We start from the raw sequence: 128476 nt of genomic DNA on the forward strand, positions 1-128476 counted from the left end.
GGTCCTTGTTGTTAAAATGAAGTGGCGTTCCAGAAATAGTTGATTGTAGATTTGTTGCACGTAAAACAGAGAAATCCAGCATTTATAGGTAACACCACAGTTAAGAGGAAAGAAAACTAAGAAAATTGCAGTAGAATACTTTTGTGAGGAAAAAATGAAATGTCAAAGATAAAATTTTTATGGTTCTTTAATCACAATCATCAAATTGTAACAAATGGAACTTTAAAATTGAATTTGTCTCTTGTCTGAATTACACCTGAGATTATACCTGCACACCAAGTGAAGAATCATATTTCAAAATGCATTTCATTTGGCTTTTAACACAGTTATTCTGTTGAAGACATTTCTGTAAAGCTTGCCAGATACAGGAAAAGCAATTTAATAAACACTGTGATCAAATAACTACTCAATTGTTCTTCATCTTTTTTAACATTTAACACCTTGCAGATCATTGCTACAATAAAGTGTGTTATCCCCTTTTCACAATGATTCATTAACCTGTATTAATTGTTCTTTACAAAGTTGTTTTTATACATCTTACTAACTACCAATGTGAGGAAAAGGTCTATGTTGCTTTCATTCAGTAGAAAACACATGCACTTTAATAATATTGTTTCTTAAAAAACACCTATTGGTTTGTTTTCTTTCAGTTTCTCATTTATCATCATTTGTTCATCTTCACTGAAAGCTGAACATATGCAGCCTAACAACAACTTGAATTAATTGAATGTTTCGTATCTATTCTCCAAATTAAATTTTCAGTTTTGCTCACCTTTTCATGATTATATTAAGAAAATGTAGCCATAATTGCTTGTATGGGAAAAATTACTGAGAAAGACATTCAGATTAAATGTAGGAAATGCTCTAAGGATCTTTGAAAGGAAAGAAATGTCAGGTTCTATATTGTATTCAAGGAAGATAGGAGATGAAAGTGTCAGATATGCAAGGCAGATAAGAAAATAGTTTTTAAAAATAAGTCATAGACATTCTTTTTCTGATAGTTATTGAAAAATCCTGTTCATCAAAAGATATCTTAAATCAATAAAGATTTCCTCAACAACCAGACAAAATCGTTCTGTGTGTGTGTATGTCTTATTGGAACTGTAATTATATTTACAATACTATAATTAGTCGTGTTATTAACTCTTGTTACTCACTAGAACATTATTGGTAATAAGCAGTGACATATCTTAAAGATTTTTCTTGTGTCCCAGCGTCTGCCCAGTGATTAATATGTTAAGCTCCATAAATGTTTATTCAACGAGTAAATTAGTGACTAGGTACTAAGTTCTTATTCTTGTGTACAGTCACCTATCAAATCTTTCCACTCTTCTCTGGGCAATTGGGGAAGCTATGTATAGAAAATGGAAGAGTCTCTGTCAGCCTGGGTTACTAAGGGTGAACCTGAACTTTCTCTGAGTGAAAAAAAAATCTATTTTACTGAGCCACAGAGATTTGGATATTCATATTTTATAGCAGTATTAACTAATACAAGGTATTTTTAACCTTTAAAAGAAAAGAAGAAAAAGTAGAAGTGATACTAATTTCCCAGATGCCATCCAACTCCTCTTTCACCAATAGATAGCATTGAAAGGCGGGAATCAGTGCCTCCTCCTAGTGATAGTGCCTCAGTTGAGCAGGGCTTATTCCGAACTCAGTATGCAACATCCCGACAGGGCAAATCTAGGGATTGCTCTCAAGTCACTATCCAACATCCCGATGGGTTGAATGGCATGCCAAACACAGCAATAAGCACTATAAAAAAGCCAGGCCGCCCCGGGGTGGGGCCACGTGGCTTCAGACCAGAGAGCGGAGCTACCTTGGCCCAAGCGCTGCAGCTGCCTGAACCCCAGGGCTTCGCAGCCTTGCTTGTTTTCTCTGAACCGCAATAGGACGGTGTTCACAGCGATTCAAAGGGTGGCATTGGGTTGGACGTTTTGGTTACGAGCCAGCCTATTCCCACATTGTACGTGAATGTTTAATGTGCTCTCAAAACATGGAAAATAAGTTTAGTGCACATAGCTAAATCACAAAACATCCGATTTCTGTTTCCTCAGGAAGTCATTACTGCGCCACCACATCACGTGACCTTAACATGATCAATGTATTTCTCTGCCTTGACATTTAAATAAACTATATAAATTAAGATAAGTAGATTAGAAAATCATTCAAATTATACCATAATCTGTACAAATATTGTGTCCCCTGCCAGGCAAGGGACAGGGTGCGGGCGACGGCCGCGTGGCCAAGGCCCCGCAGGAAAGCGCCCAGGTCTCCCTCACTCTCCAGGTGCCCTTTGCACCCAACAGTGCGTGTGAGGAACGAACTGCTGTTTGAGCGTCCCCTGAGATTGTGCGTAGCCCCGTGTAAATGTAATAGCCTCCATGGCTTAATTGGCTAGCAAGCGAATTTTCCCAGATGAAAGCAATGTTGGGTTAGGGGACGACGGTGCAGCCACCCAGCCTTTACCAGCAGCGTGCTGCAGACGAAGGCAGTCAAGGTGTGGAGGTGATCACGCAGGTACATGTTTTTGACTGTTTAATTTGAAAGTTCACATTTTTTATGCTTTGTGTTGATGTGTAATTTTTGTACTCTTGGTGACTAGTTTTTGTCAAATCTTTTTTGGAATATTGCTTAAATGTTTTGATTTTATGATAGTGAAGCTTGTATTCGGTGTTTTGCCAATTAATATTTTATGCTAGTAAAAAAAGCAAAAGAGAAAAAAAAAGATCTTAGTCTGTTTCTAAGGCCCAGACCACACAAAGTATCCATTTTCCTCTCTTGTCTATAAAACAAAACTCACCTTATCAACAGTTTCTGTTCTACCCAAAGATGTTAAATAAAGTCCAAGGTAGTGGGATGGGGGAAGTGATGTTTTATTGTCTATGGCACGTGTGTTCCTAGGACCTATAAAAAGGAAAGCAGGTAAATGACTTTGATCTGTTTGATAAATGATTTTTATCTTGAGTAGTGTAGTCACTTAAATATGTTGATCCTCCTTCTGGGTGGAAATTATTTCAATACCATGTTGTTTTTGTTATTATTAACTATATATATTATTATGTATATAATAATACATAAAAGTTATAGGAATGAAATAAAAAATTATTGAAATCCTAACACACAGTTGTAGCTATTTTTCATTCATGTATTTATTAAATATTATTAAATTATTCACCACATAATAAATAGTAAAGCATTTTCCACATAATCATATCTACCGTTTTATTCATGGAAATCATTTTATTTGATTATTTAATATTTATTTTAGATTAAGCATGCATGTGTACATTTGTTACATGAATATATTGCATGATGCTGAGGTTTGGGCTTCTATTGAACATATTATCTGAATAGTAAACATAGTATCCAATAAGTAGCTTTTCAAACCTTGCCTTCCTTCCTTCCCCTGTTTTGGAGTCCCCAGTGTCTGTTATTTCCATCCTTTTGCTCCTGTGTACCCAAAGTTTAGCTCTCACCTATAAGTGAGGACATGCGGTATTTGGTTTTCTGTTTACATCTTAATTCATTTAGGATGATGGCATCCAGGCACATCTATGTTACTGCAAAGGAAAGGATTTCATTCTTTCTTCTGGCTACATAGTATTCCATGGTGTATATGCATCATAGTTTCTTTATCCAATCCACCATTGTTGGAAACCAATGTTGATTCCATGTCTTTGCTATTTCATATTTGCAATATAACATGCAAGTGTGCAGAAGCTCTTTAGTTTAATTTGGTCTCACTTGTCAACTTTTGTTTTTGTTGCTTTTGTGTTTTAGTACTTAGTCATAAATTCTTTGCATAGGCCAATATCCAAAAGAGCTTCTTAGGTCTAATTCTAGGCTTCTTATAGTCTAAAGTTTTACATTTAAGTCTTTAATCAATCTTGAGTTAATTTTTTTATATGGTGAGAGACAGGAGTCTAATTTCATTCTTCTGAATATGGTTAGCCAGTTTTCCCAGCACCATTAATTGAATAGGGTATACTTGCCCCATTGTATTTTTATCAATTTTGTTAAAGATCAGTTGGTTGTAGGTATGGGACTTCATTTCTGGATTCTCTATTTTGTTCCATTGGTCTATGTGTCTGTTTTTGTACCCAAACCATGCTATTTTGGTTATTGTAGCCTTGTAGTATAGTTTGAAGTCAGGTAATGTGTTGCCCCTGCCTTTGTTCTTTTAGCTTAAGATTGCTTTGGCTATTCAGGCTCTTTTTTAGTTAAATACAAATTTTAGAATTGATTTTCTAATTCTGTGTAAAAATAACTTTGGCAGTTTGATAGGAACTGCATTGAATTTGTAGATTGCTTTGGGCAGTAAAGACATTTTAATGATGTTGATTCTTCCAATCCATAAGCATGTAATATTTTTCCATTTGTTTGTGTCATCTATGATTTCATTCAGCAGTGTTTTGTAGTTCTACTTAAAGAGATCTTTTACCTCCTTGGATAGAGGTATTCCTAAGTATTTCTTTTTTTTTTTTTCTGTGGCTCTTGTAAATGGGATTGTGTTCTTGACTTGGTTCTCAGTTTGAATATTGCATTGTATAGAAATACTACTGCTGTTTGTATATTGATTTCTTATCTTAAAACTTTACTGAAATTTTTAATCAACTCTAGGAGTCTTTGGTCAGAATCATTAGGGTTTTCTAGGTATAGAATCCTATCATCAGTGAAGAAATAAAATTTAATTTCCTCTTTTCCTATTTGGATGCCTTTTGTTTCTTGCTTTTGTCTGATCATTCTGGCTAGGGCTTCCAGTATTAAGTTGAATAAGAGTGGTGAAAGTGGATATTCTTGTCTTGTTCTTGTTCTTATGAGAATTCTTTCAACTTTTGCCTGTTTAGTATAATGTAGACTAGGTTTGTCAATAGATGGTTCTTATTATTTTAGGTATGTTCTTTGAATGCCTAGTCTATTGAGGGTTTTAATTATGAAGGCATGTTGGATTTTATCAAATGTTTTACCTGCATCTGTTGAGATAATCTTATGTTTTTTTTTCATTTTAAATTCTGTTTATGTGGTGAATCACATTAACTGATTTGCATATATTTGAACAACCCTTACATCCCAGGAATAAAGTTCACTTGATATTGTATTATCTTTTTGATGTGCTGCTGAATGTGGTTTGCAAGTACTTTGTTGAGGATTTTTTCATTTATGTTCATCAGATATATTGGCCTAGGGTTTTGTTTTTTGTGTGAGTATTTGCCATATTTTGGTATCAGGATGATATAGGTTTTGTAGAGTAAGTTAGAGGAGAATCTCTCATCCTCGATTTTTTGGAATAGTTTCAGTAGGATTGGCATGAGCTCCCCTTTGTATGTCTGGTAGAATTCAGCTATGAATTCATCTAGTCCCAGGCTTCTATTACTTATTCAATTCATTCTGTAATTCATTGTTGGTCTGTTCAGTGTTTCAGGTTCTTCCTGGTTCAATCTTGGGAAGTTGTGTGTTTCCAGGAACGTATTCATTTCTTCTAGGTTATCTAGTTGTGCACATAGAAATGTTCATAGTAGTCTCTGAGAATCTTTTGAATCTCCGTGGGACTCGATTGAATGTCGCCTTTGTTATTGCTGATTGTGCTTATTTGGATCTTTTCTTTTTTGTTAATCTTGCTCGCAGTCTATCAATTTTGGTTACACTTTCAAAGAACCAACTTTTCATTTTGTTGATCCTTTGTGTGGATTTTTGAGTCTCGATTTTATTCAGTCCTGTTCTTATTTTTGTTATTTCTTTTCTTATGCTATATTTGGATGTAGTTTTTTTTCTTGTTTTACTACTTGCTCTGGGTGCAATGTTAGATTGTTAATTTGAGATATTTCTATCTTTTTGATGTAGGTATTTAGCACTATAATCTTTCCTTTTTAAACTGCTATTATTGCATCCCAGAGGTTTTTGTTCATTGTGTCTCTATTTTCATTTGTTTAAAAAATTCTTTGATTTCTGCTTTAATTTTATTGTTTACCCAAACAAAAGTCATTCAAGAGTAATTTCTTTAGTTTCCGTGTGTGTTTGTGTGTGAGTGTCTGTGTTTTAGAGTTCCTCTTGCTATTGATTTTTATTTTTATTCTACTGCGGTCCAAGAAGATGCTTGATATTATTTGATTGTTTTTATTTCTTGACACTTGCTTTATAACTGCATATGTGATCACTCTTAGAGTATGTTCCATGTGAAGATGAGAAAAAAAATATATATTGTGGTTGTTGGGTAGAGTATTCTGTAGATGTCTATTAGGTTCAATTGGTCAAGTGGCAAATTTAAGTCCAGAATTTATTTGTTTAGATTTCTGCCTCAATAATCTATCTACCACTGTCAGTGGAGTGTTGAAGTTCCCAGTTATTACTGAGGGGCTGTCTACCTCTTAGGTCTAGTAGTGATTTCTTTATGTATCGTGATGCTCCAATTAGTGTTGGGTGCATATTTATTTAAGATAGTTAATTATTCTTATTGAATTGAGCCCTTTGTCATTAAGCAATAACATTTTTTTGTCCTTGTTTCTGTTTTTGGCTGAAGATCTGTTTTCTCTGATATGAGAATAGAAACTCCTGCTCTTTTTTGTTTTCCATTTGCATGATTAATCTTTCTCTATCCCTTTACTTTGAACCCATGAGTGTCATTACTTGTGAGATGGGTCTCTTGAAGACAGCAGATGGGTGATTCTGATTTTTTTATTCCAATTCGCCACTGTATGTCTTTTAAGTGGAGGATTTAGGCCATTTATGTTCAAGGTTAACATTGATATGTGAGATTGTGTTCCTGTCATAGTTTTGTTAGCTAGTTTCTTTGCAGTCTCAATTGTGTAGTTGCTTTATAGAGTCTGTGGACTATGTACTTAACTGTGCTTTTTCTGTGTATTGTTCTTTTATGTCCACATTTAGAACTCCCTTAAGCATTTCTGCAGGGCTAGTCTGGTGGTGATAAATTCCCTTACCGATTGCTTGACTCAGAAAGACTCAATTTCTCCTTCGTTTATGAAGCTTAGTTTTGAAGAATATGAATGTTTATGCTGGAATGTCATTCCTTTTAGAGTACTAAACATAGACCTCTAATCTCTGCTGGATTGTAAGGTCTCTTCTGAGAAGTCCACTGTTAGTCTGATGGGTTCCCTTTGTAGGTAGTGTTGCTCTTTTCTCTAGCTGTGTCTGAGATTTGTTTTTTCTTTTGTGTTAACCTTGGATAGTCTAACGACTATGTGTCTTGGGGATGGCTGTCTTTATAGTATATAACAGGGGTTCTCTGGATTTCTGGTGTATGCATGTCAACATCTCTAGCAAAATTGAGAATATTTTCTTGAATTTTTTCCTCAGATATGTTTTCCAAGTTGGTTACTCTTTCTTTTCTCTCAGGAATACCAATAAGTTGTAGAAGTGGTTTCTTTACATAATCCCATATTTCTTGAAGGCTTTGTCTTTTTAAAAAATATTTTTTCTTTATTTTTGCATGACTGGGTTAATTTGAAGAATCAGTCTTCAAGCTTTGAAATGTTTCCTTCTGCTTGGCCTAGTCTGTTTTTAAGTCTCCCAACTATATTTTGAAATTTATTTAGTGAATTTTTCAGTTCCAGAAGTTCAGTTTGGCTCTTTCTTAATATAACTATGTTGTCTTTCAAATCTTGGACTGTTTTTCTGGTTTCTTTGCATTGGATTTCTATTTTGTCTTATGTCTCATTGACTTTCCTTGACATCCATCTTCTGAGTTCTATGTGTCTCATTTCAGACATTTACATCTGGTCAGGATCCTTTCCTAGGGAGCTAGTGAGAGGCTTTGGAGATCACAAAACACTCTGGCTTTGTGTATTGCCAGACTTCTTGTGCTTATTCCTTTCCATCTGCGGGAGTTGACACTTCTTTTTTGAATTTGCTTCATTTAGATGGGGTTTGTATTAGTCAGAGTTCTCTATAGGTACCGAAGTAATAGGATAGATGTACATTTGAAGGGGAGTTTATTAAGGATCATTGAATCACACGATCACAAGGTAAAGTCCCACAATAAGCCATCTGCAAGCTGAGGAGCAGGGAAGCCAGTCCGAGTCCCAAAACCTCAAAAGCAGGGAAGCTGACAGTGCAGCCTTCAGTCTGTGGCTGAAGGCCTGAGAGCCCCTGGCAAACCACTGGTGTAAGTCCAAGAGTCCAAAAGCTGAAGAACTGGAAGCATCCAGCACAGGATAAAGATGAAAGCCAGGAGACTCAGCAAGTCTGCTCTTCTGCCTTCTCCTGCCTGCTTTGTCCTAGCCGTGCTGGCAGCTGATTAGATGGTGCCCACCCAGATTGAGGGTGGTTCTGCCTCTCCTAGTCCAGACTCAAATGTTAATCTCCTTTGGCAACACCCTCCAAACACACCCGGGAACAATATTTTGCACCCTTTAATACAATCAAGTTGACACTCAGTATTAACCATCACAGGGCTTTTATATTTTTTATTCTCTTTGAAAGTATGACAGTGGTGTATGTGATTGATTGGCTTCATTTCTCGGTAGTTGCAGAGGGTGAAGTTTCCATATATGTTCCTTGGTTACAGATAGGTTGCTGCAGTGGCTTTCACAGATGTTGCTTGTTTTAGCAATATATTTTTATATGATGGTATAACTTCAGTCTGGTAGATGGACTTAAGAGTAAGAGCTGGCAGGTGGGGTCTTGGTGCATGTTTGTCCTCACTGGAGAATCATGAGAAACAACTTCTTTCAGTGCACGCTTTCTGGGCCCCTATGGGAAGAGCTATTGTTGCATCTGCAACAGTGTACTGGGGAAGGGAGATGGAGGCGAGACATAATTCCTTCTCCAAGTCTGGTTCTGGGCCTTGGTGGTGCTCCTTTCAGTGGCTTATGCCATGGCCGCATTTTCTTTGTCTCATGTTGTGCTTTGCAGGCTGCACTCCCCCTTCCCTTAGGGATGGTCCACACTGAGGATTACATCTCTAGGGACACACAACTCTCCAGAGACCCACCAGTCCACTGTGCTTACCAAAGTCAGAGCAGGTTTTAGGGTATGTCTGCAGTTGCTCTGATGATGCAGTATTTCAAGGGTAGAGGATCTCCAGGCAGGGCAGTGGCACAATGGGTGCAACACCAGTATGGAGTCTGCAGCCCATGATTTTCAGCCCAGCAGGCAACCATGGAGTCTGCCTAGCTTACACTCCCCTGACCCAGCAGATCTCCCACAGACACTCGCCCTGGCGGCAAGCCCAACCAACTAGGCTTTCCCCAAGCCATCTGCTCCCACATTGTTGAGCTGCTCCAGGCATTCTGTGCCAGGACACTCCCTGGGAAAGAAGCTACCACCATCAGGCCATACCCTTCATGGTCTGGTCTTGCAAAGGGAGGGGCGTCCAGCTCCCATGCCCCCATGAGAACCCATACCACACCCTTCTCTGCATTCTGACTATGGAGGATCCTCCTTCACTTGAGATTAGGTTACAAATCTCAGCTCAGTGTCCCTGGGTGGTATACTTGAGTCTTGGGGAGTTGGGACTGGGCTCACGGATTTGTCCTCTGGCCTCTAAGCTTCAAGCACTGGCTGTGACTTGGGGACAGGGTGGTGAGCTTTTCCCAGGCTGTCAACAAAACACTCAAGCTATGCAGTGGATGCTGTGCTGTGGACACCCTCTTGCAGGCATGACCAGGCATGAGCTCTGGGAAGGGGTTGACAGGCAAGGGGGCATGTGGACCAGATGCAACTTAATCACACAGCACTGGTGATGGGGCCTATCTTGGGCATGTGAGCAGGCCAGGCGCGGTTCACTCCCAGCCTGGCGGACAGCAGGAACTTAGCCACTCAGTATGAAATGGAGGCTTGTGGGATGGGCACCTAGGGTTGCATTTTGCTGCAGCTGCACAGCACAACAAAGCCTTCTGGGCTCTGTGTGGGCTCAAACTGTGCCTCTGCATGTGCTCGAGGCAGCTCTCCTACCAGTCCAAAGATCTATGAGGGTCGTAGAAACTCCTGTAACTAGGATCTCAGAGGTACATTATGGGTATGTAGTGTCCCAGGGTTCCTTCACTCACCCCTTCCTTGGGTTTGTTCAGGGTATATGGGCCAGTCCTGATGTCTAGTGACTCTGAGCAGACTGTCCCATTTCTTCCCTCTTCAACCATGGTGTCTGTGTCACCTCTGTGTCAACTTTCAGTGTTTTCTCTCAAAAGATCTGTTTAAAATGTGAAGGTTTACTAGATATTTGGGTTCCTCTCCATGGAAGAGGCACTTCCCAACTGCATCTCCTTGGCCATCTGCCATTCTCCAAATCTTTTTTGGTGCCTATTTTTCCTTTTTACTTTCTGTGCTTCCTCCTTATTCTCTTCCTCCAACACTGATATGTACTCTGACATTCAATTCTAAATATATATATTATAAAAAATAGATATAATGTGCATATATGTGTTCATTAAGGATAGAATACTTGGCTGGGCACGGTAGCTTATGCCTGTAATCCCAGCACTTTGGGAGGCCGAGGTGGGCGGATCATGAGGTCAGGAGATCGAGATCATCCTGGCTAACACAGTGAAACCCCGTCTCTACTAAACAAAATACAAAAAATTAGCCGGGCATGGTGGCGGGTGCCTGTAGTCCCAGCTACTTGGGAGGCTGAGGCAGGAGAATGTCGTGAACCCGGGAGGTGGAGCTTGCAGTGAGCTGAGATCATGCCACTGCACTCCAGCCTGGGCGACAGAGCAAGACTCCATCTCAAAAAAAAAAAAAAAAAAAAAAAAAAATTCAGAAAGAAGGTTACTACATCTGAATTTCTGAAGATGGTTTTAGTAGGGATGAATTCAATGTAATCCATGGATTATTCATGACTTTGTAGAAAGGTTAATGAATGTTTCTTTTAGCCACTCGGGTTGGGACCTCTGAATCAATAGGAAGCATAAATGAGAGATGTCAGGGGAGGATTGAAGGATGCTGATGGAGTTGGGAAGGCCTGAAGTGACCCGCCTGTGCTAGACTGAAAGTGATTCAGGCCCCACCCAAATGCATGAGCAGTGGAGCCTAAATCCTTCACAACTGCACATTAGAGGAGAGAGGATTTGACCATCATCCTGGAATTAGAGTTACTGTTAATCAAGGTAGGAGGACAAGATGCGTTCCCACTTCTGACTCTGATTGCCCTAAATAGAGGCCCTGAGTGGTAATAATTTGTTTTGAAACTAGGAGACAGTTCAGTCAGTGTTTCATCAGATTCATGTTTTGCTGAAAATACTGGCACATTCCTCCATTTAATGAGGAGTCACCACAGGTAACTCAAGGGCCTTAGTCCTGCTGCCCACATAAGGGAGTTCTGGTCCTGAGGAAATGGGGCCGTATTTGAAGGTAACGAAAGGGATAAGATGAGACATGATGGTGTGATGAGTATTCCAGTGACTGCTTTTGGTAAATTTGGGCTGGCATGTGGGTTTCAGTTCCTCTGTCAAGAAAGGAAATGCTCCTCATGACTGACAAAAGCAGGAACAGGTTTTATCATCAGCTCTACACCAAGGCTCTCCAGTTACTAGAGTGGTCTCTAGAAGATAGCATTATCAGCAAATTCCATTAGCAACTAACTTGCTTCTGTGGTGCTGTGTTGTTGTTAATAGTTTTAATTATAGCAGCTGCAAAGCAGGGAACCTGATCCAAAAAAGGCACAAACCAAAACCTGTGCTCCTAAGGAGATTATGAGAAATGAAATCACCAACACTGGCCTCTCTTTGGGAGGAAACTGGAAATGGCAAGAGGGACCACTCATGGGCTAAAGCCCAGCACTTGGGTCACAACTCACCCTGGAGAGGCCAAGTATGGGCCCCATCGCTTCAGGCCTTGGCTGTGGATCACACCCTGGATTCTTCTCTTCCAGGCGCAGGTCAGTTGCCGTGATGCTCCTTGAGTCAATGAGCTCTTTGGTCTGCTCTTCTGCTCAAGCAGAAAATGATCTGCGCTTCACCCTTGAGAAGCTGACAAGAACCACAGGCTTCTTCAGGCAGGTGGTGGAACATGGGTGTATCCTTCAGGTGCTTACAGTATCTCCCTTTGCTCAGGTGACGGAGGCTTGGGGTTTTCCAGCTCTTGACCTAAAATTCCTGAATGATTGTTTTCAAATTTCTTAACGAATAATAGGATGAACTTGCCACCCCTGTCATGGGGGAATGGGGTTCCTGAGAGCTGAGAGGCCAGGATCCAGATCCTGAGCCTCTTCACCAAGCAGATGCTGTAGAGCAAAGGCAGCAACTATCTATCTATCTATCTATCTATCTATCTATCTATCTATCTATCTATCTATCTATCTTTCCCCTTCCCTTTAAGGAAATCCTCAGGACTAGGTGAGATCTTAGATCTAATGGAGAATCTGAGCTGCTCCAAGCAAAACCTCAGGATCCTGCAATCTGAAAAGGTAGAACCAAGGCAAATGTGGGCAGCAATACCCAGAAGTTGGGTACTGAGCCTGTTAGGGAGCATTTTTTTCAGGGGAGTGAAGTAAACAATGAGGTGTAGAGAGCAGCGAGAATGAGAAGCCAAATCACAGACTGCAAAATCACACAGCATCTGTCCTTTCTCCCTGGGCAGAGAGAGTATGATGGGTAGTCTCCAATATAGAAAGCCCATTGTGTCCTTCAGTTCCCCAAACAGTCGCAGAACAAGCCTGATTCTGAAATTTCTGTTCTCTTTAGGCTCTAGCCTGATTTTCTGGCTCATAAGGCCAAAGGGAGCTGGAAAGGTCCCCACGGCAGGACTCATGGTGGAGAGAGAATGATCTAGAGGATTCAGGCCTCTGCACACTGTGTCTGGGTCCCTCCTTAAAGAATGATAAAGACAAGTAAAGAGCTTGAAGCAGCCTGGAGTCCAGCCAGAAACCTTTAACTGAGCTTTAAAGGAGATGGTCACAACACTTTTCAGAATACTGGCAAAGGCCTCCTGTGGCCAAGTTTGTCCTGGGATGAGCAAAATTTAATGTTAACCTGCTGTATCTTTGCTTTTAATATATCTGCTTGCCCATCACAATGATATTATGGTTAATTTCACCAATTTGGTAACCTGCCTCTTGGGAAGTACGAAAGTAAGCAAGGGCCAGGTATGGTGACTCACGCCTGTAATCCCAGTACTTTGGGTGGCTGAGGTGGGTGGATTGCTTGAGCCCAGGAGTTCAAGACCAACCTGGGCACCATGACAAAACCCCGTCTCTACAAAATATACAAAAATTAACCAGGAGTGGCAGTGCATGGCTGTAATCCCAGCTACTCGGAGGCTGAGGTGGGAGAATCTCTTGAGCCTGGGAGGCAGAGGTTGCAGTGAGCTGAGATCACACCACTGCATTCCAGCCTGGGCAATGAAGTGAGACCCTGTCTCAAAAAAAAAAAAAAAAAAAAAAAAAGAGAAAGACAGTGAGGGTGTCCTGTGAATCAAATCTTTGAATGGATGTTTTCTTAACTAACCAAGACCTCTGTAAGAATTCTGTCTTTGATTCCACAATAAAGTGGTGTGAAATTACTATAAGCAAATGTTTACATGTCTCATTTAATCTTCACAGCAATCCTATGAGGCAAGTAGAATTGTTATCCTCATTTTCTGAGCGATGAAACTGAGGCTCAGGGGAGGGTGTGACCTTGCCAAGTCCCCACAACTGGAAACCACGGAACAAAATGACCTGAGTCACACATGCTAGAAAAAACTCATTGTGCCTCCCCATGGAGATTCACAATGGCTATTTCTGTTGCAATAGAGGATGAAGCAGGTGGTCTTTCCAATCAAGAGCTGTTAAGAAAGGCTCCAGTTCTCCCCGGGGAATCTCAGAATCAGACTGAAGATTCGGAAGAGCCTTTGCTGACCACTGAGTCAAACTCCCCAGAATCCTTTTGTAGTACCGCTGACCAGTGAGTGATCATCAAACCTCCAAAGACTTCGGTAATTTGCAGATTCTAGGGAAAATTCCATGAGTTAACAGAGGTGAAATTTGAAAGTTCCATAGAGAAATTCTGGAACTTGAAATTATCATAGGAAGATTATTATGCAATTTCGTTCCTGTTAGTAGTCTTTAATAAAGAGACTTCAGGTGAACACTGGGTTGAACCAAGATTACTTTCTCCCATTGTCACCATTCTGATTTCAGATTGTTCCTTGCTGGTTTATATCCTCTTCAATTCCATTTTGTACCAGATAGAGGCAGAGTAGAAGGAAAAACTGAACAACAAACCGCATTTGTGCCAGCTCGAGGGATAAACACCCTCTAAGGAGCATCTCAAGCTTTCCACAAGATTTCAACAGGGTCAACCCAGTTCACAGGCAGGTAGTGTGTCTTCAATGTGTGGCCAATCGCTGTTGGACAAACAGGAGGTGTTTTCCCCAGGATACCCTGCACTAGACTCGGCATCTTTTCAGTCTTCTTCCTATTCTGTCTCCTTCCCAGCACACTGACACTGGAAGCACACTAAGTCATCACATGAGCAATTCACAGGTGCCATGAAATACCTCACAAATGTACAGCACTTTAACTGTTGACCCCATGTATTAGGTAAGAAAGATATTATTATTTACATTTATCTATTGGAACTTGGGGGCACAGAGTGTTTAAATTACCTGCCCAAGGGCACACAAGTCACTCGCCTCTTGTGTTTCAATTATACAATGGCTTAGTGATTCTTTCTTTCAGACGATTGTTGTGAGGAGTGAATGGAATTAAATCAAGTCTATGTGGAAAGGGCCTGGAGCATGAGTTCTCAATGCAGGGTGACTACTGTCAGCACCAACTAGTTATGATAATGACCATGATGATGATGGGGAAATAATAACACCTTGAAGTAATAATAATGAAGTTAGAACGATACTCCCAAATGTATGAAAATTACATCTATAAAATGAGTTAGTTTATAAATCGTGAGAAAATGGGCATCCTCAGGTATTGCAGGTAGAAACACACAATGGAATAACTCTTGTCAGCAAGCTAATCCATTTCCAGGAATTTTTATTTTTTTTTTTTTGAGACAGAGTCTTCCTCTGTCACCCAGGTTGGAGTGCAATGGCATGATCTTGGTTCACTGCAACCTCTGCCTCCCAGGTTCAAGTGATTCCCCTGCCTCAGCCCCCCATTAGCTGGGACTACAGGCACACACCACCGTGCCCAGCTAATTTTTGTATTTTTAGTAGAGACGGGATTTCACCATGTTGACCAGGATGGTCTTGATCTCTTGACCTCGTGTTCTGCCAGCCTCGGCCTCCCAAAGTGCTGGAATTACAGGCATGATCAACCACCCCAAGTCCAGAATTTCCTAACAAGGTCCCAAGAGATGAAGGTGCTACTGTTCAGTGACCCCCTGCTCAAAAACACTGCCCTAGGAGATGGGGGCTCTTCTATGCCCCATTTTTACAGGTAAGGCTAGTCATGGAAGTGGGAGATAGAAAATAAAGGGTGGGGTCAGTTTCCTTTCTAAAAACCTAAATGCATGTCAGGCAAGTAGGGCTTAGAAAAGAATTTACCCTCCTTCACCTCTGTCACCTCATCCCTCCTTCCAACCTCCATCACTTGTGTGGCAAACTGGACTCGGAGCCAGAAGGCACCAGAAAAAGTGGAATGTGAGCCTGTAGGCCATCAAGGTGAAGCCCTGAGGATCCCCCGGGGCCAGTCCCTCCACTTTGATGCGGATAAGCCTCAGCTAGTGTCAAGTTGAAAGGAGAAAAAGACAGGTGAGTCACTGTTAAAGAAACAGGTTCACATATGTAGGTCTAGGAGCACTGCAAGTAGTTCTTACAGTGAGAGAGAGCAATTGTGCTCAACTCTGAATCCAGCACAAGGAAGTGGTAATTACACTCAAGGAGGAGGATGGGGGTTAGCAGATAGGAAATGACTATGAGGGAACATGAAGGGTAAGGGAGGATTCTGGCTAAACTGACCTAACGAGATTCTCGCTGAGCACAGGCCAAGGTTATCTGACATCAGCTGCGGGATGGTGGGGGATGAGGACCCTGATCAGTATATGGCGGACGGGGATTCCTGCCAGCTAAACTGACTTAGCAGGGTAATTTCCTAAAACTGAATTTTACAAAAAGTGCACAGATGGGTTTAGCAGAAGGTTCAGAAGCCTGACCAATGTACGGTCAAGCAAACAATTTCTGTCACCACACAGAATGCATGCTCCAGGGACCATACTGGGCCTCAGCATCTTCCTACCCCACCAGCTTCCAGGAGGGCATTTTGCCCTGGGCCTCCTGGGTGTTTCCTTGCCTGATCATTTCTAGGAGACAAGAGACTTGCACTTTATCATCTAGGATAAATTCAGTGTCAGATTTTTAAGCCTAAATCGGATGACAGTGCTTCAGTGACAATCTCAGTTATTTAAAAAGGGAGGTTCATTCATTCACCAGTTCTAAAGGTGCACATAAGACATTCTTTTTTTTTTTTTTACAAAAAAATTGAGACCAAGTTAAAAGAAAAAGAATGAAAAAAATCAAGCAACCCGAATCCCTTATATAATCTCTTCAAAACCCCAAACCAGGGAAATCTTCTCAATATAAACTTGGGAATTTTGTTGATCACTGACTGCAGTCTGGTGGTTTATACTTATTTTCTTGTGTCCTGTGTCCTCCCTTCTCCCACCCCCAGCCCCTCAGCAGGTGCTGCCTTCCTGTCTTGGTCTCATTGTCCTCAAATCAGACCTGCAGGTATGGTCCCAAGTGCTTCTAACCTTCATCCTCATATCCACGGGATCCCCTGAGAACCCAGCTTCTGTTATTGAGAACTGTCCCACCTGCCGACTAAGGAGTCTGATCTTTATTCAGAATCATTGCTAAGATACCAGAAGAAATAACATGTAAGAGTCTAGTATAGAACTCACAGTTCTGATCTGAGGAACTAACAATTGCTTATTTGAATCACTGTATTTCCTATTTATATTCTTTTTTTTTTTTTTTTTGAGATGGAGTCTCGCTATGTCTCTCAGGCTGGAGTGCAGTGGTGCAATCTCGGTTCACTGCAACCTCTGCCTCCCAGGTTTGAGCCGTTGTCCCTGCCTCAGGCTCCTGAGTAGCTGGGATTACAGGCGCCCACCACCATGCCTGGCTAATTTTTGTAATTTATTTTTTTTTTTTTTTTGAGACAGAGTCTCACTCTGTTGCCCAGGCTGGAGTGCAGTGGTGCCATCTCACTCACTGCAACTTCTGCCTCCCTGGGTTCAAGCAATTCTCCTACCTCAGCCTCCTGAGTAGCTAGCATTACAGGTGCCTGCCACCATGCGTGGCTAATTTTTGTATTTTTAGTAGAGACGGGGTTTCGCCATGTTGGCCAGGCTGGTCTCAAACTCCTGACCTCAGGTGATCCACCCGCCTTGGCCTCCCAAAGTGCTGGGATTACAGGTGTGAGCCACCACTCCCGGCCTATATTCATATTTCTATTCACAATATCTCCTACACAGTGTTTTCCTGTTCTATGGGGAGAAATCAGGCAGATAGCAGAAGACACAGGTCAGATCTCAGGAAGAGTTTCTATGGCCTCCAAACAAGCATTTATTGATTATAGATGTAGGGGTGAATATTACGAATATGGGGAGATGTCCCACAAGGTTAGCTCCTATGCTACCTAATGCACCAGGCAGCTTGTCCATAACTTAGTTTAAATATATCTGTCAGGCTCCATGCCCATTTGCTGTAAAAGCAAGATTACTGAGGTAATCTTAGATTTTAAAATGGAAAACTGGGCCTCACAAAAGCAGTTGGGAAAATTACCTGGAGATTGTTTCTAAGGCAGTGCCCAACTGTACCAAGCAAAGGACAACAAGTACAAAGTCAGAGCTTCATTAACTTGATGATTGATTCATTCACTTACTTAATGCAAGACTTCAGGGGAAGAAGAGTCGCTGAGTGGAGGAGATGGGAAACAATGCATTATGAAACGCCCATGGTCTCTGGATACCCACCCAGCCAGTCCCCACCCTCCTAGGGTCTGGTCTCGACCATCTCATCATGTGTTTTGAGGGTGCGTTTTCCTACCAGTTGTTTTTTTGTCTTTGAGACAGGGTCTCCTTTCGCCCAGGCTGGAGTGCAGTGGTGCGATCTCGGCTCACTATAGCCTCAACCTTCCGGGCTGGGCGATGCTGGTGCCTCAGCCTCCCGACTAGCTGGGACCACAGGCGCGGGCCACCACACTCGGCTAATTTTTGTATTTTTAGTAGAGAAGGGGTTTCGCCAGGGTGCCCACGCTGTTCTCGAACTACTGGGCTCAAGGGATCTGCCTGCCTCAGCCTCCCAAAGTGCTGGGATTACAGGCATGAGCCACCAGCAACACGCCCAGATTCTTCTACACCCTTAATTGGGAGGTAAGGCTTCTGCTTGCAGGCTGTGCGTTCTTCCAGCCAGCCGCACCTTTGCTGTGGACTAAACAGGAACCACTGGATTAGAGTCCTCTGGCTCTCTGCCCTGCAGGAGATTTTAATCAAAAATTCTAGGCCTAAGGGAAAAGCAGGGTTAAACTGAAAATGCACACAGGGCTCCTGTAAATTTCTTTTCATAAACCACCCGCCCAGGGCATTAAATAGGGTACTTAGTTGATCCGAACCCTCCAGGGAGACCTCCGACCCTTCTCTTCGTAGCCCCCAGCTCCCCTCCCCCGGTTCCACTGAGGCAAGGGGACTGAGCTGCTCCACATGCCAGGAGTCAGCACGCCGGAAGGCCCCGCCCAGCGGCTGGCGCAGCCAATCGCAGAGCGGGCAAGTGGTGGGGGCGGGCCTGCCTGGGCGGCAAGGGGGCAGGGGGGTCTAGGGGCTTTAGAGGTCAATTAGCTGCTTTCGGGCGGCCTTAGGCGACAGGAGACTCCTGGACCCAGCACCTGCCCACTGTGCCTGTCCACCTGTGGCTACAGCAGCTGAGACCCCAGTGGGCTAAGATTGGACAGGGGCCACCAGGGACCCAGCAAGTCCTTCAGCTCTGTGAGTGAGGGATTTTCCGGAGTGCCAGGCCGCAGTATTCCCAGGGCCGGTGGGGGTGGGACAGGGAGGCTCGACCCCGGCAAATCAGGCAGAGGCGCCCCTTGCTCCCTGCAACATCGCCCACGTCCTGGGGCCACAGTGAGCATGAGCGGAGGGCGGGAGCAAGAGCCAGGGGACCTGGCCTGGGTCCCCAGCCCAAAGCCTGGGAAGCTGCCTACCCACCCCTGTGTGGGCGCGGACACTGGGGACTCTGGCTTCCGGTGGTTCGGCCACCTGATTCAGTTTATGCTCTGTGAGGGGAGCTGGAGTGTTGGCAGGACTGGCCCACCTGCAGGACTGCAGGACTGCGGGAACGGCGGTAGATGGGTGCTCTCCTTCCCAGTTTGTCCTGGGAAGACATTCAATAACTGTTTCATTACAAGGGGCATTTGGAAAACATACTTCACCTTCTGTTGTGTATTAGCCAAGAACAAGGTGTGATGTGACTTCCCAATTATTGGGGATCCCTTTGTCCCTTCTTGAAATTAGATGTCTTCATTCTTGAGGTTTTGCCTGGATGACCTCAGCACAATTGGTACAAAACCTGGGCCAATGGTTTCCTAGTTTCCCGGTTGTTGCCTTAAGCTTCTCGCCCATCAGGTACCTTCCTGTCCTTTTCATAGCCTGTCATCATCATTCCAGAAAACTGTTTCAACTCCTACAGCTCTGGACAGGCTGCTTTTCATTTTGGTGGGTCCCTCCAATACCTCCACTTGCCCTGTTTTTCTCCAGCCACATCCTTGGCCTCTTCCACAGTCCTTAGGTAAATGCTTGGAAGAATAATTTAAATATTTTTATTCTACCATGGTGGCCCTAGTTTCTCAGGGGGTAGTAAAATGGCTTTTTAGGATCGGTCTAATCAGATCCTCATTTCTTTTCCCTTCCTAGATTTTTGAAACATGAATCCTTCACTCCTCCTGGCTGCCTTTTTCCTGGGAATTGCCTCAGCTGCTCTAACACGTGACCACAGTTTAGACGCACAATGGACCAAGTGGAAGGCAAAGCACAAGAGATTATATGGCATGGTTGGTGGCATCTGAAACTGTCCAGGGGAATCCCAGAGAGATGGGCATTGCTATTGGGATCATATGGCCAGAGAGTGGCTTCTAGAGGCTGGCTCCTACCAATAACCTAACGCAATAACTTAATAGCACTGATTATGAGCACGATATGGGCATACACCCTTGTTGTGTCTCAGCTTGGAAAACATCTCCTAGAAGTGTCAAGCCTTCCCTGGCCATGGTTACTCTTACATCTCTGTCTGAAGATTCACTTGGTTAGCATATGTTGGGTTTTAATTAGAAATAAATAGCATTGGCAGGGCACGGTGGCTCACGCCTGTAATACCAGCACTTTGGGAGGCCAAGGCAGGCGGATCACAAAGTCAGGAGATTGAGACCATCCTGGCTAACACGGTGAAACCCCGTCTCTACTGAAAAAAAATACAAAAAGTTAGCATGGTGGCAGGCGCCTGTAGTTCCAGCTACTCGGGAGACTGGGGCAGGAGAATGGCATGAACCCAGGAGGCAGAGCTTGCAGTGAGCTGAGATCGTGCCACTGCACTCCAGCCTGGGCGACAGAGCGAGACTCCGTCTCAAAAAAAAAAAAAGAAATGAAGAGCATCAGTTACATGTTTGCCTTTAGAATGAAGAAGGATGGAGGAGAGCAGTGTGAGAGAACATGAAGATGACTGAGCAGCACAATCAGGAATACAGCCAAGGGAAACACAGCTTCACAATGGCCATGAACGCCTTTGGAGACATGGTAAGTATGCTGTGGGCTGCCCAGCTCTGTGCTTCCCCTCCTCAGTTCTTTACCAAATTAATCTCTTGCTTCTTAACATTTTATTTACTTTTCTTTGAAGACCACTGAAGAATTCAGGCAGGTGATGAATGGTTTTCAATACCAGAAGCACAGGAAGGGGAAACAGTTCCAGGAACGCCTGCTTCTTGAGATCCCCACATCTGTGGACTGGAGAGAGAAAGGCTACGTGACTCCTGTGAAGGATCAGGTGAGACTGTGTTAGGTTCAGACCTCCCATCACCCCAGGAAAGCCAAGAAGCAATTGACATTTGTGCTATGGTAGACTGTGCAGCAACATGCAGTTCACTTTTTTTTTTGTATAATTTTTTTGTTTGTTTGTTTTGAGACAGAGCCTCACTCTGTTGCTCAAGGTTGAGTGCAGCGGCGTGATCTCTCCTCACTGAAACCTCTGTCTCCCAGATTCAAGAGATTATCCTGGCTCAGCCTCCCAAGTAGCTGGGGTTACAGGTGCCTGCCTCCCCTTCCAGCTAATTTTTTGTATTTTTAGTAGAGATGGGGTTTTGCCATGTTGGTCAGGCTGGTCTTGAGCTCCTGACCACAGGTCATCCACCTGCGTCGGCCTCCTAAAATGCTGGGATTACAGGCATGAGCCACCAAGCCTGGCCTGTTTTTTTTTGTTTGTTTTGTTTTTGTTTTTTTTTTTTGTTTTGTTTTTTGAGACAGGTCCTGCTCTGTCCTGCAGGCTGGAGTGTAGTGGTATGATCTCGGGTCACTGCAGCCTCTGCCTCCCAAGCTGAAGCCATCCTCCTGCCTCAGCCTCCTGAATAGCTGGGGCTGCAGGTATTCACCACCACTACACCCAGCTAATTTTAAAATTTTTTTTTCGTAGAGACAGGGTTTTACCATGTTGCCCAGCCTGGTCTTGAACTTCTGGGGTCAAGTGATCCGCCTGTCTCAGCCTCACTAAGTGCTGGGATTACAGCTGTGAGCCACCACATGTGGCCCTTCGTATAATTTTGACCTTTTAAAATGTATTGAGAATTGTTTTGTGACCTAACATATGATTTATCATGGGGAATGTTCCATATGCACTTGAGAGGAATATATATTCTGCACTTGTTAGATGGAGAGCTTTCTATATGTCTGTTAGGTCTAGTTGGTTTAGTATGTTGTTCAATTCCTCTAGTTCCTTATTGATTTTGTCTAGATGTTCTATTTACTGTTGAAGGTGGGGTGTTGACTGGGCGCAGTAGGTCAGGCCTGTAATCCCAGCACTTTGGGAGGCTGAGGTGGGTGAATTGCTTGAGCTTGGGCATTTGAGACCAGCCTGGGCAACATGGTGAGACCCCGTCTCCACAAAAAAATACACAAATTGGCTGGGTGTGGTGCTGTGTGCCTATAGTTCCAGCTACTGGGGAGGCTGAGGCTGGAGAATTGCTTGAGTCTGGGAGGCAGAGATTGCGGTGAGCTGTGATAGAGCCACTGCATTGAGGTCTCCATTATTGTAAAATTGTTTCTTCCTTCAATTTTATTAGTTTGCTTTGTGCATTTTGGAGCCCTTTTTTTTTTTGGTTCATATGTGTTTATAATTGTTACATCTTCTTGTGATTTGACTCTCTTACGAACATAAAATGTTTTTCTGTAACAGTTTTTGGCTTAAAATCTATTTTGTGTGGTATTATTAGTATAGCCACCCTGGCTCTCTTTTGGTTACTATTTGCATGGATTATCTCTTTCCATCTTTTCAGTTTCAACAAATTTGTGTCTTTGGGTCTACAGTGAGTATTTTGTGAGTTGCATATTTGGATTATGTATTACATTATTAAAAAAATTGATTCTGCCGATCTTTCCATTGATGAGATTATTTACATTGAAAGTGATTACTGAAACAGAAAAGTTACTTGACCGGGCACGGTGGCTCCCGCCTGGAGGTGAGGCTGCAGTGAGCCATGATCGCACCACTGCTCTTCAGCCTGGGGGACAGAGTGAGATTGACTCAAAAACAAAAAACAGAAACTTACTTATGGTTGGACTCACGCCTGTAATCCTATCACTTTGGGATGCTGAGGTGGGCAGATTGCTTGAGCCCAGGAGTTTGAGACCAGGCTGGGCGACATAGCAAGACTCCTGTCTCTACAAAAAATAGAAAAATAAGCTGGGCATGGTGGTGCACACCTGTAGTTCCAGCTACTCAGGAGGCTGAGGTGGGAGGATCAGCTGAGCCTGCAGAGGTCAAGGTTGTAGTGAGCCGTGATTGTGCCACTGCACTCCAGCCTGGGCAACAGAGCCAGACCCTGTCTCAAAAAAAAACCAAAAACAGGCTGGATGCAGTGGCTCATGGCTGTACCCAGCACTTTGGGAGGCCGAGGCGGGTGGATCACTAGAGGCCAGGAGCTCGAGACTAGCCTGGCCAATGTAGTGAAACCTCATCTCTACTAAAAATACAAAAAATTAGCTGGGTCTGGTGGTGGGCGCCTGCAATCCCAGCTACTCAGGAGGCTGAGAATCACTTGAACCTGGGAGGCAAAGGCTGCAGTGAGCTGAGAATGAAACACTGCACTCCAGCCTGAGTTACAGAGCAAGACTCTGTCTCAAAGAAACCCCAAAAAACAAAAACAGAAAAACCCACACACCAAAGAACTTACTTATGTCATCCTGCTGTTTAGTTTCTACATAAAGTGTTTTGCTCCTCAGTACCTTCTTTTGTGTTTGGTTAATGATTTATCCTGTAATATTTTGATCCTTTCTTAGTTCCTTTTCTGTATATTTTTAAAGTTTTGTTTTTAGTGGATACTATGAAGATTTCAGTTAACATGCTGAGTTCTAAGTCTAGTTCAGACTGATACCAACTCAGCTTCAATAGCATACATTAACTCTGCTCCTTTCTCTGTCCCCTAGCTATATTGTTACAAATTATGTCTTTAAACAATTAGTTCCTATTAACATAGATGCATATTATTTCATGCATGTTTTTAAATCATAAAGGAGAAAGAGGAATAACATACCCAAAATACAATAATACTAGCTTTTATATTTAGCTATATAGTTGCCTTTACCAGTGATTTTTATTTTTTCATATAGCTCTGAGTTATTATCTTGTATCTTTTCATTTTAGCCTGAAGGACTCACTTCAGCTTTTTTTTTTAGCCCGAGTCTTGCTCTGTTGCCCAGGCTGCAGTGCAGTGGCGCAATCTCTGCTCACTGCAACCTCTGCCTTCTGGGTTCAAGTGATTCTCCTGCCTGAGCCTCCCAAGTAGCTGGGATTACAGGCACGTGCCATCACACACAGCTAATTTTTGTATTTTTAGTAGAGATGGGGTTTCACCATATTGGCCAGGCTGGTCTCGAACTCCTGACCTCAGGTGATCCGCCTGCCTCGGCCTCCCAAAGTGCAGGGATTACAGGCATGAGCCACTGTGCCCAGCCAAGCATTCTTTTTTTTTTTTTTTTTTTTTTTTGAGGTGGAGTTTCCCTCTTTTTGCCCAGGCTGGAGTGCAATCGGGTGTGACCTCGGCTTACTGCAACCTCTGCCTCCCAGGTTCAAGCAATTCTCCTGCCTCAGCCTCCCGAGTAGCTGGGATTACAGGCATGTGCCACCATGCCTGGCTAATTTTGTATTTTTTTAGTAGAGACAGGGTTTCTCCATGTTGGCCAGGCTGGTCTCAAACTCCCGACCTCAGGTGATCCACCCGCCTCGGCCTCCCAAAGTGCTGGGATTACAGGCGTGAGCCACCACGCCCAGACCAGGCCAAGCATTCTTATATTTTTATTCATTTATTATTTTTTTAGTGACAGGTTCTTGCTCTGTCAACCAGGTTGGAGTGCAGTGGTATGATCATACCTCACTGTAACCTCCAACTTCTGGTCTCAAACGATCCTCCTGTCTCAGCCTCATGAGTAGTTGGAACTACAGATGCACACCACCATGCCCAGCTAATTTTTTTAATTTATATTTTGTAGAGACGGGGTCTCACTATGTTGTCCAGGCTAGTCTTAAACTGCTGGCTGCAAGCAATCCTCCTGTCTCAGCCTCCTGAGTAGCTAGGACCACAGGCCTGAGCCACCTTGTCTGGCTAATTATTTTTATTTTGTAGAGATGGGGTCTCCTTATGTCGCCCAGGCTGGTTGTGGACTCCTGGCCTCAGGTGATCCCACTTCAGTCTCCAAAAGTGCTGAAGTTACAGGCATGAGCCACCATGCTGAGCTTCCCCAACCCTGTTTTTTTTTTTTTTTTTTTTTTTGAGATGGAGTCTTGCTCTGTTGCCCAGGCTGGAGTGCAATGGCGCCATCTCGGCTCACTGCAACTTCCACCTCCCAGGCTCAAGCAATTCTCCTGTCTCAGCCTCAGTCAGCTGGGACTACAGGTACATGCCACCATGCCCAGCACACCACCACTGCCTTCTATACTCCGTGATTTCTGATAAGCAACTGTTAGTCTTACTGAAGATCCCTTGTACAGGATGAATCACTTATCTCTTGCTGCTTTTCTGTCTTTAGCTTTCTACAATTTGATTATAATGTGTGTCAGTGTGGATCTCTTTGAGTTTATCCTGCTTTGAATTTGTTGAGCATCTTCAATGTGTAGATTCACAATTCCCATCAAATGTGGGATATTTTTGGTCACTATTTCTTAAAAAAATCTCTCTAGGCCAGGCACAGTGGCTCACACCTGTAATCCTGCACTTTGGGAGGCCGAGGTGGGAGGATTGTTTGAGCCTGGGAGTTCAAGACTGGCCTGGGCAACATGGTGAGACCGTGTCTCTCCAAAAAATACAGAAATTAGCTGTGCTTAGTGGTGGTATGTGCTATAGTCCTGGTGCCATATTCTCAGCTACCTGGGAGGCTGACTATAGCTGGTGCTATAGTCCCAGCTACTTGGGAAGCTGAAGGGGGAGGATTGCTTGAGCCTAGGAGGTAGAGGCTGCAGTTATCAATGAGCCATGAGATCACACCACTGCACTCCAATCTGGACGACAGAGCGAGACCATCTCAAAAAAAAAAAAAAAAAAAGATAGGGATGTATCTGCATGACTATGGATTAGGCAATGGTTTCTTACATACAACCTAAAGCACACCAACCAGAGGAAAAATAAATTATGCTTTCTCAAGATTAAAAAGGAGACTATCAAGAAAGTGCAATGACAACTAATAGATTGAGAGGAAATATTTACAAATTATATACATGATAAAGGTCAATTACCTAGAATATATATACTTCAAAGACTCATTTAGAGACAGGGTCATGCTATGTTGCCTAGACTAGTGTTGACCTTCTGGGCTCAAGTTATCCTCCTGCCTCAGCCTTCTGAGTAGCTGGGACCATAGGCCTATACTACCACAACTGGCTGTGGAGTATATAAAGAACTCTTACCACTCAATAATGTGGACAAAACCCAATTTAAAAATGAGCAAAGGCTTTAAATAGAATAAAAATGAAACATTTAAGATTGTTGAAAGTGGTTGCCTCTGGGGAGTGGAATATGGTGAGGCAGATGTCTGGATTGGAGGGGACGAGCTATTGTGAACAATAAACCTTGTATCACTATTTGGCTCTCTGGATCACAGTTCACAACAAGGGATGAATTTGCTCCACAGGGGACATTTGGCAATCTGAATATATTTGTCATTGTTATAACTGAGGGGTCTTCCTGACATCTAATATGTAGAGGCCAGGGATATTACTAAACATCCTACAAGGCAGAGAGAGCCCCCATAACAAAGAATTACATAGCCTAAAATGTCAATAGTGCTGAGGTGAAAAATTGTCTAAAGTATGTTTGAGGCTGGGTGCGGTGGCTCATGCCTATAATACTAACACTTTGGGAGGCTGAGGCAGGTGGACCACCTGAGGTCAGGAGTTTGAGACCAGCCTGGCCAACATGGTGAAACTCCATCTCTACTAATAATAAAAAAATTAGTTGGGCATGGTAGCTCATGCCTGTAATCCCAGTTACGTGGGAGGCTGAGGCAGGAGAATTGCTTGAACCTGGAAGGCGGGGGTTGCAGTGAGCCAAGATCCCACCACTGCACTCCAGCCTGGGTGACAGAGTGAGATTTCATCTCAAAGTAAATAAATAAACAAATGAAGTATGTTTGATAAAAATACAAATACAAGTCAATAAAAGTTATGTTAAAAAAATTAAAAAATCATAAAACAATCTTTTGTACAATATCCACAGATTTACTTTTCTTTCTTTCTCTCTCTTTCTTTCCTTCCTTCCTTCTTTCTTTCTTTCTTGCTTGCTTTCTTTCTTTTTTTTTTTTTTTTTTTTGAGTTTCACTCTTGTTGCCCAGGCTGGAGTGCAATGGCACAATCTCAGCTCAATGCAACCTCTGCCTCTCAGGTTCAAGTGATTCTCCTGCCTCAGCCTCCTGAGTAGCTGGGATTACAGGCATGTGCCTGCTTAGTGGGGGTATAAGCCCTCCTTACCAAGTAGAGAAAAAGGGGAGAAAATCACATTGCTAAAGCAATTGTGTTAAGCCCCATATTATCTTTACTTGTGGAAGAATGCAGCTTTGACCTATTATTCGACACTTAGCACATATAAAATTTTAGGCCTTAGCTTTCAGTTCCTCAGATCATAGCAAATTGAAGTGTTAGGCTAACAAATTAGCTTACAGGCAATAACAGAAATCACTGACTGCACTACTACTGACGGCTACAGTAAGATCTCTGATAAAAACATGTTAAGTGATGCTCACTCAAATCCGTAAAGGTGCAGAAATACTCCTCTCAAACATAGTAAAAATAAAAACAATCTAATTATCTTGTATGTCAATTAAATGAACTATGGTATACCTATGCAAAGTACTAAACAGCCATTAAAAAGGATAACATATGCATGTAAATTACTTGGAATTATCACAAACATACATATGGAAAAAGGCAGGTTTCATACAACATGTATAACATGTTCCCACTTACAATTTTCTTTCTCTTCCCCATTCTTTCTCCCCACCATATATATATTGTTTATAACTTTCTATATTATTTCAACTGTATAATAGAAACTCATCTTTACAAAAAGAAAAACACAACTTTAAAAATGGTTAAACTATTAGGCTGGATGCTGTGGCTCACACCTGTAATCCCAGCACTTTAGGAGGCTGAGAGTGGATCACAAGGTCAGGAGTTCGAGACCAGCCTGACCAAATGGTGAAACCCCGTCTCTACTAAAAATACAAAAATTAACCAGGCGTGATAGCAAGTGCCTGTAATCCCAGCTACTCGGGAGGCTGAGGCAGGAGAATCACTTGAACCCTGGAGGCGGAGGTTGCAGTGAGCCGAGATTGTGCCAGTGCACTCCAGTCTGGGCGACAAAGCGAGACTCTGTCTCTCAAAAAAAAAAAAAAAAAAAAAAAAGAGGTTAAACTATTAAACCATTATGTCCCCCCATAAAATAATTAAAGTTCTTTCTAAGGACTGTACTCAATTCTTCCTATAAATTTTACTTTTTAGTCGACGGAATCAGTATACTGTAATGTTTTTCTTTAACTCAGGGGCCCAAGGCCTAGATAATCAACTTCTTTGAACAAGATGTGATATATTGGATACAGGGCTGGTACAAGACAACTTTGAAATGTTCAAAGACTGCTTTTTATACCCCAACCCTCTCCACCTCCCACCTAATCTGTAACTCTATGTCTTAGCACCCTTCCCTTAGTCACCTTAAAAATCTCATGAAGTCAACAAGGACAACAAAAAACTTAAAAACAGAAAAAATCTCATGAAGTCTAACCTACCCAAACCTATCCTTCATGAGAAGTCTAACCCCACACAGCACTTGGAAGGATTAATGCCATATTCTAGCCTCATCCACTGACAAAAGGGCTCTCTGGTGCTCTCCAGCTCCTGTTTGCTCACTTTCCATTCCTTTAGTGACATACCTCTGCTGGAGGTCAGTAAAACTTTGTTTAACCACTCCTTTTCTCCCAATGTACAAATGACAAATTGGTCCCGAATCTTTCTAGAGGCATCTACGAAAGTATTATGCTTGCTTTAGGATTAAGTAAGCTTGTTACCTCAAACAACAATTCCAACTAGGCTGGGGCAGTGGCTTACACCTGTAATCCCAGCACTTTGGGAGGCTGAGGCAGGAGGATGGCTCGAGCCCAGGAATTTGATACAAGCCTGGGCAATATAGTGAGATCCCATCTTGATTAAACAATATATTTTAAAAACAAAAAAGCTGGCTGTGCACGGTGGCTCACGCCTGTAATCTCAGCACTTTGGGAGGCCAAGGTGGGTGGATAACGAGGTCAAGAGATCGAGACCATCCTGGCCAACGTGGTGAAACCCCGTTGTAGACTAAAAATACAAAAATTAGCTGGGCGTGATGGCACGCGCCTGTAGTGCCAGCTATTCGGGAGGCTGAGGCAGGAGAATTGCTTGAACCTCAGAGGCAGATGTTGCAGTGAGCCGAGATCACGCCACGGTGCACCAGCCTGGCGACAGAGTGAGACTGTCTCAAAAACAAAAAACAATTCCAATTGGAGAAGGGCTCTGGCAAGTGGCAAGTCTGAAGCACACAGTTTGTAAATCACAAACATATAATGATAAAATCCTTCTCAAAAACAGTCTATACATGTTAAACATGCAACAGCTTCACCCACCCAAAACAAAATCACAAGGTATCAATTATTAGGCTTACTAGTTTTCTGCTCCATACAAACTAATGTATTGGGATGCACAGATTACAAGTAGCTCCTGAATAACAGATACGTTCTTCTTTTTTTTTTAATTTTTATTTTTTTGAGACGGAGTTTCACTCTTGTTGCCCAGGCTGGAGTACAACGGCATGACGTCAGCTCACTGCAACCTCTGCCTTCCAGGTTCAAGCAATTCTCCTCCCTTAGCCTCCTGAGTAGCTGGGATTACAGGTGCCCGCCACCACGCCTGGCTACTTTTTTCTATTTTTCGTGGAGACGGGGTTTCACCATGTTGGCCAGGCTGGTCTCGAACTCCTGACTTTAGGTGATTTGCCTGCCTCGGCCTCCCAAAGTGCTAGGATTATAGGCATGAGCTACCGCGACTGGCCTAACAGGTAAATTCTTATATAGAGAGCACGGTCTGAGGCAGAAGTTCATCTTTTTTAAAAAAGCAACTTTTCTAACAGCATGTGACTATAGAGTAGGAGATGAAAGGGTAATTTTGGTGCACAGAGATATAAGGGGATGAGAAGGGTGGAGACATCAGGGTCCTGCAGAACTTTACATAGGTGATATTTACACTCACACAAGGGAATGAACACTGACCTTTCAAAAGCTTTTCCAAAAACAGAAGAGGAAGGAACACTCCTCAACTCATTCCATGAGGCTAGAATTGTCTGGATACAAAGACTAGACAAAGACATCATAAGAAAACGATAGATCAGTGTCACTTAGAATAGCATTAAAAGGAATACAATACTTAGTTGTAAGACTTCTACAATGAGAACTACAAAACATCATTGAAAGAAATCAGAGACCTAAATAAATGGAAAGACATCTCATATTCAGCATTGGAAGGCTTAATATGGTTGAGATGGCAATACTGGTCAGGTGCAGTGGCTCATGCCCATAATCCCAGAATTTTGGGAAGCTGAGGTGGGAAGATTGCTTGATTCCAGGAGTTTGAGACCAGTCTGGGATACGTGATGAGACCATGTCTCTACAAAAAATTAAAAAGTTAGCCAGGTGCAGTTGCGCACGCCTATGGTTCTAGCTACTTGGGAGGGTGAGGTGAGAGGATTGCTTGAGCCCAGGAGGTCAAGGTTGCAGTGACTGCTGCCTGGTACTCCAGCCTGGGTGAAAGGGCAAAACCCTTTTGGGGAGGGTGGGGAAGATGGCAATACTCCACAAATTGGTGTGCAGATTCAATGCAATTCCTATCAAAATCCCAGCCTCTTTTTTTTTGTTTTGTTTTGTTTTGCAGAAATTTACAAGCTGATGCTAAACACACATGTGATAGGATCAGGGCTCAGGCTCAGGTCTGAGCCTCAATCTGACACTCTCTGTGGAGTGTCAGGAAATAACAGATAAATAACATCGAATTTGAAGGTTTGCCGAGAAGTGAGAGAAAAAACTCCCTTTGCCTGCCTCCTAGGCTTCAAAGCTGTCTGGGCCAAGACGTCAATTTAGCTGCATCATGGGTCAATGAGGCCTTTGCGAATTAGGCAAATAAATCAAGTTACTAGAGTTTAAGCTGTGTTTTCTTTCAGTATTCCAATGAATCACTTTTTGACCTTTGGAATTATTAGGTACTTGTCAAGACTGATAAAATTTAGCTGGAGATATTGCAGATATGGGCGATAAATATGACTGAATAAAGTCTGAAACCATTCAAGACTATAAAATGTGTTTGAGATTTAGGCGAGGAGGAAAGACCTTTTGAAAATTATGAAGGCTATTAACAGGCTGAACATGACTTCAATTCACCATATCTCAGAATCGGTAGGTACTCCTATAAAAGTGTGAGTGAGATAGTTAACTCATGTTAACAGGCTCCGTGTAATGATGCACAAATTCACAGTAGTGCTGGGTATGCGGCACGTCAAAGGCCCAAATGCCTTTTATTATGAAAGACAGGCCAAATCTAGTCAAGTTTTAGAGTTACCTATACTTACTGTATTTCTATATTAGGTTATTTCATGACATTTATTTCATGACTTTTTTCCTAAAAATGAATCTGAATAGCTTTATTTCTTTTCTCTTTCTTCTTGAGATGTGGTCTTGTTTTGTCACTTAGGCCAGAGTGCAGTGGCACGATCACAGCTCATGGTAGCCTCAACCTCCCAGGCTTAAGGGATCCTCCCATCTTAGTAGTTGGGACCACAGCCATGCACCATCACGCTTGGATAACATTTTCATTTTTTGTAGAGACGGGGTCTCGCTATATTGCCTAGGGTGGTCTTGAACTTCCAGGCTCAAGTGATCCTCCCACCTCAGCCTCCAAAACCTCCAAAAATGCTGGGATTACAAGCACCAGCCACCATGCCCAGACTTTATAGTTTAATTTCATAGGCATTTGTCCATGGTGGGGGAAATGCTGAGAAAGAAAGTAGAGAAAAATACACTTTATTTCCTATTTAAGTAGACCTTATTTTGTTTAACTATACTGATACTGATAGGGCAAGTATTATATTATTAAGTAACTATTAACATTCTATTAACTATACTGATAGGCCAAGCATTTTATTAAATAATTATGTATATTCTATTCAAACAAATTAGAAGCCTTCTAGATTAAAAATATATGTATAGAAAGGTTTAAACTGCCTGAAAATTAGAAGGTAAATGACAAATATTTACATATCATAGGAAAGAATGTTCAGATCACACACAAAGAACATATAAACACAGATAATAGTAAGATACGAAGACATCAAGCAAACGAAGATTAGTGTCTTCAAAAATGTTGTATGTTTGGCAAAAGCTCCTATCACAAATAGTAGGAGGCCGGGCATAGTGGTTCATGCCTGTAATCCCAGCTCTTTGGGAGTCTGAGATGGGTGGATCACCCGAGGTCAGGAGTTCAAGACCAGCCTGACCAACATGGCGAAACCCCATCTCTACTAAAAATACGAAAATTAGCTGGGTGTGGTGGCACATGCCTGTAGTCTCAGCTACTTGGGAGGCTGAGACAAGAGAATTGCTTGAACCCGGGAGGTGGAGGAGATTGCACCACTGCACTCCAGTCTGGGAGACAGAGTAAGACTCTGTCTCAAAAAAAAAAAAAAAAAAAAAAAAAAAAAAGATTTTTTTAGATGTTCCCACTTTATGCCAAAATCTATGTGGCTACACATACCAATAAAGCCCTTCTTTGCTAGCTCCATGGTGAACCTCCTTGTGATCTTTTCCAGTTTGTTATCCTGTAAAATAAGAAAACAATAAAAATAAAAAAAGATACAAAAATCGCTTGAGATTATAGCTAGCATCTTATTTTCTATTTATAGTACATTTTCATGTCTTCTCATCCTTAGAACAACTCATAAGGTAGGCAATGCCATTTTAAAGGTGAGAAAATAAGGGATCAAAAAAGTAGGTTATAAAAACAAGATAGTAGAACCAGGACTCAAATTCCCATTCTATTAATTCCCCACTGAAAAATATACCAAATCTTAATTAAGATTAATTGTAATATAATTATATTCCATCTAAATGGTGAATTTTAAAGAGAATAAAAATCATATCTGTTTATGTTTGTATATAGATAATTTAGTATTATGTAAAGCATTGTGACAACCAGTTTGAATTTACTTGGAACTGACAGGATAAAAAGTAAGGTTTTTATTGGCTTAGTTAAGATATTTGTCACTAGCATGAGATCCTGACCTAAAAACTTCAGATCACAGTACTACTTTTCTTCTTTCTTTTTGAGACAGAGTCTTGCTCTGTTGCCCAGGCTGGAATACAGTGGTGAAATCTCGTCTCACTGCAACCTCTGCCTCCTGGGTTCAAGCAGTTCTCATGCCTGAGCCTCCCGAGTAGCTGGGATTACAGGTGTGCGTCACTATGCCTGGCTAATTAGATCACAGTGATTCTTTTTTTTTTTTTTTTGAGACAAAGTCTCGCTCTGTCACCCAGGCTGGAGTGCAGTGGCATGATCTCGGCTCACTGCAAACTCCACCTCCCGGGTTTACTCCATTCTCCTGCCTCAGTCTCCTGAGTAGCTGGGACTACAGGCACCCACCAACACGCCGGACTAATTTTTCGTATTTTTAGTAGAGACGGGGTTTCACTGTGTTAACCAGGATGGTCTCGATCTCCTGACCTCGTGATCCGCCTGCCTTGGCCTCCCAAAGTGCTGGGATTACAGGCGTGAGCCACCGCACCCAGCCAGATCACAGTACTTCTTAAATATGGGTATAGGTGTCTAATAATATGAAGATATTAATTACCTTTTAAATAAGAAAATAATAATACAAAAAGCAAAAAAAAAAAAAAACAAGACTCATAAAAACAAAACCAAACAAAACAGAAAATGATAAAGGATATAGATATTAAGTAGGTGACCTTTATATGGCAAAACACTCAATGAGTTAATTCTTTACTTTTTTCATTCCATTTGAAAAGCAATGGGGACTATTGATTTCACTGATATGGGGGATACAGAGAAGCCCAGTAATTTCAAGTCCTTCATAAATGCACTGTGTGCACAAATATCACTTTGAGGCCGGGTGCGGTGGCTCATGCCTGTAATCCCAGCACTCTGGGAGGCCAAGGTGGGCAGATCACCTGCGGTCAGTAGTTCAAGACCAGCCTGGCCAACATGGTGAAACCCCCTCTCTACTAAAAATACAAAAATTAGTCAGGCATGGTGGCATGCACCTGTAATCCCAGTTACTGGATCAAGGAGAATCGCCTGAACCCAGGAGGCGGAGGTTGCAGTGAGCCGAGATCGCACCGTTGCACTCCAGCCTGGGCGACAGAGCAAGACTCTGTGTCAAAAAAGCAAAAACAAAAACAAAAACAAAAACAAAAACTTTCATACTTACGGTATAGTTCTTGGGATAGATCTTAACACCAGCTTTAGCACCCCCAAACGGCACATCTGAAAGAGAAGGTTGATGGTTGCTATTCCATATAAAGGTTAAAAAAGTAAAATGACAGAAAGCGCCACATGATATTAGAAAAACGTGTGATGCTTTAAGCTTGAATTTCTGAAAGTTCAAGAAATAAACCTACCATCGTTTTCTCAACTGTACTTTAAACAACATTTATTGAACAGGAATTGTTCAATAAAATTGGCTAGCCAAGTTCTAATATATATATATAAAACATAATAATAATTAACCAATAATAATAAATACTTAAACCTCTAATCCATAGATTGCAAATGCAACAATGATAGCTTATTTTCTTGGGGAACAGGAGTGGGTGGGGACAGAGGGAACGGGAACAGGACTTTTGCTGAAAGGAGGGATGACAGGAACACAAGGCTGTGGGTGAAAAGAAGAACAAATAGAAGAAACAGCAGAGAAGGCGGCTGGCTGGGGTGGGGCGGGCGCCTCCCTGGCCCTGCTCCAGGACTCAGGACTGGGTCCCGCCTGGGCCGCCCCTCCTGCCAAGCCCCTGGCCTCTTCCCAGGGTGACTGGCCCACTCCTAGACCCTAGGACATCTGAAGGGCAGGAGTCCCAACGGCCTGAGAGGGTATGGGCCAGGAGCAGCAGGCTGACCCATCTGGGCCCAAAAGCCACCTGTGTTTGGGGGCTGGAATGCTGTCTAGAAAGAGGGCGCCCTGGGAAAGGGGCGCACGAGAGTTTCTCTCCTGAGAGGCCCCCATGCAGGTCGGGTCAACAAGGGGGCTTTATCTGCCTTGAGGCAGCGCTCCCTAAGTGAAGCAGGCCTACCCCAGAAGCACAGGGGCTTGGCTGGCGCCTGAACTCCCTGTGCGAGGCAGCACCTGCTCATGGAGCCCCTCAGCCTGCAGGTGCACACCTGGTTTCCAAGTCCTGCCTGGGGCCTTGCTAGGTGGGGGACGGACCTGGAACAGGACCCTAAGCCCACCCCCTCCTCATACCTGGCGGTCCAGGGCTCCCCGCCCAGTGGAGCCAGCACAGGCTAGCCAGGCCCCCCTCCTGCCTGACCCCCGGAGGCCAAGCTCCTCTCCTGCAGTAGTGCCGCCCTGCCAGTCAGGTAGCTCTGGGGGCAGGGGCAAAGGAGAAGGGAGGGCCGCAGCCCTCTGGGAATGGCCTTTCTGAGGCACTCAGTGGCTGGACTGGGGCTCTGGCAGGAGTTGGGGCATTAATAACACCCCCATCCTCCCCTGGGCTCTGCCTCATCTGACCCTCCAGAACCCCCTGCCCCAAGCCCCTACACACACTGTTCTATTCCTCAGCCCCTCTCAACGCCCTGGCACCATGGGGCCCAATGCATGTCCTCCCCTGAGAGGGAACAGCTCTGGGGCAACGGGCAGCGGGGTGCCCTCCCTGCCACCAAGATTTGGTGCCTAGAGCTGGTGGAGGGCTGGCCGCACCTCTCTGGGGCACACCAGGTCCTGCTCCCCCAGCCTATGGCTTTGGGGCGGAGCCCGAAGGGAGAGAGCAGGGGCGGTGGGTGGGGGAAGAAGGGTGTTTCTGCGGCTCGGTTTGTGGCAAGAAAGTTTTTTTTTTTTTCAACTTTCTCTTGTGTAAAAAGTTCACGAAAGCTCGGCAGCCTCTGCAAATGTCAGCAGTGTTTCCTGGGGCGGGGGAACAGGGAGGGGCCCCAGGCCTGGCCTGCAACTTGCGACTGAAGGTGGCCTCTTATTGCTTAGAAACGCGTGTTTCGGTTTAAATACCAGACAGTAAAAATAGAGCTCGAGGACCGCCCGCACTGTTGCCAAATCAGTGCCAGAATGAACAGCTTAAATAAATAAAAAATCGAAATATTTACTTCTGGATAAAAATCGCAGTAAAACCATTTGCCTTTCTTTGCATTATATATAATATATATTTATAACTGCCCAGCTGCGGGCGGCGGAGCCGAGGGCAGCGGAGGGGTCAGGACATCTCGATGACCTCCACGCTGCCCGAGAAGCTCCCCTGCTTGCCCAGGGCGGCCAGCTCCTCGCTGCGCGCGCGCCCCTCCACCATGCCCTCCTCGAACTCCATCTGGCAGCTGCAGCACTTGAAGTGCGAATCCGGGGCCAGCTCGTCTGACCAGCTGGTCCGCGCGTCCCGGGCTCAGCCGTTGCTGCCTCCCGCCGTGGCAGGTCGCTGCAGCCGTTGGGTTCCGGGGCGCCCGCCCGGCCGAAGGGCGCAAACAGCACCCTGCCCGGCCCTTGCACGCCCTCGGGGCTGAAGCACCGAGGACGCTCCAGGGAGTCGAGCGGTGGCGTCCAGGCTCCGGGGCTGGCCGGCTGGCCAGGGCCCGGCAGCCGCGTAGCCGAAGTTCAGGCCGCGCGCGGGATAGCGCGCCGGGCCGTGGGTGTGCCTGGGCGCGGCGTCCGGGCAGGGCGAGGGCAGGCCCAGCATGGCCCCGACTGGCTGTCCAGCTTTCAGAGAGCTTCGGGGCCTCGCCGGGGTCGCTGGGCCCGGGCCGCCGGGCCGCCTGCTGGGGGCGTAGGCCGACTTGATGTCCAGAGAGAAGGAGGGCTTGAGGCGGCTGGTGTCCTGCAGGTGGTCCGAGGAGAGGCGCAGGCTGCGCAGGCCCTGCTGCAGCGTGCTGGTGGCCGTGGGGGGCGCCGGGGGCTTCCTGCCCGCGCTCGGGCCGCCCTCCCTGGCAGCCGCACTCCTGGTGGCAGCGGTCTCTGAGGTAGGTGGTGGCAGCCATGGCAGTGGGGCCCCGGCCGCAGGGCTGGGGGGAGGCTCCTGCATTCCTGAGGGGGTGCCCGCGTCGCCCTGCACGGCGGCCAGCAGCTTCGGGCTGCTCTGGTACTCCAGCAGCTGGCCCAGGAAGTTGAAGTTGGGCGAGATGGACGGGCGCTGGTCCTTCACAAACCTGTAGGCGTCTTCGGAGGACATGCCCATGGTCTTCATGATGTAGGCGATGGCGATAGTGGCACAGCAGGAGATGCCGGCCAGATGGTGGACGATGACTTGGCAGCTGGACAGCTTGGCTTTATCGATGAACTCGATGGACTTGTCCAGCCAGGGCAGCAGCTTTTCACAGTAGTTGTCGTTGATGGGGACCTGCAAGAAGTGGCTCTGGTAGATGAAGTCAGGCTTGGGGCAGGAGTTGCTGGCATAGAGGACGTAGCTTATTCCATTCTGCGTCATCAGATCCTTGTTCAGGACGTCTTCCTGCGAGCCCAGGTAGAGGTGAGGCAGGATGAGGGTCAGGCCCACGCTGGGCACGAGCAGGCAGGACTGGGAGAGGCTCATGGGTAGCAGGGCAGCAGGCTCGCCCTCGCAGAGGTCGGGGAAGCAGGAGGAGAAGGTGGCGAAGCCCCCCGTGATGATGGCCATGCTGTGGAAGCAGCCGGCCACGCTGTGGAAGCAGCCATCCAGCTTGCTCAGCAGGATGGAGAGGAAGCTGTCTGCGGCCGCGTGCTCTGGTCATAGACCACCACGTCCTGTGGCTCAGTGGCCTCCACCTGGCTGCGTGCAGCCGGCTGGATGAACTCCACAATGGTCACCTTGCCCTTCTGCAACCGCCACTTCACCAGCTTGGAGCAGCAGATGTTGACGGAGCTGAGCACATGCCAGCTGTTGTACTCCAGGAAGGAGTGACTGTCGATGACCAGGCCCCCCCAGGCCCGCCCCGCAGCAGGCTGGCCAGCTTCTTGGCGTCCATCACCTTCCTGGGGAGCCGGTCCCCGGCCATGATGGGGCAATGGGTCTTGGGGAGGGTGACCCCTGAAGTGAGGAGGGGCTGCTCCGACGGCCCAAGTGTGGCCTCGCACTGGGAATAACCTAGCACATGATGCCGGACCTTGCTTGCGCTCACCTCGGGGGTGCTCCGAGGACCCGCACCGCGCTCAAGGCGCCCGCTCGGCTGTGCAGTCCATGGGCCAGGCGGGGGCCCGCGCAGCTGGGGCGGGGGCTGGGGCTCTAATATATATTTAATCAGTGCTCTTCACCACTTTAAAAAGATAATAGCTTATTTACTCTCCTTCTACTATAATTTGGTCTTATTTATAGAATATGTTGAGGAATTGAAAACAAAGATCTAGACTTAAAATCCAATTAGCTCCCTCCCGTAAAAAAAATCCCTCCCGTAAAAAAAGGCTATATCTTAATTTAGAGTAATTGAAAAATGATGCAGGTCTTAAAGAGTACAACTTAAAAAAAAATCAGTTCTGATAAGGTATATTTCTATAGCATCTTAACAGTAACATGTGTGTAAACATATTTCCCCAGAGTTCTCATTAGGTAGCAAGAAAAGCGATCACCTACCAACCACTGCACACTTGTATGTCATCAGAGAAGCCAAAGCTTTTACTTCATCTACACTCACATCAGTGCTATAACGGATACCTGGTGGTGTTTTTTAAAAAATGTGTTGGGGTGGGTGAGAAAGAAGGAGATATATTTAGAACAAATTTCAGTAAGTTTCAAAAAAGAAAGCTACAAATTGAAAATATCCACTTTTTACATTTTATACCCAAGCTATGTCCAAAAACACTTGAAGCAGCTCATACATCAGAACACCATAAAAAATGAATATAAAACATTTAAAAAAGCTGCTAATAACAGTAACTATGATTTCACAAGACAAAAATCACCCTGCAATGAATTTCTGTACACTTTCCAGAAGGCTTTTTTATGTTCCTTTTACCTTTGGTTTGCGTGACCTGGTTGCAGGGAGTTCAAGAATTCAGCTTGCTTTTTTAGGGGGTGGGTAGGGGTGGGAAACAGGGTCTTGCTCTGTTGCTCAGGCTGAGCGTAGTGGCACAGACACTGCTTACTGTAGCTTCAACCTCCTGGGCTCAGGTAATCCTCCCACCTCAGCCTCCTGAGTAGCTGGGACCACAAGTGCATGCCACCATGCCCAGCTAATGTTTGAATTTTTTGTAGAGTCAAGATCTCACCATGTTGCCCAGGCTGGTCTCAAACTCCTGGGCTCAAGTGATCCTCCCACCTTGGCTTCCCAAAGTGCTGGGATTACAGGGATGAGCCGCTATGCCTGGCAAGAATTCTGCTTTCTGATAATTCACAAACATGGGCAATGAATAGTCACCAGGTTCAAAATACCGTATGTCTAAACAGAGGTTTTGGCTTCAAATGGGTATATTGAAAGAGATCCTTACTTGTTATTCTCCTCACCCACTGCCAACCTCTTTCAATTTGAAGATGAGAAAGCCATTTTCCCTTCCTGAGGTTGAGTGATTCCCTTCACCACTTCTGCAAGAAGGGGAGGTAGCCAAGCAGACAGGTACTAGTGCCCCTGTATCTAGTAGCCATTACGTGTTGGTATAGGGTATACAGAAAGTGGGGATGCCCACTGCTTTGGCTTTGGGGGGTCTTGGTCAATTACCCTTCCAAGTTTTGGAGTGCTAAGCCACCTTTCTTTCTCTATAATCCATTGCTTCTCAATCCCAAGGAGGAAAGTCTGAGCAGGGTTGATGTTTGACTGCACAGTGCTTGGGGCACTGGGTGTTTGTGTGTGAAGTTTACCCACAAGAAGCTGCAGCATTTTTTCTACCCTCCCACTCTCAACAGATTCAGCCCCTCTCGAGGGGCTGGGTACGATTTCCACTGGGAGTCACAGGTAAGTAATGGGAGCCTCAGGGACAGCTCTTTTAAAGAATTCTGAGAATAAAAGTTTTTCAGATAGAAAATATACAATATCTCAGGGACTGGCAGTTTGAGAGAACTTCCCTAGTCAATTTTAAAAGCTAGCTTTTTTATATGTTTCTGAAAACATCAACCTTAATATTAATAATATTTTAAGAGAATGTATTTATTATACAGATCATAAAGAGCATATTCTAAGCTGAACATACTTATTTGGTCTACTGTAAAAACAAATTATATTTAGGGGAGTATGTGCTTACAACTATATCTTGTATATAATTGATTCTCAAATTGTGAAATAAATGTACTCATTAAACTTTTAGAATGCAAAATTACAGGTAATTTTTCTAGCACACAGCAGATATCTGTATAGCTGACTCCCCCATCTCATTCAGGTCTCTGTTAAAAACTTCATTCTGAGAGGCTCTCCCTGACCACTGTATTTAAAAGAGCACCTCTTTCTCACTCCCACTTTCCTGCCTCTCCTACCTTACTTGTTTCTTCATATCGTTTATTATTACTGACTTTGCATTATACATGTGTTTAGTATCTGGCTTCCCTACCTGGCAAGTTAGCACCACGAGGGCAGACTTTGTTATGTTCACTGCTTTAATTCCTGGTTCCTAACATAGAAAATGGCATACATTAGGCACTCAAATACATGCTGAATTAATATACGAATATTCTGACTCTTAAAATTTTAAAAAGAAAGAAAAGCTATGGCCACAAAAAATTTTGACATACATGTACTTTTAAATAACTTACCATAAGCCTCCATACATATCATGAAAGGACTCAGTATACAACATTGGGGATGGGGGTGACGGGGAGATGATGGTCAAAGGGCACAAAGCCTCAATTAGACAGGAGGAATACATTTCTTGGAGATAAATTGCACAGCATGGTGAATACAGTAAATAATAATAGATTACACATTTGGCCCAACATGGTAGTTCACGCTTGTAATCCCAACACTGGAAGGCTGAGGTGGGAGGATCACTTGAGCTCAGGAGTTTGAAACCAGCCTGGCCAACATAGTGAGACCTCATTTCTACAACAACAACAAAAAGTACTGCACATTTCAAAATCACTGAGTAAATTTCAGATGTTCTCACCAGAAAAAATGATAATTATTTGCAATTGTTTCCAGTGGTGAACAGGTTAATCAGCTTGACTTAATTATGTAATGTTGTATTCATAAATCATAAAATTACTTTGTACCTCATAAATATACATCTACAATTTGTCAATTTACAATTTAAAAAATAAAAAAATTGAAAGGCTTTCCAGTCAGATGAGGCCCACAGAAAAGGAAAAAAAAATTGTAAATAATATTAAGATGAATCCTTTGTATCTTAAAAAAAATTGAGTTGGGTGTGGGGGCATGTGCCCGTAGTCCCAGATGCTCAGGAGGCTGGGGCAGGAGAATCGCTTGAGCCCAGGAGTTGCAGGCTGCAGTGAGCTACGCTCAGGTCACTGCACTCCACCCCAGCAACAGAGCCAGACCTTTTCTCAAAAAAAAATTGTTTCAACACTAAAATGTGCTTTTCAAATTATTCAAAATGCTTCTAAGTAATACCACATATTTAATGATAACTACACTAAGCCAGGAAAATAGTCAGGCGCTGTGCCCAGGCGACCCAGCCTGCACCATCCGCTTGCATGGAGGGGTGCTAACGCCGCCCTCCTACGATGGGCGTCACAACTGCGAGGAACATTGCACATGGGGAATCTGGCACGGTGCCCTGCAAGTGGTCAAACAGGCAAATCTCAACTGTTACCACTGCTATAACAAGTATTACAAAGCAATGGCATGTAACAAAGCAATTAAAAAGTCTAAACTGACAGGAGTTTGAACAAATGACTTAAACCTTGGTTTCATTACTTCTACATAAATTCACGGGAAGTGGTAAAACAATGTATTAATTAAGAACTAGTATTTCTTCTCCCACACATAAATCACTTTTTTCATTGCTCTTTTAGAGCCTGTGGAAGTCATCACTACATTATTTTTAATTTTCCTTGCTTTCTTAAGTGGAGGAAAAGTTACTTTCTTTTAACTTAGAAACTTAAAAATTTTAACTTGCATTTAGCAGGGAGCTAAAAACTGCTGGAACCAATGATATTCATAAATCAAACAGAAGCATTCAAATGGCAAGCCTAATATTCTAGAAATAGATGTTACTAAAAATTAGGAACCAGACCCCTGCTTCCACACAACAGTGTAAACAGAATGTCCATTTTATCATAAGTCATGGAATGATATGAGTCAGAAACTGTGTGTGTATAACAAAAGACATGTTCCGCTGGATGGAACCCAGGAATTCTTGTTTGTAAAGTTAAATTTTCTTTCCCAGCTACACCCATTTAGAGAGCTCAACCTGCTAAACAGTGAAGAGAAGCAGTTTCACAAATTACCTCTCACACCACAGGCATTTTCTGTAGGCTATGAACCAATAAAGGTTCAGTGAATGGAAGTACAGGAGGTATAAAGAAAGTACCAGCTTAGTGGAAGAAGCCCTGGAGCCAACAGAGTAGGGACAAGGAGGGGATAGAAGTGAATGCAAGTGATATTGCCTGGGCTAAAGAAGAAACATTTTCATTTTAAATTTCTAGTTAACCAGTGATACACACATGTTTTTAATTCTAGAAATTGGCAAATACCGAGTACTGGGATACCTAAACCGTTAATCTGAAAAAAAAAAAAATTTTAAAGTTGCACCCATTAATAAAATAGTCTGCAGCGATACTTGAGACAAAACAATCTCCAATAAGACACAATGTACCCACACAGAGAAAAAGCCAGTTACTCTTCCTTCTCTGGGTTTGGAAACCAAAGATAACTATCAAAAATATACTGTCACCTGAAAATTCTTAACTACATTCTAAGGCACATTAAGATATTTAAGTAAGGAGGCCGGATGTGGTGGCTCACGCCTATAATCCCAGCACTTTGGGAGGCCGAGCTGGGCAGATCACTTGAGGTCAGGAGTTCGAGACCAGCTTGGCCAACATGGTGAAACCCCCATCTTTACTAAGAATACAAAAATTAGCTGGGTGTGGTGGCATGCTCCTGTATTTCCTAGCTACTCACGAGGCTAAGGCGGAGGTTACAGTGAGCTGAGATTGCACTACTGCATTCCAGCCTGGGCGACGGTTTGAGACTCTGCCTCAAAAAAAAAAAAAAAAAAGTAAGACTCCAAAAAGGAAGGTACTCTACTTAATGGATTGGGAAAAATTAGCACAACTGGAGAATGTGAAGGACAAAATGATGTGACATATACATACAAAGTTCTGAAAGGCAGGGAAAGCTTAGCACTTTTTAATGCCCATTCCCATTCAAATATACTCAATTTGAAGTTATTCAATAAAGTCAAATAATAGGTAAATACATATGCATACAAGAAAATCAGAAAATCTTAAAATATTTAATCCAAAATGAAGCAAGAAGGATCTTATGTGGTCTGAATATTGTCACTTTTTATAAAACCAAGCCTTTCCTCCTTCAGCAGAGAAGGCTGAAGGTGAACAGGACCAACAGAGATCAAACAGGGGCACAGAACAGAAAGTAGGGGGAGGAAGAAGAGATGTTTTATTCCAGAAATGAAGGAAAGTAAATTATGTTTTTGTATCCCAAAGTCTTAGAGGGTTAGGCATGGTGGCTCATGCCTGTAGTCCTAGCACATTGGGAGGCTGAGGCAGGAGAACTTGAGCTCAGGTGTGCAAGACCAGCCTGGACAACAATAGTGAGATCCCATCTCTACACCCCCCACCCCCAAACACACACACACATCTTAAAACTCTGTTAGACTCCATTGATGCATTACTAGTGTTTGGGATCAACTGGGTCTTTGGTCAACTGTGCTAGTAGGAATGAAGGTAAATACTTTTAACAAAGAGCAGGAGTCCACGGCTGGCTAAGCTAGATAGTGAATGGGCTTGGTACACAGGTGTCGGCCACAGAGCTGATGCCATTAGACACATGGCCTAAAAATCAAGACCACCCTGCTGACAAAGTAATCTGTGCATCCAGCTCACCAGAGGAAACTAAAGACACACCACCCATGATGTTTATTATTTATCAATCTCAGTAAAGCTGGAGGAAGGGCTAGGGATAGAATGACGTATGTACTACAATGGGAACTTTTAAGTCATTCCTTCTATTCTGAACAGAAACCAACTAAACAGTTATTTTATGTTAACTGGTATCCAGATGTTTCCAAAGAATATTAGTGAAATGCAGACATCTGCAACTATACACAGCACAAAGCACTGATCTGATTTTTAACTTAATTACCACAGATATTCCTTAGTATGCTCAAGTCTAATGAGCAGTGCATGCTAAGTTTCTCTAGGAGAAATAAAAATCAAAAGCAAAAACTAGCTTAAGTTGCTATAGTGATGAAGAAAACAAACCAGCTCATTACTTTAAAAAAGATTCAGTGAAAACCACAATTGACTAAGCTTGAATTTTTCTTCCTTTTCCTAGCTGACTCAAAAGCAAACACACAAAAGCCTCCAGCTAGAGTCACTGTTTTTTTTTATAATTAATCATTAACAAAACATTTATGAAAATTCAAATGGTTTTAAAATTACTTGAACCTGTTTCTCTTAATAGGGTTTGATTTATTCATCAGAAATCTGATTTCCAGCTGTACTCTCTCACTTTTCAGGAACTATTTATAAAATAACCAAGAGTTCTACCACAAGCACAGAACCCCCAGAAAAGCAAAAAGGCCTCAGAACAACTCTTAATATTCATACGTTAACACTCTTGCCACTTACTCATCAGATCATATTTTTTCACTTAATATTAATGTACTTTCTAATCCACAATAATGTAGCGTAACTTAATTTAAAATGAGGAGAGGAAGGTTAGAAGCAGGGAGGAACTATTAATGACCACCCGTAAGTAATGACCATCTGAAATACTATGTCTCAGATAAAAATTCAGACATTCAGTATGGGGAAGGAGCACTGCATATAGGAGCTAAGAAAAAGTACACACTTTAGGCTGGGTGTGGTGGCTCATGCCTGTAATCCCAGCACTTTGGGAGGCTGAGGCGGGCAGATCATTTGAGGTCAGGAGTTCGAGACCAGCCTGGCCAACATGGTGAAACCCTGTCTCTACTAAACATACAAAAAAATTAGCTGGGCGTGGTGGTGCACGCCTGTAATCCCAGCTACTGGGGAGGCTGAGGCAGGAGAATTGCTTGAACCCAGGAGACAGAGGTTGCAATGAGCTGAGATTGCACCACTGCACTTCAGCCTGGGTGACAGAGTGAGACTCCATCTCAAAAAAAAAAAAAAAAAAAAAAAGAAAAATTATACTTTAATTGCTTTAGCAGCATCAATGTACTGTTCTGTATAAAGTAGGCAAATACCATCTTAGATTTTTAATTCATTGTCTAAATCTTTTATTTTAACCTGAATAAATTTTGAAAAGACAACTAAGCTTTCTGGGAAGCAAATGTTTAGCTGATATTGGAAAAATATAATGTAGTGACAGATCAAGAAAAAAAAGGAAAAATACTTTTTTTCATTAAAAATTTAAAATTATAATACATATGTATGTATTTCTGTCAAAATTGAAATACAAAAAGAAATCTGAAGACTCCCTTGACTACCACTTGTGACTCCAGTCTTCTCTAAGTGTACATCCTTCCAAATCATATTCCCTGCAGTTATATATGTACATATCCATAAAACATACAGCTTTCTTTTATGTTAGGTATTTAACTTACAGCCTGATGGATGAAAGATTATGCATTAAAAGGGGGATCTTGTTAATTTTTTTGGTAGATTCTTTTATTCTGATCTTGATTAACAGTAAACTTAGTTGCACTTTCACACCAAATACCTCTTGGAAACAGAAATGATGCTAGTTAAAATGGCGAATATAAAGTTGGACTTAGTAAAAGATAACAGTAACTTGTTATTAAAAACTTTCAAAGGGATACCTCAGGTATCCAGTTTCATGTAAATTACTTACAAGTCTAGGTGATATTTGAGATGGGTCTTAAGAGAGGAAGAGGAATCCTAGGGAGGGGGAGGCGAGGCATGGACAGGCAGAAGGACTGCACTGTGCAAGGGCATGATGGAGAGAAGTACATGCCTAGTTTTCCAGTTTTCCTGAGGATAATTTTACACCAGATCTTCTTTATTTTAAAAATCCAATCCTTTTTCTTAATAACCCCTGTCTGTTCCTGATACCACCATTTTTTTCTACCAGTCTCTCAGGCTAGAAATTTTGTAGTTATCTTTGCCTCTTCTCTCCATCCTGTAAATCCTACCTGTTGGGAATACATTACTGTCCTTTCTTCAAAATGTTTTATCTGTCTTTTCTTTTTCATTCTCTGCTATTAACTATAACTTCATTCTCAGTTCCACTGCTGCCTAGCTTTCTGTGTCCTGCTAGGTTCATCATTATCCATCCAACAAACATAAAAGGAAAACTGTTTCTACTCACACACTTCTGAAACAAAATGTGTGGGTTTTCCACACTAAGCAGTTCTCCAGTTCTCTCTGCAGATACAAACCGGGTGTCCTGCAATTCACTTCTGAATTGCCATCAACTAAGATCATAAGACTGCTGAGCAGTTGGTTTGAGAGGGAAGATTCTGAGTTCTGTAGGGCATATCACTTTGGAAATGTCCATTAAACATCCAAATGGATATCTCATGGAGGCAGCTGGAGTTCAGGTTAGAGGTCTGAGTCACTGATAAAACTTTGGGAGTTGTTGGCAAATGATAGCGTATTGGTCAGAGTCCGATTAGGAAAGAGAAGCCACACAGTCATTTGAACAGGAAAAGTGTACATAGGGAATTGTTAATTGCAACAGGGAAGTGGAGTAACCAGGCACAGACTAGTAGGAAGTATAGGAGGAGCAGCTACTAGTCTAGGGCTCAGGTAGAGAACTCAGGAGAGTCCTCCCCTCTTAGTGCCCTGCCCCTGCACCTCATCAGAGGAACCCAGCCATGGCCCTCTGCTTGTCAGGAGAGTCACCGATGCTATACCACTGGAACTTACTAGAAATACTTCCTTAGGTGCTGGGGAAAGGAGCAGTGTCTCAGAAGAGTTACTCTACAATAAAACTGCCTGGAGCTGGTGAGAGGAGTGGGACCTGCTGGGCACTGGCCACTGTGTCCCTGGTGAAGTCAACCGCCTGCAGGAGCCAGGCGAGGGAGCATAGGAGAACCAGTAGCAAAGACAGCTTTCACCTACAAAGTCTCTCCATTGCTCTAGATAGGAGGTGGTGGTCAGAGTGGGATACTGTGAGGGTTGCAGTCCTTGGACCTGACAAGGTCTAAGGTCTGATCATGGAGGGAGGGGGAAGCTGAGGTAGGGCAGAGGACAAGAATGGGCTTCATGAGACCAAAAGGATGTTAGAAGGATTATTTACCCAGATACTGACATCTCCAAGAAGTAAGAGGCCTAGTGTGAAGAAGTTACAACATCCTAAGCTCTTCAGGGATAAGGGAAGCATGCGCCACGTAGGTAGCCTCCCTAGTGCAGCACCCAGTATATAGCCTACGCAGAGTGAATACCTGGGGGCTGCTGGGGGTGATAACAAGGTCACTGTGACAGGACCTGAAGCCTGGGGGTCTCGGCGACAGGAGTGGGCCTAGTTTTTTGATGTAGAATTGAGCCTTGCATGCACCGGTGGGATCATATTGAAAAGAAACCCTCCAAGACTAGAGGAAGATGCATCCTCTGACAATGTAGTCTCTGTAGGCGTCCCAAGTAGCTGGGCTGGGGATTAGATGGGCTCCAAGGCATTTCCTCAGGTGGCAATGGGTGGATCCCTGGGAAGGCAAAGCTGTGCAGGAAGAAAATGGCAAGATGCTACCTTCCCTCAGGGAAAACCCCTTTCCCGGGAGCAGGGAAGGCGAGGCAGTTTAGGCTGGGTCAGTTTGTCCCTGCCCTCAGAGTCTGTTGGTCCCGGAAAAAGAGGGCCTTATTTTATTTATTTATTTTTCTTTGAGACAGTGTCTTGCTCTGTCGCCCAGGCTGGAGTGCAGTGGCTCGATCTCAGCTCACTACAACTTCTGCCTCCCAGGCTCAAGCGATCGTCCCGCCTCAGCCTCCAGAGTAGCTGGGACCACAGGGACCACAGGCGCCCCGCCACGACGCTGGCTTTATTTTTATTTATTTATGTATTTATTTATTTTTTGAGAGACGTAGCCTCCCTATGTTGCCCAGATTGGTCTTGAACTCCTGGGCTCAAGCAATCCTCCTGCCTCGGCCTCCCAAAGGGCTGGGATTACAGGCGTGATCCACCGCTTCTGGCCAAAAGAGGGCTATAGGGCACCCCCAGAACGTGAGATCTCCCTCGTCTGTCATCTTTACAGAGGAGGAAGTGGACTCCCAATCCAGCCATAGTCCATTCGCCCCGGGCACGGTGACTCCGGGGCGGCCAGAACCAAATGTGTCTCCTGGCTTTTGCACGGCATCAAGTAACCCGCGCCAGGCCGCACAGCTGCCCTGGCCTTCAGCAAGGACTCCGCGAGCGAGGTGCAAGCTGCTGGGGAGTGCCACAGCAGGAGCTGAGGCAGCGGATTCCGAGGGCGGGGTGGGGCTGAATCGGGAGGGACGCGGACCCGGTGGAACGCACTGCGCAGACGGCGCCGGCGCCAGCACTCGGCCGTTGACGAGTCTTTCTTCCAGCTGTCCCCTGCAAGTCGTCCAGGCGGCGGTCCCTTTTTTTCTGCCTTTTTGTTTACCTCCGGCGAGTCGGCGCGAGGGTGAATTTCCGTTTCCGGCGGTGTCCAAGCGGACCTAAGGAGTCGCAGTTGTGAACAGGTTAGGTGCCGCGGGCTGGGGTAGGCTGGGAAGATCGCGAGTCGTGCGCGTGGGAAGGTACTCCCCCGGTCCTCCGGGTCATCTTTGCTCCCCAGGAGCGGCATATTTCGCATCTGCCTGAGGTGTGCCCGAGGGTCGTTGGGAGAGTGACGGGATGAATCCCTGCAGAGAGCCCGGACTGGGAGGGAAGGTGTCGGGGAGACGTCGTTTCCTGGCGACGTGGTCCCGGCAGGCGACTTAGACCTGAGCCGAATCTGTTGACCCCAAATTGTGCTTTTCCCACCAAGAAGAAAAGGGAGAGAAACAGTACAAGTTCGGCAGTAAAATATAGTAGACAAGCAATATAACCTCTGAAATCACACAGCTATTCAGTTTCAAAGCGTTCCTAGTGCCCAGCTCTCCTAACTCCCGGCCAGTGTTCCTTGACATATGGTGATATATAAAGACTTTGTTTCCGCTCGTGTGTGTGTCTGTGGGAAGCCTTTGACTCACTTCTGTGCTCCAGTAGCACCCTCTGCAGCCTTGCAATGTAGCTCTTATTGCATGGCACGGAAGATACTAGTTTGGATTTCCTCTGTCAATCAGACCATAGCTATATCCATTTTCTGGCACAGTGGCTAGCACATCATAGACAGACACAAACGTTTATTAAACGGAATGAATACAGGACCTTAACTGAATGAAATGGCACCCTGCCCCGCTTTTTCTCAATCAAGCTGTCAGATTTTATGCAGCCCGATATTCCAAAAAAACTCACAGATTCAGTGACTACCAATTTATTGGCCACAGATTCCCAGGTACCTCAGAAATCACTGGAAGGGTCTCTGTAAGTCCATGGGGCCTCCAGGCATCATCTAGAACCAGTCATATCTCACACATACAGATATTGCTATTTTTCAATTGTATGTAGATGAGCTGTAATTTAGAAGTTTTAGAGTCAACAGGTACTAAAAGTAATACTGCGATCCTATTGGAAGTTCATAAAAACGTTTTAAATTTTTTATTGAAATTTAAGTTCTGGTTTAAGTTAGGAAACCACTTCGTTAGTCCAGTCGATGTCTAGGTCTGAGCTGTCCAGTATGGTAGCCACATGTGACTATTTACAGTTAGAATGAAATTAATTAAGAATTCATTTTTTCAGTTTCTCTGAAGTACATTTTAAGTAACCACATGTGGCTAATGGCTAAATGGCTGAAAAGTACAGATATAGAATATTTCCATCCTTGCAGAAATAGGTACTGGTGATGTTGACACTTGAGACGAGTAAAAAGTAACTTAACCATAGAATGTAACCTTAGCAGAGGTAACTCATCTAATTTATAGCATAACAGAGAGAAATGAAATTGGGGATGGTTAAGCAGTTTCTACCCTTGTTCAGTGAACAAATACATCATGTCTTCATAAAGAAATAAATGAAATTTAATGTTTTTCCCTGGGTATTGCCTGGATTGTAAAATGCTTCTCCCACCTCCTTACCCCAACCTTCTTCCTTGTAGGTTAGAGTTACTTGTTATTGGTAAATAGCCACTATGGAGACTAAGGACCAGAAGAAACACAGAAAGAAAAACAGTGGACCCAAAGCTGCAAAGAAAAAGAAGTGGCATCTGCAGGATCTCCAGCTAGGAGACGAAGAAAATGCCCAGAAGAGAAATGCCAATGCTTTTGCAGTTCAGTCTGCTGTGTGGATGTCTCGATCCTTTCACAGGTGTGTTTAGCTACAGTCTGATGGTTCTTCCATTGAATCTTTTTAAATAGTTAGGAGCCTCTCACAGGTGACATTTGGATTCACAAGTCTAGTCCAGCTCCAAAGGACATGGAGATGCATGCTGTGTGGCTTTTACTAAAACGTGAGAGGACTTGCCATAGAAGCTGCCTTGCCTCCAGCATCTGCACACTGGTTGGTGTTTCTTGCCCAAGATACAAGAATTTATAGAATTTGATTCTTCCTAAACTTTAAACTGTTTCTATGGTGATAAGTGTGCTTTTTCCCTCTGGATATGTTTTACAAAGTTGTAATATAAAATACAAAAATTACAATATGTAATACTAACATAGTTTTATTTAGTGAGTCCTTATGATATTCTTAGCAGTGTACTTTAAACGTTATTCAACTAAATCCTTCCAGCAGCCTTACCAGAGTAGGAATCATTCTTGCCCTCATTTTATGGACAAGAAAACTGAGGTCAAGAAAACAAGTTACCTCCCATCATACAACCAGTAAGTCGGAGAGCCAAATTTAACTCCAGAACCTCTGCTCTTATCTGTTATGATGCACTGCCTCAGTATTTACCTTTTGGTTTTTAAAAAACTATAAAAATCACTCATAAAACAGTCAGATTTAAGGAGTGTTTAATTTTCAACTCTATACTATTGAAGTCATCTTGTTACATCTTTACTGAACAGCAATTGATTTGGATAGGGGTCAGAAGTTAATAATTGACAAGTTACTTATATTTTTATATTGTCTGTTGTACTCTCTATAAAATATACTAAAGTACTCATATCTGTAATTATACTAAAAAAAAGTCTACTTATAAGGTTGATACCTTTTACTCTATTTTAAAAGTGAGTTTACTTTTTTTTTCTTTTTTAAATAAATAGGACTCTGGATTTGAAGACACAAAAGCATCATATTCCAGTGGTTGATGGAACTCCACTAGAGCCGCCACCAATAGCGGTAGTGGTGACGGGGCCTCCAAAGTTGGAAAGAGCACTTTGATATAATGCCTCATTCGGAACTTCACCTGGCAGAAGTTCACCGAGATCAGAGGCCCTGTGACGATCGTGTCAGGTAGGAGATGCCGCCACAGACACAGACTTGGTGTGGCTGTTGTCATCTGAGGGACATGCGTGTGTTTGTTGTTTTCTTGAGTGGAACATGTTAAATATTGTCATATCATGTTACCTCTCTCTTACTTTTACTAAGTTAGCTATAACTTCATAAAAGGATAAGTTCCCAGAGATAAGGATGTGATACATACCTTATCCTGACTGCTTTATGGCTTTGCCAAGCATGTTCCTTGGAAGGGCCTGACAGGCCTGGTCACTGCGAACACACCATTTAACAGACAGCACGTACCTCCTATGTGCCAGGTGCACATGCTTGCCCTTATGAAGCCACATGCTGGTGGAAGTGCGCGTTTTCTCTTTTTCCTATGAGAATTTGTCTGCTTTGGGAGATGGTGACCTTTCCAAGTTTGAGGGAAGATGAAACAAACATCCAGTGGTAGAATGGCAATGTACACTCTGAAATCTCTTATTATTGCAGTAATATAGTTGGATTGAGGCTTTTCTTTATCTTTGGCGCATCCATATTTTATTTTCCTTTTTTTGAGACAGAGTCTTGCTCTGTGGCACAGGCTGGAATGCAGTGGTGTGATTACAGCTCACTGCAGCCTTAACCTCCCAGGCTCAAGCAATCCTTCTACCTTAGCCTCCTGTGAGTAGTGTATGCCACCATGCCTGGCTAATTTTTCTTTTTTTTCCTTTTTTTAAATTTTTATGTTTTTGTAGAGATGGGATTTCCCCATGTGGCCCAGGCTAGTCTCAAAACTCCTGGGCTCAAGGGATCCACCTGCCCTGGTCTCCCAAGGTGCCAGGACTACAGGCATGAGCCACTGTGCCCAGCCAATATTTTCTTGATCATTTTCTTATTACCTTAATTTAGAAATAATTATCATTGTAAATATTCTGTTGCATTATGTTTGAGGATGTTTTTAGCGATAGTGGGAATACAGGAAATTTTGATAGAGGTGAAGACATTGGCCTGCAGCTGAACAGCAAGATCATGGTTATCGTGGAGCCTGTCTAGTCAGAATTTTCCCTGTTTTGAGCACTTTTATTCATCTGGGTAGGCTTTTGATATTATCTAAATTTAGAACACAGGAAGAAAAACAGGATGGAATTTATTTTACCAGTTTTTGCCTATAAAAATGAACTTCTGGTACACTCCTGTAAACGTATGTGGTGTTTTACTGGATGCAGTTAAAAAATGAAAATTAAGAGTTGATGGTTAGAGTTTTTTCAGGGTCTTTTTAAAGTAAAATTTTCATCTTTTCACTTATAGGTAAAAAGCGCAGACTCACCATTATTGAATGTGGGTGTGACATTAACATGATGATTGATCTGGCTAAAGTAGCAGATCTGGTAAGTGAGCAGGGGCAGCCTGGGGTGCTGATGGAGACTTACAGCATTGTGATAGGTTATTTACCCCGTGATGAAGGGAAGAGAGTTTTGTGATTATTAAAAGGATCATGGTCATTATCAGGGATATAGTAGATGTGATTGAATTGATGATGATAATAATAATAGTAATAAATGTTGTCATATTAATAATACAAATGGAATGTGCACAATGAAATGTGTTCCAAAATCTAAAAGCAGATCACAGGATGGAGAAAACCTTTAATGAACACAGCTAATAAGAGCTCATTTACATGCATACATATATATGTACAAATATATCATAGTAAGTACCATTTCTTCTTGGACCCTTCCTGGCACTGTGCTAACTGCTTTCTACAAATTTAGCTTACATACACCCTTGAGGTGAGTAGGTATTATCTATAGTTTACATAAGATGAAATAGAGCCTCCCAGCAGTTAAGTAACTTGTGTGAAGATGGGACCCTTGTTCCTGATGGTTCTAGAACCTTCATCCTTAATGATAATGCTAAAGTAAGTACATGAATTGCCTGAAGAAGTGGTCAGAGTTTATCAATAGAAAATTCAGGCAGTACTCAGCGTGTGGAAAATGTACATGCTCTTGCATTTATGGAAATGATAATGTTCACTATTTCTGATATTCTATGAACTATCTTTTACATTGGCAAAAAAAAAAAAAAAAAAAAAAAAGGCCAGGCACAGTGGCTCATGCCTGTAATCCCAGCACTTTGGGAGACCGAAGTGGGCGAATCACCTGAGGTCGGGAGTTTGAGACCAGCCTGACCAACATGCAGAAACCCCGTCTCTACTAAAAATACAAAATTAGCCGGGTGAGGTGGTGCATGCCTGTAATCCCAGTTACTTAGGAGGCTGAGGCAGGAGAATCGCTTCAACCCAGGAGATGGAGGTTGCGGTGAGGCGAGATCACGCCATTGCACTCTAGCCTGGGCAACAAGAGTGAAATTCTGTCTCAAAAAAAAAAAAAATTAGCAAAAAAATAAGCCATATTGATTAGGAAGTGTGGGGTGACAGATACCTTGTTTTTTTCATTTTTATTTAGTTTTTTCTAGAGCTACAGATTTTATACTTTGGCCTAGGAAGACTCCTAAAATATAAAGGAAAAAGTAATACAGATTTTAAAGTTGTGCCATTGTAATGTCAGAAAACTAAATAACATTCAAATTTTGAACATGTAATGCTACTATTAGTAAAAATAAGTGTAATTAATGTAAAGTTGTGTAACGATTACTAAACTTGTATACTTGAAATGATTGAATAGTTCCTAGAAGTCATTTGTTTCTCTTTTATTTAAAATGTAGCAAGTTTCTAATTTTAAATACATACATATTAAGAGATGCATTTACATTTTTTTATTTTTAGTTATTATGGATACATAATAGTTGTACATATTTATGGGGTACATGTAGTATTTTGATAGAAGCATACAATGTGTGATGATCAAATCAGGGTAATTCAGAGATCCGTCACTTCAAACATTTATCATTTATTTGTGTTAGGAACATTTTAATTTCATTCTTTTAGTTATTCTGAATTATATAATAAATTATAGTCACCCTATTGTGCTGTTGGACACTAGAATTTATTCTATCTAACTGTGTTTTTGTACCTGTTAACCTTTCCCTCTTTGTCCCTCCCTCCCTGCTCCCCTTCCCAGCCTCTTAACCATCATTGAGAGAGATGCCTATGTAAATCTTAAGATTTTCAAAAGGAGCACACACATTTGGTAAAGCACTCTAACTGTAATGCACGGTACACACAATGCGCATTTTCTCTTTCCTTGCTGTAACCTCTGGTCTCTCAGGTCCCTGCAGACCTTTATATATATGTATATGTATATGTATATCCTTCCAGATACATATAAACACACATGCCACCCTTTAAAAACACAAACGGTAGCTTATTTTATACACTGTTCTATGCTTTGCTCTTTTCATGTAATATACTTGAAGGTATATAATCAGTAAGTACTGTAGCTCTGCCTCCTTCTTTTTAATATAACATTCCATTCTGTGGATGCACCATAATTTATTTAGTCTAGCTTATGTTGATTGCTCTGCTCTGGGTTGTCAAAGCCTCCTGAGTACAGCAGAGGCACACACAATACGTGGATTTGGGTGTGTACGTGCGTGTGTGGATTAGGGGAGTGACACTGGCTTAGATGGCAAAGATTGGCAGCTGAGGGACTGTTTGCTCCCTTTTATTCCTGACCCTACAACCAGCTGCTTGTCCCTTGGCACTCTGGCATCAGATGTGGTGTGAGGATATTCCACCTGTTCTTTGAGCTGGTCCAGTGTTGCTGGAGAGCTCTGCTTGCTGCCTTGGTCTGCAGTGGCAGCTGTGCTTTCCTACAAGCCCAACTTCATATATTCTGTGGTTTTGGGTTTTGATGTTTCCTAGTTTAATCAAGGATGGGCATTTCTGTTTCCATTTTGTGTTATTTTTAGTTATCCATGGAAAGATACAAACAGAACTATCTTTAATATTAAAATTACAAGTTTCCAGGAATCAGTTCTGAAATTATTTTGCATCTTTGAAGTGTCTTAAATTTTAAAAATTGGTCTTGGCCAGGTGCGGTGGCTCACGCCTGTAATCCCAGCACTTCGGAGGCCAAGGCAGGCAGATCACGGGGTCAGGAGATCGAGACCATCCTGGTGAACACTGTGAAACCCCGTCTCTACTAAAAAAATACAAAAAAACTAGCCGGGTGTGGTGGTGGGTGCCTGTAGTCCCAGCTACTCAGGAGGCTGAGGCAGAAGAATGGCATGAATCCGGGGGGCGGAGCTTGCGCTGAGCCGAGATCAAGCCACTGCACTCCAGCCTGGGCAACAGAGCGAGACTCTGTCTCAAAAAAAAAAAAAAAAAAAAAATTGGTCTTATCTGCTTATATTTTCTTATAGACTACCATTCATCATAATCTTTCTGTTTTTTTACTTAATTCTAAACTGGTAGCTATTTCAAATATTTCTGAGCAATTGAGTTATACAAATTAACATACAAGTTAGAGGTTTCCATTGTATACTTCCCAGCAAAAAAACAGATTTTTTTTTTTTTTTTCTGTGAGGAGATTGAAAGAAGGGGTTGGTTTTCTGTACGTATTTAATATATTTCATTGATTATCACTTTCTTCCCATTCTTTGGATGTCAGAGACCTGTTATTTGGCTTAAAAATACATTACAGAAAACTTCATTTCTTTAAATTAGGATTTCTTAGGTAAGGGCCAGGTTAGACCCAGCCTTTTCTGAGTTACTTCTCATGCATTAGAATTCTTAAAATGGATGTTTATATCCTAGTGGCCTTGTCTTATGGTTGCCTTTTAGAGCAAGTCAGAGGGTGGTGGTTTCTCTGTCTGGGTGATGCCTGTGTAGTCATTTGATTTAGTCTGGAGTGGGACTTTTCTGTCGAGGGCCAGATAGTGAATATTTTCAGCTTTGTGGATCATATCTTCTGCAGCTACTTAGCTCTGCAGTTGTAGTGCACAGGCGGCCATAGACAATATGTAAATGAATTAATGTGGCTATGTTCCAATAAAACTTTAGTTACAAACACAGGTGATGGGCTGGATTTGGCCCGTGGGCCAGTTGCCAACCCCTAGTGTAGGTGGTCTGTTTTGGTAGTTTCTTCGAGAAATAATGTGTTGTGCTTGTAGGTACTGATGCTTATAGATGCCAGCTTTGGGTTTGAAATGGAAATGTTTGAGTTTCTAAACATCTGTCAAGCACATGGCTTTCCTAAAATTCTGGGAGTTCTCACCCACCTCGACTCCTTCAAGCATAACAAGCAACTGAAGAAGACAAAGAAGTGATTAAAACACAGGTTCTGGACAGAAGTTTACCAGGTAGGAAGAGAAATAATTGTTAGAAACTAACAGTATAATCTTTTAAAAACAGACTAAAGAGGCCAGGCACAGTGGCTCACGCCTGTAATCCCAGCACTTTGGGAGGCAGAGTCAGGTGGATCACTTGAGGCCAGGAGTTTTGAGCTCAGGGCAATATGGCCAAACCCTGTCTCTACTCAAAAGGCAAAAATTAGTCGGGTGTGGTGGCATGCATCTGTAATCCCAGCTATTAGGGAGGCTGAGACGTGAGAATTGCTCAAAGCTGGGAGGCAGAGGGTGGAGTGAGCTGAGAGTGCACCACTGCACTCCAGCCTGGGTGACAGAGTGAGACTCCATCTCAAACAAACAAACAAACAAAAAGACTGAAGAGACATTACTAAACGTCTCTCTAGGAATTGCCTCCTGAATTCCCTTTGTGTATGTGTTCCCAGTCTCTGGAAGGTTTCCCTCAAGAGAGTGGTTATTCTGGGCCTCTTGGTGTATCTCATTTGTCTCCGTACCTGCTGCACCAGGCAATGTCTGGGTGTTTTGGAGTCGGGACTTAATAGAGTACATCAGAAGTTTCTCCCAGTTACAGGACCAGGCACTGCCCCTTCCTTTCCATACTGCTGTGGTCCATCGGCCACAGAACCGTTTCTGTGCTCAGAGGCCTCACCTCCCTCTCCTCACCATACTTAGATGGATGCCCCGGCTTGGTTGCAGAGCAGTCTGCCTCTGTGTGGTTCTAATAAGTCCTGAAAGAATCCAGCAAGGCTCTGGAAGCCTCAGGACAGTGGCTTTGCTGGAAGTCTCCCTTCTTAGGATTGCTTCTTGTTTAGAGCTTTTATTTTGTTGCAGTATTGACGAGAATTTAATTGAAATTTAATTTTTAATTTTCCTTTAATGTTTAGGTTGCCAAACTGTTCTACCTTTCTGGAATGGTGCATGGAGAATATCAAAACCAAGAAATCCACAATCTGGGCCATTTTATTACAGTTATGAAGTTTAGGCCTCTCATGGCAAACTTTTCACCCTTATATCCTGGCAGACAGTTAAAAGGTGATTGTAAACTTTTTCTTCCTGGGCCATATATTTCAAAGCTAAAAAGGCTAGAAAAAGAACAGTGATAGGATTTATTTTGTGCCTATTTGAATAGTGGGGGTAGAAGTGTAGTTGATGGAAAATGTCTACTTATATCATTGCTCAAAGATGCTGTGCCTTTGGGAGTAAATTAATTATGAGATGTTTAGGAAAATGGGAGGACTTGGAAGCATTTAAGACTACAGGATGTGGCCCCATCCTACGTTCAGCCTCAGTTTTCAGTGATGCTGCCTTCATGCCCGGGTGCTGGAGTCCTTCGTGCATGCCTTCAGTTTCCTTCCTTTGTGCTCTTCTTTGTGCTGTGATTTTCTCAGCCTGGAATACCCTTTTTCCACCTGCCAGAATCCAAGCCACAGTACAAATCCCAGAGCACAGGCTCACCCTCTTCGAGAAATGGATTTTCTGAATGTGTTCTTCACTCTTCCCTGACCCCAGGTGGACGCCATCTCCCATCTGGTGTCTTATGGAATGAATGTCACTTTCAGCCTAGAGACACAGTTGTGTGCCTGCCCCTTTTCCTCTTCTGGATGGTGAACGGTGCTTCCTTATTTCTGCATTTTCTAGTTCCTAAGTGATGTGCTTAATGGACAAGAGTGTGATGAGTCATTGACACATGAAAGGAGGTATAGGAACTTTGGCATTCATTTCTGCTGTATGATTGAGTTTATTTTTCTAGGATGGAAGATTTGACAAACCCGGAGGATATCCAAACAAACATCAAATGTGACCTGCAGGTGTCACTTTATGGTTATTTAAGAGGAGCACACTTGAAAAATAAAAGCCAAATTCACATGCCAGGTATTCTCTTGCTGTAGAACATACGAGAATTGCACATAGGATTCTTGGGATGGCTTCATTTCTCAGGAAAAGTGAAAAATGACCAAACAAGGGAAGATGGCCTTGCTGGAGGTTTTAAAAGTAAGCCAGCTATGTGTAGGCCTGCAAAGGTGTTACCGAATCCCTCTTCTCTGACCTCTTGTAGCTAGAGGGCCACTGTTCCAGTGTGGCACAATGCCCTTCTTTAGGGTCATGGGTTAAGCCCTTGGACTGTGGATCGTTTTTAACCCCCCAGTCAACAGTAGATACTTACTGACTTCTTGTCAGTTGAAGCTGGCTTTTTGGGTCCTGTCTTCCAGGGGTAGAACATTTTGCCATGAGTGACATCAGTTTCCTCCCAGACCCTTGTGTTCTTCCTGAATAACAAAAGAAGTGCTGTTTAAATAAGAAGGAGCAGCTGGTTTATGCGCCTGTTTCTGGAGTTGAGGGTGTGCTGTATGACAAAGACGCTGTCTGTGTTGACCTTGGTGGCAGCCACGGTTTTCAGGCATCAGTGAGGCAGGAGTCTTTGCTCTGAACTCTCATTATTCTTTCCTAATCTATTTCTTAATCAAAAAAAGTAATGTACTCAGCTTTTATTTATTGAAGATTTTTCTCTTGTACTTATAATAAAGGCCCAAATGCATATTGTCAATATGTAGAATAAAAAGAATACCATTTTTTCATTGTACCAAGCAGAAGAGTCCTGTCCTCCATGCCTCCTTGATCCGTGGCCCCAGCGCGGGCACTGCTGCCAGTGTGGCACCTGCACGGCTTATTTCCGTTTCTACAAAATCAGTGTGCTTTCCAGCTCTCGTTTGTCTTTTTCTTTTTCTCAATCACAGTGGTCTCCTCATTATTTTAAAGTGGATTTCCAATATTTATTTCTTAGTTCTGTAGTTGAATTTTATTGGGTTAAAAGCAGGGTTACTTAAAAATGTTAGAAAAGCTAGCACTGTTGTAGCACTGGAACTGAGGTTTTTCTAGCTAGGTGTTTAGGTTATCAGGTTATATACTCACTGAGCTTTGGACAAGTTTAATGGAGATGGGGATCCATTTCAAGCTTTGTTATAAGGATTTTCTTCTCTGGTGTTTGTGGCATTAAGAAAGGTTCTCAGGAAATGTGTCTAAGATAATTTTGAGAAACTGAGTGAAACCAGTGTCTCTCCAGGATCTTTGTGCTTTCCTCACGTGCCCTTTCTTGGTGGCCTTGATAGGACAAGGTGGGGCTCACCCATGAGCTGGTCCAGAGTCTCATCTCCACCTACTCCACCATTGATGCCAAGATGGCTTCAAGTCGAGTGATGCTGCTTTCCAATTCCAAACCACTTGGGTCAGAGGCTATAGATAATCAAGGGTAAGTCTGCTTTTTTTCTATTTTTAATAAAAAGATATATTACAGAAGATCGTATCACCCATAATTCTGCCATCATAACACATTTTGGTGGGATTCATTCTATGTCGTTTTGTTTTTCTTTGTGTGTGCATGTGTCTCTGAGGGCTCTTCACTTACCTGACATTACAAGGGAGTCTTATCTTGAAAAAAATACAGGATGCATTTTTCAACAGACTTCAAATATTCCTCAAATACCACGCCATCTTCCATAGGTTGCTTTTTTGGTTTTTCAGAGACCTGAGGCCACTTGGCTTTCTTTTGATGGCCGAAACACTAGAGCAGAGTCAGGGAGTTTGTGGCTGTCCAGAAGCCACATGCCTTGTCTCTGAAAGTTTTATTTAGATTATGTTGTATTATCTCCCATGGGTAGGTTTCCACTAATGTGTGGCTTATGTGAATTATTTTTCAGTCTGGGTTGGGAATTTGTATACCTTTATGCTTAGTGGATGTTTGCAAAACACTGATTTTGTTGTATTGATTTATGACTTCCAGTAAAATTTATCTGAAAATTTTGAGATAGTGTAGTATATAATTTGTTACAATGTGCATAAACTACCTACCACAGTGCCTGACATAATGAGTGTTATTAGCTGTTTTCATTTTTGCGTATCCTTCTAGACATCCTTGTCTACAAGAATACTCTCTTCTAATATAGCTACAGGTAAAATACGTAATTTTATTTCTATATTCTGAGGATTTTTTTTCTATACAGTCTTTATGTAATCATGATTTTATTGTTACCAGTGTTTTTTTGTTATTGTGGTTTCTTTGTTTTTGTTTTTGTTTTTGTTTTGAGATAAGGTCTCACTTTGTCTCCCAGGCTGGAGTGCAGTGGCGTGATCTTGGCTCACTGCAGCCTTGAACTCCCAGGCTCAAGTGATCCTCCTGCTTCAGCCCCGCAAGTAGCTAGGACTACAGGAGTGCACCGCCACTCCCGGCTAATTTTTTTTGTTCTGTTCTAGGGACGAGTTCTCACTATGTTGCCTAGGCTGGTCTCGAACTCCTGGGCTCAAGCAATCCTCCCGACTTGGCCTCCCAAAATCCTGGGATTACATATGTGAGCCACTATGCCTGGCCTGTTATTCCTGTATTCTAACTTATCCATCCCTTATGGTATGATTTTTAGTTTTTTCTAATTTATGTTTTCATACTTTTATCTATTGTGCTACGTTAAAAAGCTTCATATAGTTTTTTTAGCTTAGAAATTAATCAGCTTTCCAGAAGATCTATAAAACCCTAACTTCCCTTTTGAGCAATTTTTTTCTAAAATTAGATTTTTTTTTTTAAGGGTTATTCCTTTATTCTCTCTATAAGTTCTTTTGAAGTGTGGTGTTAGGGAACCATGCCTCAGTTTCCTTATTAACTCTTCCGGTGTTTATCAGATCATTTTTTCCCTACGCTATGTCATCTTAAACATCTTAAGCAATTCATTGACATTTTCTGTTTCTTTGTATTTTCATTGACTATATTTCCAGTTCTAGATTAGCTGATTAATGTACAAATTGAATTATTTTGCATATCCTTGGTGATATAGGCTGTTGATGCCAAAGGAGGAAAAACAAATAGACTTGAAAACTGGTCGAATGCGTCAGAAAGCCATTTTTGGAGATGATTCTGTGCGAACGTCTTCTCTCCTTTCTTGATCTCTTAATTTTTTTTTCTTATCCAAATATATACCAGCTGATTTTGTTTCTAGAAGATCCAAGATCTTTGGTTTAGAGATATATTCTCTTAATGTTAACTGGTATTAGAATACTGTATTTTCTGTATTTTATTTCAATGCATTTTAAAATAGAAATGATTGTATTTTCTTTTAACTTGTGAAGTAGAGCATGGCATACAAATTTTGGAATCTCATTATTTCAACAAATTTCCTTCTTAGTGTGCAAGTTGTATTCAGCACATAAAGTCCATCCAGCTTTGTTGTAGATGCAGTGTGATTATTACATGTTGATAAGGTGTGAATTGGAGATGGGATCCAAAAGTACTGTACTTATTGTAATTTTTAAGCTAATTGTAGATTTGGTGGTGAATATTTTACTACTGCAAAATGAAAACAGCATTTCATCAGAAGTTGTTTTATGGTCTTTCAGGCATTTTATTTTATATCTTTGGTGCTTTTTGCCCATGAAGTATCTCTTTTGTGTGTTTGTGTGTATGTGTACTGATTTGCTGTAAATTTCACAGTGCTCATTGTCAGGGATCATCAGAATCAGGCCTAGGCAGAGAGCTGAGCAGTACTCTCAGTATGTCTCTGTGTCCTGGTTGCCACATATCTCTGTTGTTTATTTATAAATTGGAGAACTCTCTGATGTGTAACAAAGGTTGGATAGATCAGAGACAATTGGAAGACGAATCCTCTACTCTATTGTCACCTCTTCTTTTTCTATTCACACATGTCAGATAGAGACATGCGTGTTGTAAATTATTTTGTCAGAATGAAAGCCTGGCAGATTAAGTGATTTCTTCTCTTTTTGCTGTACTTGATATCGATCTCTTGTTCATTTCTTGATAATATGTTTGGTTATTTTTGTTTTCATTGCTTTTGGTGTCAGAGATGGCTTTGGATTCCCTGTTCTGTGTGCTCCTGTCTGGCTCCTGAACCCAGCTGGAGAGGTGTGTCAATCCCAACTGGTGAAGTACTGAGAGGAAGCTACACAAAAGGCAGCAAGGTGTTAATAAGTGTACCTCTGACATTTTAACCACCTCTGACTTTTCCATGGAATGGACAAGTAGTAGTCTCTGTCAGAGCAATGTTTTAAAGGAAAAAAAGAAACTTGAGGTCGTAAACTGTTCATTAATTTATGCTGTTATTTTGTGTTTACTCAACTCATTTATATTGACTTGTAAATTAGTAATTTATGAACTACTATTCATCAATTCATTGCCTACATGTCAGCAAACAAGTTTTCTTCTTAATAAAGAATCCGGTGGCTGGGCACAATGGTTCACACCTGTAATCTCAGCATGTTGGGAGGGCAAGGCAGGAGGATTCCTTGAGGCCAAGAGTTCAAGACCCACCTGGGGAACATAGCAAGATTTCATCTCTACAATAAAATGAAAACATTGGCTGGGCATGGTGGCTCATTCCTATAGTTCAGGCTACTCAGGAGCCTGAGGTAGGAGGATCACTTGAACCCAGGAGTTTGAGGCTGCAGTGAGCTATGATCCTAACACTCCTCTCCAGCCTGGGTGACACACCAAGAGACCATCTCTTCAAAAAAGGAATCTAGGGGCATCAGTGTGTGCACACAGCATGGCTTGTGAATGCGGAAGTGCCTGTGTGCATAGTTGTGCTCAAGAATGTGTTGATGATTATATCTTCTCAGCATGAAAAAAAGTTGTTTTTTTTTTTTGAGATGGAGTCTTGCTCTGTCACCAGACTGGAGTGCAGTAGCGCTATCTCGGCTCACTGCAACCTCTGCCTCCTGGGTTCAAGCGATTCTCCTGCCTCAGCCTCCTGAGTAGCTGGGACTACAGGCACACGTCACCACTCCTGGCTGATTTTTTGTATTTTAGTAGATACGGGGTTTCACCATGTGGGCCAGGATGGTCTTGATCCCCTGACCTCGTGATCGGCCCACCTAGGCCTCCCAAAATGCTGGGATTACAGGTATGAGCCACCGTGCCTGGCCTGAAGTTCACGTTTATAAAGATCTCTCTACATCTTAGATTTGATTCTTCCTTTAAATATTTTTCTCATTGACATTTGAAAGCACCTGACCTTATATAAAATGAAGAACTTTCATAACTCCATAAAAGGAGAATTATGACATCATCTACTATTTCTTTCTCTTGTCTCATAAATCTAAACCATCAACCTGCTTATTTTTGTATACTGTCACACTGTGTATTCCCTGCATTGAATGCATTTCTATTGACATTGTCTGTAAAAATTGTGGGAAGTTGTCTGCACCCTAAATTTTCTGTTATGGGGATTAAATATCCAGTATCCATGTTTTTCCAAGTCTTACATCAGAAAGGGTAAATACAGCCCTCACAGCAGCCTGTTGTTTGTCCTGCAATTGTGTTTCCATCACATTACACAAAGCCTCTTTGTCTTCGTGGTTGTACCCTGCTAATAAGTTTTTTTTTAAATTATGTAATGTGTGTATATACAAATACCTATATGTATGTGTGTACACATACAGCTGATATCTACTGAGATTATGTATGCATGAACTATAGAATTAACTTGCAATTTTAAGAAAATAAATTATTTTGTAAAGATAAATCTCATGTTTAAGAAGGGGAATTACAATTGAATCATTTAGGGATGCCTCAGCCTAAACATAATATGGAAAAAGCCATAACCAAAAGTCATTTTAGAGTACTGCTAGGTTGCTCAACCTATCATCACATTTAATTAAAATGTCAGTTTGAACCATGGCCAGTCGATTTTCGTTAATATGTTATTTAAATCAACTTGTGAAGTCTTCATTTTAGATATAGAATTTGTGTTAATGAACTGGAAAATAACATTCTATTGCTTGGAAGATGTGTTAAAGCCTAAATATTTATGACTTTGTAAAAGAAGAAAACCAGCTGGTGATCAGTTGGCATTAGTATATAAGGATGTACTCATATTTGATAATAGCCATTTTTTTCTAACAAGAGTAAGGGAGTTGGGAATGGGAGGCAGAGACAGGGACACAGATATATAAAAAATTGTAGACAAAACTGTATTGCGTTCTGAGTATGGTTCTGTGATCCATGGTTCAGTTTGAGAGGTTCCTGTGTCCCTTATGAGAAGGGACAGGAAAGCCAGGAGGACAGGAGTATGTTTGGGCCTGTGTCTGTGCTTCCACCACAGAAGTCAGCAGCTCTACCTTTCTCTTTTCTCCTCTTTATCTAATAATTGTTTCCTCTTCAAATTTGGGAAATGAGCTTAATCAAAGATTTGTTGTGTTTTTTGTTTGTTTGTTTTTGAAATGTGGCCTCAGTGTGTTTGCCCAGGCTGATCTTAAACTCCTGGGCTAAAGTGATCCTTCCTCTCAGCGTCCTGTGTAGCTGGGACTACAGGCATGTGCCACCACACCCAGCTAAGTTAATGCTAATGTGTAGTTTATCTGATTCAGTTTTGAAGGGCAGGATATATATAGATAGTTATGTTGTGTGTGGTGGGGGGGTAGTGTTTGTGTGTGTGTGTGTGTGTGTGTGTGTGTATATATATATATATTTATATATTACTAGTCCATTGCTGCTACAACAAACTACCAGTATGTCAGGGCATAAAACAAATTTATTACACTCCTGTATGTCAGAGTGTGATGTGGATCTCACTGGGCTAAAATCTAGGTGGTGGAAAGGCTACCTTCATCTCTAGAGGCTCTAGGGGATCTTTTTTCTCGCCTTTTCCACATTCTGGAGTCTGCCTGCATTTTTTGGCATTGGGCTCTTCTCCACTCTCACCATTAGCAACCTTGCATCCCATGGGCCCTTCTTCTATGGCCACATGTCTCTGTGGCTCTTTCCTTCCCCCTTCTCTTCCACTGTTAAGGACTCATGTGCTTACTTAGTCCTGAATGGAGACACCGTCATCATCCACATGAGCCCACTGTCCGAATCCGTACAGGCTGCTACAAGGAAATGCATTAGACCAGGTAGCTTATAAATAACAGAACTTTGTTTCTCACAGTCCTGGAGGCTGAGAAGTGCAAGATCAAGGTGCTGGCAGTCTTGGTGTCTGGTGAAGGCCTGCTTTCTCATAGAGGCTTCCTCCTTGCTGTGTCTTCGCATGGTGAGAGGAAAAAACAAGCTCCCTTGTGCCTTTAATAAGGTACTAATCCCAGTCATGAGGGCAGAGTCTCCCGTAAGGCTTAACCTCCTAATACCATCACCTTGAGGGTTAGGATTTTAACACATGAACATTGACGGAACACAACATTCATTCCATAGCACCAGGGTAGTCTCCTCATGTCAAGGTCTTTACCTGAATCACATGCATGATGTACCGTTTTCATGTAAGGTTCTAGGAATCTGTGGACATCTTTGGGGGGCCATTATTTTGCTGATCACATATTACATATATTTTAATATTCTAGACTAGTATGAAAACAATGCTACTTCCATTGCTTTATATACGTATATATATACACATTGTCTAATGCTATAATTAAAAAAAAGTTGTAGACACAAATATACCCATTTAAAAAAAAAATTTTTTTGCTATTTTACTTCATACTGCCAACTCCTTTTTCCTGAAACTGCTTCAACTCTGGAATTCTTTTTTGCTATTAGTTTTATTTTATTGAAATATTCATGAATGAGCATACACTTGTATATGGATGTAAAATTCACAGTAATGTTCTCATGAATTCATCTGTGAATAACATTTTATAGACAAAATGTCTGCACTAGGACAAGAGAAAGATCTATAATTCCTTTGTTCTAAGGTAGCGCCATTCATTGTTATTATTTTAAAATACGAGTGTCGACTGATGTTAAAACACAAAATGGGGCCGGGAGTGGTGGCTCCCGCCTGTAATCCCAACACTTTGGGAGACCGAGGTGGGCGGATCACCTGAGGTCAGGAGTTTGAGAACAGCCTGGCCAACATGGTGAAACCCTGTCTCTACTAAAAATACAAAAATTAGCTGGGCATGTGTTGCGTGCCCATGATCTTAGCTACCCGGGAGACTGAGTCCGGAGAATCGCTGGAACCTGGGAGGCGGAGGCTGCAGTGAGCCGAGATCATACCAGTGCACTCCAGCCTAGGTGACAGAGTGAGTCTCTGTTCTTCCCCCAACCCCCCAAAAAAACACTAAAAGGGATAATTGGCCAGGCACAGTGGCTCACGCCTGTAATCCCAGCACTTTGGGAGGCCGAGGTGGATGGATCACCTGAGACCGGGAGTTTGAGACCAGCCTGACCAACATGGAAAAAACCCATCTCTACTAAAAATACAAAAATTAGCCGGGCATGGTGGCACATGCCTGTAATCCCAGCTACTCAGGAGGCTGAGGCAGGAGAATTGCCTGACTCTGGGAGGTGGAGGTTGCTGTGAGCCAAGATCGCACCATTGCACTCTAGCCTGGGCAATAACAGCAAAACTCCGTCTCAAAAAAAAAAAAAAAAAAAATTATAACTGGGCAGTGGAATTGAAAATCATTTTAAAAAATATCCAAAATACCTAAGGAACTTGTATAAATAAATAGGAAAAAAAAAGAGAAAAAAAGAAGCCCACAAAAAAGCAGATTTGTAAATGGGCAATGGATTTGAATAGACATTTAGCCATAGAAGGCATCCAGTTGGTGAAAAGGCATATGGAAAGGTGCTCAGCATCACTGATTATCAGGAAAATGAAAATGAAAACCGCCACGAGTGGTTTAGACCATAGCGGCATGCATGAAAGTTTTCAGACCTCCAGTTGTTGGGAGTGGCTGAGGAGATTGGGGAGCTTCTGTCTGAGTTGGAAGAGTGGAGTCTCAACAAGAACCAGTGTATTCTGGACATGTGTGCGCCCTGTAGTGTTCATGGCTGGATGCCTTGTCTACCTGTGCCTTACAGAGTGACACCATTGTGGTGTGGTCGATCAGAGGGGCAGGAGGCTTTCAGAGGGAGTGGGAAGTGGTGGGGCTTGGTTTGTTTGCCCATGGATGACAGCAAAAGTGAGTTGGCTTCCCAAGAACTTTTACCAGTAGCCTGTTTTGCTACAATTCTAGACCCAGACTGGGGTCCCAAGGCATCATAGCCCACAGCTTCTTAGCAAGTGCATGTTCAGTTGGATCCCCCAGCTCAGCCTGGGTCATCCCCACATTCTGCCTCTTGGGCCATACATAGCTCAGCTCTGTACTGAGCCATCATCCCATGGTGAGCAAGACCCCATTCTTGGTCTTCAGTCTCTTTCCCTGCAGCATGCAATCAAGGTGGTGGCTGGAAGGGGCCAAGGAGCCACATGTCACAGTGCCCTGCTGCCTGAACAAGGACCAGAGGCCTGTGGAACACATGGCTCTCAGATTTCTCCCATTTGATGACTCATCAGCTGCCCCCACATGGCTTTCTAGCTCACAGCAGATCTAGCCTTCTCTGAGCAGTGAAGATGGGATGTTTTATGGTCATTTTCCCTGGTGTGCAGAGCTCAAGTGGAGTTCTTCAGCACACCCTACACCATCCCCTCACTAACACCCCCACCTGTCCAGTCTTACCTGCCTTCATATCAAAAGCACTCAGTTAACCCAGAGGGCTTCAGCCCTGCCCTGCCTGACTTTCTAGGAAGCCCCTCTCTCCACCCACCCTAATCAGACACTGTCTGAAAGTTCCCCCTCATCATTTTAAAAGGAAGAGAAATTTTTCTGACACAGAGGTTCTGGTGAAGTGGCCAGCTCCCACATCACAGGGTGATGGCGGTTTGGACTGGACCAGGATCAGACAGTGCTGTCCTGGGGCTGGCCATCTGATAAGGGGCTCCAGAAAGGGCAGTGATGGACCCCTGGGAGGCTTTCTGCTCTCCTGATCACAGGTTTTTGGTGAGAGGACCTATTGGCCACTAGGGTGTCTGCGGGTGTGTGTATGTGTGTGTGTGTGTGTGTGTGTGTGTGTGTGTGTGATGTGTGTTTACTTGGAGTGACTTCTTTCAGCATGAAGCCCACTGTTTTGCTGAATGTATCTCACTGTTTCCTGAAACTCAGTACATTCAGCTGGCTTAAGGGTCCTGGGGCCTCGCTGTGTCATATTTGCACAAGCCTAGTGTCTGTGCAGACTGTACACTGGAGTTCAGTTGTAAGACCCTTTTGAACCCTTATTCTGTTCCTGTAATAGAAAAGCCATTTCACTCAATGGAATAGAAACCCAGATCTAATGGAGAGATGTTCTAATCTGCCATACACTGGGGCAGTGGCTAGTGATTTGGACTTTGTGGCACAGATGGAAATTTCCAGGTTCTCTAGGTGGTAGGCAGAGGCCTCCCTTTTTAAGAAACTCCCCACTCCACCCCTGCCAATGAGGACGTTGCTTAGAGGTATTTCTATCAGTGTTGAGTAGAAGAGATCATTTCTTGGTGTTGAATTTCAGGTAAGGATGCCAGCTTCTGCATATCAGGGTGATGATGTTTGGGCTGCGACAGGTCTAGACAGCAGTCTGAAAGGGGGCTCAAGGAAGTAGCTGTGAAAGGCCCCTGGGATGTTTTCTGCTCCCCTTTCTGCAAATCCCCTGGAGGGAGATCCTGTTAGTCACTACAGGATGTGTGTGTGTGTGTGTGTGTGTGTGTGTGTTCATCACTTGTTGCTTGGGGGTGGGAAGAGACAACAACAACCTACAGAATCCAGAGTTCTCAGTTCATCTCCCATCCTAGTCCAATCATGGCCTAACATCCTTAGCTACCGATCGCAGAGGAGACTGCGCATTTGTGTTCATGTGGCCTTGGATGTTGGCAGATTCAGATTGGTGCCCCAGGCATCTGTGCCTGTAACTGCAGTTTCAGCGGGCTCAGGACCAGGCTAAAGGGCCTCCAAGCTTCCTCCAGTTTCCTGGTGCATGCATGTGCAATATGCTCCCCTGGCCTGGGTCTTTCCTGCTGCTTCTTGCCAGTTGGGTCAGAACTAGCTTATTAACCAGTTTTTCTTCTGAGCTTTAATCGAACTGGCTCCAACCAGTTGGAGGCTTGAAAAGGGCTACGTGCTAGTTATAGATTTTTAAAGATATATTATTATTTTAGAGTAGTTTTGAGTGTACAGCAAAATGGAGTACAGAGTCCAGAGATCTCATATGCCCTCAATTCCTGTATACTCTCGGGTCACTCCACCAACAACCTCCTACACCAGAGCCACTTTGAAACATTAGAAAATATATTTGAGCATTCAGAAATGTATAAACTAGGCAGCCCCAGACTGCAAGCAGCTCAGAGGTCCCACAGAGAGGCTTAGGGAGGGTGGGGGAAGAATTTTATATGGTGAATGTGGAAGAAAAAGAAAATACTTGATTGGGTAAAGTGGAGCAGTGGCCTCATTTGGAACATTACAGTGGAAGGTCTCTAGTTAGATGTTAGTTGGTGGTTTCTGATTGGTTAAGCTTAAGTTTCCTTTTATTATTTACACTGAGTCAAGTTTTGGTTTATTTAAGGAGGAATTGAGTGCACGGCAGCCACCTCAGCCTCATGGCCACCTGTTTATTGGATTATTTTAACAGAGAAGATCCTTTAAAAAATATCTGTTACCCTGGCTGGAGTGCAGTGACGTGATCACGGCTCACTGCAGCCACAACCTTCCAGCTCAGGTGATCCTCCCACCTCAGTGCTCCCCACCCTGAGTAGCTGGGACTACAGGCATGTGCCACCACACCACCATGCTAGGCTAATGGTTTGTATTTGTTTAAGAGATGCAGTTTCCCTAAGTTGCTTAGGCTTCTTTTGAACTCTTAGACTCAAATAATCTGCCTGCATTGGTCTCCCCAAGTGCTGGAATTACAGGCCATCTAAATCTTTTATCTCAGATTTGCCTTGTGGCAAAAGGTGGGGTACTTTTTCTGACATGATGAGGCAGAGAAAGATGAGGTGGGTGCATCCTGTGCATATGATTTTCTCAGGTGATGGGAATATGGTGGGCTCTTGCCTAATGGGATATATTTTCTCTTTGAATGATTTGGCAAGATATCAGATGAGAGAAGTTGAATAAATGTTAGAAGAACATAGAAAAAATAGGTTATACACGTTGGGTTTCTGAAGAAATGATGTCATTGGAGAAACAAAACTTTTATTGATTTCTGGAAACATTTAGGGCCAATTTTTTTGTGTAAGTAATTTGAATTTATGATGATATCTCTGACCACTTTTTGATATTTTTTCTGGTTCAGGTGAGTGGTGTCATTGAGCAAACACAAAGTCGGGCTCATCCAAGGATGAGATTTTGCCAGAGAAAGGACGAGCAGCAAGTCAGGGAGCTTAAGGTAATTATGAGAAAGTGACTATCTAAAATTGCTTAGGTAGAAGGAGACAGATTGGATTTTTGTGTGTTTGGTATTTGGGATAAGAGGGATGTGGGTGTGTACTTGACATGGGTTGTTTATTCTCGCTCTCTCTCTTTTTTTTTTTTTTGAGAGGGAGTCTCACTCTGTCACCCAGGCTGGAGTGCTGTGGCACAGTCTTGGCTCACTGCAACCTCTGCCTCCCGAGTTCAAGGGATTCTCCTGCCTCAGCCTCCCGAGTAGCTGGGATTACAGGTGCCTGCCACCATGCCCGGCTAATTTTTGTGATTATTTTTTTTAGTGGAGACGAGGTTTCACTATGTAAGTGAAGCTGGTCTCGAACTCCTGACCTCAGATGATCCACCCGCCTCAGCCTCCCAAAGTGCTGGGATTACAGGTGTGAGCCACCGCGCCTGGCCTGTTTATTCTCTTAAGAGAGAAAATGAGGGGATTAATGGACTGTAGTTCTGGACAAGGTGGAAAACTCTTAAAGTGGAAGTATTGGGGCGAATGCTCTGACAGGCTAGGATGGTGCAGTCAGTCCCTTCACCCAGAAATCAGTAGAATGTTAGCAGTTCAGACTCAAACCTTGTGAAAAACAGGTGGTGGAAAGGAAATCCCTCACAGCAACTGGCACCATAATCAAGACAATGTTTGCAGAATAAATGGAGTTACCTGCTTTCAGCCCCAGGTCATAGCTATTGTCTGCCCTGCTGATATGTGATAATAATTTGTGATCATGTTGTCTTAAAATGGGGTCACTCATCTCCAGTAGAATTAAGTCCACAGTGAAGTTGTCCCCCCATCCCCAAAGAGATAAACATATATGAATGAACTCACGTGATAACAACTACTGCTGCCTGGGATCATGAGAGACCTGAACTGAACTGATAGGAAGTGAAAGGTGGCTGAGATAATGAGAATAGACCCATCTGCAGAGGATCATAAAACCAGCAAAGACAATATCTTGTCTAAGATGCCTTCACAAACTTTGTCCATGAGAACTCTTAAGGATTTCACCAGACCTGTTGGCTGCTGCTGTGATCTCTGCCCAAGAGGAGCCTCTGACCAACATCCAAAGGGCTTCTGGACCCACTGGACTCCTCTGGAGGTACCTTAGTCTCCCGATCCATGGCTGTGTTTTTTTACTCCCTTTATCGCTGCCTGTGTGTAGAATGATAATTGCACAATTGATAGTGTGAAGACCTCTTGATAAATGGTAAATCTGAGCATATGTATTTGGCTGACATGTCATTGTGAAACCTCACAGCTTCAGTCAGTGTCAACGCAGCTAGGGAGCATGTACCTAATGCACATATCACTGGGCATAGTCTACAGGCACCTAATAACTCAGGTACCTTAACAGTCACTAATGAGTGTCTCTCCAAGGACTAAACAATGGAAGACTGTAGAAGATGCTATTCATTAAGATATCTCAAGAATATGGAAGACTATTATTCACTTCTCATGGGACAGGACTTTATAGGGCACCTGAAAAAACTCCCATGAAAAATCACTTTTACAAAATGTCAAGTTATGATATCCAAGATGAAACCAATGAGTCACAACATTCACATAATACACTGTACAACCCTGATCTCTTGACTGTCATCAAATGTTTCTTACCTCTAAACCAAAGTTTCATTTTATAATTTAATTTTTCTCATTTTTTCCATTCTCTTAGCTTAAGAAAAGATCATTACAAACTTTTTGTAAGTTTTTCATATATGCTTGCAAAGGGTTGTAAAACTTTATTGTGATTATTCTTGCTTTAAGCTGAAACTTCCCTAATCTTTCTTTAGAGATTGTGGCATAGCATGTTAGTTTCTTTTCCATATCCAATTGTTTTCTGTTATGAATACAGAAATACAGGCACTGTCTTGTAACTTTAAATAGACATCATCTCAAGTCTACAAGAATTATCCAAAATGGTATTTAATGACATTTCTAGGTCTTCAGACACTATTAATGCAGATTGTAGCCTCTAGGTCCTGAAGATTTTACTAGATACTGGTTACTGAAACTGAGCTTTCTTGAATTCTTTTTCCTTCCACTGTGGTTTCCCGCATTTCAACATATCACCTATTTTTGTCCTCAAAGGTTACTTAAATGTTTTCCACAGAATTAAATTAAATATGAATCATCCCTCCTCTGATTTTTGAAATGACCCTTTGCTTCCTATGATAATGATTCTTCTGGTCCGTTTTGTAGTTATATGTTAGAGTTTGTAAATAGTCACACATTTTGCAACTGCATATAATTTTCTTATTATTTTTTCCTCTTCCTCTAAAACTGCTGTTATTTCTTTTAACTTTTTGTGGGAAAAATTAAACCCATCTTTCACTTTGTTGATATACTTATTTATAATTGAACTCCTTGATTTTTGCTCGAATTGCTTTTCAAGTTACCCACTTTTAGGGAAGACATTATTTGGGTTTTGTTTAGTGTATCAGGCTTTTTTTAGTTAGTTGTATCAAGAAGTGTAGACTTTTCTATACATAATATCCTTTTTCCCACAGTATTTTTTTTTTTTTTTAAAGTCTAGCCAGGTGCAGTGGCTCACGCCTGTAATCCCAGACTTTGGGAGGCCGAGGCCGGCGGATCACGAAGTCAAGAGATGGAGACCATCCTGGCTAACACGTTGAAACCCCGTCTTTACTAATAATACAAAAAATTAGCTGGACATGGTAACGGGTGCCTGTAGTCCCAGCTAATCAGGAGGCTGAGGCAGGAGAATGGCATGAACCCAGGAGGCAGAGGTTGCAGTGAGCCGAGATCGTGCCACTGCACTCCAGCCTGGGTGACAGAGCAAGACTCCATCTCAAAAAAAAAAAAAAAAAAAATTATGTTAAAATAAAGGTCATCAAAAGATATTTTCCTAAACCTTTCCTTTACCAGAAATATCTCTAGTGTCACATGGTCCTTTCTCCCTTCTTGCTTTTGTAGGAATCCAAAGCTAATCTGTCCCTGATCCGGATTGCACGCACCTGTGCCTTTTGGGGCCCTTCTGCATTAGTTCTTCCTTCTCTTCTAACCTCAAAAATGTGTTTTCTCTATTGGCTCTTTCCCTTTAACATAGAAGTATACTCACGCTTTTGTTGAATCTTGAAATAAAAGGCTTCCTTTACCACATATCTCCCTTTAATACTACATCTCTCTTCTCAGCCAAATACTTGGGAAGAGAAGCCCTGAGTTTGTGTCATTGTTTTCTCACCTCCAGTTCACTACTTTGCCCACTGCCTGACATCCAGCTCGCTCACACACACACCCAAGCCCAATCACTAAGTTGCCATAGCTAATTTGTAGCTTTCCTGCCTTCCTGGCAAAATTTGACTCTGCATTGGGATAATACATGTCGAGTACCTATTGAACAGGCACTGTGCTAGGTGCTACTGTTATAGATATGAAAAGAAGGCATCATCTCCTTTCTAACAACTCACAGGAGCAGCCATTTCTGATTCATACATGTCTCTTGACTCCCAGTGCTCACTTTTGCAAGCTTCACTTAATGCCGTGCAAATCACCCTATTCTCCAGGTCTTCTTTCTTCCCAGTTCTCCTTACTATACACAACTTCTCAAGGCAGTCACCTCCACACCCATGGCTTCAATTGCTTTCTCCATTCTCTGAGAACAATAGAATTTTAAATGGTTTTATTTCATGTATTAGCTTTATTTTATACAAGGTGCCTCACCTGCTGTAACCATAGATTCAAAGTTGCTCCATGAAAGTAATAAATGAAAAATGGTGATTTTTTAGCATGTAAATTTTAGGAAATTTCCCCAGTTACGCTTAATGGCTTGATTTAGTGTGTATGTTATTTTTGAAAACATATGTTGGGATGTCACAAATGGACTTAGCCTACAGAGATTTATATTCAACTTTTGACCAGAGAGTTCCATTTTAATGTGACACTGAGAGTAAAAAACTATCTTTTCCTCCTTACCTATTTCTCTTCCTACATTCTCGGCCAGGAGGAAGGCACTGCTACACACCCAGTCTTCCCCAGCAGAGCCTGAGCAGCTCTGTTTTCCTTCTACTTCCCCTCTTCTTTCACATCTCATGACCAAGCACTTCCTATTCTGTCTCCCAAATGATCACAGACTTTTTCCTCCACTTTTGTCACTGCCACTGCCCTTAGCATTACTCTGCCTTTAGAGAAAGTCTCTTAATTGGTTGGGTTGCTTCCTTCAGTCTTTATTATACAGACCACTACACGCACATCTGACAGAGACTTTTCACCTTTTTATGGTTGAATGACTGAAATTCCCAGAATAAAATTAAAACCACCCCAGCATCAAATTTGAGGTCAAATAGAGGTGGGTTTGTATCCCAGGTTCATATACTGTCCAGCAGTATGGTCTCAGAAAACTGACCTCCTTAAGCCTTTGTTTGTGTATCTGCCTACACTCATTGAGAGTTGGGACTATTTCACACATACAGTGCCTGGCATGTAGAAGGGACTTAATCAATGTTGAAAGAAGGGGAGGCATTTTAAAATCCACATCAAAAAAATGTTGTTCTGTTCGGGAGTGGTGGCTCACGCCTGCAATCCCAGCACTTTGGGAGGCCAAGGCAGGTGGATCACCTGAGGTCAGGAGTTCGAGATCAACCTGAGCAACATGGTGAAACCCCATCTCTACTAAAAATACAAACATTAGCTGAGCATGGGGGCGGGATCCTGTAATCCCAGCTACTTGGGAGGCTTAGGCACTTGAATGAGAATCACTTGGACCCAGGAGGTGGAGGTTGCAGTGAGCAATGATTGTGCCACTGCCTGGGCCACAGAGTGAGACTCTGTCTTAAAAAAAAAATAAAAAGTAAAAAAAATTCTTTTAAAAATATACGAATCTGGCTGGGCACGATGGCTCATGCCTGTAGTCCTAGCACTTTGGGAGGCTGAGGTGGGCCTGACCAACATGGAGAAACCCCGTCTCTACTAAAAATACAAAATTAGCCGGGCATGGTGACGCATGCCTGCAATCCCAGCTACTTGGGAGGCTGAGGCAGGAGAACCGCTTGAGCCCGGGAGGCGGAGGTTGCAGTGAGCCAAGATCACGCCATTGCACTCCAGCCTGGGCAACAAGAACGAAACTCCGTCTCAAAAAAAAAAAAAAAAAAAAAAAAAAATAGTGTTCAGCAAGGTTGAAGCATAAAAGGTTAATAGCCAGAATCATTTATCAATTGTATTTCTATACATCTACAAGACACAATCTGAAAATGAAATTAGAGAAACAATTTCACTGGGCAACAAGAGCAAAACTTCGTCTCAAAATAATAATAATAATAATAATAATAATAATCTACAATGTCATTTCCCATCCAAGCTTGACTTCTACCTTTACTTTCTGATATGGTTTTGCCATGTCCCCACCCAAATCTCATCATGAATTATAATCCCCATAATCCTGATGTGTCGAGGGAGGGGCCTAGGGGGAGGTGATTGGATCATGGGGGCAGTTATCCTCATGCTGTTCTTGTGATATTCAGTAAGTCCTCATGAGATCTTATAGGGTTTTGTTTTGTTTTTTGGGATGGAGTCTTGCTCTGTTGTCCAGGCAGGAGTGCCATGGCATGATCTTGGCTCACTGCAGTCTCTGCCTCTTGAGTTCCATTGATTCTCCTGCCTCAGCCTCCTGAGTAGCTGGGATTACAGGCATGCACCACCACACCCAGCTAATTTTTGTATTTTTAGTAGAGACAGGATTTCACTACATTAGCTAGGCTGGTCTCAAACTCCTGACCTCAGTTGATCCACCTGCCTTGGCCTCCCAAAGTACTAGGGTTACAAGTGTGAGCCACCGTGCCCAGCTGAGATCTGATGGTTTTATACATGTTTGACAGTTGCTCCTTCACATGTTCCCACTCTCTGTGCGGCCACCATGTAAGTCGGACCTGCCCTTCTGCCATGATTGTAAGTTTCCTGAAGGACTTCCCCCTCTGCCATGATTGTTAAGTTTCCTGAGGCCTCCCCAGCCATGTGAAACTGAGTCAATTAAACCTCTTTCCTTTAAAAATTACCCAACCTCAGGTGTTTCTTTATATCAGTGTGAAAACAGACTGCTATACTTTCTGATACTCATGCTTAAGCAATTGGGGAATTCAGACTACCTGGGATCAAACTATGGCCCCACCCTTAGCAGTCATGTGACCTTGGGGAGGTTACTTACCTTCTCCATCTCAACAACTTCTGTAAAATCTGTAACATGAGATTGTTTCTGAGGGTTAAATGAGCATAGCACAGTGGGGACACTGTCAGGCACACACTACTTGCCAGATGTCGAGTATTCATCTTTATTGAAATAGGACTGTGGTAAGCCACTTTATGGCTCTCGATTTTGTATGAGAAAATCATGCTTAGTGCCTTGTTAGTAAAAGAAAGAAAACCTGAAAGTCCCTGCCATGGAAGGAAGAAATAGCGGGGAGAAAAGGGAGTTGGTAAGTTTCAGCATTTCAGAGCTTGGAGGTGCCAGTTAGGTTTCTATTTTATGGAGAAGGAGGTGGAGGCAGGATGGGTCCTAAGGTGTCATTCAAAACACACAGCCATAACTCTTTATTGAGAGTAGAGCTAGGGCCCCAGGGATTGCTGTGGTCAAGTTGCGGACAAAAATGACCACTCGTTGGAAGACAGGAGAGGAGTGTTTAGTTACAAAAGCAGTCAACAATTCAGGTGTATCTATATTCAGACAGCAAATAAAAGTTGTTCAACTTGGTTGCTAATGGGACCCACTCTACTGAGGCTTTGTATAGAACTCATAGAGGAAGCTGGCTTCAAGGAATGAACTACCCTGTGCTTTTCTTAGGACTAAAATCTCAGGAAGCTGGTGATGAATGAAAACCTTAGTCCCACTGGCACTGCACGAGGGGCCAGGAGAGCAGCAGCATCATAAGCCACAGGGTGGGGCAGCCAAGGCAGGGGCATTCTGAGCTGTTGGGGAGGGGTGGCAGGCAGGGTGGGGCACTGTGAGGTGTCGGGGAGGGCATTGTGAAGTGGGGGGTGGGGCATTGTGTGCCACATGCCTGGGCTCCCACCTGGGGCCAGTGGGCTTCAGTCTGTAGGTGACTACAGAAGGAGAAGGAGCTCCGTCTGTTCTCTCTTCAGGCAGTTGTTGTGTCTCTCAGCGCTTGTTGGGTTCACAACCTATTAAATAAGCCGGCTGGTCTTCACCCTCCCAGACAAGTCAACTCAGGGGAGGCAGCAGGGTGCGGGCCTTGGCCCGCAACCCTAGCCGGGGCCGGGGCCGGGGCCGGGGCCAGGGCTGGTGCCCGGGGCCGCGCTGTGAGGTGGGCAGGCGAGGAGCGGGAAGACCATCTCTGCAAGTGCAGCATAGCCTCGGCCTAGGACAGCGGGAGTGCGTGGCCAAAGCTGTGAGCAGAGGCACAGGTGGTGGCAGACAGTAGAGGCGCCCCATGGGGAACATACTGACCTGTCGTGTGCACCCTAGCGTCAGCCTCGAGTTTGACCAGCAGCAGGGGTCGGTGTGTCCCTCTGAATCTGAGATCTATGAGGCAGGAGCTGAGGACAGGATGGCAGGAGCGCCCATGGCTGCTGCTGTACAGCCTGCTGAGGTGACTGTTGAAGTTGGTGAGGACCTCCACATGCACCAGGTTCGTGACCGGGAGATGCCTGAAGGTGAGGAGGTGATAGGTGCCATCTACCCTCGGTTTGCCTTTGGCTGCTGCTGTCCCCAAGGTTCCCTTTGAGGCATCCCCCACTTCGAGCTCCTTTCTGCTTGTAGCCAGCTTTCCCGGGGGCTGGCCAGGAACAAAACTGGCTCTGCCTTGAATTCCCACCCCTTAGTCTTTCCCCACCGAGTCCAGTCAGTTTCTTTTCGCCTCCCCTCCCAATCGCCCAGTTCTTGCTCTCTCATCTCATTCTCCCAGGCTGGCATGGGGCCATTTATTTATGGCTCTTGTCGAATAAGCAGCAGTTGAATAAATGAGTTGATACATTTTTATAAATGATTACATCTTTTTTCTTTTCTCCCTCTATACATATAGCTTTGGAGTTTAACCTTTCTGCCAATCCAGAGGCAAGCACAATATTCCAGAGGAACTCTCAAACAGATGGTGAGACAACAGTGTCTGTAGCTCTGTTTATTATCCTGTGGGACTTTGTTTAGGCTTCTTTGAGCTATTCTCTTCCTTTTCTCAATAAAAACTCAAATATCCCAACTTTTCAGTACCCATCTTATTTTTTCTTTGTACCTATCCAGATGGTACCTAAGTGAAGGAACCAGGTAAGTGCCTAATTGTTTCCTTTGTTAAAGTAGCCAAATCTCAGGACAGTTCCTATTCAAATATTTGGGGATTTCTTATTTAAAATCAGAATGGAGGTTGCCACGGGAGAGGCTATATGGTATTCTTAATGGGCTGCTTTAAGTCACCTTGATAGAAGCTGCTTAGTTTCTTCTAACTGTAATTTGAACACAGAAGGAAAAAGAAAAAAGGAGAATGCTTAAAATAATTGTGAAAGGTGTGAAATGTCACAGCCGGGGCTGCAGAAAAATGGTTGTGTGTGTGTGTTTGGGGTTTCTCAAAGGAGTTTACCTATGAGGCTCTGATTACTTTAAAATTCTTACTTTAACAGAAAATGTGTCTCCAGATTTATTCTGGTGACTTAACAGACTTTATTTACCTCCTTGTTCTAAAAGAGAGGTGGGGATTGGTTCATGGTCAAAACTTTCAAAAGACATGAAACGTCAACGTAGACTTTTAATGTGTAATATAAAGATTGCAGGTTAAAATGTCAGACCTTCCCTGTTAGAGTGTTTGTTGCCATGGCTCCCCCTTTGTCCCTTCCCCTCCTGACAATAGCATCTTGTTCAAAGATAAGAAAGTTACAGTTTTGGCTGGGCTTGGTGGCTCACGCCTGTAATCCCAGCACTTTGGGAGGCCGTGGCAGGCGGATCACCTGAGGTCAGGAGTTCGAGACCAGCCTGGCCAACATAGTGAAACACTGTCTCTACTAAAAAAGAAAATACAAAAATTAGCTGGGCGTAGTGGCGCATGACTGTAGTTCCAGCTACTCACAAGGCCGAGGCAGGAGAATTGCTTGGACCTAGGAGGTGGAGGTTGCAGTGAGCAGAGATCACGCCAATGCACTCCAGCCTGGGTGACAGAGCGAGACTCCGTCTCACAAAAAAAAAAAGGAAAGAAAGTTGGAGTTTTTTAGTCTCTACACTGCTGGCAGAGGCAGGGGATGGGAGCCGGTAGAAAAGAGAAAACAATTAGTTGGTTTGCCTCTAAAATTTTGCAAAGAGATGAATCTAAGTAAAAGTAATTCTGGGTAATAATATGGTTCTTGAATAAAAACTGAAATTTTCAAAATAGAAAACATTGCATCATAAACATATTAAATCCAGTTGGCTTATTGGTTTCATTTAAATGCCAGAGATTTCATCACTGTAGAGGAAATGTCTTATAGCTCTTCTATTTAAACTTTGGTCGGGCTCTTAATTTTTAAAGAGGTAGGATAATTAAGACTCATTATGAGTGTGACTTTGTAACTTGGAAGTACTATCTTCACATTTCAAGATATTTAAGGATTGCTTTAGAATAAACAAATGCATTATGTGAATTAATTGATTGTACCTTTATACACAAAGCATGTAAGTACTTGTGTAAACTTATACTCTGCTTGGTGATGTTCGGAAAGCCTGATGGATGTTACACACCAGTTAGTAGATGGGTAGTGTTGGATGAGAGCCCAAAAATGGCTCTTTATTGTCATTCTTTAGGATTACAACACAGTTTATGTATGTCTCACTTGGCCCTTTCCAATACAAATAAGGCCTGTGTATGTTCTCCCTATGTATTGCTAATGAAGAAATGAAAACTTAGAGATATCACATGACTATGGAAGACAGCTACTCAAGAGAACTAAGGTTCTGTGTCCTCAGAATGAAATGGAAGTGACAGATATGATGAATTTACTTTTTAAAAATTTTAAAAACTCTAGAATACATCTTATATTTTGCCTATAAAATAGACTGTCTTTTAAAACTTACTGCTATCTTGATTTATTTTATGCAAAGTTGATTTTACACAACTCAAAGCCAAAATTTACCTCTTTTTTTTTTTTTTTTTTTAAATAAAGGAGGGTGTCATTGTGTTACTCATGCTGGCCTCAACTTCCTGACCTGGGTTCAAGTGATTTTCCCATCTCAGCCTCCTGAGTAGCTGGGACTACAAGCATGTGCCATCTTGCCTGGCTCTATCTTATGTCTATACATTCATTTCAATGGATAAGAATCAAAGTAGAGATAGTGAAATAGCCTAAATGCAGCAGTCGAATAAATGAGTTGATAAATTTTTATCAATGATTACATCTTTTTTTCTTTTCTTCCTCTATGCATATAGCTTTGGAGTTTAACCCTTCTGCCAATCCAGAGGCAAGCACAATATTCCAGAGGAACTCTCAAACAGATGGTGAGACGACATTGTTTTTTCCGCCAAGAGAAAGAATAAAATCTCTTGTTTGATCAGGTTATAGAAAGTATTTAGAAAAACTCATATTGGTTTAAATTTTTCACCTTTTCACATGTTCACTTGTCTCATTTGAATATGTGATATACTTTCCTTTAGTTGTTATGATGTTAGTGAAAATGTGTAACCTTTTTGTTTATACATTTTGCCATCTTTTTATCAACACAATTAATTTGTGATGTGATGGAGGAGTCATGGATTTCTCTTTATAATTCTTGGATTTATCTTTATTTATAATTAATGGATTTATCTTTATTTATAATCCCTTTTCCCTTGCTCCAAAAAGTACACTTTAAAGATGAATGATAGAACTTAGGCTTCAGCTTGGTTTTCATTTAAACAACTTAAAAAACATAGTTGTTTATCATCAGGGATTGAATCTGTGATTTGGGCCTCCTCTTACACAGTCCTCTGACCACATTCATTTACCACATCCAAGTTCATGCTACTCAAAAGTTTTAGGTTATTAACTTTTTCATTCGATGTAATGTAAATTTAAACGTGCCCTACTCCTGCTTATTTCCCTTAATGTTATGTTAAATCCTTATTTATTTGCCAACAAGCCATACACAGCCAAGTTTTCCAGTTGACTTAAACAGCAAGAATACAAGTGAGGGTTCTATAATAGTGTGCGAAGTAATGCAGCACAGTAAAACACGGGAGTTTGTAACCTTTGTTTTTATAGTTTGAGTAGACTTTGCCCATCTTGAGTCAGTTATTTCTGGTTAGAATTTGTCTTCATTTTTTACATTACTATAAAGAGATACCTAAGGCTGGGTGATTTATAACAAAAAGAGGTTTAATTGGCTCAAAGATTTTCAGGCTGTACCAACATGGCTTTAACATCTGCTTCTGGTGAGGGCCTCAGCAAACTTACAATCATGATAAAAGGCAAAGGGGAAGCAGGTGGTTCCACACGGTGAAAGAGAGAGGGGAAGGGGGAAGGTACCACACTCTTTTTTTTTTTTTTTTTGAAATGGAGTCTCACTCTGTTGCCCAGGCTGGAGTGCAATGGCACGATCTTGGCTCACTACAACCTCCATCTCCCAGGTTCAAGCAATTCTCCTGCCTCAGCCTCCCGAGTAGTTGGGACTATAGGTGGGCACCATAACACCTGGCTAATTTCTGTATTTTTGGCAGAGACAGGGTTTCACCATGTTGGCCAGGCTGGTCTGAAACTCCTGACCTCAAGTGATCTACCCGCTTCAGCCTCCCAAAGTGCTGGGATTACAGGCTTCAGCCACCGCACCTGGCCAGTACCACAGTCTTTTAAATTACCGTAATGAGAATGTGCTTATTACCATGGGGATGGGACCAAGCCATTCATAAGGAATCACTGCCATTACCCAAACGCCTCCCACTAGGCCCTATCTCCAACATTAAGGGTCACATGTTAACATGAGACTTGGAGGGGCAACATATCCAAAACATATCAGAATTGTATTTCCCAGTTCCTTCCAGAGCCATGGGCTTCTCACACCTAGAGAGCATGGAAGCAGTAAAAGAAAAGCTATTCCATGTCCCTCACTCTTCAGTGGTAGTAACTTTTGCCTACAAGGCCCTCCCAGCATCAAAGGCAGAGGCAGTGTAGGAAACAAAGCATGGCCCAAGTCCCTCTTGGGGCTTTTATTATTCTGGCCTCTTTTTAGGGAAAAAAAAATGATTTTTTTGTGCTGCAGACACCATGTCCAATTAGGTTTGTATACTTATTTTAACATCAAAATTTAGGCCAGGCTCTGTGGCTTACACCTGTAATCCCAACTCTTTGGGAGGTTGAGGTGGGTGGATCACGAGGTTAGGAGATCAAGACCATCCTGGCTAACACAGTGTAACTCTGTCTCTACTAAAAATACAAAAAACAATTAGCTAGGCATGGTGGCACGTGCCTGTGGTCCCAGCTAGTCCAGAGGCTAAGGCTGAAGAATTTCTTGAACCTGGGAGGCAGAGGTTGCAGTGCGCTGAGATCCCGCCACTGCACTCGAGCCTAGGTGACAGAGTGAGACTCCATCTCAAAAAAGAAAACAAATTTAAGATAGGTTACTTTCCAGTTGTGTAAAGACCATTTTTTAATTTTGTTTTGTTTTTAGTGACATATTAGTAGATAACCACTAAGTGTGGTTCAAGATGCTTACAGGGATTCTGTTGCATCTAGAGATAGGTGTCTGGTCAGGAAGTAGTTTTTAGAACTGTTAGCTCTTAGAGTCTGATAATTAAAGTAAGCTATGTGTAAATGCAGAATGAGAGAATACTAATGGATCATGGCTCATATATGCAACAGTTAAACTTTTTATTAGCTAAATTTTTCATCTGGCCTAATTTTTTTGCCCTTTTCTTTTGTACATGAGGATTCTTTCATTTGTATGTAATAGAAACAAAAAGTAAACTAAATGAAAATCTAAGTTTTTAGATTTGACTTATGAAATTAATCATGCCAGATAATTTAAATTATATGTTATTGAAAATTTTTTTTTAATGGAATTTTGTCTCATTTTTCATAGGAGTAATCAGTAAGATGTTAACAACTACTTTTATTTTATGGTATTTGTATCAGAAGTGACCAGTTTTTTTTTTTTTTTATTCTTAGTTGTAGAAATAAGAAGAAGCAACTGTACAAACCATGTAAGTAAACACTCAAATAGTTAAGAAATTGATAGTTTGACATAAAAGGATGTCTCTCTTGATTTCTTTAAATTACAATGTGGACCTGGTGGTGGTAGCATGGACCTCTTTTTGTGGATTTTCTAAATCTCTTCTATTTTCCTGAGTATTAAATTTATCCAGAAAAGTGCTTAGTTTAGCGTGTCCACCTTTTAAAGATTTCTGACATTTAAGTTAAATTTCAATAGTCCGGTTCAAAAGACCTGCCTTAAGGCTGGGCATGGTGGTTAACGTCTGTAATCACAACACTTTAGGAGGCCGAGGCAGGCTGATCATCTGAGGTCAGGAGTTTGAGACAACCCTGACCAACATGGTGAAATTCTGTATCTACTAAAAATACAAAAGTAGCTGGGCGTGGTGGTGCATGCCTGTAATCTCAGCTACTCAGGAGGCTGAGGCAGGAGAATCACTTGAACCCAGGAGGCGGAGGTTGCAGTGAGCCAAGATCGCACCATTGCACTCCAGCCTGGGCGACAGAGCGAAACTCTGTCTCAAAAAAAAAAAAAAAAAAAATTGCCTTAAATATTTAATCTTATTTTTAATGAAAGAACAAAAATAGAATAGCTAAGTTAATTGCCAGCACTGTCTATTGACTTTCTGTCACAGCAGGTAAAAGCATACCTTCCCCGCTACACCATGATCTTATGTTTCTCCCTGTGTTTCTTCCAATTGTAGCACACTTTTTAATTAAATCAGTAATATTTACATGATTATGACTCTGCAAATATTATTCACTGCTAAGTCATATGGTGTTTTCACTGTGCCTCTGCATTCCATGTCCTTCATCCTGTCTCTGAAACAGTTCTGAAATCTGAGCACTTCTGCAATTCTCCTGGATCTTCTTTTTTCCTAGCCTACATTAGTTTATCTATCCAAATATCGTTAAGTAGCCTCTGGGTGCTCTGTTTGCTTTCACATCCATTATTTTTTAGCATGAAGCTAATTTTCTGACTATATTCATTTGCCTGTTTTCTAACAGCTGTTTTCCCCCAAGTATTGTAGCATTTATCACATGCCTTTCAAAGATATTTTCCATCTGCGAAAACACATCTGTTCCTTTTTATGTTTGTGTGGGGGGCAACTTTCTTTGGCCTTTTGTCATCCTAGTTCAATATAGCGTGGGTTTCCCTAGATATGCTCAATGTCTGCTTTTCTGGGCTAACTCTTTAAAGTCTTTTGGTATCTCACGTAACTGCTGTCTTGTGTGGGATCACCTGAGTCCTAGATTCTGTGTTTCCTTCTGTCCTGTTATCGTCTCTAGTTGTACTTGAACACATTTTCCTGTGTGGAGATGTTAAAATCCCTCCTCTTTGATAGAGAGTACACCTCTAGGTTGAATCTAAATGTTGTGGTTCTGAAGACATTTTGCAGTTGTGCTCTTATTACAGTGTTGTTCTTGAATCTATTGCCAGTGTGTGATACGTTATTTACAACCAGGTTTTAGTTATCTGTGGAAGCTTTTTAGAATCTCTCTCTCTAAGGTTCTGAAATTTTATAACAGCTTGTTGGGGATCTTTTCATTTTATTGAGGCTACTAAACCTGCAGACTATCTCTTCTTGAGAATTTTTTTTTATTTTCTCTGTTACTTTTTTACTGATAGTCTTGTTATTCAGATGCTAGGCTGCTTAGACCAATATGCCTGCATTGATTTTTAATTTTTCCCCTTGTATTTTTTTCAGTTTGTCTTTTTATTCTAGTTCTGGGATATTCTGTGACTTTATCCTCTACTATTTCTATTGAATTTTATATTTTTTGAGAGTGTTTTAAGATTTTTTTTTAAAGTTTTGCTCCTGATTTTGACTGGTCCTATCAATTCCTTTTTTCTATTGTTTTGATCTCTTTTCTTGGAGGCTTCCCTCCAATGTGTGGTGGTCCCTGGCCTGCTTTATTTGGAAGCAGGATTTCTGTTAACTGATAGCACTCAGTGTGAGGCCTTAGAAGCCTGACTAGCTTTTCATTTGGGAGACCTCAGTGTATTATCTGGGGATCTTTATTGAAGACATTTCAGTTTCTTCTGAGAAGGATCTCCCAATTTTCTGCCTGGAAAGTAAAAGCAGGCCTGGAAAGGAAAAACAGAGTTAGTGAAGAAAGTTGGAGTTCCATTTTTGGTGTACAGTTTTCTTTATATCTCAGGTTTAAGCCATGGTATCTCTGAGCCAGAAATTCTCAGGTTTGATATATCCAGAGAACACACATCTAAGTTTCTTGTCAGATGGAAGGACAGGTGGACTTGGGGCTCTAGTTAGAGATTTGCAACTGACCTTGCTGGCTTTTTTTTTTTTTTCACATTTTACCCTACTTTCCAAAGTTCCATTTGCCTGTAAGTTCACAACCTGCCTTTAGTTCTGCAAGACAAACTGGCTCGCTTCTGTTCCAGTCACTTTCTGTAGGCACCAAAGTTGTGTTTCTGTGTTATTTACCACTCCTTTATCTACTTTTTATGTCTCAGCATTTATTAAAAATTATCTCTGTCAACCTTCTGTGCTGGTCATGGGTGTAACCTTTATTTTATGACTGATGAGGCTTCCGGAGGGAGACGAAATAAATTTGTGGTCAATCTATTATATTTAATCCAAATTTAGGACCTGTGTTTAAATCAAAATCTAATTTGAGTATAATTAATTATATTAAGCCAGAGAATTTTTTAAATTAATGTATCTATAATAAGCATATTACACTTTTCTCCTAAGGCCTTGTTTAATATTTTCATTCAAAGTTTATCCACTGCCATATACTTCCCATTACTTCACAACATAAATGGAGCTGTTTTCCTGAATGCCCAAAGTGTTAGAAATATTTAAGTTAATTAAGATTTGTTCATTTTTAGCCTGGTCAACATAGCAAGACCTCATGTCTACAAAAAGGTTAAATAAAAAATTAGCCAGGCCTGGTGGCATGCGCCTTTCGTATTACCTACTCAGGAGGCTGAGGCAGAGGATCGCTTGAGCTCAGGAGTTTGAGGCTGCAGTTAACTATAATTGCACCACTGCACTCCAGCCTGGGCAACAAAGGGAGACCCTGTCTCGGAAAAAGGAAAAAAGTTACTAATTCTTTAAAAACCTATCTAAAATTTGTCCTGCCCAAAAGGAGAGTGAAAAATATGAACTTTAGTCTTTGTTTTATTTTATGTTTGCTGAGAAAAATGCTGTACTTTATTTATTTATTTATTATTTCCTTAGGTTTCTGGGGGAACAGGTGGCATTTGGTGACATGACTAAGTTCTTTAGTGATGATTTGTGAGATTTAGGTGCACCCATCACCTGAGCAGTATCCGCTGAACCCAATTTGTAGTCTTTTATCCCTCACCCTCCTCCCAGCCTTTCCCCCAAGTCCCCAAAGTCCATTGTATCATTCTTATGGCTTTGCATCCTCATAGCTCAGCTCCCACGTATGAAAGAGAACATGATATTTGGTTTTCCATGCTGAGTTATTTCACTTAGAATAATAGTCTTACTTCCATCCAGGTTGCTGGGAATGCCATGAATTTATTCCTTATTATGGCTGAGGTGGTATTCCTCATATATATATATATGTATGTATATCACGGTTTCTTTATCCACTCATTGATTGATGGGCATTTGGGCTGGTTCCATATTTTTGTAATTGTAATTTGTTTGAGTTCCTCATAGATTCTGGATAATAGCCCTTTGTCAGATGTATAGACTGTGAAGATTTCCTCCCACTCTGTGGTTGTCTGTATACTCTGCTGATTGTTCCTTTTCCTGTGCAGAAGCTCTTTAGTTAAGTCTCACCTATTTGTTTCTGTTGCATTTGCTTTTGTGTTCTTGGTCATGAAGTCTTTGCCTAAGCCAGTGTCTAGATGGGTTTTTCCAATGTTATCTTCTAGAACTTTTATGATTTCAGGTCATAGATTTATGTCCTTGATCCATCTTGAGTTGATTTTTGTGTAAGCTGAGAGTTGAGGATCCAGTTTCATTCTCCCGCATGTGGCTTGCCAATTATCCCAGCACCATTTGTTGAATAGGGTTTACTTTCTTCACTTTATGTTTTAGGTGGCTTTGTTGAAAATCAGTTGGCTATAGGTATTTGAGTTTATTTCTGGGTTCTCTATTCTGTTCCATTGGTGTATGTGCCTATTTTTATATCAGTACCATGCTATTTTGGCGACTATGGCCTTATAGTATAGTTTGAAATCAGGTAATGTCATGCCTCCAGATTTGTTGTTTTTGCTTAGTTTTGTTTTGGCTATACCGGTTCTTGTTTGGTCCATATAAATTTCAGGATTGTTTTTTCTAGTTCTGTGAAGAAGGATGGTGGTATTTTGATGGGAGTTGCATTGAATTTGTAGATTGCTTTTGGCAGTATGGTCATTTTCACAATATTCATTCTACCCATTCATGAGCATGGGGTGTCTTTCCATTTGTTTGTGTCCATGACTTCATTCAGCAACGTTTTGTAGTTCCCAACGGCATATCAAAAAATAATCCGGCCAGGCACGGTGGCTCACACCTGTAATCCCAGCACTTTGGGAGGCTGAGGCGGACAGATCATGAGGTCAGGAGTTCGAGACCAGCCTGGCCAACATGGTGAAGTCCCATCTCTACTAAAAATACAAAAGTTAGCCGGGTGTGGTGGCACTCACCTGTAATCCCATCTACTCAGGTGGCTGAGGCAGGAGAATCGCTTGAACCTCGGAGGCAGAGGTTGCAGTGAGCCAAGATCACCGCACTGCATATTCCAGCCTGGGCAACAGAGCGAGACTCCATCTCAAAAAAAAAAAAAAGATAATCCACCATGATCAAATGGGTTTCATACCAGGGATGCAGGGATGGATTAACATACACAAGTCAATAAATGTGATACACCACATAAACAGAATTAAAAACAAAAAATCACATGATCATCTAAACAGATGCAGAAAAAGCATTTGACAAGATGCAGCATCCTTTTATGATTAAAACCCTCAGCAAAATCAGCATACAAGGGTCACAGCTCAATATAATAAAAGCCATCTATGACAAACCCACAACCAACATGATACTGAAAGGGGGAAAAGTTGAAAGCATTCCCCCCGAGAACTGGAACAAGACAAGGATGCCCACTCTCACCACTTGTATTCAACATACTACTGGAAGGCCTAGCCAGAGCAATCACACAAGAGAAAACAATAAAAGGCATGCAGATCAGTAAAGAGGAAGTCAAACTGTTGCTGTTTGATGATGATATGATCATATACCTAGGAAACCCTAAAGACTCCTCCAAAAAGCTCCTAGAACTGATAAATGAATTCAACAAAGTTTCAGGAGACAAAATTAATGTACACAAATCAGTAGCTCTGTTATACCCCAGAAGCGACCAAGCTTAGAATCAAACCAAGAACTCAACCCCTTTTCTGACAGCTGCAAAACTAAACTAAACTAAACTAAAATACTTGGGAATAGACCTAACCAAGGAGGTGAAACATGTCTACAAGGAAAACAACTTTAGTATTTTTAATGGGTTAAAATGAGAGGCAGCAGGTACAGCAGAAGAAGTCAGTGCGTGGGCATCCGCATCCAATGGGTACTGCACCTTTGATGGTAAGGCTTTGGTTTTGACTTACTAAATTACTAGGTACGATTATTTTCTAGTTTTTGTCATTAAACCTTAAAACTACTAAGTAACCCCTTCCATTTCTTGTTAAATATTGTAAAATTTCATACTCTCATTTATGCTGCCTGACGTTAGAGTATTTGTTTCTATTTTGTGACTACCTTAAATAATACCTATAAAGAGTAAACTGTTAGTAGTGTTTTTGCTGTAATTAAATGTAGTAAGACTTACCTTCCAAATGATAACTGAATTGTCAAACACTTGTCGAAGTTTTGGATTTACTCAAAATTCTATGCTCAGCAGCTGGAGGTAGGAAGAGTAAGGGCCCTCCCTTACTCTTATGGAGAGGCATACTTTCTCACAAGGGGAATACTCTGCAGGAATTAGCATCTTGTAAGCAGTGGTGAATTCAACTAATTAGTGTATAAAAATACATTTTTTGGTGTGGCTGCCGACAAAGAGATCCAAGAGGGTAGATGGAGTCGAGCTTGCTGAAGCAAGGAAAGAGAAAAGCAGTATTCTAGGCAGAGAGCAGGGGTAGAGCAGGAAAATGGCTAGGTGCAGGTCAGATGATTTATAGAATGCAATTGATCAAGTTTTGAAGTGAATGCAAAGTATTCTCCGAGAGTCTCATTTGAGTCATGTCTTGGCAGTCTTATTTAAACATGAAGTGAAAGTTAGATTTTTTAAGTTGTCATTTGTTTTCAGGGTGTGAGAGAATATTTAAGTGATACTCTTTTTATCCTCCACATAAGAAAATAGGACTAGAGAAACCTATGGCTTCCTCACTTGTTGGTGGCCTAGCAGCCCTGGCACACAGAGCCTCTGAATCTGAAACACTTCTTTTGTAACAATATCACCTGAAATAATACATTTAGGATTAGTAATTTAGTAAATGCATTAGTCTTGTATTCACTGCAATAAAATGCTCTTGTAGCAGGATTATTTAATACATTACATTTTATCGTAGTAAATAAATAATAGAAGGGCTGGGCGCCGTGGCTCACGCCTGTAATCCCAGTACTTTGGGAGGCTGAGGCAGGCAGATCGCGAGGTGAGGAGATCGAGACCATCCTGGCTAACACGGTGAAACCCCGTCTCTACTAAAAATACAAAAAGTTAGCCGGGCATGGTGGTGGGCGCCTGTAGTCCCAGCTACTCAGGAGGCTGAGTCAGGAGAATGGCGTGAACCCGGGAGGCGGAGCTTGCAGTGAGCCGAGATCGCGCCACTGCACTCCAGCCTGGGCGACAGAGCGAGACTCCGTCTCAAAAATAAATAAATAAATTAATTAATTAATAGAAATTCTCAGCTGCTTTTTATTGCTGCAGAAAAAAAAATGAAATCTTATTTTAAACTTTTCTTTTTTTTTTTTTTTTTTTTTTTTTTTTTGAGACGGAGTCTCACTTTGTCTGCCGGCCTGGAGTGCAGTGGCGCGAACTCGGCTCACTGCAAGCTCCGCCTCCTGGGTTCACCCCATTCTCCTGTTTCAGCCTCTCAAGTAGCTGGGACTACAGGGGCCTGCTACCACGCCCGGCTAATTTTTTGTATTTTTAGTAGAGACGGGGTTTCACCATGTTAGCCAGGATGGTCTCGATCTCTTGACCTCGTGATCTGCCCGCCTCCACCTCCCAAAGTGCTAGGATTACAGGTGTGAGCCACCGCGCCCCGCGAAGCAGACTTTTCCCATTATTTTTAACGGTAATTCATAAAATCCTTGTTAGGTTTGATGACAGGTACCATATTAAGGGCAGCATTTTATAACCCATATCTTAAACATCATCTCTGGAAGTTGAGAGCCTCCAATGGGTTTTCTATAGAGTGCACATGATACCACACTCAGGCAGTTCATGGAGTGTAAGACATATCTTAGTGCTTTGTCATTTGACATTTTAACTGAGAAAATAATACACTTTCATAAGTTTGACTTACACTTCCCTTCCCCTTCAGGTATCTACTGTGCGTTTCAGTCAACAATACAGCTTGTGTTCGACAATATTCCTTGATGACAGCACAGCCATCCAGCATTATCTTACAATGACAATAATATCATGAGTACAACTATGCTGCCGAGGGACAGATTCCTTTATTCTAAAATTATTTCAGTCATTTGGTTGTCCTTTTCAGCAATCAGTTTAAGAAATTGGAGTCAACCATATATTGATATCCAGATTCTGAATATTAAGTATCAGTTTCTCTTTTAATCTTAGACGTCGTGGTGGAAGGAAAAATCAGTTAGCAAAGAAGCAATCCCAGAAACAATGTATCTTTTTGATGCCTTTATGCCTTTAGACAATGTTGAACACAGTGAGAAGGATAGGTTCCCTTTATTGAATGTTTTTTGTGGAAACTTAGTTTTTCAATGCATCATAGGCCTAAATCAGTGTGCACTACTTTGGACATTATCCTTGGAGGAAGGAACAGCTTTTCTTCTTCTGGCACCACAGTGTATCTGCATTTGAATTTCTCCCATTGTGCATGAGCACCTCTTGGGCCACAAAGGTGCGCTTTGAGAGCACCCTGAGATGAAGTTTATTTTAAAAGGAACAACAACCAACACCACCACCAGCTCCACAGGGGCTGTCCAGTGTACATTATTCTCATCTCCTTGGGTTATTAGTCTTGATTTTTAGAACACAGTTTGGAAAGTGCTAATTTAGAATATTAATGTCTTTATCTTTAATTTAACTTTTCATTCTGTACACATAACTAGCTTATAAACAATTTTGTTTCAAATGCACTAGCCTTTTTAACTAATTCAATTGTCAATAACTTTTACTTCAATTAAAAGTGGAAAGTTTACACTCATAATAATGTCACTTTCCTCCCTCCCTTTTAACAATAGTTGAGAGGAAATTGTGTTTCGAACAAAAACTGGACTCAAACTCTGTCTCAAGTCCTGAGCTTTGGGACCTATTGAGTAATCACTAAATGTCTGTAGTCAGCTAAGTCTCTTAAATCTCTGAGCACACATACACAAAAATTACTTTGACTAGAGTCCCTGGCTTCTTCTGAGTTCCAAAGATTTTCATATGTTAGCATATAATTCAAAAGCAGCTTTGAAGATTAATTTTGCTGAAACAAATTTCGTGCTTTTTTCCTCATTATTCTACTTTTTAGAAGTCTACTTTTGAGAGTATAGTAAGTTTTAATTTGCCACCAGCAAGTTTGAGAAATGATCATTTGGTGTATTCACTATTGGTGAAATAAAGTTATTGAACAAATTAATAGGGCAAATTGGCTTCAAGAAGATATTTTGAAAAATGTTTTATCATGAATCAGTAGTGCACTGTTGTCAGTGGGATAGGTGGAACTCGCTGAGATCACTTATGCAAGGTTTTTTTCAAAATGCAAGTCTGCAAACACATGTATCTTCCCATCTCCACTTTCCCTCTATCTCTAGGCACTGAGAAGCCTTTTAGGAAAATCGGGATGGATGTGAGGCATCTTTCTGTGAAGAAAAGCATCCCAGAAGATTCTGATTTTCACCCCAGCTCAGTCATTCCAAACTTTGCTGCTGATTGAAATCACCTGGGAAACGTTTACTAAGAACCTTGATGCCCAAAGCCATACCCAATACTAATTAAATTAAAATGTCTCGTGGAAGATGAGGCAGATATTAAAGCTTCTCAGGTGATTTTAATGTGCAGCAAAGTTTGAGAGCCACTGCTTAATTTGAGTTTAGGATGAGAAACTGCTCCTATTTGGTGGGACCTTGGGCAAGTCAGTTTTAAGGTCTGTTTCCCTGATCTGTAAAATGAGTGTTGAATTAAATGTCACATAAGGTCATTGGTCCTTTCCAGCATGTAACTTTAAATTCTGTGATTTTAAAATTATTTCAGAGATGAAAACTACTTGAAGCACTATAGACATATCCATCTTACCTGCTGATGTTACAGGCTTTTTAAAAAGTGCTAATATTGTGTAGACCTATTAGTAGAATTGAGATTTGCCTTCCCTCAGTTGTTTTGAGCCTCACTCTACAAAATTAGCTGGGTGTGGTGGCACATGCCTGTAATCCCAGCCACTTGGGAGGCTGAGGCAGGAGAATCTCTTGAACCTGGGAGGCAGAGGTTGTGGTGAGCCGAGATCACACCATTGCACTCCAGCCTGGGCAACAAGAGCGAAACTCCACCCACCGCCCCCCTCCAAAAAAAAATTATCTGGGCATAGTGGCACAAACTTGTAGTCCCAGCTTCTTGGGAGGCTGAGGCATGAGAATCGCTTGAACCTGGGTGGTGGAGGTTGTGAGGAGTCAAGATGGCACCACTGCAATCCAGTCTGAGCAAGAGAGACAGACTCTGGGTCAAAAAATAAATAAATACATAAAATAAATCGCATGGGACGAAAGGTTTCGTGGGTAGAAAAGCATATAACAAGGAAATCTGTTATTATTTATATATTGTAATCACCAACAGAAACGCGTCTTCTAACGGCATATTTCCTTGCATTTTGGTTCTCATATTTTTGTAAAAAACAAAGAAATGAAAACAAAGTGCCCTTATGGTACTGTTCTGAACTAGAAGATTTGAATTTCAGGGCCACTAGGAGAGTTTCCTCTGCCCCCCTTTTAAAAAATGTCTTCAGGCCTAACAAATGTTAACATCTATTGTTATGAATTTTTTTTCCTTCCACAGTGTGACCTTGGAGATACCTCATCATATCACACAAAGGTGAGCTTTTTAGAAACCTGTCTTGTTATTCTAGCTAAGTACTTTGCAAGATATCAAGCTCAGTGTTAGGTCACAGCTCTAGACATCATAAGCTGTATTGTGCCTACTAAAATATCGAAGCAAATTATTTGTATTTTCTTTGTTCCTTAAGACTCTCATAATTCTTAAATGATTGAGAATCTCAAAGAGTATGTGTTTATATTGATTATATTGATATTTAGTGTGGTAGAATTATACAATTGAAATTTTTTCAAAATCTATTTTTAGTTTAGATTTCACAGCCTTACCACTGTTGATATTATGGGCTAGATAATGCTTTGTTGTGAGGACTGTCTTGTGCATTGCAGAGAGTTTAGCAGTATTCATGGCCTCTACCAACTAGATATCAGTAGTAACCCATGACCCAGGTTATAACAACAGAAAATATTCCTTGAGAACAGTATTGTTAACAGAATTTTTTCATTGAAAAATAACTTTTCTACAACAAAAAGTTGAGTAAAAAGTGCGTCATGTATTTATATTATTTAAAGTCTCTCATGTTGAGCTTAATAGGAGACAAATGGATTCTCTAGAGCTTTCTTTGCAATTTGCTTTAAAGCAGCAATAAGAGGTTGGGCACGGTGGCTCACGCCTGTAATCCCAGCACTTTGGGAGGCTGAGGCGGGCAGATCGCAAGGTCAGGAGATCGAGACCATCCTGGCTAACACAGCGAAGCCCCGTCTCTACTAAAATTACAAAAACTTGGCTGGGCATGATGGCACGCACCTGTAGTCCCACCTATTCTGGAGGCTGAGGCAGGAGAACCGCTTGAACTTGGGAGGCGGAGGTTGCAGAGAGCTGAGATGGTGCCATTGCACTGCAGCCTGGGTGACAGAGCAAGACTCTGTCTAAACAAACAAACAAAAAAGCAATAAGCTGGTGGGGCGCAGTGGTTCACACCTGTAATCCCAGCATTTTGGGAGGCCGAGGTGGGTGGATCACTTGAGGTCAGGAGTTTGAGACCAGCCCGACCAACATGGTAAAACCCGCCTCTACTGAAAGTACAAAAAATGGCTGGGCGTGGTGGTGCATGCCTGTAGTCCCAGTTACTTGGGAGGCTGAGGCAGGAGAATCGCTTGAGCCTGGGAGGTGGAGGTTGCAGTGAGCCGAGATCTCGCCTTTGCACCCCAGCCTGGGTGACAGAGAGAGACTCTGTCTCAAAAAAAGAAAAAAAGAAGCAATAAGATGACCTAACCTCATGCAAATATGTAGTTAGTAGAAGGTGTATTTTAAAAGTTTTCAGACGGTTGTGGGTATTTGTTAACACTAAATCAAAACTTCACAAGTGGTGGTTTCTTAAATTAGTTACGGTGGCATTTTACATATTAATAAATTTATTCCATCAGTACTCATTGATCTTTCTTGCACAGTAAATGGATCTTTTGCTCACTACTTGCATTTATAATATCATGCATTAGTTACTTGGAATATATTGGTTTATGTTTTATTGTGTCAAAAATCACTTTCAGTTTAACCACCAATCTTACTTTAACACACCTTTAAGTATTGAAAAGCTGCCAAGCCTACAGTAGAAGGAACAAGTTTGTCAAAGTCCACAGGAAAGCTTAAATTTTATCATTGGGAACAAATACGTATTTCCCTTGAAGTGACAACCTCTCACTTCATTTATTTTTGAGAATGATAGTTGAACTGGTTTTTTAGACCGAGTTTCACTCTGTCACTTGGCTGGAGTGCATTGGCATGATCTCAGCTCAAGCAATCCTCTCACCTCAGGTTCCTTTGTAGCTGGGACCACAGATGTGTGGCACCACGCCAGGCTAATTTTCTTATATGTTTGACAGTGACAGGGTTTCGTTATGTTGCCTAGGCTGGTCTCGAACTCCTGAAGGAGCTCAAGCCATCTGCCTGCTTTGGCCTCTCAAAGTGCTGGGATTTTACAGGCGTGAGCCACTGCGCTGGCCCAGTTGTACTTTTAAATAAAAATGATGTTCTGTGAAAAAAGTGATTTTTCAGTTCACAGTTAAATCACGGATTCTTTAAAAACAAACAAAAAAAGCGCTTCTGGTTAACTTTCCACTTATTCAGAATATTAGAGACATGTCAAGATTTAACAACATTAATTTTTACTGCTTCATCAAAGACATTCTTAAGAAATTCAGGCTATGTTTTTTACCTGTAGGGGACAGTGAAGAATAGAATGACTACTAATGTAATTGGTACCACTGCCTTGATTTATGCTGAGAAACCAGCCATTGTACCCACTTTTGCTTTTATATAATCATGGCAAGTGTCAATGAAAAAGCAGGCAATGACTTTGTATTACTTTCACAAATTTTTAAAATTTTTCATCAGCTTTCTCAGGTTTAATTAGTATGATTCAGAACAGTGTTGGCCAGGCACAGTGGCTCAGGCCTGTAATCCCAGCACTTTGGGAGGCCGAGGCAAGCGGATCACCTGAGGTTAGGAGTTCAAGACCAGCCTGGCCAACATGGTGAAACCACATCTCTACTAAAAATACAAAACTTAGCCAGGAGTGGTGGCAGGTGCCTGTAATCCCTGCTACTTGGGAGGCTGGGGTAGGAGAATCACTTGAACCTGGGAGGCGAAGGTTGCCATGAGCCGAGATCACACCATTGCACTCCAGCCTGGGCAATAAGAGTAAAACTTGGTCTCAAAAAAAAAAAAAAAAGAACAGTTATGACCTCTTAGGCCTTCTGGAAGGGGTCTTCGGGATCCCGAGAGGTCCACACAGCACATTTGGAGAACCACTGGTTTATACACAGGCACAATGCATTAGTTTTACAAAGTTTAAAGTTCATCAAAGACTGGCCTCTTAAAAAGGCAGATGAGTTTGTCATTCAAACAACAGAAAGTACATAAATACATCATGAGAGTATACTACAGAGAACTAAAGAGAAAGGAAGCTAGGAAATCTGAATCACATTTACATTTATTAAAGTTTACTACTACTGCTTTGTAGAACATTCTTGTGTTTCAATGTGTGGTTAGAAGAGTGAAAAGATGTTTGGTTTATTGCCATGGCCTGTTAGGGAGAGTCAATACTCACGGGCATTTCTGACTGGTTATCATATAAAAGACTTCACGGTACAGGCCATGATGTGCTGAGAAAGAAGAAGTCAGGAAACCCTCTGCAAGTCAGGATCCAAGAGAAGAATTCGTAAAAACTGCTTTGGTAAAGTAAACACCAAAGCACACAGGAGGCAGTATTTTACTCAACAAATATTATACTAAGATATTAACAGTTTTTGAAGTAATGCGCTTTCTTATTTTATAGAGATGCAGATAGATCTTTGAGCATACCTGATGAACAGTTACACTCATTTGCGGTAAGTGGCACTTTTATTGAGGTTGTATTTTCATCGTACACTTGTATCTGTTTCATGCTGAAGTCAAAGCCATCTTTTTTTAAATCTTCCCCATTTCATGTTGCATTTAGTCATCTTAAGTGTTGTAAAAAGAATGTGCTGGAGTAAGAACTGATCTGCAGCTCTGTTTAGTTAGTGAGCTAGTATGAGTAAATATACTATCCAAACAACAGAAAATGTATCTTTTTTTTTTTTTTTTTTTTTTTTTTTTTTTTTTATGGACTCTCTTTCTGTAGCCCAGGCTGGAGTGCAATCGCGCGATCTTGGCTCACTGCAGGCTCTGCCTCCCAGGTCCCTGTTCAAGCAATTCTCCTGCCTCAGCCTCCCGAGTAACTGGAATTACAGGCATGTGCCACCATGCCCAGCTAATTTTTTTTTCTTTTTTTTTTTTTGTAAAGACAGGGTTTCACCATGTTGGCCAGGATGGTCTTGAACTCCTGACCTCGTGATCCACCCACCTTGGCCTCCCAAAGTGCTGTGATTACAGGTGTGAGCCACCATGCCTGGCCCAGAAAATGTATCTTTTTAAAAGGTAATTGTGAGCTGTCTATAGGACCCTGCAAGCCACTACCCAATTTTTGAAGCCATTCCTCCTTCTGTTCCACACAGGTTTCCACCGTGCACATTATGAAGAAAAGAAATGGAGGTGGGAGTTTAAATAACTATTCCTCCTCCATTCCACCGACTCCCAGCACCAGCCAGGAGGACCCTCAGTTCAGTGTTCCTCCCACTGCCAACACACCCACGCCCGTTTGCAAGCGGTCCATGCGCTGGTCCAACCTGTTTACATCTGAGAAAGGGAGTGACCCAGACAAAGAGAGGAAAGCCCCGGAGAATCATGCTGACACCATCGGGAGCGGCAGAGCCATCCCCATTAAACAGGGCATGCTCTTAAAGCGAAGTGGGAAATGGCTGAAGACATGGAAAAAGAAATACGTCACCCTGTGTTCCAATGGCGTGCTCACCTATTATTCAAGCTTAGGTGATTATATGAAGAATATTCATAAAAAAGAGATTGACCTTCAGACATCTACCATCAAAGTCCCAGGAAAGTGGCCATCCCTAGCCACATCGGCCTGCGCACCCATCTCCAGCTCTAAAAGCAATGGCCTATCCAAGGACATGGACATCGGGCTGGGTGACTCCATATGCTTCAGCCCCAGTATCTCCAGCACCACCAGCCCCAAGCTCAACCCACCCCCCTCCCCTCATGCCAATAAAAAGAAACACCTAAAGAAGAAAAGCACCAACAACTTTATGATTGTGTCTGCCACTGGCCAAACGTGGCACTTTGAAGCCACGACGTATGAGGAGCGGGATGCATGGGTCCAAGCCATCCAGAGCCAGATCCTGGCCAGCCTGCAGTCATGCGAGAGCAGTAAAAGCAAGTCCCAGCTGACCAGCCAGAGCGAGGCCATGGCCCTGCAGTCGATCCAAAACATGCGTGGGAACGCCCACTGTGTGGACTGTGAGACCCAGAATCCTAAGTGGGCCAGTTTGAACTTGGGAGTCCTCATGTGTATTGAATGCTCAGGTATCCACCGCAGTCTTGGCACCCGCCTTTCCCGTGTGCGATCTCTGGAGCTGGATGACTGGCCAGTTGAGCTCAGGAAGGTTATGTCATCTATTGGCAATGACCTAGCCAACAGCATCTGGGAAGGGAGCAGCCAGGGGCAGACAAAACCCTCAGAAAAGTCCACGAGGGAAGAGAAAGAACGGTGGATCCGTTCCAAATATGAGGAGAAGCTCTTTCTGGCCCCACTACCCTGCACTGAGCTGTCCCTGGGCCAGCAGCTGCTGCGGGCCACCGCTGATGAGGACCTGCAGACAGCCATCCTGCTGCTGGCACATGGCTCCCGTGAGGAGGTGAACGAGACCTGTGGGGAGGGAGACGGCTGCACGGCGCTCCATCTGGCCTGCCGCAAGGGGAATGTGGTCCTGGCGCAGCTCCTGATCTGGTACGGGGTGGACGTCATGGCCCGAGATGCCCACGGGAACACAGCGCTGACCTACGCCCGGCAGGCCTCCAGCCAGGAGTGCATCAACGTGCTTCTGCAGTACGGCTGCCCCGACGAGTGCGTGTAGTATCTGTTTTATTTGACTGCAGTCTCCTTGGTGCAAAAACAAAATGGGAAAAATAAGGATAACTCAGAATTTCAAAAGGAAATCACAAATTCAGCTAGTAATAGCATTTTCAGTACTTTTCGTAAACTAAGTAAATACACAAAATGTTGATTTTTCTGACCATAAGACATATTTTATGTCCTTTTGCCGAGGTGGATGTGTTAGTCTCAGGCCCTCCTGGCCACATTGCCCAAGTCACACAGGCTTCTGTATTATGTATTTAGATAAAATGTGTGAAAATATATTTGAAAAAAAGTTCATAAATATGCATTGATTTTTGTACACATGGCACCTCTTTTTCATTTTTATTTTTATTTTTTTTTTGGACGATGTTTTGCTCTGTTGCCCCAGCTGGAGTGCAGTGGCGTGATATCTGCTCACTGCAAGCTCTGCCTCCTGGATTCACACCATTCTCCTGCCTCAGCCTCTCAGGTAGCTGGGACTACAGGTGCCTGCCACCACACCTGGCTAATTTTTTGTATTTTTAGTAGAGACGTGGTTTCACCATGTTAGCCAGGATGGTCTCGAACTCCTGACCTCGTGATCCACCTGCCTCGGCCTCCCAAAGTGTTGGGATTACAGGCGTGAGCCACCGTGCCCAGCCCATGGCACCTCTCTTAATTTATAAATTGAACAGGATGTGAAGTAATGTCAGCTAGTTGAGATAAGAGAGTTACAGTTCGGCTGGGCGCAGTGGCTCACACCTGTAATCCTAGCACTTTGGGAGGCCTAGGCGGACTGATCACCAGGTCAGGAGATCGAGACCATCCTGGCTAACATCATGAAACCCCATCTCTACTAAAAAATACAAAAAATTAGCTGGGCATGGCCGGGTGTGGTGGCTCACACCTGTAATCCCAGCACTTTGGGAGGCCGAGGCAGGCGGATCACGAGGTCAGGAGATCAAGACCATCCTGGCTAACATGGTGAAACCCCATCTCTGCTAAAAATACAAAAAAAAAAAAAAAAAAAAAAATTAGCCAGGTGTGGTGGCGGGCACCTGTAGTCCCAGCTACTCAGGAGGCTGAGGCAGGAGAATGGCGTGAACCCAGGAGGCGGAGCTTGCAATGAGCTGAGATTGCACCACTGCACTCCAGCCTGGGTGACCAAGCGAGACTCCATCTCAAAAAAAAAAAATTAGCTGGGCGTGGTGGCGGGCACCTGTAGTCCCAGCTACTTGGGAGGCTGAGGCAGGAGAATGGCATGAACTCAGGAGGCAAAGCTTGCAGTGAGCAGAGATTGTGTCACTGCACTCCGGCCTGGGCAACAGAGCGAGACTCGGTCTCAAAAAAAAAAGAAAAAGAGGGTTACAGATCATTGCACGTGGAAAATATTCCCAGCAGTAAACACTTCCATTAATGTGATCTACAGCTTTTAAAAAGGAGCATCTCAGAATAAGATGGTGGTACAATTTGCTTATTGAGAAAGGAAAAAAAAAAAACACATGAGTATATTACAAAGGGAAAAGAAGGAATGTGATTTCTCATGATTGAAAGCTTGATTTAGATTGCATACAGCTTTTGCTACCCAAGACCAAGAGGCTCTGGCAAGACAGGGTGGTTTTCCGAATGCCAGACCGACGTGCCTTATGAAGGCAGCTGCCGATGGTTCCAGATGTAGAGAGATAGGTGATGCAGGAGGGAAAGCTGGATTGGAAAAGGGAGAGTTTTGTAGATGGGCTACGCTCATTGTGCCTTTGAAAGAGCAGAGCCGGCAGCCTGTAGTCATCATTTGGATATACAGGACTAGAGCATGAATCTGATGTAGAGCTACAGAATGAAGAGCAACAGCAGCTGTTTAAATACCGAGAAAGTGTGTAGAATGAAATTGGACAAGCCAAGCATGGTGGTTTCATGCCTTTAGTCCTAGCTACTTCGGAGGCTGAGGTGGGGGAATTACTTGAGCTCAGCAGTTTGAGTCCAGCTTGGGCCAGATGGTGAGACCCTGTATCTTAAGAAAAGAAAAAATAAGACCAGGTACAGTATCTCATGCCTGTAATCCCAGCACTTTGGGAGGCCAAGTTGAGAGGACAGAAATGAACCCCGGCTAGGTGCCAAGCACCTAGGCACACACCTCTTCTGCCACCCTCCTTGTGCCCTGTGTCCCCCCAGGGCCCTCAAGAGTGGGAGGAAGGGAAGGTTACAATGATTTCTCCCTCAAGAGTGGGAAGAAGGGACCTAGCACTCAGTGCTCAGTCTCCCAGGCTCTCTCCGGCTCCAAAGCTGGTGCAGCTCAGTGGGGCTCGGGGGACTGCGTGGCTTCAATACCCTCTTTTGGTCCGTCTCGGTGACACCATGGGGTCAAGCTTGACTGGGTAATCTGGAAGGGAGGGTCCCTCTGGATGGGACAGAAGCTCACAGCCATGTCTGCCAGCTGCCCCAGTGCCCACCTGGAGTGAGGAAATACCACTCAGGAGGGGAAACAGGCTCAAGGCAGGACGTGGGCACAGGTTGGTGGGTGAGGGGTGCCAGGGTGGGCATGGGGACAACAGAACATGCCAGAGGCCCTTGGTGACAGGGGACATGATGGATGATGATAAAATGGTTGGCTGATCCAAGGGGTCCCACAGGAGCTGGCGGGGGTGACTTGGGCCTGAGGGCTCTGGGCTGGAAGGATTTAAAGTGTACCCAGCTGATCCCAAAGGCATCCGGGGTTCGGAACCACTGATGTGGAGGGGCAGGAAGGGCTGGCCCAGGAGAGAGTCCTGGGGAACAGTTCCGGGAGGCAGAGGAGAGACCAGAAGGAATGGTGAGGGGCACTGGGGATCCCTGTAGCCAGGAGAGGAAGGAGAGTCAGACAGAATGTGGGTCATGGGCTGCAAGAGCTGGTGAGACAGGCCTGAGGAGGGGATGTGAGCACAGGCAGGGAAATGGCCACAGAGGGGCCACCCTCTCCCACAGCCTCACTGTGCCCCGTGGGCCTCAGCGGCTGTGTCTACTGCTCTTGGCAGCACTCCTTGGAGCGTGTCTCGGTCTCGGGGCTGGCATTTCTCTCTGGGCTCTGCCCGGGGCTCCCCACACTATGGCTCCTTTGAGGGAGCCCATCTCAGCTCACCTTCATAACTGGACTTTGGCCAGACCCTTCTGGAAGGGACCCACCCCCTCCCCCAAGACTCATTGTCCCCAGACACCCACACGTGGCTTGGTGTGGGCACGCCCCTATGTGCATGTGTGGGGAGCGGCTGAGCTTCTGAGAATGCCACCAGTGAGGGCACCTTTGTCCTGGCCCACAGGACAGGGCTCCCAGAAGGGTAGTGAGCCCGGGTGCCCAAAGGCCTGGAATGGGCCCTTCATCAGTCCCGGGGCACGGAGACAGCTTCCATCTTCCTCTCTGGAGGGCATCTCACAGCACCATGTGCAAGATGGCTCCCAGCTCTGGGGGCAGCTCTGGACAGTGGCTATGTGCCCCGGGCATGGCTGCCTCCCCTGGCCCAGCTGGTCCAGCTAGTCCCTACAAACCCCAGCCCACGCCTCCAGGAACAGCCTGGGGATGCTATGTGCTTAGAGCGAAGGGCACTGGACCAGAGGTCAGGACAATAAGTGCTTCGCATCACAGGACATTCTTGACTGTTACCTCCAAGGTTGCACTGGATGAGAAAACAAATCACTCCCCACCCAAGATGTGATTCCCTCAGGGCTCCAGGAGCCATGGGGGTTCTGGGAGTCCCATGGCAGCCTTCCTGAGATGAAGGGGCTGGTCCTGGACGTAGGATGTGTTTGCTGAATGGTGGGAAGGACACAGCCAGTTAGGAGGCGGCATGGGGAGGGTGGTGCTGGGGGAACATTCCTGGCAGGGACCCCAGGGTGGGCAAATCCTGGAGTGGCAAAAGTTAACCTCTGCCCAGGAGGATTCCTCCTCCTCTTGGCAGCCAACATCTCCTGGGGGCCCACGGGAGAGCAGGAACCTGCAAGCCCAAGAGACCTGGGGGATCGCAACTGTACTTCCCACAAGAGGTGTGTTTTGGGCAAATTGTCTCAACCCTGGAGGCTCCGTTTCTTATTCTCATACACCGAACCCATCCCTACTTCTCGGGAGTGATTAAGAGGTGTCTAGACATGGCCATTCCACTGAAGGGAGGATGCTGTCACTCTGCGTCCTTTGCTGAGCTCCTCATTGTGTCAATTGTGTACAAGCTGCACAATAAATGGAAGAGACACAATCTTTTTGATGTGATCAAGGTCTAGTAAAAACAGTGGAGAAACCCTGTGTCCTCTAAAAATACAAAATTAGCTGGGCGTGATGGCTCATGCCTGTAATCCCAGCTACTCAGGAGGCTGAGGCAGGAGAGTCACTTGAACCTGGGAGGTGGATGTTGCAGTGAGCCGGGATCGTGACATTGCACTCCAGCCTGGGCAACAAGAGCAAAACTCCGTCTCAAAAAAAAAGGATGATGAAAATGTCTGGGCATGGTGGCTCACACCTGTAATCCCAACACTTTGGGAACCCAGATGGGAAGATTGCTTGAGTCCAGGAGTTCAAAACCAGCTTGGGCAACATAGTGAGACCTGTCTCTCCAAATATACATACATATATATATATATTTATTTAATTATTTATTTATTTATTTTTGAGACAGGGTCTTGCTCTGTCACCCAGGCTAGAGTGCAGTGGCATGATCTCGACTCACTGCACCCTCCGCCTCCTGGGCTCAAGCGATTCTCCTGCCTCAGCCTCTCAAGTAACTGGGATTACAGGCACCTGCCACCACGCCCAGCTAATTTTTGTATTTTTAGTAGAGACGGTGTTTCACCATGTTGGCCAGGATGGTCTCAAACTCCTGACCCCAAGTGATCTGCCCGCCTTGGCCTTCCAAAGTGCTGAGATTATGGGCGTGAGCCACCATGCCAGGCCAAAAAAAAATTTTTTTTAAACTTAGCTGGGCTACTCAGGAGGCCGAGAGAGGAGGATCCCTTGAACCCAGGAGTTTCAGGCTGCAGTGACCTGTGATTAGGCCACTGCACTCCAGCCTGGGCAACAGAGCAAGACACTGTCTCACGAAAAAATATTTTAAAAAAGAATGATGAAAATGTAATATGTCATTTGGGAACATGTCCTAATAATGTAATAACATATATATGTAGAATAAGTTCATTTTTATAAAGCAAGCATATAATTGTATAAAAGTACAAAAAAATGGCCAGGCATGGTGGCTCATGCTTGTAATCCCAGCATTTTGGGAGGCCGAGGTGGGTGGATCACCAGAGGTCAGGAGTTCAAGACCAACTTGGTCTACTTAGTGAAACCTCGTCTCTACTAAAAATATAAAAAAATTAGCTGGGTGGGCATGGTGGCAGGTGCCTGTAATTCCGGCCACTTGGGAGGCTGAGGTGGGAGAGTTGCTTGAACCTAGGAGGCAGAGGATGCAGTGAGCTGAGATCGTAGCACTGGACTTTAGCCTGAGCGACAGAGTGAGACTCTGTCTCAAAAAAAAAAAAAAAAAAAAAAGAGTAGAATAAACCTGGTATCATATATGTAGCACGCATATTACCAGTGATCATCTTTGTGATTCTGTGGGAATATGGGAAATCCTCATTTTCTACATTACATATTTACATGATTCTTGAACTGAAGAGAAAACCAATACCGATATATTTTTAATTGTGGTTGTGGAGGGCAGTACTAGCTTATTCAAGATTATTCCTAGTAAAGGGCCACTCAAAATTTACTGATTTGAGACCTTTGTTATCATATGATAATTGAGAGCATTTGGGAACTTTTACAGCAAGTTGACATTGCCCAGACTTCCAGAAGTGTCATTAGTAGATGGTTCTTGTTGAACAGGGTATAGACCGCCTTGGGTTACTGAACTTGCATGGCTAGTTGCATGTAAACTAGTCACATGCAGTAAAACCATGTACTACACCAGGGGCAGTGGCTCAGACCTGTAATCCCAGCACTTTAGGAGGTCGAGGCGGGCAGATCATCTGAGGTCAGGAGTTCGAGACCACCCTGGCCAACATGGTGAAAACCCGTTTCTACTAAAAATACAAAAATTAGCCAGGTGTGGTGGCATATGCCTGTAATTCCAGCTACTTGGGAGGCTGAGGTGGGAGAATCGCTTGAACCTGGGAGGCAGAGGTTTCAGTGAGCCGAGATTGTGTCACTGCACTCCAGGCTGGGTGACAGAGAGAGCCTCCGTCTCAAACAAAACAAAACAAAACAAAAGAGGGATGCCAAATCAAACATAAAGTTACAGATATCTATCATAGGATAGCCGGCCACGGTGGCTCATGCCTGTAATCCCAGCACTTTGGGAGGCCGAGGCAGGCGGATCTTGGGGTCAGGAGATCAAGACCATCCTGCCCAACATGGTGAAACCCCGTCTCTACTAAAAATACAAAAATTAGCCAGGTGTGGTGGTGGGCGCCTGTAGTCCCAGCTACTCAGGAGACTAAGGCAGAAGAATCACTTGAACCCGGGAGGTGGAGGTTGCAGTGAGCCGAAACTGCGCCACTGCACTCCAGCCTGGGCAACAAGAGCGAAAACTCTGTCTCAGAAAAAAAAAAAAAAAGAAATCTGTCATAGGATTATATGAAGAGACTAATTTTATTTATGTAGGAAATACCTGTCTTTTGACTAGATCTCTGAGCTCTGGGCAGAGCCCACACTGAATCCTGAATCTCCCAAAAGGGAGAATTATTATGAGGCTAGACCATGTGATGCTTTTTCAGTGCACTTAAAATTTTTTTTTAAACGAAGACACTTCCAATGTGTAAACTACACTCTTCCTTAAAAACCAGAGGAGGCTTTGGTGCAACAACTCTTTTAGTCAATAAGTCAGGTAACACAATACAAAAGCAGGCAATTTAAGAGCTGAGATGAACTTATCTGCTTACACTCTTGGGGTTTCATAAGGAAAAACAGGTTTCTCCCCAAAAAGGAGTCTGGTGCCTTCTCTGCTTTCTTGAAGGAAAGCCAGGCTATTATAAACTATAATAGTTTAGGTCCCTCAAGCAGCAGAGGGTGCAAGAGAAAGGAGAGGCAGCAGAAGTAAATAAAACAAAACAAAACAAAACAAAAAACAGAACTCAGTCAACTGAGAAAAAAAAATCTTTAACTAAAAAAAAAAAAAAGAGAGACAAGGTCCTAGGAGAAAAAAAAAAATATGTGAAGGCCTTTTCAATACAAACACACACACATACACACACACACACACATGCACAAACACATACACACACACATCTTGGATGTTAGCTTTTAGTTAAGCTGACTTTTAATCATTGAGCTCCTTTAAAAAAATCTTTTAAAATCTCATTACCATAATTCAGCTAGAACAAATTGCTGCTATTTCAGAAGTACCAAGTATCAAACCGAAAATGGCTTGATTTAGGAAACACACCCAAGCTGTCGTGGTGGAAAAAAAGAAGCCAGAGCCCTTAGCTATGGAACTGCAGTATGGAGTGACAGCCATTGCTCTTTCAGTTTGGCCTGGCTAGCAAAAAGGTGGCCTTGTTATGTAAATAAAGCCCCTTAAGTAGTCAAAGTAAAAAATCTTCCCTGTTTTTTTTTTTCCCCTTTTTTGGCTGTTTTTCTCCCCCACCACAGTGTGGAAATTTAGCCACTTCAGAGGTCTTGTTCCCTATAATTTGGAAGTTTCCTTTGGATTTGATCAAGTCGGATAGAGTTGATCAATCCCAATGGCAAAAAGACTGAAACAACAACAAAAACAGAAACAAACAAACAACAACAACAAAAACAATTAAGCAAAACAAAGATGGCACAACTTATCCAACTACTGAGTGCTCTAATGGTAAAGAGAAATTACAACCAGCTGGTTGTTAATCTTAACTTTAGCCAAGACAACCCCCAGTTTAGTTACCCATCCTTAGGTAAGGGATGGGTCTCAGGCTGAAGACTGCTCTTTACCATCCTAGTGTAGCAGGACGAGCTGCAGACAAAACTCCTCAGACACCGAATTAAAGAAGGAAGGGGTTTATTTGGCCGGGGGCATCGGCAAGACTCCTGTCTCAAGAGCCGAGCTCCCCAAGTGAGCAATTCTTGTCCCTTTTAAGGGCTCACAACTCTAAGAGGTGCGTGTGAGAGGGTCATGATTGATTGAGCAAGCAGGGGGTATGTGACTGGGGGCTGCATGCACCAGTAATTAGATTGGAACAAAACAGGATAGGGATTTTCACAGTGCATTTCTATACAATGCCTGTAATCTATAGATAACATAACCAATTAGGTCAGGGGTCGATCTTTAACTACCAAGCCCAGGGTGCGGCGCCAGGCTGTCTGCCTGTGGATTTCATTTCTGCCTTTTAGTTTTTACTTCTTTCTTTGGAGGCAAAAATTGGGCATAAGACGATATGAGGGGTGGTCTCCTCCCTTACTAGAAGAAGGAAGAAACTCACATTTGTCTTCCCCGTTGGAAGCAAGCTCAAACTCCATAAAGGAGTTACCTGCATTTCATCGTCATCAAAGCAGGAAAAACTTGCCTTTCTTGCGTTGGAAGATAGTAAAACTCCAAAAAAAAGGAGTTGTACTGCAAAATAAACTTTAGATCTTGACCAAGTTTTGAAAGATCAGTGATTCTCTGGAGGGGGTGCTTCCAGGCCTGTCTCGGCAAATTGTTCTATTGGTTTGAGCCATAAAGATAGTTCAAGCTGGTACCGAGCACTGATAGGAGATTTCTCAAAGGTCAGGGGAGCCTCCACCCAGAATCCCTTCATGGTTGCCAAAATGTGAGCCTTGAATATCTGAGAAGGGTCTCAGTTAATTTAGGAAGTTTATTTTGCCAAGGTTGAGGAGGCACACCTGTGACACAGCCTCAGGAGGTCCTGATGACACGTGCCCAAGGTAGTCAGGGCACAGCTTGGTTTTATACATTTTAGGGAGACATGAGACATCAATCAATATATGGAAGATATACATTGGTTCTGCCAAGAAAGGTGGGACAGCACAAGCAGTGAGAAGGCTGCCAGGTCACAGGTAGGTGAAAGACAAGTGGCATTCTTCTGAGTTTCTGATTAGCCTTTCCAAAGGAGGCAATCCGATATGCATTTATCTCAGTGAATGGAGGGATGACTTTGAATAGAATTGGAGGCAGGTTTGCCCTAACCCTTTTCCAGCTTGACTTTTCCCTTTAGCTTAGTGATTTTGGGGCCCCAAGATTTATTTTCCATTCACTGTGTGTGTGTGTGTGTGTGTGTGTGTGTGTGTGTATGTGTGTACATATATACACACACACAAATAAATAAAATGAAAAATCTCATTAAGAACAGCAAGCAGTATGGTATTTTTAACTTGCCCTATTCTATTCTCATCCTCTCCTCGCTGGCTCCACTGCAGCCTTGAAAATTAACAGCCCATAATTACAGTGAAGACCAATAGCCTGGCAGCCACTGGAAAGACAGAATGGGGCTGGATTTCCTTCAAAGCCTCATTCCCAGAGAACTGTCATTTGACTTGGCTGGTGGTTTTCAGAAACATCCCACTGCCAGGATGTCTTTTTCTGTCCTAAGAGCTCACTTAACGAAAAAGCCTTTTCCTTAATGGCATTTGTCAAAAACATTTAAAGGCCGTTATTCAAGTTGGTGCCTGTATGAGGTTGTAGATAACATTTTGGGCAGACAATAGGCTAACTAAAAAGCTTTAAAAGTAAAACAGGAGAATGAGATGTCCATAAGGGCTTTGAAAATTCCAACAGAATGATTCCTAGAAATCTATGAGGCTACTCCCAAGTGTAGGCCTGCGTACATGTTCAGTAAAGACCTGGGAAGGCTCAAAGCTCTCACCTCTGACTGGCCTTGAGGCTCTGGGCAAGCAGGAAGTGAAGGCTAAGGCAGAGATGTAAACTGCCTGGCTGAGTGTTGAAGAGTAGTCCCAGACTACAAAATTATTTCAGAAAGCTCATTAGACACTGAACAACAATAACAGCAGCAACAACAGCAACAACAAATAGGGGGTATAGAATCTGATTTCCAGAGTTGTCACATTAGATCGGGGTCCCCAACCCTGTGGGCCATGGACTAGGTCCATGGCCTGGTGAGGAACTGGGCCACACAGCAGTAGGAGCAGTGAGTAAGCAGAATTTACAGCTATTCCCCATCACTTGCATTACTGCCTGAGCTTTGCCTGCTGTCAGATCAATAGTGGTATTAGATTCTCATAGGAGCACCAATCTTAATGTGAACTGAACATGTGAAGGGTCTAGGCTGCACGCTCCTCATGAGAATCTGATGTCTGATGATCTAATGCAATCCCCCTGCAGTGTGTGCATCTGTCACTGTCTCCCATCATTCCCAGATGGGACCTCTAGTTGCAGAAAAACAAGCTCAGGGTTCCCACTGATTCTACATTATGGTGAGGTGTATAATTATTATATATTACAATGTAATAATAATAGAAATAAAGTGCACAATAAATGTAATGTGCCTGTGCCAGGCATGGTTGCTCACACTTGTAATCCCAGCACTTTGGAAGACCAAGGCAGGTGGATCACCTGAGGTCAGGAGTTTGAGACCAGCCTAGCCAACGTGGTGAAACCCCATCTCTACTGAAAATACAAAACGTAGCCAGGTGTGGTGGCAGGTGCCTGTAATCCCAGTTACTTGGGAGGCTGAGGCAGGAGAATTGCTTGAACCTGGGAGGCGGAGATTGCAGTGAGCCTAGATTGCGCCACTGCACTCCAGCCTGGGTGACAAGAGTGAGATTTCATCTCAAAAATAATAATAATATAAATAAATAAATAAATGTAGTGTGCTTGAATCATCCCAAAACCATCTTCCCTACACCACGGTCCATGAAAAAACTGTCTTCCATGAAACTGGTCCCTAGTGCCAACAAGGTTATGATGAACTAATTTACACTCCTACCAACATAGACCAGGTGTTCCAATATTGGAGGATAAGAGAAGATGGATGTCCCAGCTCAAGAAGACAGATTAAATTCACCCTTCCTCTGCCTTTTTGTTTTATTTGGGCTCTGAAGAGATTGAAGGATGCCCATAGATATTGGTGAGGATGATCCTCTTCACTCAGTCTACCTATTCAAATGCTAATTTCTCTGGAAACACAGACATACTCAGAAATAATGTTTTATCAGCCATGTGGGCAACCCTTAGCCCAGTAAAACTGACACATGAAATTAATCATCACAGGGAGGTCTGGGACAATTCACGTCTTTGTTAATTTAAATAGACACATGAAGAAATTATTTTTTCTCTTTTCTTCTTCTTTCTCTTTCTTTTTCTTTCTTTGTCTTTCTCTTTCTCTTTCTTTTTATTTTTAACTAAAGGACATTTTGTAAGCACATGAAACCAGAGAATTGCAGTAGCCATATGACTACTATGAGGTGAGAAAAAGGAAAGTTTTTGCATCCTGCAGATCTGCCCCATCTATGGTCTTTGTGTTAACTGAGACGACAAATACGTTACTACCTAAGCTTCCTTTAGTAACGTCTCCCACTACCTTTATGTTAAAACATTTTAAAAGATAAAATTAAAAGTACAAAATTTTGTTCTTTTAGAGTGGAATAAAGTGGGCTTTCATAAGCTCAGATGTGAATTTTACAATGATTCTGGTCAAATTTTTCAGATAATTTTAGAAAATTGTCTAAAAATACTCTAAATCTAGTGTTAATTATTAGACATTATTTTTTCAAATGTTATTAATATTATAGTGTTAGATGAAGAAAGTGTATAATCACTAGGGATGAGTTTAATTTTCTTAAGAAAGACAGATATTGGGATCCTCTAATAATACATTAAATGCCCACTAAAGTCAGAGGTATGTATTTGATAATGTACCTTACTATATTCTTGTGGACAAGAAGGAGCAATATGGATTACGTAATGGAATAATTTGGTAAATTATTTAATGGTTAATAGTTACATATTACTAACAAGTAAAATGGTTTTAACCGGAAAAATTCATTTTTGTTTATATTCTGGTAACATTTTCATCAGTGTTTTAGACATGTTCATCTGTCAAACACATGAAAATTGAAACAACTCTAAGGATTAGCTAATAGGTTGAATGATAAAATAAAAACCTATATAGATGTCTGTGTATTATAATTATGAAACAGCTTTTAGTCAATAAAACTAAATAGGAAAGATCCTTAAATATTACATATTCAACAATAAACCACACACATGTAATGACAATGCTAGGATGAGAGACATATGTTTTAAAAAGCAAGATTTTACTACAACAAGCAGTGTTTAGCTAGCCAGGCTGTAAACCAAGGGTTGGCAAAGTATGGCCTGCAAGCCATATCCAGCCAATAGACTGGTTTTGTAAATAAAGTTTTATTGCAGCATGGACACACTCATTCATTTGTGTATCGTCTATAAATGCTTTCTCACTGCAACAGCAGAGTTGAATAGTTGTATAGAGATTATATGGCCCACAAAACCTAAGATCTTAGCCTCTTTCCCTTTACAGTAAAGGTTTATTAATCCTGCCTAAAAACAATTTAGCGGAATAATTTGGCTACAAGGAAAATAATGATTTTCTCTTATAAGTTTAATGTCTGGACAAGGTTAATGAGAGCTATGTTTTTCTCCGGGTAGAGTATCCTGGACGTGCAGTTTTTTTTGAAAAAAAATGCATCACATTTTTGAGAGTCTGTCACTTGAAGGCATGGTTTAGTCTAATCTTGGTTTATCTCAAATGTAAGTTCAGAAATTGTGGATGTTACAGCAAGACATAATTTGACTCTGAATCAGCAAGTACTTTCAAATATTCAGAACTATCTGGAAGTGAAAACAGCTTCCTCTGTAGACAGACAACAAGTTTCTTATCCCAGAACCCTGTTCATAGACCATCTGTGAAAGTTATAATCAGGAGATTCACAAATGTGATAATGATGACACAGTCACATTGACAATGAGGCTTTTAGTCATACAGATTAAATATGTACTCTATTGTGCAAACCTCCTAATAATTGAGAATAAACTTAATCTTGGGCTACAAGTAGGTACAAAGTATTCCCAGTTAGATTTTACATGTATACATTTTGAAACTATTACTTTTTTAAAAATAAAGCAATGACTTTTTTAAATTATTTATTTGTTTATTTATTATTTATTTATTTATTTTTAAGGAGTCTCACTCTGTCACCCAGGTTGGAGTGCAGTGGCGTGATCTCGGCTCACTGCAACCTCTGCCTCCGTGGTTCAAGCAATTCTCCTGCCTCAGCCTCCCGGGTAGCTGGGACCACAGGCATGTGCCATCATGCCCGGCTAATTTTTGTGTTTTTAGTAGAGACAGGGTTTCACCATGTTGGCCAGGCAAGTCTCAAACTCCTGACCTCAGGTGATCTACATGCCTCAGCCTCCCAAAGAGCTGGGATTACAGGCGTGAGCCACTGCACCCAGCCAATTTTCTCATTTTTGATACACTAATTCTAAAGTAAACTTTCCCCTTCATTACTTGAAGATTTATTTCAGGTGTTTTTCAATTCCTCCTAATTTCAGCTCCTCAATTCAAATTTGGCTCACATTAATGATGGTTATCTGTTCTTGGCACATAGAAAATACAAATATAGGACTTTTACTGAATTCCATTTTTTTAAAAAGTTCTAAGGAAAAAGCTGTTACATCCACATATATGTGTAAAATGAAACGTGGACCTAAGAACTACTGTGGATAAATAGCTTGACTTTTAATACAAGAGAGTATATTGAATTTAAAGCTAAGAATCTGGGAATTCTTGAGTACTGCCTGCTAGGAACACTATTATGTCAAAAATAACCAAAAGGGTTATTTGACATGATTTGCTGATCACTAAGCCCACTGAGGGAAGCCCTCCAAGGTTTATGTGAGAAGTAGCCAGTTTTTTACTGGTGTAGAAGAAATGCTTTTTATTGCTCCAAGGATGGCACTGAGCCCCACAAAGCAACCACCTGGGAATATCAGGTAAATAGCATGAATCTGTGGTTATAAAACAAGCACACTGTTTTAAAAACATATTTAAAGTAATTTGTGAGTTGGATGTTTCCTGATAGGTATACTTTTTAGTTTAGGCATTTAAAAAAAAGTCTGCAGCGTACCTTTATTTTCACTTTTACTTTGGTGTTTTGATGTCTATAGAAATGAGCGGTTTCTCTACTTCTTTCCCAGAAATTTATCTCCAATGCTGACATGAGCACAAAGACCTTATGTACTGTGCTGGGAAATATCTTGTGTCTTAAGAATAAAAATTTTCATTAGAGTTAGTCCATGCATCACAGATATTATCCTTCCTGATGAGGAACACTGAGGCACAGACACTGTGTTGGGCTACAGTTCTCAATGGAAAAATTAAGCTTTTCAAAATGTTAGTCACTGCCATGCTAGATGTTTAAGTCATTTTTACAACCTGTTTTGATAGATTCTAAGAATCAGTCTTACATTGTATTTTTCTATGGCTTACTGTTAAAATCTTATTCATAAAAATAACTATCATGCATGGAAATAGTATATACCAACATCATAAACCAGAAAGTAATTTATATTTAACCCTCATAACAGTACTTCAAAGTAGAAATTATCTCATATTGTAGAGGAAACACAGGCTCAGATAGGATATAAATTGCCCATATCACAAAATTAGTAAGTGATGGAGCTAGAATACAAACAAGATCTGCCTATTTACACAAATCAATAATTTTTCCTCTATAGCATGTTGTCATTACATGCCTTTGGTTTTTAAGTGAAATGCACTCAACTTCACATTTTAAAATATGCCACAAATGTACCCACAAAGTAAGTGAACATGACTATTGAGTGGGATCACAATTATTAAAAAGTTTGCCTTGGGACCTTTGAAACAAAGACAATATACTGACCCTCAGGGAACTGAGTTACATGCCCAAAGGGGACATGTGCCATCTACCTGGGCTCAATGGGGGTTTCCCAGTGGATTCTTTGTAAATAGGTGTTGCACATATTTCTGGTTTTTTTTTAAGCTTTCCTTTATAATTTCCAGACCTAGTTCTGATGGTGATGAACTTCTTTCAAAACCTAACCCTAGATATGGGGTCAGCTTTAGGCAAAATTGAGAGTTGCTAGCTAACAAAAGTAGCTAATATTTTAATGAAATGTCTTATTATTAAGCTAAATGCCAAACACTATTCATTACATGTATTAATCAGTTATCACAATTTTATGAAGTAGATATGACCATCATTTTTATTTATCAGTTGAAGAAACTAAGACTCAGAAAAGTTAAATACCTTACCCAAAGTCATGTTGCTTGTGGAGAAGTTGCAATTCATCTTGGTTATCTTGACCTAGAGTCTGCGTGCTGGATGACTATTTTAGACTGTTACGTGTGCATGCAGAGCTCAGTGTTTGTCTGGTCCCACTCCCTCCTACCCTTCTGTCCCCTAGTGACTTCATCCTGTTCCCTACTTCTCAAGACTACTCCTCTTCTTGGACACTTTTTCATATTCCAGAACTAACCATTCTGTTTCATTTTTTTCTGCTCATCATGCAAAGTTAGCAGGGCAGCTGAAATAAAGGAATTCATACTAAAAAATGGCATGCTCAGTTTGTAAAATTTTCCAGAGTTAAATAGGTAGAGTGAAATGCGCAATTTCTTCTTTGAAGAAAACAATGTTGAATTTTACTTAAATGAATGATAAATATAATTTTGACATGTATTTGTGATCTGTATGAGTAATATCATATCCTATCCTGCTTCACATTCTCACACTCTTATACCATTAATGATCTCTACATCTATCCCCAATCAGCTACCACCTCTCTTCCTCAGCTGTGTTATGTCAGGTCTGAAAATTAAATTTTAAAAGTAGTTCCTAAGTTTTCAACATTCTTAAAGTTTTTTTCCTGGAAGGACATGATGAGTAACCTGATTGTCAGCAAATGCCTTAGGTATTAAGGAGAACAATCATAATGGCAATAGCTAATATTTTTTGGCAGAGCCAAGTTTCAGTATCTCTTTGCAACTCTGTGACATCATGATCATATTAATTCTTATTACAAACCTATGAAGTGGCTATCCACTTTATTTTAATTTTATAAGGGAAAAAACAAGTCCTTAGAGAGTCTAAGTAACTTGGCTCTGGATTTGAACTTCAATCTAGCTATCTCTATAACTTGACCTTTAAACATTATACCACCTTATATGTCAAACTTACCTTGAAAACCAACTAAATAAAACAATAAGAACAACCTATAATAAAAAGCCTTCTCAGCTGGGTGCAGTGGCTTACACCTGTAATCCCAGAATTTTGGGATGATGAGGGAGGAGGATGGTGTGAACCCAGGAGATTGAGACCAACCTAGGCAACACAGTGAAACCCTGTCTCTACAAAAAAAAAAAAAAATACAAAAATTATATAGGTGGACATGGTGGTGCTCACTTGTAGTCCCAGCTACTCGGGAGGCTGAGGTCGAAGGATTCCTTGAGCCCAGGAGGCAGAGGCTGCAGTGAGTCGAGATAATGCCACTGCAATCCAGCCTCAGTAACAGAGAGAAGCCATTTCTGAAAAAAAAAGAAAAAGGACTTATCATTATCTAATTCAATATATTCTATAATAATCAAAAAATACCATTGAATGAATGGGGAAGAAAATTAGATCAACTGCTGTGAAGACACTTGTTTACTTCTGATCAAGAAATAGCAGCAGATTATACCTCTGTGGTATTAGTAAAACATATCTTTGCGCCAGGCGCGGTGGCTCACGCCTGTAATCCCAGCACTTTGGGAGGCCGAGGCGGGCGGATCACAAGGTCAGGAGATTGAAACCATCCTGGCTAACACGGTGAAACCCCGTCTCTACCAAAAATACAAAAAATTAGCCGGGCATGGCGGCGTGCGCCTGTAGTCCCAGCTACTTGGGAGGCTGAGGCAGGAGAATGGCGTGAGCCCAGGAGGGGGAGCTTGCAGTGAGCAGAGATTGCACCACTGCGCTCCAGCCTGGGTGACATCTCAAAAAAAAAAATTAAATTAAAAAAAAATATGTATCTTTGCTTTGGTTCCAAATATATTTTTTAAATGTTTGATACATGGGGACACATCACAGTGTATATTATCAAATTACTTTGAGTTATAAATAGAAGAGGAAAATCAAAATAGGAAAATTACAATAGCCTTAAATCTCTCAGTTGATGTTAAAAGTACTAAATTCTGGCAGCTAGGGTAAAATTAATATAATAAAAGAATAGATACAGCACTCACTTTTTCTATACCCCCAAGTATTTTAATTATTTCTATATTTGGAAATGAATTCATAATCTATTAGTCACATTATTTGAAATTTCAAATTATAATTTTATTTATTTCAGATAAAAGCCTCATCCTTTAAAAACATACCTTTGGGTGAATAAACAAAGCAAACTTTCTATGACTTTCATATAAACTACTTTATCATCCTATATTGCTCCATTGAGTTAGTGAGGTCAGGGTTTTGATAGAATGAGAATATTCATACAGTGAATTGCAGACATATTTGCAGGTTTTTAAAAATGATGTTGGCTTTGTCTAGGGCTGAGGGTGATGTTGCAGGGCAAGTGTAAAGGACAGAGTCACATAGAGACTCCTGAGAACTAGAAAGCAACCAGTGAGTCCCAGCATCTTAAGGGCAAGGAAGTGTCAACGTAGTTCCATATAAATTTAGTAAAACATAAGGCAAGCACTCAATTGTTTTCCAACACAATATGCTAATTGGAGTGGCAGAATTGTATGGTAGAAAGAACATACAAATGACAAATATATTCACAACACTGTGCCAAGTGCAATGAGAGGTACAGTGACATAAAGACATGCATTTTCAGACCTTATAGTCGGTTTGAGGATTTAATATATTAATCATGTACAGAGATCTAAAATTTCCTTGAGTACGTATTATGCATGCCGAATGGTAGGAAATGTGTGTTAAGTTTTTTTTTTTTCTGGATTCTCTCAAATAAAACTGACCTCATAGCTCTGAGTTAAGTAATTTTATATTTACCACATAAGAAAATTGGAGTACAAATGAGGAAATCGAGGTACAGACAGATTAAGCAACTCGTCTAAGACTATACAGCTGCTACACAGAGCATCTGGGATTCAAACCTAGGAATGAGTGAAGAATTTTATTACTAATCACATAAGTAAATACATACGTCTAAGCTAGTCATATATTCTTTGTTGGTTCTATGACCCAATATTGCAGAAAATAATTATAGAATTAGATTTTCTATTTGAGTACAAAATTTACTTCACAAAATTATAATTCTGTTGCTTAAATATTGAATGTATAGTATGAATTATTATCTAATAGTAGTATCTATTTTAATGTCACATATTGGTAAATATTGCCTTAATAATGATTATGAGTCAGGAACTGTTCTTAGTACATGTTATATCAATGAATCTTTTCAAATAGTTAATGTGGTAAGTGTAGACCAAATCAACCAATAATTAGCTAAGCCTCAGAGGATTTGAGTACTGTATCTATATTTACATGGCCAGTGAGTAGAGAGGTTGTCTTAATTCCAGTGATGTGACAGCAGTGATCTCATTTGTGTGTATGATTCCAGAATCACTGTGAGAGAATGTGAACCCATATTTAGACAATGTATAGTTCCCAGCAACAACTAGAGTCTTATCTTGCTCTGGGAGTGCAGAAAATACATTATGATAACTTGGTAATATTGTAATGTGAAAAGCGTAAAGAGAATAACTCACAAGAAAAACATTAAGAAGTTTTCTGAAGCACACTTCTGTTGTGGCTTCCAGATTAATGTGCTTTCAAATTCTAAGCAGTGTTTTCCACAGACAGATTTTCTGTGTAAGCAGAAATTGGCTTAATTTAAGGAGATACAAAGGATGGTACAGTATTTTGTGTTTACTACAGATGTTGGCTGCCATTTGTTAGTGCAGTAAAATTTTGTAAAGCTGCTCCTCATGAGATTCTTTGAAATTCATTTATAACAACGAGACTGGATACTTAACATCTGCTGCAAATGTTTTCTAGGAGACTTAGTTACTCCTGTTCCCTACTTTCTGTAGTTTATTTCCATTCTATGATTGTTTATCTTTTGAAATAATTTCAACAATTGACTCTGTTTAATTTGTCTGGTTCTGAGAAAACATTAGCTAGATGACAAATTTAACAGTTTAATCCAACAGGCCTTGAGTGGTATATATCGGCATGTGTTACCAAAGGAGTCAAGAAATTAACTCCAGCTCTTAAACATTGAAAAAAGAAAAAGAAGGTAGGGGAGGGAATCTTGATAGCCACTTTGGTAATGACGCAAAGTGAGAGAAAATACCATCCTGGAGCTCAACGGTGAGCACACTTAATGGCAAAAGAAGTGAGAACTGACCATCTGCTCATCCACATGGTGAGATATGGACAAATACCTCTTCTTGAGAATGAATGAGTGGCTATATGAATGAATAGGTGAATGAGCAAATGAAGGCCTATCTGTGAATAACCAAACTGGAAACCCACAGTCAGTTTACAAGCCTCTTGAGGATATGATCATAACTTGAATATCTCACTGAGAGCTAACCCTTTATATGAACTTAGCTCATTTACTTTTGCATTTGTTGTTGAAGGTCCTTCATACCCTGCTCAAAGGCTGAATTCTTAAAAATATACTACCACCATTAAAAAAGAACAAAAGAAAATTTTTGGAGGTGAATAAGTATGTTCAGTACCTTGGTTGTGATGATGGTATTGGTGTATGCACACATGTCCAAACTCATCCAAGTGAATATATTAAAGGTGTACAATTTTTTATATCAATTATGCCTCAGTAAAACTTCTAAAAAATGATTTAAATCTAAACAGCAACAGCAACAAAACACTTAGGAAACAATAGAAATTTCTGTCCCTGTTCTAAATGTTAACTTTAAAGGTTTGATTAGGAATTTATTTTTTAGTGCAGAAACATGCTTTTCTTTTTCAAAACACAAACATTATAATACAGAGCTAGTTAAAATCTACACATTTCCCTTATAAAGGCAGAGGCCCTCATGCAACCATCATCTTTAGAAATAGAAGTCCCTGTAAAACCACAATGTGTAGCTTTTTGACTGTTTATGCATTAACAGCATTTTTTGTTTTTAGCCTTGGAAATACATCAGAAATAGATCTCCTGACTGTGTTTGCATGGGTCCCTTAGAAATGACTTAAATATAAGCAAACCATATTACTTAAACAATGTTAAGCTACGCTATAGCACTGTATTACTGCTTTGAGAAATTCATGTAGTTCAACTGAGTATTGTAGCAGTAATTCATGTTCATACAAAAATCAATCAAAGGTTTTGACAAGATTGAGGCACGTAAGGAAATGAAGGTCAGGCATTGTATTGCAAGTTCCTTATTCTAAATTGTAGTTCTTACAAATAGGCTTCTGAGGTCCCATAGCTTTAGCAGGCCTCTTACATATGCCTTCATTGTCTGTTCTTTCCATGACATTTAGACATTTATTTCTTTCTCCCTCCCATTGTGTCCAAGTCCCTCACACTGTTGAACTTGTGCCTCTCTCGCCTCTTCCTTCTGTCTCTCTTTTTAATACCTTGATGCAGCAGCAATGGATGGTGGGATGCATTTTATTCAGCTCTCAAGGCAGTCAGAGTTCCACTTGAGTTTCTGTAGCATCTGTTATAACAAGGTTAAAATTACAGAAAGTACACGATTTTATTCCCTTTAGCTGAAGGACAACAAAGGTGGATTTTCATGTTTCCTTGTAAAGTGCTGCTTCCGAGAAAGCACATTTTGGTATCCACTAATCCCAAGTAAAGTGACTTGGTTTCTAATGTTGGTTTTGCCATTAGCCTTTGTTAGGTTATTTATTTTCTTTAAGCCCATCAACCCTTCAGTTAGTCTCCATTCTGCCTATTTGTTGTTGAAATTTAAAAGGCCTCCTAGTAGCTCCAATAGTTATAGTATAATAGAAACAAGCAAATACTCTTTTAAAAAAATTATATAAGGGTAAAAACACTTGGATTCAAAAGTGAGTTTGGACAATATCTACCAAGTGGTAATCAGATAGACTTTTAAACTAAAAATACACCACAAGACTATTGCACACTCCTACTAAGGTCCCAAGGATTATTGAAAAGTAGAAAGAAAAAAAATAGTGGGAACTTCTTTTAGTTAAAATGTACATCTTATCAGGATTACCATAATAATAGTAATTGTGAGCTTTAGTTTGAATTTCTTTTCTGGAAATATGAAGTCTTAGGGAATTGTGATATAAATCCCAAGGCTAAAATAGGTGTCCAGTGATCATTCTGATTTTTATTTGATAATAGTCTTCCTCAATAGACTATTATAAAATGGAAGGAGCAAGTTGGAAAACTTAAGAAAACTCCGCAGAGCAGGCATTTCTAATTAGGAAGCTATAGGAGAAAAGGCTTATGACTATCCAAAGCACTTAGGCATCTGATGTATTATATGGAATGTCTTTCTCTTTTCCCTCAGTTATCAAAGAGAGAACAAGTTTAATGGTATTAAAACAAGAAAAAATGGTCTTAGTTGGATTAAATAGGCCTTCAAAGGGCTCTTTGACAGATACACTCATGAAATTATGACACAACTCTGCAAACTTAATCTATGTGAAATAGAAAACACGTAGAAGACACAAAATTCTAAGGGAAACTCAAGGATTTTCTAACATTGCTTTACGTAACTGCTTCTTTTTTCCAAACTTTACCTTCTCTAACGACAAGCCATGATATAACAGTGTCAAAGGCTAGACAGTCCAATGGCAAGAATGCTGACAAAGGTAGTTGTATAAGAAAGAATGAGTCATATTTTGAATGACAAAATGGTTAACACCTTCTTTCTTGCTTTTTTATATTGGCAATTTTTTGTATGTTTTAGAGGAATTGCGGATTAGAAGGTTATTTATGAGAGAAAGACTTGTAAGAGTATAGGTAAATTTAACTTAATTCATTAAATAGTTATTGAATCTGCAAAACATTGTGGAGGATATAGAAAATTGTTACAGTATGAATCTTATCCTCAAGGAGCATAATCTTCACCCAATATGAAGTTTAAGAGACTACCAAAAAACAGTCTTCTTGTTAGAACAGGTTTTTTATAATGGATTTTGCTCCTAAATCCAACGTAATAATGGCAGATTTAGAAACTGAGATAAAAATGTGAAATAAGACTTAGAACTTATTTGATACAAAACTTTACTGGGCAAATCTATTGACAGCAGATATTATGCAGAATTTAAATTCCCCTACCTCAGCTGGAAAGTAGTTAAGGTCTCATTATTATCTTATGCTCATGCAATCCAGTGCGTTTTCAGTTAACCCTTGAACAACACAGTGGTTAGGGTGCTGACCTCTATGAAGTCAAAAATCACTGTATCACTTTTGACTTTAACTGCTGGTAATATAATAATAGCCTACTGTTGATCAGAAGCCTTTCCAATAACATATACAATTAACATATGTCATGCATGTTATATGTATTATACACTGCATTCTCACAATAAAGAAAGTGAGAGAAAATGTTATTAAGAGAATTACAAGATCTTCACTATTCACTGAGTGGAAACGGATCATCATAAAGGTCTTCATCCTCATCATCTTCATGTTGAGTAGGCTGAGGCACAAGAAGAGGAGGGATTGATCTTGCTGTCTCAGGGATGGCAGAGGCAGAAGAAAATCCTTGTATCTGTGAACCCATGCAGTTCAAACCTATATGGTTCAAAGGTAAACCGTATATGGAAATTATAGAGGGGGAACACAATTAAATTAACTAACTTAATATTTAAGTAAATAATTTAGAGACACAAAACCAAGAAGAGGGTAATACACAAATCTACACAAATGAAGAATTGTTTGGAGTGTGGGGTGTGTGTGTGTGTGTGTGTATGTGTGTGTGTGTGTGTGACAGAGGGAGAAAGAAAGAGATTACATGAAAATGGAAATGTGGATCTTTTCATAGTAATACAGAGGTTAAAATGTCCAAAAATAAATTTGCTAACTTCTGAGTAAACTGAAATGCACATATGAAAGCTTTGTAATTCATCCATGAACTTATAAGCACACATATACATACACTCCCCTCCACACACCACACACACATTTATGCACTTGTAGAGACACAGATAAATAGGCAGATAGATACAGACCGGTTACTGTAGACTGCTCTCTGGCTCCAAGTAATGCACACACCTCACTAATTGTATCCTAAGTCTACCAAAGCTTCATCTCATCACAGCATTAGTTTGAAGTCTAGAATCTTGTCATTTAAATCAGGTCTAGCTGCAAATACAACTCCTTGAGTACAGTTTGTCTTGATTTGAAGACCTTTGAAACTAAAGAAACAACTTACCTATCTTTCACACATCTATCATAAAATGATGAGACAGGCATAGAATAATCATCATAGGCACTCGGACTTAATAGAGGAAAAAGGGAGACATACAGAAGTCAGCAGTCAATGAGAGTTCTGAAATCTAGCTGGGAAAATGTTAATTTTTTCTTTTTTTTTGAGGGGAATTTAATCCTATTCCTACCAATCAATGGCTATTTCTTGATTCCACCGTCTGGTCTCAGTCCTATCCTTTGAAATAGCCTACTTTTTCATAAAAGTTAGAACATATTTAACTCTGAGTAGTTTACTCAGCCTGCTATCTGCTTAAAGAAACTTGGGTGGCCCACTTTAAAATGAATCTGGCTTATTCAGTTTAAATTATCAATATTTTTACATATGTAATTTACCTTCAAATTTTTGTAGGTTTACTATGAATCTTACTAAGATTCACTCATACACAAAGGGTAACTCAGTAATACTTTCAGAAACATGCCCTTCTCTTTCTTGAACTTTTGTTGAGGAGGCTGCAGAGCAATGCTGTGAGCTTCCTGCAGGTTCCATTGTTCGATTGAGTTATCTGTATATCATATACTTTATATTTTAGAGGACCGTATGTCTAACTAAATGGCATTCCAAAGCACAACCTTTGATCTTCCTGCAACATATGGAAAATTTTACAGTTATCTTTTTGGCTACAATTTTGGACCATACTTTCCTGGCAGTGCCCTGGATTCTATCTTTGCTTGAAAGCTATTTATTCATTTCAGCATCATTTGCCATCTGGTGAGTCTCAGAATTTTCAAAGCCATTATATCCATTATTTTTAAGTTAATATAATTTATTTATTTATAAAAACAAAGGGAACATATATGCAAAAATAGAACCTTTTGAACTCTACAGAATGTTTTAATCAAAACTAGGTTAACAAGTAATTGTTGAGCATCACTTTTATGTTATGCAATCTATTCTGTGATGTAAAAAGAGATACAAAGTACTTACTCCCATAGTGATTGCATTATATTTGATGTAGACAATAAGTAAATTTGTATTTTTTGGATTTTAGCAAGTACATTCAATAAACAAATCGGGGGCAATAAGAGTACTGACTGGTAGTCTCTGTTTCAGCTAAGATAGTCAGGGAATGAACATGATGATTGTATTAGTCAAGGTTATCTAGAGGAACAGAAAAAAATGTGTATTTATACACATCCATGTATATTCAAAGTAGGCAGCCCTCATCCACTCAAGGACTTTGCTTCCTCTTCTAGGGAAGGGGTTAGTGCATTTTTGGTTGCCACAGGATAGTTGTATCACATCAGGCAGAATTATGACCTTGCTATTTTCTTTAATTGACAATTAAGTATGGTTTTAGGAGACACATGGCTGCCAGGTTGACAGGGGATGAACTTATAATAGCTAATTTTATGTGTTGATTTGACTAGGCTATGGGTACCCAGATATGCTGACAAATGATATTAAGTGTATCTGCAAGGATGTTCTAGATAAGATTAATATTTAAATTCATGGAGTGAGGAAAGCAGATTGTTCTCTCTAGTGTAGGTAGCCCTTTCCAATCAATTGAAGAGGTGAATAGCACAAATAAAGTTGATTAAGAGAGGATTCCTTTTCAATGTTTCAAATAGAAACATTGTCTTTTTTGGGTATTGAGCCTGCCAGCTTTTGGACTGAATCTTACTCTACCAGCTCTCCTGGTTCTCATGCCTTTGGACTCAAACTGGAACTACATTTAATCTCTCCTGTGTCTCCAGCTTGCCAACTACAGATATTGAGACTTCTCAGCCTCTATAAGGATGGTGTGAGCCAATTTCTTATCCTTTCTTGCTCATCGTATGTTTCTCTAGATAACATTGAGTAATAGAGTCATCATGTCCATTCCATGACTATCTTAGCTGTGTATACTGCTCTCAATATTGAGAGAGAGAGAGAGAGGGAGAGAGAGAGAAAGAGAGATTACAAGAAATTGGCTCACATATTATGGAGGCTGATAAGTTTCAATATCTGCAATTGGTAAGCTGGAGACACAGAAAAGCTGAAATTTAGTTCTAGTTTGAGTCCAAAGGCATGAGAACCAGACCTGATAGTGTAAGCTTCAGTCCAAAGGCTGGCAAGCTCAATACCCGAGAAAATCCATGTTTCCATTTGAATATAAAAGCAAGAAAAGACCAATGGCCCAGCTCAGGAAGCCAGGCAAGAGGAGTCCTCCCTTAATCAACCGTTTTGTGCTATTCAGGTCTTCAATTGACTGGATAAGGCCTACCTACTTTAGAGAGAACAATCTGCTTTACTCACTCTATGAACTTAAATATCAATCTCATCTAGAACATCCTTGCAGATACACTCAATAGTATTTGTTTCCATATCTGAGCACTCCATGGCCTAGTCAAGCCAACACATAAAACTAGCTATTATAAGTTTATTCTGTGTCAATGTGGCACCTATATGTATCTTTTAAAACCATATTTAATTTTCAAATAAACACAATAGCAAGGTCATAATTCTGCCTGACAGGATACAACTATCCTGTATACACCAAAAATTGCACTAATCCCTTCCCAGAAAGAGGAAGCAAAGTCATTGAGTAATGTTTACTCTTCTTGATATCCCCTAACTTAAATACTATGATGTAAAATTAGGATTACGTAAATACTATGAAACAAATTCAGTACATCTCATATTATATGATAAAGTCATGAAAACAGGAAGCAACCATCTTGCTACTGAGTCACTACAGGTAAGTAATAGTGAACTCTGTCACTCTCATTTACACTCCTTCATTCCTGGAGCCATGAATTCTGCTATGGTAAAAACAGCACCATATATTGAATGCTGATTCAGAGCATATACAGCCTTCTGGAGAATTTGTCCCAATTCTGCAAGACATTGCCACCTAGCTGGTGCTGCAGCAGAGTTTTTAACAGGCTATTCCACCATTCTATCAATCCAATTGCTTCAGAGTCATGCGGAACATGGTAAGACCATTGGATCATAAGCGTGGGCCCATTGCTGACATCTATTGCTAGGAAGTGACTTATTTGATCACACGCAATGGTGTGTGATACACTGTGATAGTGTATAAGGCATTCGTAAGTCTCTTATGGTAGTTTGGGAAGAGGCACTGCATGCAGGGAAGGCAATCCGTATTCAAAGTAAGTGTCTGTTCCTATAAGAACAAAATGCTGCTACTTCCATGATGAAATTCATACCATGTAATCAGCCTGCCCCCAGGCAGCCAGCCGATTACTCCAGGGAATGTCACCATATCAGGGGCTCAATATTGTCCTCTGCTACTGGTAGACTGAGCAATCAAGTCAGGCTTGGTGAGTGGAAGTTCATATTGTTCAATATATTTTAACACAGTTAGGCACACCAGCTGCTGCAGCTGGGACAGGCAGCTCCAGGTGCCAGCATGAGTGCTAGCTCACTATAAGGCTTTGGCTGGACCAGACACACCACAAGCAGCTTCCATGGCTGTTACAAGGGAACACAGTTGTACCTGGAAGCTTGCAGACTCCAGGAACCACAGGGTCCCATAGCGGGAGTCACAGCTCTGGCCTGGGGAGCTCCCAGGTCTGGGTTCCCATAGAGCCACAGCTCTTTTTTTCTTCTCTCTTCTTGTCATCCACAACATGGTGAGCAAGGGGCATGTTTCAACCTTGTTTGTGTTACAGCATTTTTAGTCCTGTCATTTGGCAAGTCCCAAGTTCTTGTGCTACCTCCAGGAAGAATGAGGTATATAGACAAGTGGAGAGTGAGCAAAGAGGAGCTATATTGAGTGACAGAATAACTCAGAGGATGTCCTGGAGTGGGCACCTCCATTCTGCAGCTGGGCATCCCAATATCTGCATCTCTCAGAAGAGATGAGGCCCTGGAGTGGGTAGCTGCTCTCTGTAGCTGGTTGTCCCTATGTCTGCTCAGTTCTGGCTGAGCCTGGGGCTTTTATAGGTCTCAGAAAGGAAGAAATGCACACTGATCGGTCCATGAGAGGCCATGGATGGCCCCAGAAAAGGCATCACAAGTTTACACTCTGGTTCACGGGACTGGCAGCCCAGACCCCAGCCTTCACACCCATCCTGGCCTGAAGGAAAGGCCTCACCAAGGACCCACCCCCTTCTGTGCAGGAGCCTGTCTGCCTCCTGCTGCCATTCATGGCACCCAGGCTATTTGTGCCAAAGGATGCCTGCAGGCCAGTGCCAAGCTGCCCTCAGCATCTCCTCAGCTTCCCTCCCATGCTTGTCAGTGCCCAAAGCCTGGGCAGGGGCCAGAGACAGTATGGTACTGGTGTATCAGCACTGCCTCAAGCATGTGCACACCCACCAGGCTGCAACAGCACCTGAGCCTACCCACAACCTTGCTCCAAGATCAGAGCAGATGTCAAGAGTGGGGAGGAGCCAGGCAATGGGAGCAGAAGATACCTCCAAGTCTGCAAGGGCCTGGGGTTTTTTCCTGTGCCCCCAAGAGTGTAGAGATGCCTGACTCTGCAGCCGTGGCTTGGGCATCTGTAGTTGCATCTTGAAGGACAGGTGTCCTGTGTGCTCCATGGAATGGGAGGCCCAGATCTGCAGCCACTACTTGGGCTGCTGCACCTGTTCCCAGGAAGCTCTAACTCCACCAACTCAGAAAGGGCATGTTTCCCACTTGTATCCAGCTCTTTACCATGTTTCACCGCTGTAGCTGATGTGACGGCAGTGGCTGCTCCAGATGGGGTGCCACTGCCATCTTTGTAGCAGTAGATAATTATACTACAGTGTATTTTTACCAGGTAAAGTAAGGTTTTTATGGTTCACTGAGGACAATCAATGCCTTCATAAACTAGAACCTGAAGACTGATCTTCTGAGAACATCAAAGAAAGACTGTCATTGGCATGCACACTACAGTAAAACTTCAGGACCTTGAACCTTGGGTTCATAATCTCACAACTGAGAAGGCTCCCTTTACACTCTTGGAACTGTACACCCATTAGAAGCCTTAAAGAAAAGCTAACCAGGGGGGTTTCTCCCCAGAAGATGGCATCCTTGACTGTGAACAGGTTTTCCCAAGATCATGGATCAAGAATTCTCTACTATCATAAGACTCTTATCTTTGATTATTTGTCCCTTGCTTATGCTTCTATGAATAATAGAAGTGAAAGGGTTCTCTTGTGTGCATTTATGGGGTATACTTTTATTTGTGAAGGATTTTGCAGCCAGCCTTATACATGGATAACCTTATACCTTAATAGACAAAAATGAAGGCCCAATGTAGATGAGAAACTTTAATGGTACGTACATTGCCTCATAATCAGTCAGAAACAGAACATTGATTTACTCCTCTTAACCCACATCATGGGTTAAGGAGAACATCGCTGGGAGGCTTTCACTCTTCTAAAAGGGCATCATTTGTTAGGTCCTTTTTCCATAGTTTGGAATAAAAGCGGCAAAGATTAAAAATGTATTCCTCATGATAGGCTCTAAAGCAGATTCTACTGTAAAGGCTATGGTTACACAATAAACTTTAAATTCTCTTGTGAAAGTTA

At 42.1% G+C, this 128476-nt stretch overlaps 1 long non-coding RNA gene and 6 pseudogenes across 4 annotated transcripts; 4 read left to right on the top strand and 3 right to left on the bottom strand.

The window, feature by feature from the left end:
* Positions 1-2298: 2298 nt before the first annotated feature.
* FAM245B (family with sequence similarity 245 member B) lies at positions 2299-13461 on the top strand. Its single transcript, NR_187477.1, has 3 exons — positions 2299-2520; positions 11828-11981; positions 12639-13461. It is a non-coding gene; the product is annotated as a family with sequence similarity 245 member B (long non-coding RNA).
* CTSLP3 (cathepsin L pseudogene 3) lies at positions 19817-20793 on the top strand (annotated as a pseudogene).
* Positions 20751-48498, bottom strand: GLUD1P2 (glutamate dehydrogenase 1 pseudogene 2; annotated as a pseudogene). Its single transcript, NR_111968.1, has 6 exons — positions 48436-48498; positions 38481-38561; positions 34157-34212; positions 32467-32530; positions 29937-30020; positions 20751-20888 (listed from the first exon to the last, which is right to left on the bottom strand). The product of NR_111968.1 is annotated as a glutamate dehydrogenase 1 pseudogene 2 (transcript).
* Positions 34428-38133, bottom strand: DUSP8P2 (dual specificity phosphatase 8 pseudogene 2; annotated as a pseudogene).
* Positions 48461-73717, top strand: BMS1P1 (BMS1 pseudogene 1; annotated as a pseudogene). Its single transcript, NR_003611.2, has 9 exons — positions 48461-48623; positions 50120-50328; positions 51225-51414; positions 52690-52769; positions 56455-56643; positions 57534-57681; positions 58400-58521; positions 59757-59896; positions 70724-73717. The product of NR_003611.2 is annotated as a BMS1 pseudogene 1 (transcript).
* Positions 69186-69301, bottom strand: RNA5SP311 (RNA, 5S ribosomal pseudogene 311; annotated as a pseudogene).
* Positions 73718-78267: 4550 nt separating the features above from the next.
* AGAP13P (ArfGAP with GTPase domain, ankyrin repeat and PH domain 13, pseudogene) lies at positions 78268-98825 on the top strand (annotated as a pseudogene). Its single transcript, NR_165819.1, has 7 exons — positions 78268-78466; positions 78835-78903; positions 81196-81264; positions 83906-83940; positions 94169-94204; positions 97500-97551; positions 98200-98825. The product of NR_165819.1 is annotated as an ArfGAP with GTPase domain, ankyrin repeat and PH domain 13, pseudogene (transcript).
* Positions 98826-128476: the final 29651 nt, after the last annotated feature.

The sequence above is a fragment of the Homo sapiens genome, chromosome 10, assembly GCF_000001405.40.
Source record: "Homo sapiens chromosome 10, GRCh38.p14 Primary Assembly".
Lineage (NCBI taxonomy): Eukaryota > Metazoa > Chordata > Mammalia > Primates > Hominidae > Homo > Homo sapiens.